The sequence below is a fragment of the Hypanus sabinus genome, chromosome 6 (genome assembly GCF_030144855.1).
Source record: "Hypanus sabinus isolate sHypSab1 chromosome 6, sHypSab1.hap1, whole genome shotgun sequence".
Lineage (NCBI taxonomy): Eukaryota > Metazoa > Chordata > Chondrichthyes > Myliobatiformes > Dasyatidae > Hypanus > Hypanus sabinus.
The window spans coordinates 123,444,106-123,588,284 of record NC_082711.1 but is presented as its reverse complement, the minus strand read 5'-3'; the positions used below and the strand labels follow the sequence as shown (position 1 = coordinate 123,588,284).

At 43.0% G+C, this 144,179-nt stretch overlaps 2 protein-coding genes and 1 pseudogene across 6 annotated transcripts; 1 reads left to right on the top strand and 2 right to left on the bottom strand.

The window, feature by feature from the left end:
* Positions 1 to 8,544, bottom strand: part of LOC132395190 (serine/threonine-protein kinase Chk1-like) — a 10,553-nt pseudogene extending 2,009 nt beyond the window's left edge.
* Positions 8,545 to 52,564: 44,020 nt separating this feature from the next.
* LOC132395808 (carcinoembryonic antigen-related cell adhesion molecule 4-like) lies at positions 52,565 to 105,765 on the bottom strand. 4 transcript variants are annotated; one of them, XM_059972877.1, is made up of 6 exons: positions 105,632 to 105,749; positions 83,778 to 83,925; positions 77,560 to 77,654; positions 65,852 to 66,169; positions 57,683 to 57,809; positions 52,565 to 54,015 (listed from the first exon to the last, which is right to left on the bottom strand). In XM_059972877.1, the coding sequence occupies exons 3-6, from the start codon at positions 77,567 to 77,569 to the stop codon at positions 54,012 to 54,014; spliced, it is 459 nt and encodes a 152-aa protein (XP_059828860.1). In that variant the 5' UTR covers positions 77,570 to 77,654; positions 83,778 to 83,925; positions 105,632 to 105,749; the 3' UTR covers positions 52,565 to 54,011. The 4 variants fall into 4 exon arrangements, with proteins under 4 accessions (XP_059828860.1, XP_059828857.1, XP_059828858.1 ...); XM_059972874.1 differs by having other exon boundaries at positions 52,565 to 54,011; XM_059972875.1 differs by lacking the exon at positions 83,778 to 83,925 and having other exon boundaries at positions 52,565 to 54,011; positions 105,632 to 105,765.
* Positions 105,766 to 111,922: 6,157 nt separating this feature from the next.
* On the top strand, positions 111,923 to 134,787 carry LOC132395807 (zinc finger protein 850-like). Of its 2 annotated transcripts, none has more exons than XM_059972872.1 (3): positions 111,923 to 112,127; positions 116,156 to 116,323; positions 127,320 to 134,787. In XM_059972872.1, exon 3 carries the CDS (start codon positions 127,700 to 127,702, stop codon positions 129,776 to 129,778), a length of 2,079 nt encoding a protein of 692 aa, XP_059828855.1. In that variant the 5' UTR covers positions 111,923 to 112,127; positions 116,156 to 116,323; positions 127,320 to 127,699; the 3' UTR covers positions 129,779 to 134,787. The 2 variants fall into 2 exon arrangements, with proteins under 2 accessions (XP_059828855.1, XP_059828856.1); XM_059972873.1 differs by lacking the exon at positions 111,923 to 112,127 and adding an exon at positions 112,148 to 112,302.
* The last annotated feature ends 9,392 nt before the right edge of the window (positions 134,788 to 144,179 follow it).

The following is a 144,179-nucleotide window of genomic DNA, read 5'->3' as shown; positions in this document are numbered from 1 at the left end:
GCCTATCACCTCTCTTATGATTCTGCCTTCTTCTACCACACAGTGCTTTCACCTTACATTCCTTCTTCACCTTTCCTGCCTATTCCCTCCCTTTTTCCCCTCCCCCATCCCTAGATCTTTCCTCTGATTGGTTTTTAACCTGACACTCACCAGCCTTCTCCTTCCCACACTCTCTGCACCTTCTTTATAGGGCCCATGCCCTCTCCATCTTCAGTCCTGACAAAGGGTCTCAGCCCGAAACGTTGACTGCTCATTTCCACAGATGCTGCCCAACGTGATGAGTTCCTCCAGCTTGTTTGTATGTGTTGCTTTGACCACAGCATCTGCAGTGTACTTTGTGTGTAGCTGTTGTTACAATACTTGTACTAAAGTACAGCAATTTGAGTCAAATTAAAACTGGCTATGAAAATTCAACTCTGAAAAGCAATCTGAATTCCAGAGACACCAGCTTAATTAATTAACCACTGATTTAAACACTTATCATTGACACACTATGCTTTAGCTTATAGCTTGTATGCAGACAACAGAATAATATTGTTGGTAAACTTGCAGATTTCATGCAGGTTGATTACAGAGCAAAAGACAAGAGAGCAGAAACAGATTAGAAAGGAAGAAATGAATGAAGAGTGAGGAAAAAGACAATTTGTCATGAAAAAATTCATAATTCAGATGGATCACTCCTCACATCTTAAAAATTGAACCAACCTCCAGCCAGCATGGCAACAAGCACAATTCCACAGGACCACACATTCACAGGTTCTGCATGGAAGTCCTTCCTCTTCAGTAGTTCTGAGGCAACATATGGTAAAGTGCTGCACATTTTACTAATAACCTCTCCCAGCCATTGTGTCTATAAACTGTCACCAAACCAAAATCAGAGAGCTTCAGGTTATCTGGAGAACTAAAACATTAGGCTGAGGACATGGCACAAAGAACTGATGTTATCAGGACAAATACAGTGCTGTGCAAAAGTCTTAGGCACCTGTAAAAAAAAAACTCTGTAATGGGAAGATGCTTTCAAAAATAATGAAAAGTTTCTAATTATCAAAAATTACTACAAAGATTATTAAACAATAAAAGGCTAAATCAAATCAATATTTGGTGTGACCACCCTTTTCCTTTAAAACTGCATCAATTCACTCAGGTACACTGTTGTGTAGTTTTAACAAGAAAATTGGCTGGCAGGTTGTTCCAAGGATCTTAGAGAACTTGCCAGAGTTCCTCTGCAGACTTTGGCTGTCTCACTTGCTTCTGTCTCTCCAGGTAATCCCAGAAAGACCGTCTCGATGATGTTGAGATCAGGGTTCTGTGGAGGTTATACCATCTGTTTCCAAACTCCTTGATCTTTTCACTGAAGATACAGTATTGTGCAAAAGTTTAGGAACTCATGTATATCTACAGAGTCCAGCTTTTGCACAGTACTGTAATGTTCTGTATTGCACTGTATCGCTGCCTTAAAAAGAAACAAACTTCACGACATCTGCGAGTGATGATCAACCTGATTCTGATACAAGTCTCTATTGTGGACTGAGAGTGGGAAGGGAGCAGGGAAAGGGCAATCATGGTTGAGAAAGGGGGAAAGGTGAGGAGAGGGAGCGGGCAACACCAGAGACATTCAGTAATGATCAATAAACCAATTATTTGTAATCAAATTACCTTGCCTGTGTCTGCACCATCACCACCCCGACACTCCTCCTCTGCACACTGTCCCACACCCCTCGTGGCACTCCACTGGCGCCATTCGCAACATCCTGTGCACCCGCCAGATTTGCAAACTTGCTCACTGCTCCACGTTGGCAAATATTGTACTGTGCGAAAGCCTTAGGCATCCGATATATATATATATATATATATATATATATATATATATAATGTATGTGTACACCTGAGACTTTTACCCAGTACTGTACCTCACACAATACTGATTCCTTCAACACCTGTTTCTGTTTCAGTTGATCAGTTTCATTCAATCTGCTCATTATGTCGTTGATCATTAGCACCTGTTTGTTAAATCAGGCACTGGGCTACATACCTACAAAGTAACCACATTTTTATTTGAAAAGTGGTCTATTACCAGTGGTGATGGGAGGTTCTCAGACCTTCTTGCCCCCTACCTGCGGGAAACTAGTCCTGGAGCTTACTGACTTACTGGCCTTGTGGGACACCAGTCCTGTCCTCTCTGGTCTGCCGACCCGACAACTGACTGCAGATGTCTTTAGTCCCACGTCCATGTTGACTAACAGGAAGTCTGAATTCCTTCCACCTTGCTTGCTTCGAGCATGGAAACCCTACATAGCTAATCATATATAAACAACAGAACCACCAAGCACCCTTCCATTCAACCAGGAAAAAATGACATGAAATTACAAAGCAGCATTTTCTTTTAAGCTTTGAACCCAGGCCACTCACCACCTTCATTCTTTGCATTTGAGATATCTGTACATAAAAGTAGAAAAGATACCCAAACTTTAAACCTTCGCTCACCCAGCACAGCCATGGGCATTTCCCAAATATCACAAATCATTCACTAATAACTAGGGTTGAACCTTGCCCAAAGCCTTCTTACTGCCGAACCAAAACCAATCAGTCACCAGGTTTGCCCAGGTCAAAACACCATTAATTGAATTTGAGATAAGCTCCATGGGAATGGGGGGAAAATTCAGCTGGAACCCCTTTCCCCTTGTCTTAGCATACACATCAAACAAATAGACCCATGGTTTGCAATACTCCCATTGATTCAGATGTTGCTATGAAGACCAACGTTCTAGTTCCAACGTTTAGGTGACATGAGGGGAAATGTTCAAGCTTGATGGGTAGCCTCCTCCCACATCCTATGGGCTAATGGATCTTAAAACTGTTTAACCATATAGAACAATTGCTCACCATCAGCTAGCATGTAGTTGACTGCAGTTATTGAAGAATGTTTATATCTCAGCCTGTTACATTGCTAGAAATCCTTTGCACACTGAGCAAAGAGAACAAAGATACAAAAAGGACCGCTGACTCAAGACCCATTCAGCTTTTCATTATTGCCAACTGGTATGAATATTCCAGGTCCAACGTATCACCTACCACCCCACCAGCCTCCAGGTCCAATGTATAATTCTCCGTAACTTCCACCACCTCCAACGAGATCCCACTACCAAGCACATCTTCCCCTCCCCCCTCTTTCTGCTTTCCACAGGGATCCCAGGTTGGGATTATGCAACTCCCTTGTCCATTTGTACCCCCCCCCCCCATCCTTTCCCACCGATCTTCCTCCTGGCACTTATCCTTGTAAGCGGAATGAGTGCTGCACCTGCCCTTACACTTCCTCCTTCACCACCATTCGGGGCCCCAGACAGTCCTTCCAGGTGAGGCGACACTTCACCTGTGAGTCGGCTGGTGTGATATACTGCGTCCAACATTCCCGGTGCAGACTTCTATATTTTGCTGAAACCTGACACAGACTGGGAGACCATTTCGCTGAACACCTACGCTCTGTCTGCCAGAGAAATCAGAATCTCCCAGTGGCCACACATTTTAATTCCACGTCCCATTCCCATTCTGAAATCTCTATCCATGGCCTCCTCTACTGTCAAGATGAAGCCACACTCAGGTTGGAGGAACAACGCCTTATAGTCCGTCTGGGTAGCCTCCAACCTGATGGCATGAACACTGATTTCTCTAACTTCTGCTAATGCCCCTCCTCCCCTTCTTACCCCATCCCAGATTTATTTGTTTCCCCCCCACCTCTTTTTTTCTGTCTCTGCCCATCACTCTTTGCTTGTTCTTCATCTCCCTCTGGTGCTCCCCTCCCCTTTCCTTTCTTTCTCCCTAGGCCTCCCGTCCCATGATCCTTTCCCTTCTCCAGCTCTGTATCCCTTTTGCCAATCACCTTTCCAGCTCTTAGCTTCATCCCACCCCCTCCGGTCTTCTCCTATCATTTTGGATATCCCCCTCCCCCTCCTACTTTCAAATCTCTTGCTATCTTTTCTTTCAGTTAGTCCTGACAAAGGGTCTCAGCCCGAAACGTCGACTGTGCTTCTCCTTATAGATGCTGCCTGGCCTGCTGTGTTCCATCAGCATTTTGTGTGTGTTGCTTGAATTTCCAGCATCTGCAGATTTCCTCGTGTCTGGTATGAATATTGTTGTCCTAGGTTTGAGTATAGTTCTAAATGTCTGAAATGCTGCGAATAAGGCATAACAATACCCAATTTTTGTTCTATTGCACAATAAAAATGAAAAGATTTACATTCTTATACCTTGGCGATCAAGTAACAGATTCTCTGGCTTGATGGCCCTGTGTGTAATCCCAATGCTATGAAGATATTCCTGGAAGTAGGCAAAGACAAATATAAATCAAGTATTCTGAATTTACATGTTTTTCTAAATCTCCAAGACCACAAAATATCAATTGTACAAATGGAACAGATATGTGGCAGAATTAGTAACACTAATAAGTGAGATCCAATTACTAGACAGTAGGTTCAGAGAATATTTTGTGACTTAACCTGGGTGCATACTAGACTTCCAATGTCGATATGAAAGTTGAGTATTAAGGCTTGCCTAGAGGAATGATAAAACTTCTAAAGATGCTCATAGGCTGTGATGTACTTTGGGAGGTCCCCATTCATGAACAGCGTTTTTCTGTAAAAGGGAATTATGTTGAGCTCCAAAGTTGATCTCATTTGAAAATTGGAACAAAGCACTGTTAATCTCCTTACTGCTGGTTATCGTGCTAATTCAATACTGGCAGACAAAGCTCTTCGAGAGCAAACATGGGCAGGTAAATACCACAATCTGTAATGCACATCTAAATAGGGAACACTGCTGCTGCACATCATAAACACTCACTTAACACAAAAGGATGAATGATTAGGAGCACTTACCACTCCTGCTACCAGCTGCTGGAAAAACCTATGAGCATCTGCTTCAGGCATCCCCACATTAGGCCCTGTGGGAAGGCAGATCAAATTAATCACAGACTTAGCTTGGTATCAGTTCACAAATCATTAATATTGTCTGAAATTATGTCATTTTACATAACTCTTAAATTTAATCCCAATTCCCAGGCCTCATTTCACTCAGGTGCCCAAGTGGATGGATTCCCCATTTAGACCATAGACCAAAAAACATAGAAGGACAACTGAAGCAGCTTACATAGTGAACGTTAAAGCCTGTCCTATTTTGTTCCCGTAACATCTAGAAATGTATTATGTACAATCTCAGATTTTCCATTTCTCACACAATTTAGTTTTTTGGTGTTCTATAGGGAGAATGTCCGGGAGTGGATGCCAGCATTTTCTAGCTCAGGACACAATGGTGCAATTACTAAAGAACCCACACAAGTGTATCTGTAAAAGCAACAGCAACGGTATTACCAAAATTATTAAAATTAGCCAATCTGTATACAAAATATCTTTAACCCTTACCCCACCCCAAACTTCTCCATTTTAAACTCTAAGTTTAAGCACAGATCCTACCTATTCTATCAAAGAGCTCTCCTTCACTTCAATACTCTAAAAACAAGTACGGGCCTCTTGACGATGCCCATAACAGCCGACAATGTTTTCATGGTTCAACATCTTATCTATGGAGATTTCTTTCGTGATGTTATCAGGGCAGTCACGAGCATGTGTGGTCTCCACTTGCTTCGCTGCCACTGCCTCCTTTGTTCGTTGATTAATTGCTAATTGTACCGTATGATCAAATACAAAACAGTTATGTGCATTGCTAAACTTCTGAATGCTTCTTTGAGTTAAATGCATCAGAAACAGAGCATGAACCAATTGGCCCTTTATCCCCGCCTCACCATGCAGTAAGATCATTACTGATCTGGTTTTGGCCTCTACACCACTTTCTAACTATCTCTCTGCACCGGTAGATTTCCACGTGGTTCATATGCCTGCAATATATTGTATATTCTATGGCTCTACCACAACTCTTAAGTAGAGAATTCCAAAGGATCACAACCTGCAGAAAAAACTCCTCTTCATCACTTGATCAATGGGAAACCAATTACTCAAAGGAAGGGGCAGTGTCAAAGTTCATTCCCAGCAGCTGCGTAACAGAGGACTCTCTGATCTATGGGCTGTTTCTGGGGACGCACACCAAGACCAACATCCGGTGCTGCTGGCAGATCATCAACTCGGTCAAAGATGCTCTTTGGTCGGCCCGAAACTTGATGGTCTACCAGCACACGAAGATGTCCTTGGGGGAATGCTGCCAACTGGCACATTCTCGGCTGCAGGAGTACGTGCTGAGGGACACACTCAAACTTGGTGCAGCCACCGCAAGGGCCCGGTGGGGAAGGACCACAGTCTAGGGTTCTTCTCCCATGGGAGCTGAGGAGTACGGGGGTTGGGGGTATACCCCCTGAATGTAAATATGAAAGAACAAAGTGCCACATGGGTGGCAAAACTTCTGAATTTTGTAAATGTAAAGACAGTAACGGCACCAACTGTAAAGAATTGAAAGTCTTTGAATGGTTATTGTATATAATTTTATTTTTGAATAAAGTATATTTTGTTTAATAAAAAAAAAATCCCATTTTCTCGATATCCTCACTTGGAGAAACATCCTCTCAGCATCTTGTCTGACAACACCTTCAGAATCTTGCTTCAGTAAGATCAACCCTCATTCTTCCCTACTTGCTCACCCCTCGTCCCCATGTGTGAATCCCTTGATCCAAGTATGTCCTTTGTTAAAGACGAGGTCTAAACTGTACACAGAATGCCAGGTGTTGTCTGACGAGCTCCCAATAAAGTTGCTACAAAACATGCTTACCTTTGTACTGCATAATCCTTATGATAAAGGCCAGCATCCCATTAGCCTTTCTATTATTTGTTTCACTTGCATACCAGTCTTGTGTGCTAGAGAGATGTAGCTTGCATTCTATAATCATCTGTCTATTTAGCAATCAAGTTTTTCATTCTTCCTTCCAGAGCAGGCAGGCAACTTCATTTTGTGTTCTACATTACATTTCAAAGGCCACCTTCTTGCTCATTCACTTAACCTGTGCTAATCACTTTGCAGGCTCTTGTGCGCTCTGCATCACCTGATAAGCCCCTTATGTTTATACTTTCAACAAACTTGAAAACATACATCCGGTCTCCTCAGATTACAACCAATGCATCCACCAACTCTGATGCCACTTATTTGTAAAGGTACAACAAATTTGTCCTATACTTTTTCACTGATAAAAATAAAAGTTTCCCTCTCCTTACACACCTTTGCTATCCATTATCATTTTCATTATTTAGAAACTGTACCTTCTCATTACCTATCTTACATTGAGCCTCAAAAACCAACATTACTTTTGGATTTTTGCTTGTATTTCTGTACAAACCCTGTCAATATTTTTAACAATTTTCTCATATGTCCCACATTCTTTACAATTTCTGTGGCATACCTTATAGTTTTAAACTTTCCCAGTCCTCTTGCCTACCAACAATTAATTAATCCTGATTATAGCGCATGTTGTTTCAAAGTTTTATAGACAAAAGACAATAGACAATAGGTGCAGAAGTAGACCATTCGGCCCCTTGAGTCTGCACCGCCATTCTGAGATCATGGCTGATCATTCACTATCAATACCCAGTCCCTGCCTTGTCCCCATATCCCTTGATTCCCCTATCCATCAGATATCTATCCAGCTCCTTCTTGAAAGCATCCAGAGAATTGGCCTCCACCGTCTTCCGAGGCAGTGCATTCCACACCTCCACAACTCTCTGGGAGAAGAAGCTCTTCCTCAACTCTGTTTTAAATAACTGACCTCTTATTCTCAATCCATGCCCTCTGGTACTGGACTCTCCCAACATCTGAACATATTACCTGCCTCAATCCTATCAAATCCTTTAATTATCTTAAACGTTTCAATCAGATCCCCTCTCAATCTCCTCAATTCCAGCGTGTACAAGCCCAATCTCTCCAATCTCTCTGCGTAAGACAGCCCTGCCATCCCAGGAATCAACCTAGTGAATCTACGCTGCACTTCCTCAATTGCCAGAATGTCCTTCCTTAAACCTGGAGACCAAAACTGTACACAATATTCCAGGTGTGGTCTCACCAGGGCCCTGTACAAATGCAAAAGAACATCCTTGCTCTTGTATTCAATTCCCCTTGTAATAAAGGCCAACATTCCATTTGCCCTCTTCACTGCCTGTTGCACTTGCTCATTCACCTTCATTGACTGGTGAACTAGGACTCCTAAGTCTCTTTGCATTTCTCCCTTACCTAACTCGACACCGTTCAGACAATACTCTGCCCTCATGTTCCAGCTTCCAAAGTGGATAACTTCACATTTATTCTATCCTATCCACATCCTAACTTCCTTGGGAATTCTCCACAGATGGTGCACCCTTCTCGTGGGGTGTTTCTTTCTCCAGACTTTTGCTGCAAGTTAAGAAATACCTCCTTAAATGAGTGCTATTGCTGATCTACCAAAGTAGTTTTTAAGAATTACTTTTAATTCACTTCAGCTAAGTGCATGTCTCACTTGCCATATGCTCCTTCACCCAAAGTCTGCACCAGATCCCAATATTCCACAAGTGGAACTGCCATTGTTCTGCACAATCATAAATGATGCTGAAAAAGAGAAAACATCATCACAAGCTGAAGTCATCTTCAGATACACTTGAAGGCTCGCAAGAAGGACAGCCAGAGAACTTTTCTCCCACTGCAGAAATGGCTAATACGAGAGGGCATAATTTTAAGGTGACTGGAGAAAAGTACAGGGGGGACATCAGGTGTAAGAATTTTCTTTAAGCACAGAGAGTGGTGCGTGGAACACACTGACGACCAGGGTGATGGTAGAGGCAGATACACTGGAGACATTAAAGGAATTTTTAGATAGGCGCATGGATTTTAGAAAAGTAGAGGGTGATCTTGGAGAGTGATTAGGCCCAACATTGTGAGCCGAAGGACCTGTACTGTGCTGTAGTGTTCTATAAGGCTGTTTTTAGTTATTGACTTTTCAGAATCCACACTTCCAATGCCAGATTTTACTGCACATCCATCATTGCCCCAAAGAAAGTGACAGTGAATGTATCCTGAACAACTGCAATTCTGGTTAAGGATCTCTGTGCTCCTGATGGGGATGGGGATGGGGATGGCATTCCCGGATTTAGACCACAATGACAGAGTGGCAATATCTTCTCAAAGTAAGTGCTAGGAATACTTGGCACTTCAGTCAGTATTCTTTAGAGAAACAGAGCAAATGTGTTAGGTTAATGGCGCTTCCTTAGAACTGATGAAAGATCACTGCCATGATTAAGAATTGCGTCACTTCTGAATCACTAACTGCTTCTTTAACTACTACCCCCTCACTTTCGTCCGACTCTACCCGATCCGTCTCGCCCAACTCAATCACCCACCGTCCCTCATCAAATGGCCCCACATTTACAACCCAGTGCCATCGCTTCCATCCGATGTTCCTATCCACTGCCTCCCGTTTCCAGTGGTCCCCCCTCCCCAATCACCTGCTCGGCCAGGCCTGCCAAACAACCCAGCGGAAACTTTGCTTCTCCTGCTGCTACGATCCTGGTCGAGTTTGATGCTGAGTAAACACAAAGTACACTGCAGATGCTGTGGTCAAATCAAGATGTACAAAAAAGCTGGATGAACTCAGCAGGTCGGGCAGCATCTGTTGAAAGGAGCAGTCAACGTTTCGGGTCGAGACCCTTCGTCAGGACTAAAGAAGGAGGGGGTGGGGCCCTATAAAGAAGGTGGGGGGAGGGTGAAAAACTAATCAGAGGAAAGATTAAGGGGTGGGGGAGGGTAAGCAGGGAGGGTATAGGCAGGAGAGGTGAAGAAGGAATCTAAGGGGAAAGCACTATGGGTAGTAGAAGAAGGCAGAGTCATGGGAGGTGATAGGCATCTAGAAGAGGAGACAGAGTGAAGGTGGGATGGGGGAAGGGAGAGGGAGGGAATTAATGGAAGCTGGAGAATTCGATGTTCAGACCAAGAGGCTGGAGGCTACCCAGACAGTATATAAGATGGTGTTCCTCCAACCAAGGTTTAGCCTCATCATGGCAGTAGAGGAGGCCATGTATGGACATATCTGAATGGGAATGTGAAGGAGAGTTGAAGTGGGTGGCAACCGGGAGATCCCGTCTGTTGTGGCGGACAGAGCGTAGGTGCTCGACGAAGCCGTCCCCCAATCTGCGTCGGGTCTAACCGATGTAGAGGAGGCCACACCAGGAGCACCAGATGCAATAGATTACCCCATGAGACTCACAAGTGAAATGTTGCCTCACCTGGAAGGACTGTTTGGGGCCCTGAATGGTGGTAAGAGAGGAGGTGTAGGGACAGGTGTAGCACTTAAGGTGTAGCTTGCAGGGATAAGTATCAGGTAGGAGATCTGTGGGGGGGGGGGGGAACGTGCGGACCAGGCAGTTGCAGAGGGAATGATCCCTGTGAAAAGCAGAAAGGAGTAGAGAGGGAAAGATGTCCTTAGTGGTGAGGTCCTGTTGAAGGTGGCAGAAGTTGCGGAGGATAATATGCTGGATCCGGAGGCTAGTGCTTTCCCCTTACATTCCTTCTTCACCTCTCCTGCCTGTCCCCTGCTTCCCCTCCCCCACCCCTTGATCTTTCCTCTGATTGGTTTTCCACCCTCCCCCCACCTTCTTTATAGGGCCCCTACCCCCTCCTTCTTTAGTCCTGACGAAGGTGTCTCGACCCGAAACGTTGACTGCTCATTTCAACGGATGCTGCCCAACCTGCTGAGTTCATCCAGCTTTTTTGTACGTCAAGCTTGACACCTTCCGTAAATGTCATCATGCTTGCATTGACATCAGATGCTCGAGTTGACGGGCCTAACAGCTTGACAGGAATTGCTGAATCAGCTGAGGAGGAGTATTCATGCAAACAAGGTCCGCCTCTCTCATTTGATTGGTGGAATATCAGCTATTTTATTTTATATATATATATATTGAGCCATATCTCAAAAGGGGTTTTGCTACAAGGGAGAAAAAGACAACATATGCCAAAGATTGAGAGAAATTACACCAAACCTCATTTAGAAGTTGAAGAGAAGCCGGATAAGTAGGTATCCTGTGGGCAGTCCATCTAACCTAATGGAGGGAAGACCAGCAGGATCCGAAAGGGTCCAGGAAATGCCAGACATCTTGTCTCAGCCTTTTGGCAAAGATCGCATGTAGAATCCTTGGGGACTCGCAAGGGGGAGGAGAAGATTTCATGCTGACGTAGGGGTGGACCTTAATGCTGATTGGTTGATAATCTAACACCCTATAACAGCGATGACTGCGGTGAAGAGGATGGCTGCAGAGACCGGTGCATTGCTTCAGTGTCTGGGAATCAAGAACACTGTCAGGCTGACAGCGCGAGACCAGCAGAAGGGCGCCGGTTTCACCAGAGAGACCTTCATCTGGAAGGTCTTGATGGACTGCTGTGGATTTACGGTCGAGGACATTTACTGCACACAGGACTTCGCTGGCTTCTTTGATGTGACCTTCCAGCACACCACAGGATGGCAGAGGCTGCTCCAGCAATTTCGAGAGAAGGGAAGCAAGGCGCCCTTGTCGCTGCTAAAGGCCCAACCCTTCTTTGCCATCGCCATCCAGGAGGAAATATAAATAAATAAACAGCCAATAAATAAAAAATAAAGATAATAAAATTTTTAAAATCAATCTGTTCTTACCAGTTTAATATCTCGAACGTCCCTTATCTGGGGACCGTAAATTAAATTATTTATTATTATTATTTTGGGGAGGTTAGCCAACAAGTTCAGTTATCCGTACGCATTAAGCATCTTAAGGCTGATTTATACTTCTGCGTCAAATGAACTACGTTAAGTAAACTACACGATACCCTACCCTACAATACCCTAGGCCTGACACGCAACTCTCCAAAACTGTAACTGCGCGTCACGACAACGCAGACCGCAACAACTGTGATTGGTCCGCTTGCTAGCATCACATTTCCTCCTGCCTATTGGCATACATCAGTACACTGATGCGAAATAAATGGTTGGAGACGATGAACCAAATCGTCAAATCTACCTGCTGACATCCAAAAAAAATTTAAATGCATTTCCTCGTCCAGGTCTCTCAGTGGCCGGAGAAGCACCCTCCTTCTGCCTCAATCCGTTCAATGGTCGTACCTACCTTCTCCTCCGATGTCTTCTCTCTTTTCTGCGTTGCAGTAATTTCAGTAAAATTAACATTTATTAGCTCCAACTCCAACATGATCCGCTCAGTGGCCATTACAATCCCCACCGCCAACTAGCGTTTTGGCGGTGAATTGCAGAGTGTCACAGACACACCTACGCACAGGTATAAATGCTCACAATGGCGCAGGCCACTTATGAAGGCTGCGGCGTAGGCCACTACGCAGAAGTATAAATCGACTTTTAGGTTTCTTTTCTCATTTTTTTCCACGTATTTTTCAGGCCTCTTAAAGCTATGTTTATTCTTGATGAAGACATAGGCCTGTGTGGGTAAACCATTGTTTATTTACAGAATAGCTTCAGCTCGATCAGGAAGATCTTGTGTGGTGTAAGCGTTTCTGTTTGCTGCGAAGCAGTGGTCTGTTTTGTCCCTTTGAGTACTTTCATTGTTTCATCTGAACCTCCTGCTGTCTTAATCTTCTCTGTTCTATCAGTAGATACTGGGGTGGGTTAGGCCTGTATATCAACGTTAATCTCTTGTGATCACTCTTTTTCTTTCTTGCTTGAAACAACACATCAGGAAAACATAATTTTCTGGTGGGTGTGTAGGTAGGTCATCTGCAGCCTATCGACATGCGCTGTATCGTTCCCTCCCTCGCCCTCCTGCATGGTGGTATGTGCTCCCTCTAACCACACGGCTTCCTGCAGGATGCTCCAAATGACTTCTGTATCAAAGGCGTACTGGTATATCAACTGGCTTTGCTAAATTTCCCCTTATTGGAGTAGGGTGGCTGGAAATCTTTTCTTTTGGGGAGGGGTGAATGGTGGATTTTTTTGGGGCAAGTGCAGTTTGATTCTCAGCCCTCAGATTGGAGTAGGCTAGTAGAGGTAATTGATAACAGAAGACATGCATTCAATGCGAGAAGAATCAAGTTCAAAGGAGAAAGGCAACCTCTGTGTGAAAGGCAACGCACAGGTGCCTGGGGTTTGATAGAGGCAGATAAAGTAGGGAGTTTTAAGAGACTGTTAGACAGGCACATGAATGTGAGGAAAATGAAGCGATATGGATATTGTGTCTGCATAATGGATTAGTTTAGTCGGCCATTTGATGATTAATGATTAATGTTTTAATGTGATTTTCAGTTCAGTGTGTTGTTTTACCATGCCGAGCTCCAGAACTTCTTTCAGCATTTTGTCCAGCTTTGCCAGACCTTTCCTCATTTCTGCTCCCTGGGATTGGGAACATTCCCACAACACTCCCTGGGACTGGGAACCTTTCCCCATCACCAGGCTGAAGAAGATTGGGGAATCCTCTGTCGGGGTTCCCTTCTCTGTGAGTTCTGTGATTTCCTGTACACATGGGACATGCTGAGTGACAAACGGAGTGAAAGGGAATGGAGAAGACAATAACTGCTCAGTGATGGAATGTCCTAGTGAATTTGACCACAGGAACAGTCACTGGGCAGCCTCTTCACCCACACTGTGAATTTCTGGGTTCAGTCATTAGTAGCAAAGCACTGACTGTGGAAATTACAAATCAGAATATTATTAGAGTCACAGAGCCAGGCATGACTGAAACAGGCCCTTTGGCCCTTCTAGTCAATGCTGACCTGTTTTTGTTTTTACCGCTTAATTCCAAGTGCCTGCATCATTGCCTCCGTACACCTCCCATTCACATCCTCACCCAAATTTCTCTTTAGTGTCTAAATCAAACCCACATCCACCACTTCCACTGGCAGCTCATTCCACACTCTCACCAAACTGAGTGAAGAACTCCCCCCCCCCACCGATTCCCCTCAAATGTTTCACCCTTTACCCTGAACTTATGTCCAATGTGGGGGTAAGAGGGAAGATGGGGTGAAGAGGGAAGGCAGTAAGGAGGGGCGAGGCTATTTGAAGACAAGGGAACAGAGGGCAGTATTTATACATACTATTTTTCAAAAACGTACTTGTTAGAACTTACTTGCTACAAACTTACGACCCATACCCTGTACATTCCCAACAAAATTACTGATTAAACCCACATCCACCACTTCCACTGGCAGCTCATTCCACAGTCACCAAACTCTGAGTGAAGAATTCCCCTTCAGATTCCCCTTAAATGTTTCACCCTTCACCCTGAACTTATGTCCAATGTGGGGGTAAAAGGGAAGGAAGTAAGGAGGGGGCAAGGCTGATTGAGGACAAGGAAACAGAGGGCAGCGTTTATACATACTGTTTTTCAAAAACGTACTTGTTAGAACTTACTTGCTACAAACTTACGATCCATACCCTGTACATTCCCAACAAAATTACTGATTACAGATGACAAGTAACACGAAGAGCAGTGTGAGCTGCCTTAATGCACAGTGGCTCTCACATCTCTGGTGATGAAATGAAGGGTTGGTCATGGTGAGAATGAACTCCTGCCTCAGCAAGGACCTGGACCCACTGCAATTTGCCCATCACCGCAATAGGTCTATGGCAGATGTGATCACAATGGCTCTTCACAGCCTTAGATCACCAAAAGATCACCAAAAATACAAACACCAAAAGAGTTCTGCTAAACAACTGACAATTCCACCTTCGCAAACTGCTAACTTGAGACTCCTGTCTATACCCGTGACACAAGAAATCACATCACTGTCACTCTCCTGACACCGTGTCTGACCTGCTAACTGCCGGGTATCCTCCCTCACCAAGCCTCTTCCTCAGTCACCATCAGTGAGATTATATAAAACAAAAACAATTAAAATGATCTATCAGAGAGCTCCTGTATCCCTCCACCCGACCATGCTTCGCTAGTTAAATCTCCCCCTTCTCAGCTCCTTCCTTTTTCCCTTTCCCATTGTAACTGCAGATATGCCAACAGATCCGAATCCACTGTACAAACCTGTGTCCTTCTTTGACGCAGAGGTTACAGACCACCCCCAACTCCCCACCCATTTCCTAATCTGCACTCGCAGCCCATGACGGTGACAACTGTTCCCAGACTCTGGGGTTTTGTAACAAACACAACGTTAACGGCAAGATGAGTCAGTGATTAACATAAAGAGAGAGTTGTTGCTTCCTGAAAGGACAAGCGAGCGTCCGATCCAAAGGACCAGATCCTCCTTGTCTCCTACTTCATTTGACCCAGGTCACGGAAATCCACTTTCTCACATCACCGCCCTCCCCTCCCCCCCCCCAACGGTACCCATACGTCCACCTCTCCCCACACACACAGGCAGATCCCCAACCCCCAAAGCCCTTCCCCGCATAGGGAGCCACAACTAATTGATCCCACAGCCTGGGCTGGAGAGCAAAGCTAAAACCGTGGCTAAGATACTGGACAGGCCGAAGCCCCCAGTCATTTGACAGAGCTCTGTCCCGACCCTTTCCCACCGCAAACGGCCCCCGATTTACACGAACTTGACATCAACCCCTTTCTTAGTGGAGAACCATGGCAACACCTGCTGTTGGCACTGCGCCTGCGTCCAGCAGGAAGCTCAGAGGTTACCACAGCGCCACGAACGGCCGGAGGTCTGCACATTGCCACCAATTGTCAGAGGTTACCACAGCGCCACGAACGGCCGGAGGTCTGCACATTGCCACCAGTTGTCGGAGGTTGCCACAGCGCCACGAATGGCCGGAGGTCTGCACATTACCACCAGGTGTCAGAGGTTGCCACAGCGCCTCCGGTGGCCGGAGTGACGACGGAGAATAAATCACAAACCCGAGGAAGTCTGCAGATGCTGAAGATCCAAAACAACACTCACAAAATGCTGAAGGAACTCAGCATGTCAGGTAGCATCTATCGAAGAGTCGATGTCTCCAGTTGAGATCGTTCTTCAGGACTGAGAAGGAAGGGGGAAATATAAAAATATAAAAGGGTGAGGAAAAGTCTCGCTCGAAGATGATAGTTGAAGCCAGGTAGTTGGAAAATCTCAAGAGCAGGAGGGAAAAACATCTAATAGGGGAGGAGATTAGACAATAGGAGAAAGGGATGGAGCAGTGGACCCAGAAAGAAGTGATAAGCAGGTGAGAGGAATGAAATGTCAGAGAAAGTAAATTGTGAATTGCTGCCTCAGCTGGAAAGACTGACTGGAGAAGGGAAAGAGTTCAGCCTTGCCGCCCTTTCACTGTGACACCCCCGAACTCCTCATCAAATCCATCCAAATGAATCTGGGCGAACGTGAATGATCAACAAATATGATACCGCTCAGTAATCAGCTGTCTGAATAAATAACTGACTTTAAAGTGGAAGTGGTACCTATGGTCCACATTGTCAGGGTATTGAGTTTACCAGGAGACAAAGACTGCAGGGATGAGAGGTTTTCTGTTGACCAATGCACTGTGTGTGGACCTGCTGGCAATTCTGGTGTTGTGACCCGAATCAAGACAAACACCACGCTGCCCACTCCACCAACAACACGGCACAGCCAGACACATAACAGGGGACTTTACATCTCACAACACTGGATTCAGTGATGAAACCCGTGATTAAAGTTGTTGTCTGACTGAAATCATAAGAAACGTCCATTAAGGTGCTTTTAAATACAAGTGCTCCCCCACAGGTGACTTAGCACAGGCGCACCACGCACCTGACGTCACACATGGGTTCCCCACACCGAGATCTGCCCTCACGTCAGCCACGCGCTTGTGAGCTCGAGCTTGGTCAGTTTAATGGCTGAGCTACTAATCATGTGACCAGCCCCTCCCGCACGGCTGTCAACGGAGGATGAAGGAATCGCTATTGCCATTGGTGCACAGGAACATCAATCACTTGTTACACCCAATAGCGGAGGTGGACCAGCCGAGAGGGCATTGCCCCCACTATGAGGGAAGTTGGGGCATTTGTGAAGTGTCTCCTGCAACCGGAGTCTGATGTATCACTGAGAGGTAGGAGGAGATGGCTCGGCATGTTGGTTTGATGCCGGTTCCCCAGGGTGGGAGTGGGGATTTTATTGAAAGGATGATGATGGTGTGAGAGGGGGCAGACAGGATGTTGTCCCAGTGGGGACAGGAGGGGCTCATTTGTGGAAATGCCTGAGCCCACGGTGGTGGCAAACAGAGGGATTCATCACATTGGGGGGGCAAACACAGGCAGACTGTTGACCTGCAAGCGGGGCCAATAGTCAGGGCAAGGTGACAATTATTTGGACTGTGTTGAGATGGTACCTGGAATACGGTGTAAAATCCCGCTCCCCATACTAACACGGGTTATACAGACCAAAGAACAAACTGCCGGAGGAAATCTGGCAGCATCTGTGGAGGGAAATGGACCATCAATATTTCGGGCTGAGACCCTCCCTCTGGACTGAGAATGGATGGGAAATAGTCAGAGAAAAGAGATGAGGGGTGGGGATGGAGCAAGAGCTGGGGAGTGAGAGGTGGATCCAGGTGAAGATCCTGGTGAAAATCCAGGTGATTTTCAATAAAATCCCCCCTCACCCCGGGGAACCGGCATCAAACCGGTGGGAAAGTGGAATTAGTGATGGGGTGGGAGGTGAGTATTTGGGGCAACACATGGCTGCAGGAGATGGAAATTAATTCCATAGAAGATCGACAAAGAGGTTGGAGAGTATTTGTTATAAAGAGTGCAATGAAGATTCACTAGATTGATCCCTGGAGTGGTGGCATCTTCATATGAAGAAAGATCAAATGCGATAACTCTTTCATTTAGAGAATTGAGGACTGAGAGGTGAACACATTGAAATGTACAACATCATTACCGGTTGAACCAGGGATCCCAGTCTCTAAATAAGTGGGTGGACTGTCCGGGATTGAGAGGAGGGGAAATATCTCCACTCCAAGGGTGGTGAATGTCTGTAAATCCCCACCACAAAGGGCGGTGAAGACTCAGTGATCATTCTCACATAAAACAGAGGCCGGCAGATGTGTGGAGACTGAAGGGGTGGAGGAAATGAGGATCGGGCAGAAACATGGCTGAGATGGGAAAGTGCTGCCAGCTTGTTGATGGTTAGAGGGACTGAATGGCCACAGACAGAAAAAAGCAGAGAGATTCAATAGACCTCAATACACAGAGGTAGTGAGTACCTGGAGTGAGCTGTTCAGAGTTTGCATCATTGGTTATCTACCTCAGGTTCAGTATCCTTACCATGTTTCGAAATTCCTACTCACTGTCGTCTGTCTGTGAGCCGCTGGAAATTAAAGAAACACTCAGGATGCTGGAGACCTGAGATCAGATTAGAAATTGTTTGAAGCCATTCCAACACAGGGTTTTGGAGCTGAAGCATTAACTTTGTTCCTCTCCACAGATATTCTTTAACTGTTGAGTGTTTCTTGTATTTGCAGTTTTTCAGAATATTTCTTTGGAATGGTTTAGGTCTCCTGGGAAATGGACATGGGTAAGACACACAATGTAATTCATTGTCTTACAGCACAGAAACAGGGCTTTCAGCCCATCTAGTTTGTGCCATTTTCTGCCTGGACCTATACACGTACACCCAGACTCTAGATGTCAATAGCTCCCTCATCCATGTACCCACACAAACTTCTCTTCAATGCTGCAATTAAACCTGCATCAGCATTCGCACCACCTTCTGAGTGAAGTAAAAGTCACAATGAACAGGGTTGTTGGAACAGATCGGTTCAGAACACTCCTGGGTACTGACTTCCAGAGAGAATATGCTCACTCTACCACCACCCTCTGCCTTCTGTGGTCAAGTCATTTCGGTATCCACAAAGTCAAGTTCCCCTGGATCTCTGCTTCCTGCCACCATGACCTGGCCTAATTTGGGGAAAGTTATCAAAATTCTTACTCAAATCCAGTTGGTGCCTCTGCGTGAATTTCAATATTTACTCCCGAGTACCTTAAGTGCAGTCAGCAGTGAAAAGATAAGCGCAGGATATATGAAAAAAGTGAAAAAGACTGAAAAAAATGAAGTTCCATTGGGACAAAGAAATTGAAATTACAAGGTGTGTGTGTGTGTGTGTGTGTGTGTGTGTGTGTGTGTGTGTGTGTGTGTGTGTGTGTGTGTGTGTGTGTGTGTGTGTGTGTGTGTGCGTGCTATCCTGTGAACGTGTGCATTTTTGTGAGGCAGAAATGAACAGAAAAATAGATGGAAGATAGAAAAATAGATAGATGGATAGAAGCACAGACGGACAGAAATATTTCCTCATCACAGGAAAACTTATTGCTGTAATGAGAGAAATAAAGACATCGGCATGGACAGAAACACCGGCATGGACATTGTAGACCTCACTACACACATCGATGCTCCATGGACAATGTTGGGCGAACTGCCCGCTTGCATGAGCAGAATACGTTGATTGCGAAGTATCATTGTCTGGTAGGGCAGGACAAGATGAACTCTATCGCTATTGCTCCACTGTCCCGTCTTGTCAGACTGCTTCCTCTCCAGACCCTTACCTTTAATACGCACCTGGCTTCAACTATCACTTTCTTATCACCTCCTGATCATTGCACAACACCCAGTCCAACACAGCCAATCTCCTAGTGGGCTCAACAATAGGCTATTACAAAAAGCGATCCTTTAGACATTCAACAAGTTCTTTCTCTTGAAGTCCAGTATTGACCTATTTTTCCCATTCACTTTCTTCTTAAAATCCCCAATGATATCATGACATTGCCTTTCTGACAATCCTTTTCCATCTCTTGCTAAATTTGCAATCCACATCCTGGCTGCTGTTTGTAGGCTTGTATACAACTGTCATTTGGGTCCTTTTAGAACATAGAACATAGAACAATACAGCACAACTTCCACATTATGAGTTATTTTCCCTATTTCTAAAGGGTTAACATAGAAACATAGAAAACCTACAGCACAATAGAACATAGAACATAGTACAGCATAGTACAGGCCTTTCAGCCCACAATATTGTGCCGACCTTTAAACCCTGTCTCCCATATAACCCTCCACCTTAAATTCTTCCATATACCTGTCTAGTAGTCTCTTAAATTTCACTAGTGTATCTGCCTCCACCACTGACTCAGGCAGTGCATTTCATGCATAAACCACTCTGAGTAAAATAAACCTTCCTCTAATATCCCCCTTGAACTTTCCACCCTTTACCTTAAAGCCATGTCCTCTTGTATTGGGCAGTGGTGCCCTGGGGAAGAGGTGCTGGCTGTCAACTCTATCTATTCCTGTATACCTCTATCATGTCTCCTCTCATCCTCCTCTCCAGAGAGTAAAGCCTGAGCCCCCTTAATCTCTGATCATAATCCATAATCTCTAAACCAGGCAGCATCCTGGTAAATTTCCTCTGTACCCTTTCCAATGCTTCTGCATCCTTCCCATACTTAGGTGACCAGAACTGGACACAGTACTCCAAATGTGGCCTAACCAGAGTTTTATAGAACTGCATCATTACCCCGCGACTCTTAAACTCTATCTGACTTATGAAAGCTAACACTCCATAAGCTTTCTTAACAATCCTATCCACCTGCGAGGCAACTTATAGGGATCTGTGGACATGTACCCCCAGATCACCCTGCTCCTCCACACTCGGCCTTGGAGTTTGTCCTTCCAAAGTATACCACCTCACACTTCTCTGGGTTGAACTCTATCTGCCACTTCTCAGCCCAGTTCTGCATCCTTTCAATGTCTCTCTGCAATCTTTGACAATCCTCTACACTATCCACAACACCACAAACATTTGTGTCATCTGCAAACTTGCCAATCCACCCTTCTACCCCCACATCCAGGTTGTTAAAAAAATCACGAAAAGTAGAGGTCTCAGAACTGATCATTGTGGGACACCACTAGTCACAACCCTCCAATCTGAATGTACTCCTTCCAACATGACTCTCTGCTTACTGCAGACAAGTCAATTCTGAATCCACCTGGCCAAACTTCCCTGGATCCCATGCCTTCTAACTTTCTGAATAAGCCTACTGTGTGGTACCTTGTCAAATGCCTTACTAAAATCCATGTGGATCACATCCACTGCACTACACTTATTTATATGCCTGGTCACCTCCTCAAAGAACTCTATCAGGCTTGTTAGACATGATCTGCCCTTCACAAAGCCATGCTGACTGTCCCTGATCAGACCATGATTCTCTAAATGCCCATAGATTCTGTCTCTAAGAATCTTTTCCAACAGCTTTCCCAGCACAGTCATAAGGCTCACTGGTCTATAATTACCTGGACTATCCCTACTACCTTTTTTGAACAAGGGGACAACATTCGGCTCCCTCCAGTCCTCCAGTACCATTCCTGTGGACAAAGAGGATATAAAGATCCTAGTCAGAGGCTCAGAAATCTCTTCCCTCACCTTGTGGAGCAGCCTGGGGAATATTCCGTCAGGCCCCAGGGAGTTAACCGTTGTAATGTATTTTAACAACTCCAACACCTCTTCTCCCTTAATATCAACATGCTCCAGAACATCAACCTCACTCATATTGTCCTCACTGCCATCAAGCTCCCTCTCATTGGTGAATACTGAAGAGATGAATTCATTGAGGACCTCGCTCACTTCCACAGCCTCCAGGCACATCTTCCCACATTTATCTCTAATCGGTCCTATCTTCACTCCTGTCAACCTTTTGTTCTTCACATAATTGAACAATGCCTTGGAGTTTTCCTTTACCCTACTCACCAAAGCCTTTTCATGCCCCCTTTTTGCTCTTCTCAGCCCCTTATTAAGCTCCTTTCTTGCTATCCTATATTCATCAATAGACTCCTCTGACCCTAAACCTCATGGATGCTGTCTTCTTCCATCTGACTAGATTCTCCACCTCACTTGTCACCTATAGTTCCTTCACCCTACCATTCTTTATCTTCCTCACCAGGACAAATTTACCCCTAACATCCTGTAAGAGATCCCTAAACATTGACCATAGTACATTTCTCTGCAAAAACATCATCCCAATTCACACCTGCAAATTCTAGCTTTTTGGCCTCATAATTTGTCCTTCCCCAATTAAATATATTCCTGTCCTCTCTGATTCCTTTTCCATGATAACGTTAAAAGTCAGGGAGTGGTGGCCACTGTCCCCCAGATGATCACCCACTGAGAGATCTGTGACCTGACCCATTTAGTATGACATTCCCCCATCGGCCTGTCAACATACAGTGACAGGAATCTGTCCTGAACGCACTTAACAAACTGCCCCTTCTAAACTATTGGAACTAATCAGGTGCCAATCAATACTAGGGAAGTTAAAGTCACCCATGGTAACAACCCTGTTATTTTTGCACCTACTAAAATCTGCCTCCCAATCTGCTCTTTGGTATCTCTGCTGCTACCAGGGGGCCTATAGAATACTCCCAATAGAGTAACTGCTCCCTTCCTGTTCCTGACTTCTACCCATACTGACTCAAAAGAGGATCCTGCTGCATTACCCACCTGTTCTGTAGCTGTAATAGTATCCCTGACCAGTAATGCCACCCCTCCTCCCCTTTCCCCCCCTCTATCCCTTTTAAAGCACTGAAATCCAGGAATATTGAGAATCCATTCCTGCCCTGGTGCCAACCACGTCTAAATAATGGCCACTACATCGTAATTCCATGTATGTATCCAAGCTCTCAGTTCATCACCTTTGCTCCTGATGCTTCTTGCATTGAAGTACACACACATTAGCCCTTCTACCTTACTACCCTTACACCCTTTATTCTGCTTCTCTTTCCTCAAAGCCTCTTTATATGATAGATCTGGCTTTACTCCATGCACTTTACTTGCAGCTCTCGCATGACCTTTATCCTCCAACACCTCACTATCTGCTCTAACACTCTGGTTCCCCTCTCCCTGCAAATTTAGTTTAAACCCCCCCCCCCCTGGAGCAGCACTAGCAAACCATCCCACAAGGATGTTAGTCCCCCTCCAGTTCAGGTGCAACCCGTCCCATCAGAACAGGTCCCACCTTCCCCGGAACAAGGCCCAATTGTCCAGAAACATGAAGCCCTCCCTCCTGCACCAACTCCTTAGCCACGTATTTAGCTGCATTATCTTTCTATTTATAGCCTCACTAGCACATGACATGGGCAGCAATCCTGAGATTGCAACCCTGCAGGTCCAGTCTGCTTTTCTAACTCTCCCACTGCCTCATGGGCCAACTTTCATGCACTTGCACAGTCGTGCCCCATTCAATCTGCCAAAGAAAAGGTTTGAATTACCTTGAATTACCCTTGCCATTTCTTAATTCAACCTATAGAAACTCTACTCCTTCCAATCCTATGTCATCTCTTTCCAGTGATTTAACATTATTTCTTGTACACGGGGCCACACGACTTTATTTACTTACTAAACTATCCTTCTTATACACCATATATTCTTGGACTTTCAGCTCATAATAGCAGCCATCATGCAGCCAAGTTTCAGAGAGGGCCACAACGTCATATTTGCCAATCTGTAGATGAACTTCAAGATCGTCCATTTTATTTCTTATTCTGCGTGCAGTCAAATACAGCACTCTTAGTCCTGTATTTGTTGCTTTCTTTTTTAATTGCATCATGACTCTATTGCCCTGTAACTCATGCTGATTGAGCTGGTGTTGCTGGTGTTGATTAAGCTGTGGTGAACTATGTGCCTGTCGGGACATGCCCCTGCTGACTGCTCCTGTGGCTCCTCCCACAGGCCCCTGTATAAAGGAGGTCTGAGGCCTGACGTTCGGCCTCAGTCTCCAGGACATTGTATGATAGACACTCACTCCTGGTTCCTTCTTCCAGTCAATAAAAGCCGATATCTCACCTTACGTCTCAGTGTGAGTTATTGATGGTGCATCATAAGCTTTATCTCTTGCCTGTTCTTCCTATAATCAATGTTGCATGCTATCTTTGATTTATTTCTGTTTTCCCCATCCTCAACCCAGTCACTCCGATTCCCATCCCCCTGCCAAATTCGTTTAAACCCTCACTAAATGTGCCCGTGAGTATATTGGACCCCCTTGGGTTGAGGTGTGACTGGTCCTTTTTGTACTGGTTGTACCTCCCCCGGAAGAGGCCCCAATGATCCAGGAATCTGAAGCCCTGCGCCCTACACAAATCTCTCAGCCACACATTAATATGCCAGATCATGCTATTCTTTCATCGTTAGTACATCGCGCAGGCAGCAGTTCAGAGATTACTACCCCAGAGGTTCACAGGAGTCTGTGTTGGCAACGTTTCTTTTTATGTTCTATATCAATGCATTGGATGACAGTATTGATGGCTGTCTGGCCAAATTTACAAATGAAGTTGAATATTGAAAGGACTAGATAGAGAGGTCGTGGAGGGCTATAGTATCTAGTTATCACAATGCCATAAATTACAACATAAGTATACAAACGATAGGCTTGCTCTGCGGCTTGAGATTCTTAATAGGAGAATGGTGCTTTATTCACAAAATCTTTATTGCCCACAGTAACTGTACACCGATTCCAGCAATGGAACCTTCCACTACTGTCAAATGCCAGGAGAGACATAACAATCAGAAAGTCTCTAGTAGCTGCCATGTAAATAGTGGCTGTGTAAATAAATGTGATCTTAGTGGGTGTGTGGCGCATGCTCAGAATGCGAAGGAGACAGACAAACTGAGCCAAGTCACAGACTGATGAAGGGGAGGAATGATCCAATTTGATACTGAGAGGGAAGCAGAGAGTTTGACATTGAGCTTGATGCCGGAATTGTGGCCAGTTAGAAGATGAAGTCTTGTTCCTCCAAGTTGTTTTGACTGTGACAGTATTTTTATCATGGAGACTAAAGTTACCTGAGTTGAATTGTTGTCCTTCACCCACTGACTTGCTTTTTAAACTTTTAACAGTGCAGAAGAGTCAAAGGATTTGTGTATGGGAATCACAAACACAACAGCATGTTAGTTCCGCTGTATCTGTCAGCTCACTGGAGCTTGAATGCCACCCATCCCTGAATGTGGAGGTAGAGATGCTGGAGAAGACAGCACCCCACTTGCTACAAGGAGAGCCTGAACACGTGTCCATGTCCGTGATCTGATGGGGTACATTGCCATGGCCTTGACAGCAGTGAGGCGTCATTCATTGGCTCTCATTTTGGAAGAGATTTAGTCGGCCATCACAGATAGACCAACGGCTTTGCACTGGGAAGCAGCCATTCACCTGCTCAGTACGTGTGAAGAGACTCATTCAGTTAACCCACTTTGTGATGCTCTGGTGAGTTCACAATAAGTAGAGGCCACATTTCGTCCAGAGTGAGCAAAGAGTTTTACTCAATCATCCCAGCTGCTGCAACACCAGCAACTTCACATCAGGGAGGATGTTCAAATCAGCTCTGTGTTAAATGTTTAACCGTCATGGTGACTGAAGGCAGCTGCAGGTTCATGAGGGACTGTTACTGTCAGATTCTGCTGTTCTTGCGGCTGCTCATCAAACCCTGGTCACTGAGCATTAGAGGAGGCTGTTCTGTTGATAAAAAAAATAAAAAACACAAAATGCTGGCAGAACTCAGCAGGCCAGACAGCATCTATGAGAGGAGGTAATAACGACGTTTCGGACCGAAACCCTTCATCAGGAGTAAAGTAACATGGGGTGGTCGAGGGGGCATAAGAAGTGGGGGGAAGGGATAAAGTAGAGAGCTGGGAAGTGATAGGCTGGAGGGAAATGGGCTGGGGGAAGGTGGAGAATTATAGGAAATAAAAGAGAAAGAAAGGTAGGGCTGGGGGGAGAGATTATAGTGAGGGGGGGAAAAAAGAGAGAGAAAGAGAACCAGATTAAAATAATAGATAGGGATGGGGGTAAGGGTATCAACAGAGGTCTGTGAGTTGGATGTTTTTGCTGGCAGAAAGGAGGCGGGAGATAAGGTATTGCTCCATCGACCTGCGTGTGGCCTCATCTTGACGGTAGAGGAGGCCCTGGACAGACATGTCGGAGTGGGAGTGGTCTGTGGAATTTAAGTATGTGGCCACAGGGAGATCCCACCACTGCTGGAGGACTGAGTGCCGGTGTTCGGCGAAACAGTCTCCTAGTCTGCAGCGGGTCTCCCCAATGTATAAATGGCCACATTGGGAGCACCGGATACAGTATATCACCCCAGTTGACTCGCAGGTGAAGGGGTGCCTCACCTGAAAGGACTGTCTGGGGCCTGGGATGGTGGTGAGGGAAGAAGTGTGGGGGCAGGTGTAGCACTTCCGTTTGCAGGGATGAGTGCCCGGAGGGAGGTCCATGGGGAGGGATGAGGGGGGGGGGGGGAATGAATGGACAAGGGAGTCGCGTAGGGAGCGATCCCTGTGGAAAGCCGAGAGTGGGGGGGATGTGAAGATGTGGTTGGTGGTGGGATCATGTAGGAGGTGGCGGAAGTTACGGAGGATTATACATTGGATCTGTAAGCTGGTAGGGTGATAGGTGAGGACCGGGGGACTCTATCCCTGGTGGGCTGGCAGGGGGGTGGGGTGAGGGCAGAGGTGCGTGAAATACGGGAGACGTGATGGAGGGCTGAGTTGATAATGAACAAAGGTAAGCCCCTTTCTTTAAAAAAGGAAGACATCTCCTTTGTCCTAGAATGAAAGGCCTCATCCTGAGAGCAGATGCAGCGGAGGCAGAGGAATTGGGAGAAAGGAGACATTTTTGCAGGAGACAGGGTGGGAGGAGGAATAGTCTAGGTAGCTGTGGGAGTCTGTAGGTTTGTAGTAGACGTCAGTGGATAGGCTGTCTCCAGAGATAGAAACAGAAAGATCTAGAAAGGGGAGGGAGGTGTCGGAAATAGACCAGGTGAATTTGAAGGCGGGGTGAAAGTTGGAGGCGCAGTTAATTAAGTCAACGGGCTCAGCATGCGTGCAGGAAGCAGCATCGATGCAGTCGTCAATATAACGCAAGAAAAGAGGAGGACAGATACCGGTGTAGGCTTGGAACATAGATTGCTCTACATGGCCGACAAAAAGGCAGGCATAGCTAGGACCCATGCGGGTGCCCATGGCTACACCTTTAGTTTAGAGGAAGTGGGAGGAGCCAAAGGAGAAATTGTTAAGGGTGAGGACTAATTCCACGAGGCGGAGAAGAGTGGTGGTAGAGGGTGACTGGCTGGGTCTGGAATCCAGGAAGAAACGGAGAGCTTGGAGACCTTCCTGGTGGGGGAAGGAGGTGTATAGGGACTGGATGTTGATGTTAGCCTTAAACTAGACTGGTGTTTAATATTGTGGATCTGTGAAAGATAAATCAGTTCTGTATCAAATCCGGTGTCTCAAGTACTTACTGTCTCTGCCAAACTCAGAATGTACACTAGAGAGGCCAGTCAGCCCATCTGGTCCCTGCTCATGTTTTTGTTCCATATCAATATATCAAAATCTATCCCTGCCACTCCCCTCTCACTCTCCCTGTGAAGACAAGTTGCAACTAGACACCACTCCCTCGGAGAAGGGATATCTCTTGGATATCAGAGAATCATATAAATCTGGAATACATGACAGGCCCTTCAGCCCAAAATGTTGTGCCAACCATGTAACCGACTCTAGAAACTGCCTAGAATTGCCCTACTGCAAGGCCTTCTATTTTTCTAGGCTCCATGTGCCTATCTGAGATTCTCTTAAAATACCCTATTGTGTTCGCTTCTGCCACCATCACCGGCAGTGCATTCCGCACATCCATCATTCTTTGTGTAACAAATTTACCTCTGACATCTCCCTTGCAACTACTTCCAAGTACCTTAAAACCATGCCCCCTCGTTTTAGCCATTTTCGTCCTATGAAAAAGCCTTTAGCTATCCACACGATCAATGATTCTCATCATCTTATACAACTGCATGAATTTCCTGCATGATTTTCTCCAGACTGAGTAAGACAATGAGCTCACTGTGGTTTTGACGTTCTTCAGGGCTCTGAATGAAGTTGGTTAAACTCCTTCCCTGCTCTTTCCAATGTTTTGGGTTATATTCACTTATGGCAAAGGACTGTGCCTCAGACAGCTGGGTTATTGCAATGCACTTCTAAAGTCTGATAAGAGACCAGCAAATGAATTTTCGATGGAGTGGAATCAGAAACCAAAGAGCTGCCAGCCTGAGTCAGGGCTTTGTTGTTCCAGGGTCTAGAGTTTACGAGGAGGAAGAGAAATCAAACCAGCAGGATGTGGCTACAAATGAAAGATCAGAAACATTTGGAAACTGGTTGAATGAAAAAAGGTGGTTAATTTCTGCAAAATACTGGTGGAAACCAACAGATCAGGCAACAAATGTGGAGAGGAATAAGTAGACAACATTTAAGCTGAGCCCTCTCGGCGTGTCTAGACTGTATATAGTACTTGTGCTGTCTTTACGACAGTTATTTAGTTTATAATATTTTTGCTTAGTAATTCATTCGATAGTATTTTCTAGTTAGAATTAGAAGTGTTTAAAGTATATTCATTGCATGTAAAATATATCGGCATGCGATGACGTCACATCCGGTTTCGCCGCGTCTTGTGGGAAAGTACCGGTTTGAAATTAGCGCGAGGGTGGGGGCTCACCACGAGGCACACCTGAGCAGAAGTTGTTTTGCAGGCATGAGAAATCACAGTGAGAGCAACGCTGTAAGTTAATAGATAATCGATATATTGAACTAAGATGTTAATGCCGATCCTGTTAGAAGTAACGACGGTCGATAATGTTTATGCTTTCGTTAGTTAAAGAGTTGCGGATAGTTTGCATGGAAGTGTATTTAAAGTAGTCAATGGAGCAGGTAAACTCTGCCTGTATACTGCACCTTAGTGTAATGTAGTTATAGTCACCTTTGCAAGTATTTACAATTGAAATGTGATATTAAGGAAGGAACAAATACTGTATCAATCTTGTATTGTTTTATCAACAGTTTTCACCATATGTTAATGTGAAGAGTGAACAGTAAATGGTTTTTCTTACTGCGATCTGGTTCTCATTGACTGTGGTTTATCTCGACGTTGAATTTGACGTTACCAGTTACACGCGAAGGAGAACGTTACAGTGAAAAAGCGGCATTATCAGGTGTTCCAAGTGCTGCAATGTCAGCTCGATCCGGGATCAAGTCGATGGCGCCCAGCAACAAGGGCAGTAGAGCGACATCAAGTAAGTCCACCCAGGCAAGAGCCAAGGCAGAAGCCGCCAAGGTGCGACTGCGTTACGCCAGACAAGAAGCAGTTTTGAAAATGAAACAGGCCACCAGAGAAGCCGAAATCCAGAAAGAAAAGGCCACCAGAGAAGCCGAAAGGGCCGCCAGACAAAGAGAAGAGGCCGCCAGAGAAGCCGAAACCAAGAAGGAATGGGCCGCCAGAGAATCCGAAACCCAGTTGGAATGGGCCACCCGAGAAGCCGAAACCCAGTTGGAAATGGCAAAAATATCGATAGAGTTGCAAGTGCTGCAGCTAGAAAGAGAAGAAGAAGCTGCCATGGCGGAAGCAGGGTACATAGAAGAACCTGAAGGGTCGCGTGATCTGACCGAAGTAAGATCTACTTTAGAAAGGACCAGACTGGAACGCACAAGCGACTATGTACAATATCAAATAGACAGGCAGGCTCGTCTCCCCTCTCCATACGTATTCGATAACTTCCCCAGCTACGAGGAACCTCAGAGAGTCACGATTGCATCACATCCATACGAGGAAGAAAATTTACCCTCGCGGCTCTGTGATGAAGTCAAGAATGAAAGAGCTGACAACCAATACTTCTTGACACCAAACTTACAAAGTTCAATGCGAAGAGATGCGGAGGTCGAATCCAGGATGGCAAATTCCATGAGAAACGTGCGCTCTCAGTCATATAGGCGCCAACGTACTTCTCCAGCCCGCATGCCGCTTACAGCCGATCCCACGATGCAGTATTTAGCACGAAGGGATCTCATCACTTCGGGACTGTACCAGTTTGACGATAAACCCGAAAATTACTGTGCATGGTACTCCACATTCACCAACGCGATCGACGGAGTCCAGCTCAGTGCAACCCAAAGGTTGGACCTTATGGCGAAATGGCTGGGGAAAGAATCACGCGACCAGGTGAGACGCATACGTTCAGTGTACATCAACGAACCCGAACTAGCCTTAAGCAAAGCGTGGGAGAGAATTCGGGCGGACTATGGGTCCCCCGAAGCTATTGAAGCGGCGCTATATCGATGTCTGGGAAACTTTCCTGAGGTGTCAGCCAAAGATCACATTAAGTTAAGAGAATTCGGAGATTTACTCATGGAGATCAAAGGGGCCAAAGAAGATGGCTACTCAGCTGGTCTAGTATACCTAGATACTCCATTCGGGATTAGACAAGTCGTGGACAAACTTCCTTTTGGGCTGCAGGACAGGTGGCTGTCCATTGCTTTAGATTACAAGGAAGAGCACGATGATCAACCACCTCCCTTTGAGCTGCTCGCTAGGTTTGTGTGCAGGGAGGCGAAGAAGCGAAACGACCCTAGCCTCGCGGGTCCAAGAAGCAGTACGACTTACACCAAGCCAAGTAGATCCTCTTCGAATGTTTTCAACATTGATAAACCCGTCTCAGTGCTCAAGACTGAAGCCCTTACAACTAGCAACGACCCTAGCAAGTATTGTCCATTGCATAACAAACCTCACCCCCTCAAAGGATGCAGAATGTTTAGGGAAAAACCCCTTGAAGAGAGGATGGCCCTTCTCAAGGAGAAAAGAATATGTTTTAGATGCTGTTCCTCAACCTCTCACCTCGCCAGAGAGTGTACGATCGCCATGAAGTGTCCGGAATGTGATAGCCCAGATCACGTCGGGGCCATGCATCCCGACCTGTCACCGCAAACCGACAGCGCTCCTTCACCCCCACAACAAGACGGCGGGGAGGGAGAGGCTCACTCTAGGTCAACAGTTGTCAGCACGAACTGTACAGAAGTTTGCAGTCAAGCTCAGTCAAGCCGTTCTTGTTCCAAGATCTGCCTCACTAAGGTCTGCCTCACTGAAGGAGCCAAAGACAAGGCCATCAAAGCCTATGTGATTCTGGACGATCAGAGCAATCGCTCACTAGTCAGTCCAGAGTTCTTTAAATTGTTCAACATTGAGAGTGAGCGGTTCCCATACTACCTCAAAACTTGCTCAGGCAACATGGAAACCCAAGGAAGGAAGGCAGAAGGCATCCAGATCGAGTCCCTGGATGGTAAAGTCGTCATCTGTCTCCCTCCGCTCTTAGAGTGCGATGGAATCATGAATAACCGCACTAGGATCCCGACACCAAGTGTGGTGCTGCACCAGCCACATCTCCACCACATCGCCAAACACATCCCAGAACTGGATCCAAAAGCGGAAATACTCCTGCTATTAGGAAGAGATGTTATCCAGGTACACAAGGTTAGGCAGCAGGTCAATGGACCACTCGACGCCCCCTTCACGCAACATCTGGATCTGGGCTGGGTGGTGATAGGAGAGGTGTGCCCCGGTGTCGTACACAAACCGATGGTTGACACACTCAAGACCAATGTGCTAGAGAGTGGCCGCCATTCAATCTTTCAACCCTGCCCGAGTGCCCCGTGCATTAAGGAAGCACAACAAGACATTACCAAGCATAAAGTAACCGACGAGACGCTAGGTCGGTCAGTTTTCGTTCAAACTGAGCACGGAAACAAACTTGCACAATCAGCTCAAGATACCATTTCTTTAAAAACCAAAGACACCAAGGTCTTCAGAGATGAAGTAAATAATGGGGTTGCCCCATTGCCTTTCAGAGAACCACGCCAGCGCTCACCAGATAACAAAGAGCAGGCAGTCAAATGGTTCACGTCCTTACGGAAAACCCGGAAAAGGAAACCTGAGATGCAGCAACGCACCCGATTGGCCCACGAGGTACTGTGCACCCTAATGGCAGAGGTCACAGCCATTATAAACGCACAATCATTCCTACCTGTGTCTTCTGACCCAGAAAACCCCTTTATACTTTCGCCATCAACGCTCCTTACGCAGAAGGCAGGAGCACCTCCTCCACCAGGAGACTTCTCAGACAAGGATTTGTACACAAAGCAATGGAGACAAGTCTAGGCTCTGGCAAATCAGTTCTGGCCTCGCTGGAGACAAAAATATCTACCTTTGTTGCAACAGAGACAAAAGTGGACAGAACCCCGCAGGAATCTTCAAGTTGGAGACTTAGTCCTGCTCAGGGACAAGCAAATCGCCGGCAACAGCTGGCCAATGGCCAGAATCACTGCTACATTCCCTAGCGGGGATGGACATGTCAGGAAGATCGAATTGAAGACTACCGACCAAGGCGATGTGAAAATTTACCAAGGGCCAGTTACAGAAGTTATTCTACTTCTACCCAATGACTGATTAAGAGACTAAGTTTTGTACTCTGCTCATTGTGACCTTACGAAGGTCAAGCGGGGAGTGTGCTGTCTTTACGACAGTTATTTAGTTTATAATATTTTTGCTTAGTAATTCATTCGATAGTATTTTCTAGTTAGAATTAGAAGTGTTTAAAGTATATTCATTGCATGTAAAATATATCGGCATGCGATGACGTCACATCCGGTTTCGCCGCGTCTTGTGGGAAAGTACCGGTTTGAAATTAGCGCGAGGGTGGGGGCTCACCACGAGGCTCACCTGAGCAGAAGTTGTTTTGCAGGCATGAGAAATCACAGTGAGAGCAACGCTGTAAGTTAATAGATAATCGATATATTGAACTAAGATGTTAATGCCGATCCTGTTAGAAGTAACGACGGTTGATAATGTTTATGCTTTCGTTAGTTAAAGAGTTGCGGATAGTTTGCATGGAAGTGTATTTAAAGTAGTCAATGGAGCAGGTAAACTCTGCCTGTATACTGCACCTTAGTGTAATGTAGTTATAGTCACCTTTGCAAGTATTTACAATTGATATGTGATATTAAGGAAGGAACAAATACTGTATCAATCTTGTATTGTTTTATCAACAGTTTTCACCATATGTTAATGTGAAGAGTGAACAGTAAATGGTTTTTCTTACTGCGATCTGGTTCTCATTGACTGTGGTTTATCTCGACGTTGAATTTGACGTTATCAGTTACACGCGAAGGAGAACGTTACAGTACTCCTCTGCTTAGTTGCTGCCTGAACTGCAGCATTTTATTTGTATGTGTCTCTGTATTTCCAGCAACAGCAGAATCTCTTGTGTTTAATATCTGCATTTGTAAGAAGTTTCTAATTTGGTATTAAACATGCGGAAAGTTTGCTGATATTAAGCGTACTGTTTTATGGGAGCTGCTGAGTTTTCTACAGAAAATAAACTTAAGTATGGACATGGCATCGCAGAAACTTTCAATGCCACCGTGATTACCCAGAAAGCTCTGCGTTACAAGTTCAGCCATCGCTGAAGCACCGATCAAATGCGCAGGCGTCACGGATGCGGGCGTTCCCAAATATCGCTCATGCGCAGTACAAAAGGGCCGCAGTCTCGGCTGCAGGTAAGATTGATTCTTGGGCACCTATTTTAACACAGACTGAGGGAGAATTGCTGTGAATTTCGGACACTGTTGCCCATAATCCCGGCATAGTCCTGTTGTCTTTCCTTTCTCTCAGCCCACGATCCGGGGAGCTTCCAGCTGATGATCGAATGTGAACCAATGGACCTCACAGACAGAGCTGAGCTCCAACTATCTAAATGCAAGGATTAGGACCTCGGAGAAAGGGAACAAAATCTTTTACGGCACCAGTTGAGAAAATCACCTTTGTTTTACCTCCAATCACAAACAAGAGAAAATCTGAAGATGTTAGAAATCCAAGCAACACACACAAATTGCTGGATGAACTCAGCATTAGTACTCTTTTCCATAGATGCTGTGTGGCCAGCTGAGTTCCTCCAGAATTTTGTGTGCGTTGTTTGTTCTACCTCCCCTTATTCTGATCTTTTTACCCATGAGAACAGGTTTATACCTATTCTCTCTGGGTACATAGTGATTTCAAACACTTTTGCCCTGAGCAACAAATAGCTTTCACATTATAAATGTGCCAGACTCCAGTGAGAGAGACTACTGCCCTTCCCTTCATATTCATTGGGATTGCCATCAATGAGTTCACCACCGTCAGTCACCTGGGATGGGGTTCAGGGGAAATATTTATGTCCAATACAGAAACTGGTGTTACCTGTGTGTATTGTGGCGATGCAGAAGTTGCTGGAGAATTTGCAAGTGGGAAGAAGTGGAGAGATATTTGGAAATCTGACTTTTAAAAGCATCATTTTGCAAGCAAGTCACATATGGACGTTGTGCAAAAGCTCTGGTGAGAAAATCCTTCATTACCCGCTACAGGCCTGCTACATAGATTGTGTGAGAGTGCAGATGAACTCGATCAAACCCAGAGGAGATCAAAGTTCTTATTGAAAGTGATTTGCTAGCTGTTGAAATGAATACCTCGAAATATAAAATTCAGTGCTGACCATGTTGTCACTGGGTAAAAATTGCATATCACAATATTTTTGTGCACATATTTCAAATTAGAGTGGACATTGGTAGGAAGGTGGGGAGACCTCCTATGTCTGTGACCTACAAGATGTGCAACCAGCTGCAGCTTGTAACCTGTACTTTATGGAGTTGGAGCTGGAAATAGACAAATTCCAGATCATCTGGGAGTTGGATGGGGTGAGAGATATGACATGAAGAGATGTGAATTACATCCAAGGTGCAGGACACAGGAAACTGGGTGAGAAGAAGGGGAATGAGGTTAAATAGCCATCGCAGAGTACTCTTGTGCCATCTCACACAACAACAGGTAGAAACTGTTGGGGGGAACTACCTAGCAGAGGAAATCACCTCTGAAAAGACAGAGGAAATTACCTGTCAAGGATTCATTAGTTAGAGGAGCAGAACTAGAAGGGGACTAATATCCTAGTGGTAAGGCTTGGACAATAGACAATAGGTGCAGGAGTGGGCCATTCAGTCCTTCGAGCCAGCATCGCCATTCACTGTGATCATGGCTGATTATCCACAGTCAGTACCCCGTTCCTGCCTTCACCCCATATCCCTTGACTCCACTATCTTTAAGAGCTCTAGCTAACTCTTTCTTGAAAGCATCCAGAGAATTGGCCTCCACTGCCTTCTGAGGCAGAGCATTCCACAGATCCACAACTCTCTGGGTGAAACAGTTTTTCCTCGACTCCATTCTAAATGGCCTACCCCTAATTCTTAAACTGTGGCCTCTGGTTCTGGTCTCTCCCAACATCGGGAACATGTTTCCTGCCTCTAGCGTGTCCAATCCCTTAATAATCTTATATATTTCAATCAGATCCCCTCTCATCCTTCTAAAGGGTGATTAAACTAAAAAAGTGGTTAAACTAAAGTTGCAAGGAGGATTGGAGCCAGAATGACAGAACAGATAGTGGAGAGGTTGAATAGAATTGACTTTATTATTTGTATCATTCATATACATCAGGAGTAGAAATCTTTACGCTATGTCTCCATCTAAATGTGTAATGTGCAATTTATGTAATTTACAATAATATGTCCAATAGGACATTCAATATAACATAGAAATACAATTGTATCAGCATGAATTAAGCAGTCTGATGGCCTGGTAGAAGAAGCTGTCCCAGAGCCTGTTGGTCCTGGCAGTACCATTTCTCGGATGGGAGCAGCTGCAACAATAATGTTTTTTACAACAATAATGTGAAACAATAATGTTAATGCCCTGGTTAGCGAGAAGTTTACAACTACAGATGGGCCGGGCTGTCCGACCACTCTCTGCAGAGTCCTGCGACTGAGGGAAGTACAGTTCCCAGACCAAGCAGTGATGCTCTCAAGTGTGCCCCTGTAGAAAGTTCTTGGGATTTGGGGAACCATACCAAACTTATTCAACAGTCTGAGGTGAAAGAGGTGCTGCTGTGCCTTTTTCACCACACAGATAGAATTTGGTGTGTACGCAGAGGAACTTAAAGCTCACCCTCTCAATAGCAGATCCATTGATGTCAATAGGGGTTAGCCTGTCTCCTTTCTTCCTGTTGTCCACAATCAGCTCCTTTGTTTTTGCGACATTGAGGGAGAGGTTGTTTTCTTGACACCAGACAGATGTTGTTCAGACTTCAGACGAAGTAAGCAGTCAAATGGTTGAGCATGATGTGCTGAGCTGTGTATATCACAATGCAAGAAGCATCGTAGAAAAGCCAGATGAGCCCAGGACACGTAATTATGATATTGTAGCCATTACTGGGAGTTGGTTGCACCCAACAGTGTGAGGGATTTAGAGGAACAAATTTGTAGAGAGATCTCAGACTATGCACAAAGGTTGAGATTGTAAGTGATTTTAAATTTCTAGATATTGACTAGCACTCCTATACTGTAAAAGGACGAGCACTCCTATACTGTAAAAGGGGTGGAGTTTGTCAAATGTGCCCTTAATCAGTATGTAGAATTTCCGACGTAGAAATGTGCAATAAGCTATTAGGAAATGATCCAGGGCTAGTGACAGTAATTAGTGTATGGGAACACTATGTATCTAGTGATCATAATGCCATGAGATTCCAAGTAAATATAGAAAAAGAGAGGTCTGGACCACGGTTTGAGATTCTAAATTGGAGAAAGGTCAATTTTGATGGTGTCTGAAAGTGTGAATTGGGACAGCCTGTTTTCTGGCAAAGGAGTACTTGGTAGTGGGAGGACTTCAGAAGTGAAATTTTGAGGGTGTAGAGTTTGTATGTGCCTGCCAAAATAAAAGTTGAAAGGTAACTGGTGCAGGTTATCTTGGTTTCAGGAGATATTGAGGCCCTGCATATGTTGTTCCTCTAAAAGCCTCAGACTGTTGGCTGCTTCCAAGACTCATTAATGATTACAGTATCATAATTCCATGTCCTGACCTCATCTGATTTTTTTTAGTCATGTTCTGTTGGTTTTTAAAAGCTTCCCAATAGTTTTTTCTCTATTATTTGCCCTCTCTTTGGCTTTTATGTTGGCTTTGGCTTCTCATTTCAGCCATGGTTGTGTCCTCCTGCTTGTGGATGCTTCATTGGGATGTATCTATCACTCACCTCCCAAATTGCTCCCAGAAACTCCAGTCATTGCTGCTCCATCGTCATTCCTACCATTTTCCCCTTCCAATCAAGTTTGGCCAGATTCTTTGTCAAAGAAGCATGGAGAAGTTCAGTGAAGAAACAGACCATCTTTGTCCCACCCGGACCATGCTGATAACATTTAAGCTGTCTAATGCAATGACCTGCTCTGGGACCACTACCATCCAGGTACCTATCCAAACTATCTAATGGTGAAATCGAGCTCACATGCACCTCTTGTGCTGGCATCTCATTCCACACTCTCACAATCAATTCAGTGAAGAGCTTTTCCACAAGTTTCCATTAAATTTCCGTTAGATGGGGAAGCCACTTACCCATGAGCTCTGGTTGTCATCCCACCCAACATCAGTGCTTGCATTTACCCTATATGTGCCCTCATAATTGTGTATACTTCCAACAAATCCTCAAAGCAATGTATAATTTCCTTGTTTATGCTCACAGCATTTTTTAGGTATATCAGATGATGAGGGGCATGGATCGTGTGGATAGCCAGAGGCTTTTCCCAAGGCTAAAATGGCTAACACGAGGAGCATAGTTTTAAGGTGCTTAGAAATAGGTGCCAAGGGGATGTCAGGGGTAAGTTTTTTTACACAGAGAGTGGTGGGTGTGTGGAATGCACTGTAAGCAGCAATTCTCGAGGCAGATACAATAGGGTCTTTTAACAGCCTCTTAGATAGGTACATGGAGCTTAGAAAAATAGAGGTCTATGTGCTAGGGGATTTCTAGACAGTTTCTAGATCATGGTTGGCACAACATTGTCGGCTGAATGGCCTGGAATATGCTGTAAATTTGTATGTTCTACATTGAACAGTGAAATAACTTTGGCTATCCTATAACTCTCTGATAACTCTCCCATCACTAAGGATGATTTAATTCTCTCTGCTAGGGGCCCTGACAGTTTCTGCACTTGCCTCCTGTAGTGTCCCAGGGAGCACCTTGTCATGCCCTGGAGATTTATCCACCCTAATCTGCTTCAGGATAGCAAACATCTCTTCTTTAATCTGTACTGGGTCCACGATTTTAATGCCGCTTTTCCACACTCCCATAGACTTTGTGTCCATCTCCTGAGTAAATAGAGATGAAAAAAATATTTCAGCTCTCTCCCATCTGCTTTGGTTCCATACATGGATTGCCATTCCGGTCTTCCAGAGGACCAACTTTGTGCCCTGCAATCCTTTTGCTCTTAATCTCTCTCTAGAATTCCCGAGGATTATCCTTCATCTTTTCTGCAATGGCAATCTCATGCCTTTTAGCCGTCCTGATTTATTTCTTATGTTCTCTTGCATTTCTTATACTCCATAAGAACCTGCCTGCCTGTCCCTGTTATGTAACTCCATTTTGTGCTTCACCAAGGTCTCAATATCTCTTGAAAACCAAGGTTCCCTACAGTTTCTATCTTTATCTTTTATTCTGATAAGCACATACCCGCTTTGTACTTCTAAAATTTCACTTTGAAGGCCTCCCATTTACCAAGCACACCTTTGCCGTAAAGCAGCCTGTCTTAGTCAACAGTTGCCATATCCTAGTGTCATAATTCCAGGTGTTGACCCATGCCCTGAACACATCCACCTTTCCTACGATGCTCCTTGTATTGAAATATATGGGCCTCAGCAAATTCACTGCACCATATTCAACGTTTTTCAATCCTGATTTTGTCTGCGGTCTAAACAACATCTATCTCCACAACCTGTCCACTATCTGTTCTGTTATTCAGGCTCCCATTATCCCTGCAACTTTAGTTTAAAGACCCCCCCACCACCTCCACCTCCCACCATACAGCTCTATCACCCCTTTGGTTTTCATCTCCCAGATCAATAAAAAGGAGATTATACCAGATACAGGCAAATAGGAACAAATGGGGTACTTATGAGATACAGGAAATTGAAGTGATCTCTTATGAAAGAAGTAAAAGAAGGCATGAGGTTGCCTCAGCAGACAAGGTGAAGGAGAATCCTCAGGGATTCTGCAGATATGTTAAGAGTAAAAAAAAATTGCAATGGAAAAAATTAGTCCTCTAGAAGATCAGAATGGTAATCCATATGAGGAGACAAAATAGATGGGGGAGATTTTTTTTTTGTATCCATATTCACTCAGCAGATGGATACAGTCTGTAGAAGTGAGGCAACGCAGCATCAACTCCATGGACCCTGTACAGATTACAGAGGTGGAGGTGTTTGCTGTCTTAAGGCAAATTAACATGGATAAATCCCCAGGGCCTGATAAGTTGTTACCTGGGATCCTGCGGAAGACAAGTGCAGAAATTTTCGGAACCGAAGCACAGATATTTAGATCATCCTTAGTGACAGGTGAGCGATTGAAGGACAGCCAATGTTGTTCTGCTGTTCAAGAAAGGCTGTAAAATTAAACAGGGAAATTTTACATTGGTGAGCTTGTCGTCAATAGTGTGAAAGTTATTGGAACGTATGTGCAGGAGCTGGATATATAAGTATTTGGATAAATCTGGACTGATTAAGGATAGACAGCATGGCTTTGTGCATGGTAGGTCATGTCTAACCAATCTTATAGAGTCTCTCGAGGATGTTATCAGGAAAATGGATGAAGTCAAGGCAGTGGATGTTGTCTGCATGTACTTTAGCAAGGCACTTGACAAAGTGTCAAATGAGAGGTTGGTCAAGAATGTTCAGTCACTGAGCATTCAGGATGACATAGTAAATTGGATGAGACACTGTCTTTGGGAAAAGCCAGAGTGTAGTAGCAGATAATTGCCTCTCTGACTGGAGGCCCATGACTAGTGGTGTGTCATAGGGATCAGTGCTGAATCTGTTGTTTGTCATCTATATCAGTAATCTGGATATTAACATGGTTAGCTGGATCAGCAAGTTTGTGGATGACACCAAGATTGTGGTGTAGTGGACAGTGAGGAAGACTATCATGGCTTGCAGTGCAATCTGGACCAGCTGGGAAAATGGGTTGAGAAATGTAAAATGGAATTTAATGCAGACAAGTGTGAGGTGTTGCATTTTGTAGGATCTTGATCTTTCACAGTGACTGGTAGGGCACTGAGGAGTGCTGTAGAAGAAAGGAATCTGGGAATACAGGTCTATATTTCACAGAAAGTTGTGCAACAGTTCGATAGTGACGGAAAGAAAGATTTTGGCATATTGGCCTTCATAAACCAAAGTACTGAGTACAGGAGATGGATGTTATGTTGACTTTGTACAAGTTATTGGTGAGGCTTAATTTAGAGTATTGTGTGCAGTTTTGGTCACCAAACTGCAGGGAAGATGTGAAAGAGTTTCAAAGAGTTCAGAGAAAATTTACAAGGATGTTGCCAGGTCTGGAGGACTTGGGTTATAAGGAAAGATTGAACAAGACTTTATTCCTTGGAACATAAAAGATTGAGGGGAGGTTAATGGAGGTATACCACAATTATGAGGGGTGTAGATAGGATAAAGGCAAGCTGGCTTTTACCACTGAGATTGGGTGGGACTACAACCAGAGGCCATGGATTACGGGTGAAAGGTGAGATATTAAAGGAACATGAGGGGAAACTTCTTCACATAGACCGTCATCCGGGTGTGGAATCAGCAGACAGCACAACTGGTGCATGTGAGCTCAATTTCAACATTTAAGAGGTTTGTATAGGTACCAGGATGGTAGGGGTATGGGAGTGAGCAATTTAAATAGATGGCCAAAGGGCCTGTTTCTGTGTTGGACTTCTCTATAACTGTGACAAGAACCTGAAATAATACAAAAAATCACTCTAAGTCCTTTCAACAGTTGTGTGGACCAACCATACATCTCAGCAGGAATTTTTTAACATGGCGTTAAAATTGTGGCACTTTAAGTTAATAATACATAAAGGAAATCCCAGCTGCATGTCAAGAAAGGCTATTTGCGTGAGACTGTTTAAGTTACTGTGGGACCAGGCACACATGCAGCTCAGCAGGAACAGGGAATAATACCAATGGAGAGAGTCAAACTGAGCCAAGGCACAATTTGGAGCCGGCAGAAATGCCCCATTCTAATAGAGACAGGAAGAGCATCAGAGAATTTGATGGTCATTCCAGATCCCAGCACTGTGCCCAGACAGAAGGTGATTTCTCTCTGCAATTTGGGTTAAACCTCACTGTGACAGTGTGATGCCAGATCACACCTTGGCAAATCAAGTGTTCTCATCTGAAATGTTGTCCTACACCCATTGATGGATTTTGTAAATTTTTTTACAGGTTAAAAATGAGAAGGAATTTGTCTCCAGGAATCTGGAACATGGCATGCCAGTTTTACTGTTTCTGACTAGATATTTAAGAAGTGGAGCAAGGGATTCAATCGACCATCCTTCCTGTTCAGACTGTGGGAATGGATTCACTCAGTCATCTCAATTGAAGGTACATCAGCAAGTTCACACTGGGCAAGGACATTCATCTGTTCTGTGTGAGTTGTACACCGGGCAGAGGCTGGTCATCTGCTGAATTTCTGGGAAAGGATTCACTCAGTCATCTGAACAAATGACTCACCAGCGAGTTCACACTAGGGAGTGGCCATTCACCTACTCGGACTGTGAGAAGGGATTCCCTTGGTCATCCAACCTACAGAGTCACCAGCGAGTTCACACTGGGGAGAGGCCGTTTACCTGCTCGAACTGTGGGAAGGAATTCACTTGCTCATCTAAACTGAAGGTACATCAGCGAGTTCATGCTGGAGAGAAGCCGTTCACCTACTCAGACTGTGGGAAGGGATTCACTCAGTCATCTGACCTAATGGCTCACCAGCGAGTTCACACCAGGGAGCGGCCGTTCACCTGCTTGGACTGTGGGAAGGGATTCATTTACTCATCTAAACTGAAGGTACATCAGCGAGTTCACACTGGAGAGAGGCCGTTCACTTGCTTGGACTGTGGGAAGGGATTCACTCAGTCATCTGACCGGCAGAGTCACCAGTGAGTTCACAACGGGGAGAAGCCGTTCATCTGCTTAGACTGTGGGAAAGGATTCACTTTGTCATCTCACCTACTGACACACCAGCGAGTTCACACTGGGGAGTTCACCTGCTCAGAATGTGGGAGGGGATTCACTCAATCATCCCATCTACAGAGACACCAGTCTGTTCACACTGGGGAGAGGCCGTTTACCTGCTCAGACTGTGGGAAAGGATTCACTCAGTCATCCACCCTAAAGAGTCACCAGCCAATTCACACTGGGGAGAAGCCATTCATCTGCTCAGAATGTGGGAAGGGATTCACTTACTCCTCTAAGCTGAAGGTACATCAGCAATTCCACACTGGAGAGAGGCCATTCATCTGCTCAGACTGTGGGAAGAGATTCACTCTGTCATCTGACCTACAGAATCACCAGCGAATTCACACTGGGGAGAAGCCGTTCACCTGCTCAGACTGTGGGAAGAGATTCACTCATTCATCCAACCTACAGAGACACCAGCAAGTTCACACTGGGGAGAAGCCGTTCATCTGCTCAGTCTGTGGGAAGAGATTCACTCAGTCGTCTGAACTACAGAGTCACCAGCGAGTTCACACTGGGGAGAAGCCGTTTGTCTGCTCCGTCTGTGAGAAGAGATTCACTCAGTCATCTACCCTACAGACACATCAGCGAGTTCATACTGGGGAGAAGCTGTTCACTTGCCCATACTGTGGGAAGGGATTCACTCAGTCATCCCACCTACAGAAACACCAGTCAGTTCACACTGGAGAGATGCCATTCACCTGCTGTGGATTCAATCAGTAATCTAACCTTGTGACACACTACCGGGTTCATACTGGGGAAGAAGTTTCAATAAGCTGCATGCTGGATATTTCTCCATCAGTGTTGCTGAATGCAATTTCGAGAGTGACTGTCGGTGCTGAACTCTGTAATTATTGCTGCTGCTCACCACACCCAGTTCTGCAGCCTAGTCCCTGGGCATGGGAGGAGTTTCTTCTGCTGCACATTCACCTTTAATGGGACCAGAGTTTAGTATTTTGGATCTGAGACAAGTAAGTCAGTTCTATTTTGAACTTTGTCTCCAGTACTTCGTGAATTTATAACATAGCTAGTGTACAGTTGAGAGTCAAGTCATGCCGGCTGGACTCTGCCAGTGATTCTGTTCCATGACGGTCCTTTTAAATCCTCCCCTGTTGTTCACCTCTCGCTCTCCCTGTGGTGATGGGTTCCAAACATTCAACACTCTGTGTGTGAAGAGGTTTCCCTTGAATTTTCTGCAGACTGTAGAAGTCGAGCTGACTGCAGTTCTGTCTGAGATATTCTTCACCCCTCAAGTCTCTGGGCTGAGGAAGAATGACATTGGTAGTTAAACTCCTTATTCACAGCTCATTTCCTTATTATGGGTCATTTTCCCTGTTTCTGAAGGGTTGTTAGAAAACACCACTCTCCTCTAAAGACTGAAAGCAGAATGGGAAACCATCAGTTGGATGTTCAACGGAGCAGAGTCAGAAACCAGAGGCAGGTCTGCACAGGGCAGAGTTTGGGGCTCTGGACGATGGTTGGGGTAAGAACGTATGTTGAGGAGAAGGGGATCAGCAATGGGGCGTGGCAACGAATGAGTAGCAACACTTGGAAGCTGATTGACAAAGGGAATAATTATGTTGTCTGACTGATGACACAAATGATGCCTGTTGTGAGGTGCTCCACTGGTCGAGGAACGTATGTGTATTAGGAATGGTTTTATCTACTATGGCAGTTGTTCCTTTTGTTTATCCAGTAATATTATATCTGGCTGGTTATTATGGATTATCCTATCTGAAAACTGCTGGAAGAGCACTTCCGGGTTTTCTCTTTTCAAATCTTTTTATTATCATTATTATTCAAAAATACACAGGTACATCAAAGCAACAACACTTACAATGCCTCAAAAAAATTATCTTAAAGATTGAAAATTTTTGTGAATAAATAAACCCCTACTAAGCAAGAAAAGTGAGAAAAAAAAAGACCTATTGAGGGCACAACCCCAAAGCCATGCGTCATACAGAAAGCTTCTAAAAATAAACATCAAACCGCCAACAAGAAGAAAAAAAAATCAAAACAAAACTTAGATCGTGGAGGTTAACTGAAATGATAGTAACAAGCAAATGAGCCCCATCTCTTCTCAAAAACAAATAAAGGTTCAAAGGTTCGACTTCTAATTTTCTCCAAACTGAGACACAGCATCACTTGAGAGAACCATTGTGACAAAGCAGGAGCAGATATATCCTTCCATTTCAACAAAATGGCCTTCCTAGCTATCAATGTAACAAACGCAGTAACATGTTGGTCAGACAGAGAAATACCATGAATATTTTGAGGAATTATTCCAAAAAGTCAATTTATTAGTTTGTAAGTTGATTCTAAGTGCTTTAGAAATTGTCGAAAAGACGGACTTCCAGAACAGTTTTAATATAGAACATGACTGGAGCATATGTGTCAGTGTGGCTATCTCAGTTTTACATCTATCACAATACTTGTCAACATTGGGAAATATTTTAAAAGTCTCTCTTTTGTCCAATGGTAACGATGTACAATTTTAAATTGAGTCAGTGAATGACTAGCACAGTCCGAGGAAGAGTTAACCAACTTCAGAATCCGCGTCCAGTCCTCCCATATAAAAGTCAAATTGAGTTCTTTCTCTCAATCCTGTTTAATCTTAAGTAAAGGAAGCTTATCCCATTGTAATAATAAATTATAAATTCTTCCAATAGAACCTTTCATCAAGGGGTTCATATTCATAATAGTATCTAACAAGTCAGCCTCCAATATATAAGGAAAATTACTTAAATATTTTTGTAAAAAATGTCTAACTTGAAGATATTGTAGAAAGTGTGAATATGAAAGAGAATATTTATCAACTAATTGTTCAAAAGACATCAATCTGCCTTCTTTAAATCAGTCCAAAAAAGATTTAATACCTTTATTTTTCCAAAGTAAAAAAATTGGATTTAAAGGTTTAAAAAAGTAATTACAATAAATTATACTACAAAGTTTAAATTGTTTAAGATTAAAAAAATTGGAACTGGAGCCAAATTTGTAAAGAGTGCTTAACCACGGGATATAAATTTAAATTAGCAGCTTTAGCTAATTGTATAGGTAGAGCAACTCCTAATAACGAAGTTAAATAAAACTGTTTCACAGCTCTCAGTTCCAGGTCTACCCAGATTGGCTGGTCATTCCTGTCACTCCAATATAACCAAAAGGACATAAATATCGCAAATTAACAGCCCGATAATACATTCTTAGATTAGGCAAAACGAGACCTCCGTCCTTTTACAACTTTTGTAAATGATTTTTACTGATCCTTGGTCTTTTATTATCCCAAATAAAAGATAGAATAATAGAGTCAATCTGATCAAAAAACTTAGTCAGAAGAACAGGAATATTCTGAAATAAATACAAAAATTTCGGTAAAATCATCATTTTAACTATATGAATACGACCAACAAGTGAAAATGTAAGTGGGCTCCATCTACTAAATGAGTACTTAATAGAGTCCACTAAAGGAGGAAAATGAGCTTTATAAAGATCCTTAAATTTTTTTAATTCTGACACCTAAGTATCTAAAAGAATCCATAACTTTGAAAGGAATATTATCAAAGACAATTTCATTTAAAGGAAGTACCGTAAATTCCAGACTACAGAGCGCACCTGATTAAAAGCCGCACGCTCTAACTTTAGAAAGAAAATCAATTTTGTACTTGTACAGGCCGCACCGGATTTTAAGCCGCAGGTGTCCCACGTTGTAATATGAGATATTTACACAGAAAGATAATACACGTGAGGATTTTTTAACTTTTAATTAAATCCGTATGGTAACATAAACAAATACATATTGCAAATGCTTTTTTTCGAACAGTGCCTGTAACACAGCTACTTTTAAATATACGTACGTATCGGTAACACAAATTACGTTGCATATACTTTTTTACTGAACAGTGCACGAACAACATTCCAATATCTCCTAACGACTGGTAAAAAAATATATATACTGCAGCCTACCAGGAAAAGTTATTGATTGCCTTCTTCATCTTCCTCCTGCGCACTAAAACCATCAAAGTCCTCTTCTTCAGTGTCCGAATTGAACAACCTCAGGATCTCGTCACTCACTGCAGTCTCTTCGTTGTCGCTCTCACTTGAGCGCACGCGGTCCTCTTCATCACGCAGCAGTCCAGCCTTTCGAAACCCGCTGGTGATGGTGGATGTGACAGGGCTCCACGAATTTAGGATCCACTGGCAGACTTGAGTTAAAGATGCTCTTCGCATGCGTCCTGTTTTGGTAAAGGATTTCTCGCCGCTCGTCATCCAAGCCTCCCACTCAACGCGCAGCGCCACCTTAAATGCCCGGTTCACGCTGATGTCCAGTGGCTGCAAATACTTCGTGGTGCCCCCAGGAATCACAGCTGGAATTGAGTTTGTACTCTTGATGGCAGCTTTCACTGAATCTGTTATATGGGCTCTCATGCTGTCCATAACAAGCAATGCTTTTTTTCTGTGAAAAAATCCCCTTGGTGGCTTGGCGTAGCACTCTCTCAGCCAATCCTTCATTAGACTCTCCATCATCCAACCTTTCTTATTGACTTTCATCATGATTTCTTTTGGGAATCTTTACTTTGGCATTGTCAGCCGCTCAAAAATCACCATCAGTGGAAGCTTTAGTCCGGATCCTGTGCTGCTCAGAACACAAGTAAAATGCGTTCTCTCATGGCCACTTGTTTTCAGTGTGATGGACGAGTCACCTTTTTTATTAACAGTCCGAGTGAGAGGCAGGTCAAACGTCAAAGGTACTTCATCCATATTTATGATATCATCTGGCCCGATGGAATTCTCCGCTATCTTTGTTTGAGTGAATGTGCGGAAGTTAGCAAGTTTTTCCTCATGGTCGGGAGGGATCTGCTGACACAGTCGTGCGTACCCTGACGGACAGGCCTTTTCGTCTCATAAATCTAAAACACCATGATGGCCCACCTCTAAAATCTTCGATTTTCATTTTGGTGGTGATTGCTTTAGCCTTCAGTCTGATCTGCACAGTGGAAACACCGCGGCCGCCTGCTCTATGTGTGTTAACCCAGTCTTCAAGAAAGTTTTCAAGTTCGGGCCATCTGCTATGATTACCTCTGAAAGCTTTTGTCGTCTTTTTGCATTGACTCAGTTCTTCACGCTGGCGTCTCCACCATCTCACCATCGATTCATTTATGCCAAGATTATGTGCAGCAGCTCGATTTCCTTCTTCAACCGCCAGATTGATTGCCTTTAACTTAAAAGCTGCATCATATGCTTTTCTTCGAGTGTTTTCCATGTTGATGAGGGTGAGTACAAATGACTGATTTACAATAATTTAATTGTGAAAGTGTGCTTGATTTATCGTACAATTTCATTGGACCTCTGTGAACTACTCATCAATTTTATTGGTCTACTGTTACGGGGCAAAATGTTTTTGGCGGCATGAAAAAAAACATGCATTAGCTGCACTGTAGTATAGGCCGCAGTGTTCAAAGCGTGGGAAAAAAGTAGCGGCTTATAGTCCGGAATTTACGGTAATTCAATTTTACTAATATTTATTTTATATCCTGAAAAATCTCCAAATTTGTCAAATAATTTTAGCAATGCAGGAATAGATTCTTCAGGCTTAGATATATATACCAATAAATCATCAGCGTAAAGAGAGATCTTGTGCATGGTCTCATTCATAAAAATCCCATGAATATTTCTAGCTTCACGAAGAGCAATAGCAAGGGGATCTAATATTAAGTTAAATAACAAAGGACTTAATGGACAACCTTGTCTTCTCCCCCGTGATAGCTGAAAAAGGGGAGACCTACAGTTAATGGTGACAACAGTAGCAACAGGAGCTTTATATATCATTTTAATCCAATTATTAAAATTAATACCAAAACCAAATTTTTCTGAAACGTTAAATAAATATTTCCATTCGACTCAATCAAATGCTTTTTCAGCATCCAAAGATATAACATACGAATATACAATGTTAAATAATCTCCAAACATTTGAAAAAGAATGACGACCCTTTATAAAACCTGTTTGATCTTTAAAAATAATTTTACCCAAAATACTCTCCAACTGATTGGCCATTATCTTTGAGAGAATCTTAGCATCAACATTCAGTAATGAAATAGGTCTGTATGAGGGACAGGATCAGTAGGATCTTTATCCTTTTTGAGGATTAAAGAAATAGAAGCTTCATAGAAAGTAGAGGGTAAGTCACTTTTTACAAAAGAATCTTTAAACATCTCTGACATATATGGAGAAAGCAGTTTTCCAAATTTTTTTTATAAAATTCTACAGGATAACCATCAAGTCTCAGGGCCTTACCAGACTGCATTGAAAAAATAGCTTTATGGATTTCGGATTCAGTAATTTGGGCATCAAGAGTTTTTTGATCCTCAGCAGAAATTTTAGGGAAAACAATCTTTTGTAAAAAAGCATTCATTTCATAAGAATCAACTGAAGATTCAGATTTATAAAGTTCAGACAGTATGTGGTCCACAAATTACAATGGGAGATAGAAAATGCATGCCAAAAGGGCAATGTTACAATAGTCATGGGGGATTGTCATGCAGGTGATTAGGAAAATTAGGATGGTGTTGGTCTCAAGAGGAGGAATTCCTAGAATGCTTACAAGATGCTTTTTTAGAGCAGCTAGTGTTTGAGCCCACTTGGGGATCAGCTATTCTGGATTGGGTGTTGTAATGAACCGGAATTAATTAGGTCACTGAATTTCAAAGAACCCTTAAGGGCAAGTGATCTTAATATGATCAAATTCACCCTGACATTAGAGAAGGAGAAGCTGAAGTAAGATGTGGAATAAAGAGAATTAGAGAGACATGAGAGAAAAATTAGTCAAAATTGATTTGAAAAGGACACGAGCAAGGATGAAAACAGAGCAGGAATGGCTAGAATTTCTGGAACCAATTTGGAAGGCACAGGATATATACATCACAAAGAGGAAGTAGTATTCTAAAGGTAAGATGACAAAACAGTGGCTGATTAGAGAAACCAAAGACAACGTAAAAACCAAATGGAGGGCATAGAGCAAAAATTACTAGGAAGTTGGAGGATTGGAAATCTTTTAAAAACCAACAGGATGCTACTAAAATAATTAAGGAAAAGCTGGAATACATAGGTGAACTTGCCAGTAATATTAAAGGGGATACCATATTTTTCTTCAGGTGCATATAGTGTAAAAGAGAGGTGGAAGTGGATATCGAACCACTGAAAAATGACACTGGAGAGGTAGTAATGGGATGGGGGTGCAAGGTGATGGCAGATGAACTGAATAAGTATTGTACATCACTCTCATCTGTGAAAGGATATGGAAGTCCCAGATGTCAGTGGTCAGAATGTGCAATGTTACATCACTTGGGAGAAGGTTCTTGGGAAACAGAGGTAGTCTGAAAGTAAATTGGTCACTTAGACCAGATGGTGTACACCCCAGAGATCTGAAAGAAGTGACTGAAAAGATGTGGAGGCATTAGCAATGGTCTTTCAAGAATCGTTTAGGATCAGGCGCGGCTCATGCTGATTAACCAGTCTGCAGGTTATGAGAGATTGCAGATGCACCTTAGCTTGTCTCCAGCAGCTAACCTGAGCACATTCGATCACTATCATAGTGCTGGGTGGTACCTCACCCAACACAATTGGCTGCCAAGTTTCCCACAGTAGCAGGACCAAGTTATAGAATTATAAATCAGAAAATGCTGGAACTCAGTACATCAGGCTATGTCTGTGAGAGGAGAAATGGTGGAAAGCCCAGTTTCAGAACTGGGACTGTCCAAGATGCTGCCGATCCGCTCAACTTTTCCAGTGTTTTCTCCTTACTTTAAATTTCCTGCATGTGGTAAACTATGTATACCTGTCTGGACACGCCCCTCTGCTGACTGCTCCTTTGAGGCGATTGGAGGCACTGCTCCTCCCTCAGTGTCTGAGATGCCGTGCTCCCTTTTGCTGCTAATAAAAGCCTATCATTCACCTTCTGTCTCTGAGAGTTATTGATGGTGCATCACTACAAAAGTAGTTTTCTCTCTCTATCTCACTGGACAAGTATTAACTGATTGAAAACTGTTTGGAATAACTCAAACTTTTTGGCAGGTTTGTTATATGCCACCCACCCCAACTAAGTTGTTAGTTCTCAGTTCGCTCTGACCCTGGTGGAATACATTCCATACAGTCAATGCTCACAACATCCTTTCCTGCCGCTATCATTCTGGTGCAGTTGTTCCTGAGGCCACTGTCTCTACATTGAGAGGTGGTGACTCCAGAGCGATAAATTGAGCGACACTCCTTGCAGCTCTGGTGGGCTGTTACCCTGGCAACGGAGGAGGTGGCTCACCAAAAATAAACGAAAAAGGAAAAAAACAAATTCAACATAATATGCTGTGAGTTTCATTATGACAAAGATTAACACATCAACCATTTTGTAACAGTGAAACTAAAGTAATAATGGTTGCTTTTACCCTGCATCATGTTGTTTTCAATTACACCTCCGGTAGTTCAAACTAACAAAAACAAAATGATACCTGCGGAACTCAGAGAGCCAGAAGGTGCAAGACAATACTTCACAATGAAGAGAATAGTCAGTAGAAAGATTGCTGATACATATCATTGAGGAGGTTGGACGGAGTTTGAACAAGACGGCACAGAATGAGTCCAGTTGGAGAATAGATCAAGGATAGTCACAGATCATTGTCCTGCTATGCACTGAATTCATAGTACAAGCTGCTATAGAAGTGATCCTAAACTGAAATAGCTAGAACAAGCATTAAGATCTTGGGCATCTGCTTTTTGCCCCTCACCAAACTTCATCAACGCACCATAGAGAGTATCTCATCCGGATACCTCACACCTTCATACGGCTACTGTTCTGCCCAAGACTACAAGGAACTGCAGAGAACTGTGGACATGGCTGAGCACATCATAGAAACAAGCCTCCCCTCCCTGGACTCTGTCTATACTTCCCACTACTTCAGTAAAGCAAGCAACGGAATGAAAAATCCCGATAACCTGGACATTCTGACTTCTCTCTCACCTGTTGGGTCGAGGATAACAAAAAAAAAGAAAACATGCAACCAGTCTGAAGGATGGCATCCATTGAGCTTTTACAGGCAACTTGAATGGACTCTTGACCTCACAGTGTAGATGTGACGTTGCACCATATAACTACCTGCACCCCACTTTCTCTGTAACCATAATGCTTTGTTGCACTGTGTTAATGTTTTACCTCAACTGATAAATACAGGCATTCCATTCGACTTCTTAACCACCCTATCAATCTGTGTAGCCACATTCAGGGAGCAGTGAACTTGGGCTCCAGGATGCTTCTGCTCATCAACTCTCTTAAGGGTCTTGCATTTAATAGTGTACAGTCTCTTTACACTTGACCAATCAAGATGCCAAGATGATCGTAGCTACTCAAATCTAACTGAATTTATTCAGGTCCTGTTGAATATATTGCCAAGTGCACAAATATGGGATGGTGCAGGTACTGAGAAACTGAATTGCAGCAGCATCACAGGCAAGTACATGCAGATAATACACATAACTTAAATTATGCAATTCTCTGTCATCAATATAGAATTATATATTTTGTGTCAATAATAGACCTGGAAATGTTGAATTTGGCCCCTCAGCCAAATTGTTGACCCCATTTGGGAACAACTGGACTCCAAGCACCAGTCCCTACAACACCGACTGGGACATCCTGTGGGCCTGGGAAGGGTTTGGTTATTCCTTCTCTTTAAACACACAGACAACAGGAACAGTCCACTCGACCACATCAGGCCATTCTGTCATTCAATAAGACCCCGGGCTAGTCCATCGAGCCCCAACACCACTGCTTTCCTCATTTTCCCTAGAACATTGGCCCCACTTGCAGGTCAAAATTCTGCTGGTGTTTCCCCACCAATGTGGTGAATCCCTCTGCTTGCCACCACTGTGGGATCAGACATTTCCACACAGATGAGCCCCTCCTGTCCACACCCCCCACACCATTCAATAAATTCCCCCCTCCCCCCCCTTTCTGTCGGGAACCCTCCCTGGGTAGCTGGCATCAAGCCAATGGGCCAAGCGGCCTCCTTCTACTTCCCAGCGATACATCAGATTCGGCTGTAGGAGATGGCTGTCTCCCACCCCTCCCCCTCCTTCAACATCCCTTGGATGTAAATGGAAATAAGTCAAAAAGCAGGATGTTTACTTTGAGATTTGTTCCAGTTTTACTGGGAATATGGGGTAGGAGCTGCTGACAGGATCACAGGCGTAACGCTCTCTTGGCTGGAGCCTCTGCTACTGGGTGTAACCAGTGATTGACATCTCTTTGCATCAATGAGAATACCCAGCCCATAAATACTCTCTTGACAGTGGGGGGGGGGGGGAAGAAGGGGGCACGTGATGGTTGCTCAGTCACTGAAAGGACCAAGCTCAAGCTGAGTAACATAATGTGACGTAAGGCTCCGCGCACATGTCAGCTGATCTTGGCGAAGGGAACCCATGTGTGACGACAGGTGCGTGGGGGCGCCAGTATGATATCACTTGTGGGAGAGCTCTCATATTTTAAAACTCCTACAACAAAATTAATCACGGTTCCATTACAGAACCCAATGTTTTCTGATGCAAAGTCCCCTGCTATAAGCCTGGCTGTGCCTTGTTGTTGACAGAGAAAACAGCTTGGTGTTCATCTCAATGAGACGTGCCAGCAGGGTCCACACACAGTTTATTCAATAGGTCTAATAGGTTCAATGGCTGTATATAATATCAGATGAATGTATAAAATAAACGTCCTGAAATTCTTTGTCTTCGCAGACATCCACACAAAGAAGTGTCCCAAAGAATGGATGTCAGTCAAAACTTTAGAACACCAAAGATCCCCGGATACTCCCCCCAAAGCACAAGTAAAGCAATGACACCCCCACAGGCAAAAAAATGCATCAGCACCCTCCACTGAGCACTCAAGTGTGCAGCAAAGCATCAATAAAGACACCAACTTGCTTTACCATTAAAACTACTCGTTCACCCAACATTTCTGCACACCACAAGCTCCTGCTCTCCCTAATAAGGGAGAGATGCATTTAACAGCGAGTGGCGAGACATATCAGTCAACAGTCTTTGTTTACTGAAAAACTACCACTGAAATTATGTACCATAAATGTCTCTTCCCTTTAAAGTCACTGAACCATTCAGACAGCTGATGGCTGAGTGAAATTAAGTTTGCTAGACATTACTGTTCGCACAGAGTGGCTTGGACGTAGTTGATACGAGGAAATCTGCAGATGCTGGAAATACAAGCAACACACACTCTTGGAACACAGAGGGCCAGACAGCATCTATAGGAAGAAGTACAGTCAACATTTTGGGCCGAGACCCTTTGTCAGGACTAACTGAAAGAAGAGATAGTAAGAGATTTGAGAGGTGGAGATCCAAATGATAGCAGAAGACAGGAGGGGGTGCGGTGAAGAGGACTTCCCTGGAGAGGGAGATGGAGAACTCTTTGCCTGTTCTCCATCTCCCTCTGGTGCTCCCCTCCCCCTTTCTTTCTCCCTAGGCCTCCCGTCCCATGATCCTTTCCATTCTCCAGCTCTGTCTCCCTTTTACTAATCAACTTTCCAGCTCTTAGCTGCATCCCTCACCCTCCTGTCTTCTCCTATCATTTCGGATCTCCACCTCTCAAATCCCTTACTATCTCTTCTTTCAGTTAGTCCTGACAAAGGGTCTCGGCCCGAAACGTTGACTGTACTTCTTCCTATAGATGCTGCATGGCCTGCTGTGTTCCACCAGCATTTTGTTTGTGGATGTAGTTGATATTGAGTTCAGTGTTGTCACCACGAAAGAACTGGATGGCTGAACCCTCCCCATTGTCGAAAAAATCCTTGCAAATGAGAAAACAATTGACCGTGAAATCTTTTCAGGTGGTCTATTATGTCCAGTGCTCTTGATGCGCCCTCCTCTACAATGGTGACACCAGCTCCTCCGTATTTGTGTCGGAAGGGACTTTTTTGGGGGTTGGGTTCGATGTTCTTGACCCGTTTTGTTCAGGCAGAGGTGGGTTGTGGAGGTTGATGATCAGGATGTCGCTCATTTTAGTAGAGGGAGAGAAGTCTGACATTTCTTTCTGAATGATATTCAATTGCATCCTTTGTTTTGTGGCTATCTGGAGAAGAGAAAAAAACCAGAGTTGTATATGATACATTTTATAATAAACAAACATTTGAATCATCTGCTACACGCAGGAACTCCTGGTGTCCAAACTTTTGATTCTCATTACCATTCGGAATCTCAACACATTGTCTTCTCTTGTGTCAACATGAGACCACCCTCAGGAACCAGGATCAACACCTTATATTCTGTCTGAGTACCTTCAACTTGATGGCATGAATATCGATTTCTCCTTCCTATGGATAAATTTAGCTCTCACCCCAACTTCCTCCCTTCCAGTTCCTCTCACCTGATTATCACCTCTCCCTGGGTCCACTCCTCTGCACTGTTCTCTATTGTCCACTTTCCCAAAGGGTATTTCCCCTTCGGCAAATATAATGCTGGGTAAAACAAAGAAGCCTGGAGAGAGCTGAGAAGCCTATACTGCACACACACACACACACACACACCTCCAACACCACCCCCCCCCAACACACACATACAGAGACTCTGTCTCTCACACACTCTCAGTCACACAGAAGGGTACACATAGATTCTGAGGCACTTTGATATACACACATACACATAATTGCACACTTATTCACACACACTGACTCAGATACTCACAGATGTCTACCCACACTGACATACCCTTACCTACAGACTCTCTCACACTCTCTGTCACAAGCACTGATACTCACAAAAACGAAGAATGCTGCCCAGTATTCAACCCAGCCATTAATTCCATTCTTTTCCCCACATGCCATTAACACTGGAAGGATGTGGCAGTGCGATTGTCAAATCATCACCGAACCAACTGGAAAAATACAGTCTTGCAGAAGGTCAATAGGTTGAGTTGCATTTGGAGGGCAAGTGGGGGACATTGACAAACTGTGGACAATTCCCTTCCCCCAGCATATGCTGCTCGGCATCTGAGTCCCTCCTGCAGACTATCTGTTGTCCTGGCGTCCAGCATCTACAGACTCCAGAGTGTCGGGACTCTTGACTGGGTTCACTTCAACGTCAACTGCTAGCTGTGCCTGTCTGTAGATGGATCTGTAATCTAACATCTTGAAACATCATCAGGCTGAATGGCTTTTTGTAAGAGCATCTGATGGCTCTAGGCCTGTATCACTATTAAGAATAATGAAGGGTGATTTCATTCAAACCTATCGAATGATGGAAGGTTTTTATCAATTAGATGTGGAAAGCATGTTTCTATGGTGTGAGAGTCCAGGGCCAGAGGACACAACCTTAGAATGGAGTGGGGGGATGAGAAGGAAGTTCTTTCGCCAGAGAATGGTTAATCTGTTAAATTTGTTGCCACAGGCGTCTGTGGTGGCCTATTCTTTACATATATTTAAGGCAGATGTTGATAGATTCTTAATTGGTCAGGGCATGAGGGATAGAAGGTGAAGGCAGGAGATTGGGGTATACAGGAAAACTGGATCAACCATGCTGAAATGGTGGAGCAGACTCGATGGGCCAAGTGGCCTAATTCTGCTCCTGTATCTTACCTTCTTGCACTTGGTAAGATAACTTTGCTATAAAACATTCGGCTGAGAGGTGAATGTAGGATCACCATGAAGTCACCGAAAACGAGTGGGCTACCTCAGAGGACATTTTAACGGTTTCCAACAAGAGAGTTCACGTTGTAATAATGTAACCTCAAGAACAGGAAGCTGAGATGTCTTGACATGGGTTGCCATGGATATCAGGAGTACACTTGTGGCAAAAATCCCTGGAGTTCCAACTAATCACACCATGTATTTACTGTTTATGATGTATTGGCAGTAACTGGTTAGAAGCCTCATTAGTAAATGCTGGAGGTGGCAGTAATCAAATTTTTATATTTAGAATCCTGTTACCACTGCACTGCCAGTCAGTCTTTGTCAAATGTCCCGCTGGTTGATGAGCTCCTTCACATGACCTGTTACAGTGGCTGAGGTGCCCATGTCTTGCCCACCGTAGCTATTTCCTAGCAAGCAGTAAATGAGCTCTCAGATGTGGTCTTCTGTGTGTGTGTGGGGAGGGGGTGGCCGTCGGTTTGTACAAGTCCTTGTCATTGGCAGAAGGTTGGAGTTTAGGAAGAAGTAGGTATGGATACACAGCCGGTATGTTGGCAAGGCCACACCAGAACTGACAGGAATCGATTGGTTCATTTGTTTAAGGAGAGACTTGAACTGGAGGCAGTCGAAAGGAAATTCATTGCTCTGATATCTGGAGCGACCGATCATGAGAGGCGTAGATAGGGAAACAGTACTATTTTCCTTGCATTGAAATATCTAAAACCAGAGGGCATGCACTTAAAGTGAGAGGGGTTATATTCAAACAAAATATGGGGATGTATTTTTACACAAAAAGTGGTGACTGTCTTGGGTGGTGATAGAGGGATATACAATGGTGTTGTTCAAGAAGCTCTTGGATAGGGACATGAATGAGCAGGAAATTGTAAATCTGTATGGTGTAGGCAGAATGTATTCATTTAGTTGGGTTTGGTTACCAATATAATTAGTTTGGCACAATGCTGTGGGCCAGTTCCAGTGCTGCAATGTTCTATGTTCTACTTTGTGTGTAAGTTGCTTGGGCTGATAGAGGAATGAGGGTAACCTTATTGAATCACGGCGGTCCTGAGGGCACAGGACAGGATGGATGTGGTTATGAATTAGATCTTGGGAGAGTCTTGATCGAGGGGTCAGTATTACAGGATTGGTGGGTAGGGCTAGACAGGAGCAGTGGTCATTTATTATTTTGAGAGGTGGGTGCTTCTGGCAGAGGGTGGGGGATATCTGGATTTCTTGGTCCTGATGTGAGGTGGAGGGCAGGTCATTGGTGGGGTGAGATGCAAGGAAGGTTAAAGGCAATTGGGGTAGAATGGGAGCTGAGGACAGATGGCATTGAATGACTCCTTCCTCTAATTCTTGGTATTCTCATTAATCCCCACATCCCAAATAACTCCACCTAATGACTAATTAAAAGTGAATAAACCAACCTGCCTTTTGTTGGGATGTTGGGGTAATTTCATGTGGTAAAATTTAGAGCAAATTCAACAGGCAGATAACACTTGAGGGCTGGTTCAAACCCACACCACTGGAACCACTGGCCAGCGGATCCAGCCACTGTGTCATGTGGTGATTTATAAACACTTGGGAAATTTACCACACAGACTGCAGTGGTCCACCGAGGAGATGACCTACCATTGGACACATGACATCTATATTAAAGTAATATATCTTAGAGTCATGAGTTCTCTTTGATATAGAAGCGAACTTCTATATTAAATCCATATTAAAGAGAACTCATGACTCTAAGATATATTACTTTCATATGAATGTCATGTGTCCAGTGCCATGAATTTGACACAATCTCTTGAAGGGACCTGAGAAAAATACACATGAAGCGGAAAGTGGAAAACTAATTTATTCATAACAAAGCAGTGTAAGTCACCATCAGCCCAGCTTGACCAAATTAATTAGATCACAGAATTAAGTAGATCCCTGTATAATGAACAGGAGAGGAGTTCAATGAACGTTGAATAACTGACAGACAAAGGGCGAGTGAGGTTAGAGCTGGAATGTTACACAGAATGACGTGTTCAATGTAGTAATCTCTGTTTACGCTGGGCATCAGGCATTGGAAAGTATTGCCAACATGCAGGGAAGGTTTGAATGAAATTTATTTACTTGCTTGTCATTGTCTTGATGAGCCAGGAAACTACTCCACTCACAAGTGCCACTCCAGCAATGACTCCAGTCACAATCCCGGCGATCGCTCCACGTGACAAACTGCTTGGAGGTGGTACAATTTCTTCTGGAAATGAAGACGAAGAGATAATGAGATACCATTGAAACTTACTGAAGAACAGAAAGGCCGAGACAGAGTGGATGTGGACAGGATGCTTCCGATAGTGGGCACAGCCTCAGATTAGAGCGGTGTCCATTGGAACAGGGATGAGGAGGAATTTCAACCAGAGGATGGTAAATCTATGGAATTTATTGCCATGGATGCATGCGGATGCCAAGTCAATAGACAATAGACAGTAGGTTCAGGAATTGGCCATTTGGCCCTTCTAGCCAGCACCGCCATTCATTGTGGTCATGGCTGATCATACACAATCAGTACCCCGTTCCTGCCCTCTCCCCATATCCCTTGACCCCGCTATCTATAAGAGCTCTATCTAACTCTCTCTTGAATGCATCCAGAGACTTGGCTTCCACTGCCTTCTGGGGCAGAGCATTCCACATATTCAGCACTCTCTGGGTGAAAAAGTTTTTCCGCATCTCTGTTCTAAATGGCCTACCCCTTATTCTTAAACTGTGGCCTCTAGTTCTGGACTCACCCATCAGCGGAAACATGCTTCCTGCCTCCAGTGTGTCCAATCCCTTAATAATCTTATATGTTTCAATCAGATCCCCTCTCATCCTTCTAAGTCATTGAGTATATTTAAAGCAGAAGGTGGCATATTCTAGATTAGTCAGAAAATTACAGGTTGTGGGGAGAAGACAGGTGGATGGGGTTGAAGGGAGAACAAACCAGCCATGGTGGAATTGCGGAGCAGACTCAATGGCCGAATAGCTTAATTCCGCTCCTGTGTCTTAGGGCCTTATGCAATTATGGGAATCCAGTGGAACAAAACTGTTCCTTTGTTTTATTAGAGTTTAAAATACATACTCAAAATCTTAGTGGACACAGAGGAATACAGATATACTGTGTGGACTCAGGGCCTTACTGCGACTGGTCTACACCAACTCAGATTCCAAATCAAGGTCATCCAGTTGCCCACATTCAGCTCAAATCTTGCTGAACCTTCACCTTTCTTATCCTCATACCTTTAATTATCGTTACTGCCCCTATCTCTGACTCTCTCCTGTCAGCTTGTTCCACATATCTATCACCTTCTCCATATATTGATCACCTTCTTCATATATCAATCACCTTCTTGGTGATTATGTTGCCCTTCAGGTTTCTATTAGATCTCTTCTCTCTCACCTTAAGCCAATGCCCCAACTCGGGTGAAAAAAAAGCTGTGAGCAATTTATCTATGTGCTCACATGATTTTACACGTATATTTGGTCCGTTTAATATTTAAATTAACCCACAAAGTTTATGGATTAGACAATAAATTCACTTAATTATCTTTTGCCTTTGTTTTAAGCAACTTATGTGTTCATTCCAGAGCACACAAGTGGTGCAGAGACAACGTTTTACAGTATGTTATTGGAAAATATTGCTCAATTGTTTTGGTGGGATGGAAACAATGGAAAAGGGTTAAACCATTTACAAATCAGAACATTTGTCAATGAAATTGTGAGTCTGAATTGCTCTCTAACTGGGAATGGATCACAGAAGATGCAGCAGTATGTCATACAAACAAGGCCTTTGGCCCTTGATATGTCTACCAGTCATGGTGCCACTTTAGAATGCACCTCTGCCTGCTTGGCATCTATATCATCCATTCCTCGTCTGCTCCTGTGTATATTTGAGTGCCCCCTAAATGTCAGTACTCTATCTCTCTATACCACCTCCATGAGAGTCCATGACATGCAGCTCTCAGTGCAAAAATAAAACTTGACCTGCACATTTTGTTTAAATTTCCTGCTTTGGTTCATAAAACCATGGTCACCAGGGTGACATTTCCACAGTCAAAAAATGACTCTATCCACTTTTGTCATAACTTTATAAAACCTCTGTCAGGTCTCCTCTCAGCTGCCAACACTCCATAGAAAACAGTCCAGCTTTGTCCAACCAGGCAGCATCCAGCTGAAATTTTCATCACTCTATCAAAAACCTCCACTTACTTCCAGTAATGGGGTGAGCAGACTGCACAGAGTACTGCTGATGCGACCTGTCCAAAATTCTAAACATCACATCATTACTTCCCATAATTTAAACTCAGTCTCCTGACTGATGAAGGCAAAGATGATGTGTGCCTTTCCACTTGTGTTGCCAATTAATTGTCCTCTCATTCACAAGTGAGGACACATATATAAAAAGTGGATCCTCCTTTTAACCCTTCTGGTCAGGTTTGACTTCCAGATTTCCTTCATGTCATTAATAGCTCTCCACACCAGCGCCTTCCGTATCCTTATGTCCTTCTCCAAACTCATTATCCTCTGACAGCCCTCCACACTATCAACAACTCCCCTACACTTTGTCTCATCAGCAAATCTACTAACCCATCCCTCCACTTCCTCATCCAGGTCATTTATAAAAATCACAAAGAGTAAGGGTACAGAACAGATCCCTGAGGCACACCACTGGTCACCTGCCTCCAGGCGGAATATGTCCTGTCTACAACCACCCTTCACCTTCTTTGGGCAAGCCAAATCCGGATCCACAAAGCAATGTCCCCTTGGATCTCGTGCCTCCTTACTTTCTCAATAAGCCTTGCATGGGGTACCTTATCAAATGCCAAGTTAAAATCCATATACACTACATCTACCGCTCTACCTTCAATGTGTTTTGTTGCATCTTCAGAAAATTCAATCAGGCTCGTATTCCTAATCATATTATGCCTCTCGAAATGTTCATAAACCCTGCTTCTCAGGATGAAGTAAGACTCATTGGTGTATAGTTTCCTCGGCTATCCCTACTCCCTTTTTTGAATAAGGGAACAACATCTGCAACCTTCCAATCCTCCAGAACCTCTCCCGTCCTACTTGATGATGCAAAGATCATTACCAGAGTTCTCAGCAGTCAACTCCCTCGCTTCCCACAGTAGGATGGGTTACATCCCATCCGGTTCCGGTGACTTATCCAACTTGATGCTTTCCTAAAGCTCCAGCACATCCTCTTCCTTAATATCTAAATGCTCAAACTTTTCAGTCCACTGCAAGTCATCCCTACAATTACAAAGATCCTTTTCCATAGTGAATACTGAAACAAAGTATTCATTATGTACCTCTGCTATTTCCTGCAGTTTCATAGACACTTTTCCACTGTCACACTTGATTGGTCCTATTCTCTCACATCTTATCCTCTTGCTCTTCACATACTTACAGAATGCCTTGGGGCTTTTCTTAATCCTGCCCACCAAGGCCTTCTCATGGCTCCTTCTGGCTCTCCTAATCTCATTCTTAAACTCCTTCTTGCTAGCCTTATAATCTTCTAGATCTCTATCACTACCTCATTTTTGAACCTTTCATAAGCTCTTCTTTTCTACTTGACAAGATTTATAACAGCCTTTGTACACCATGGTTCCTGTACCCTACCATCCTTTCCATGTCCCGTTGGAATGTATGTACGCAGAACCCCATGTAAATATCCCCTGATTATTTGCCATATTTCGTCCATATGTTTCCCTGAGAACATCTGTTTCCAATTTATGCTTCCATGTTCCTGGCTGATAGTCTCATATTTCTCCTCACTCCAACAAAACATTTCCCTAACTTGTCTGTTCCAATCTCTCTCCAATGCTATGGTAAAGGAGGTAGAATTGTGATCACTATGTCCAAACTGCTCTCCTACCGAGAGACCTGACACCTGACCAGGTTCTTTTACCAATCCAAGTACAGCCTTTCCTCTTGTAGCCCTATCTACATATTGTGTCAAGAAATCTTCCTGAACACACCTGCCAAACTCCACCCCATCTAATCTCCTCATGCTAGAGAGATGCTGATGCCACTCAATAATTGGGAAATTAAAATCTCTCACAACAACACTGTTATTATTACTCCTTTCCAGAATCTGTTTCCCTATTTACTCCTCGATGTCCCTGTTACAATTGGGTGGTGTACAAAAAACACCCAGTACAGTTATTGACCCCTTCCTTTTCCTAACTGCCACTCACAGAGACTCCGTAGACAACCCCTCTTTTTCTGCAGCCATGACACTATCTCTGATCAACAGTGCCACGCCTCCATCACTTTTGCCTCCCTCCCTGTCCTTTTTGAAACATCTAAAGCCTGGTACTTGAAGTAGCCATTCCTGCCACTGCATCATCCAAGTCTCTCTAATGACTACAGCATCATAGCTCCAAGTGCTGATCCACGCACTAAGTTCATTCTCTTTATTCATAATATTAATTTCGATAATTTGGTAATAGACAATAGACAATAGGTGCAGAAGTAGACCATTCGGCCCCTCGAGTCTGCACCGCCATTCTGAGATCATGGCTGATCATTCACTATCAATACCCAGTCCCTGCCTTGTCCCCATATCCCTTGATTCCCCTATCCATCAGATATCTATCTAGCTATTTATCTAGCTAAATTGGGTGAAATTCGATGATGAAATGACAGAGCAGTCTCGATGGGCAAAGTGGCTTAATTCTGCCCCTATATTATAAGAAAGGTCTTATAATAGCCCATGGTGTAATGCAGAGGCTTTGGTATTGGTCAGACTGCACTTGGAGCACTGTGAGCAGGTTTGTGTTCCACTTGTGAGAAATTGTGTCCCTCATTTGGAGAGGATCCAGAGGAGGTTAACAAGTAGGGTTCTCTCTGAGCTGAGCAGATGCGCATCCAGGCATTAGGTGAAATGTTCCTGTTTACGTAGCCTTTGTGAGCACGCAGCTTGAATTTTCTTTTATACTGTATAATGTTAAGTTAAAGTGCTGCACATTTCTTCAGCTTTTTTTGCAGCTCAGTGATATCGTTGAGCTGCATAGCTGAAAAAAAAATTGTTCTTCACAAGAAATATTCCAGGACTGAAGAGGGTGGGGAATGTATGAAGCCTCTGGGCATGTAGTCACAATAGTAAACTGAGAGGACATCTCATAAAAACACACACAAATTAAAAGTCCTAAAGTCCTAGATGGAGTAGATATGGCAAGTTTCTGTGTTGTATGACTATGAATCTATAGTATACTTCTCTGCTGATAGAAAGAGAAACTGACGTAAATGTCTGACTTTATTATGACAAGCATAACCCATAATATTGAACAGTGCCAAGTTCCTCACTGAATAACCAAGTTCTAGCTCCAAGGCAACAATGAAATGCATGTACAGCTTTTGAACATGAATATATATTGGTAACCAATGCTGGTATCATTGTGTTTCCTCACGTGTAAAAATAGCGAGCCTGGAAGGGTATTCAAAGCATGCAAATATTTACTTTAACACGTACAAACAAGATGGATGAACTCAGCAGGTCGGGCAGCATTTATTGAAATGAGCAGTCAATGTTTTGGGTCGAGACACTTCGTCAGCACTGAAGAAGGTGGGGGCAGGGTGGAAGGTGCCAGGTGAAAAACCAGAGGAAAGATCAAGGGATGGGAGAGGGGATAGTCCGGAGAGATGAAGAAGAAATGTAAGGGTAAAGCACTATGGGTAGTAGAAAAAGGCAGATTATGAGAGAGGTAATAGGCAGCTAGAAGAGGAGACAGAGTGAAGGTGAGATGGGGAAGGAAGAGGGAGGGAATTACTGGAAGTTGAAGAATTCGATGTTCATACCAAGGGGCTGGAGACTGCCCAGACGGTATATGACGTGTTACTCCTCCAACCTGAGTTTGGCCTCATCATGGCAGTAGAGGAGGCCATGTATGGACATATCTAGATGGGAATGAGAGGGAGAGTTGAAGTGGGTGGCAACTGGGAGATCCTGTCTGTTGTGGTGGAGGTGCTCGACGAAATGATCCCACCACTAAGCACAACTTTCCCTCTCTACTCCTCTCTGCTTTTCACAGGGATCGTTCCCTCCACGACTACCTGGTCCGCACGTCCCGTCCCCCCCACAGATCTCCCACCTGATACTTATCCCTGCAAGCGTAAGTGCTACACCTGTCCCTACACCTCCTCTCTTACCACCATTCAGGGCCCCAAACAGTCCTTCCAGGTGAGGCAACATTTCACTTGTGAGTCTGTTGGGGTAATCTATTGCATCTGGTGCTCCCGGTGCGGGCTCCTCTACATCAGTGAGACCCGATGCAGATTGGGGAACGGCTTTGTCGAGCACTTCCGCTCCGTCCACCACAACAGATGGGATCTCCCAGTTGCCACCCACTTCAACTCTGCTTCACATTCCCATTCGGATATGTCCATACATGGCCTCCTGTACTGCCATGATGAGGCCAAACTCAATTTGGAGAAGCAACTCGTCATATACCGTCTGGGTAGTTTTCAGCCCCTTGGTATGAACATCGAATTCTCCAACTTCCGGTAATTCTCCCTTCCACTATCCCACATTCACTCTGCCTCCTCTTCTAGCTGCCTATCACCTCTCTCATGATACTGTCTTCTTCTACTACCCATAGTGCTTTCCCCTTAAATTGCTTCTTCATCTCTCCGGACTATCCCCTCCCTGTTTCCCCTCCCCCACCCCTTGATCTTTCCTCTGATTGGTTTTTCACCTGGCACCTCCCACACCTGGCCCTATATCAGTTCTGACGAAGGGTCTTGGCCAGAAACGTTGACTGCTCGTTTCAATGGATGCTGCCCGACCTGCTGAGTTCATCTGTTTGTACATGTTGATTTGACCACAGCATCTGCAGTGTACTTTGTATTAAATATTTACTTTAACAACCCAAAAGCTGTCTTGTAGATCTGTCAAAGTATAGTATTGTCTGCATTCAATTCTGAACATACACTGAAGACTGAATTGTTTCTAGGCTCACACAGGACACTTAGACCAAATCTACCTTGTCTGTTGATAATGCAGGGCTGTGGTCAAATTACAAAAGGGTGTACATTTTCCCGTTCTGGAGAATCTGGGAGCACAGATCCGGGGCAGAACAGGAGCCCATGGTTTGCTGAAACATTATTGATCTCTCAGAACAGCATCTGAGGAAATGTCATCCACCTGAATGCCTATTGTGTTAAATTTCTCTCTCCTTAGTTTCTGCGCAGCTTGATGATGTTTCTGATAATTTGTCTTCTTAATTTCAGAGTTATGCCATCCCCATTATTTTGTCTTTTCGTCACTAGAGAAAAATATGGCAATTTCCTCTGTGTTTATTTGAGATGGCTGAGCAGAATCTGAATGCTCAGATTACACAGCAGTGGTTGCATCATGAGAGTATTTTTCAGGACAATTAGAGTGGTTGAATAAATTTTCTGGTAGTTGCTTTGCAATGAAAGCTAATGGGCATCCTTCACCTGAACTCCATCCTTGCCAACAGCAGCAGAAACAACTTTCCAGTTATACATGTGACATTTGATCAGGTTGATAATTTCACCCAATGCCAAAACACATTCTTCTCACCCCCGATGAACACATTTTTTCACAACCTCTATTTTCCTATTAATCGTTTTATATTTTTCATCGCGGGATTATCTTCTGATTCTGAACTTCTGCGTTATATGTCTATTTTGAAAGAGTCTTTCAGTGTTCCAGAGCAGTGACATTGTTGGCAGTTTGTTCCGGGGTGCCACAGGACACTTCAGTTGATGTGCAGGGTTTAAACTGCCCACAAGATCACACAAAGCAATATCAACTCAATACCACACACACAAAGTCTCAGTCTCTCTCTCTCCCACACACACACAAATGCTACAGAATTAATGTGATTCAAAATGCGGAATGGGATGATTCAGTTTGAATACTCAACAGAAATGAGTGAAACATTGAAATAAGTCTTGTATCAAAGAGAAGTTCTTTTTTGAAGTAAACTGGCGTAATCATGCCAGATGTGAAAGTTGGGCTGAGCAGGGGTCACATGGCTTCGGGTTCCACAGCCACAAGCCCCCACAATCTTACTTTGTCCATCTAGCTGACGCCTAACTGGCAAGATCCCATAGTAACTGTCGGGCAGAGTTATCCTATGCATTGGCTAACATTTCCCGATCAACGAAAGATAATCCATCAAGACATTAGTGACTTACAGTGTAACAAAGTAAGTTGGAAAGTAAAGATAAAACAAAGAAAAAATAGCAGCCCTTCAATAACTGAGCAAACAAGACCAACGTCTCACTTACCAGTGACTTCAAGAGTGACGGTCACTAAGGTTTGTGGGCCACGAACTGGAACCATGTTTACATGGTATTCCCCACTGTCTGACTTGTTCACTGACTTCAGCAACAGTGACCCGTTGGAGGTGATTAGTTCAGTTCGCGATGTATAAGCATTATCAATAGACACGAGTTGACCAATCCACTGACAGACTGTTTTCCCGTTAAAGGTCCAGCTTCCACTGGAGATCTTCCCCGACGGCCACACGGACAACAGTGCATCTCCCCCAACAGTTGCAGATATTTTCCTGTGCTCTACGTTGATGGTAAAATGCTGAGACTCACCTGAGGAAGAGAAAATCATACAAGGGTAAAGCGACAAAGGTGCAGAGACTAGAGAAATGTACGTAGCTCAATAATTACAGATATTTAAAATCTATATGCAGCTCAATATTCAGATTGTCTCTTGTAAACTAATTTTCTATCCTACATTCACCCACCACTCTGTTGATTCTCTGACCACTAACCCTCACCAGCAGTTATGAAGAAACAAAGAACAAGTGCTGGGAATGGCATCAGCACCATATAGAGAGAACAGTTACACTTGGAGACAAAACCACACTGCCTGGTCTCTGGGCTACATCATTTGATTCAGTCATCAGAAGTGACAGAGCTCATTGGACCGAGCCCCGTCCAGTGAATCTAATTTGCTTGCACACACAAAGCGAGTGCGCCCCACCTACACACCGCTGTCATGTAAGATTTTCTTGGTGATGTTGTTAGCGAGCCTGCTTACAATTAGTTCTACCCTATTATCATACCACCCAACTGCACCTCTAGTGTTTGAGCACCTTCCCATCTCAGCATCAGAATCAGGTTCAATATCAACAGCATGTGCCGTGAAATCTGCTACTCATTTGTGGATGCTTAGGATGTATTAATTTCATGTAAGATCCTGAATCAGTGTGATTTGGTGGGGGAGGGTTTCCAGAACAGGAGGAAAGGTTCTGAGTGAGTCATCATGCAATTAAAATGCAATCATGGACGTGTTTTTACTCAAAGCGGGTGGTGAACATTTGGCATTCTCAAGAACTCTGAATGTGATGCTGGTTGGGGTTGGGGGGGATGCCTCGGGGAAATTCAGTATTTCCAGCCGAGTCTGAAGAGTGTTTGGACTTCTTGGATGCTATACTTATCAGAGCATGGATATGAGACTAGGGTCAAATTAGACTTTATCATCTCATGGGAAGAGCGAATCGAAGGAGCCACACGTTCTGTTCCATGCTCTCATGTTTACACATCTTAGTAATGGCCGTTTCCCAAGTCTGGTTTTTGATCTGTAAGTGCAAGTCAGAATTTTCACTACCTACCTTACAATCTCTCTCAGCGTTCTTATACATGATCAATGACTATCCGTTGGCGCAAGATCTCAACGCATGTCTGGCCTAACCTTGATGAAATATATGCTGGATTTCCCCCAAGCCCTGTGCAGCTTACACTATATTTCAGACTTTGCTTTTCTAAAATCGTTGTTATAACACCACCATCATATATGTCTTCACAGCATGCTATAGGTTCATGTCAAATTAACCGTATTCCCCATATTTACTCACCTAAAGCCTCCTATCAGCATTAAGAAAAACCTCTTTACCATTATTTCTGCAAAGTACAATTTGCTTAGTGTATTCATGGAAACTGTGACTGTTGCAGCATAATATCCTTTTGAAAACCGTGTCATATTATCCACTATTGACCCTGTACCAAAAAAGACCAAGGTAACATGTCTGAACAACTGGTGTCCTGTCACACTCACCTCAATAATAAGCAAATGCTTTGACAGGCTGGTCAAGGAATACATCTGCAGTATGCTGTCACCAAAAGTAAACCCCCTACAAATCACCTACCGACACAACCGATTGACTGTCGACGCAATAGCCACTGCTCTACATATCGTCCTTACACATCTGGAGAAGAAGGATGCTAATGTGAGAATACTGTTCTTGAACTACAGTTCAGCATTCAACACCATCATTTCCCCCAGGCTTGACAGGAAGCTCAGAGACCTTGGCCTTGACCCTGCCTTGTGCAGCTGGATCCTGGACTTCCTGGCAGATCACTGGCAGGTAATAAGAGTGGGCTCCCTCACCTCCAACCCTCTGACTCTCAACACAGGAACCATCAGTGCTGTGTACTGAGTCTCCTCCTTTACTCCCTGTATACCCATAACTGCGTCACCACCCACAGCTCTAATCTACTAATTAAATTTGCCAATGACACTACATTGATTCGCCTAATCCCAAACAATAACAAGGTGGCCTAAAAGGAAGATGTAATCTCTCTGACACAGTGGTGTCAAGAAAACAACAGCTCACTCAATGTCGCAAAAACAAAGGAACTGATTGTGGGTAACACAAGGAATGGGGACAGGCTAACCCCTATTGATATCAATGGATGTGGAGTTGAGAGGGTGAACAGCTTCAAGTTCCTCTGCATCCACATCACTGAGAACCTCACGTGGTCTGCACAACAGTGCCTCTTTCACCTTAGACAGGTGAAAAAGTTTGGTATCTGCCCCTAAATCCCATGAACTTTCTACAGGGGCACAATTGAGAGCATCCTGGCTGGCTGCATCACTGCCTGGTATGAGAACTGTACTTCCTTAATCACAGGACTCTGCAGAGGGTGGTGTGGACAGCCCAGCACATTCGTAGTTGTGAACTTCCCATGATCCGAGACATTTACAAAGACAGGTGTGAAAAAGGGGCCGAAGGATCTTTGGGAACACGAGTCACCACAACCACAATCTATTCCAGCTGCTGCAATCCAAGAAACGGTACCACTGCATAAAAGCCAGGACCAACAGGCTCTGGGACAGCTTCTTCCTCCAGGCCATCAGACTGATTAACTCATGCTGATTTGAGTGTTACATTTGATTGTAACATTCTGTTAAATTGACTGTTCTCTTTATTATAAATTACTATGATTGCATGTTGCACATTTAGACAGAGATGTAACGTAAAGATTTTTACTCAGGTGTGTGAAGTATGTAAGAAGAAAAGCCAATTCAATTTTGTTCAATTCTGTAACCGATGACTTTTTAAAAGCTTCACCTTTGGCTGGTGTCCTTTACTCATATAACATTTGTGAGTTTTTGCCTTATACCACTGGAATTTGTTTTTGCAACATTTCGGTCTTTGACTGGAATGTTTGTTTTGTGTAACAACCTGGAAATGAGGTCATTGGTCACGAGTCCCAAACGATTTCCACAGACACACAGGCCAATTATCCACTCCCATCCATTCACAAGTGGTGCAGTCCAACCATGTGACTTTCGATACCATTTGTGTCATACATGATAATACATTCCTGGAGGCACATAACACATTTTACACAATCTAAATGGTTGGCACTTAAGACAGTCCCAGGCAATTCGCTTTGGGAAAGAGAGGTAATTGTGGACATGACGCTTGAGAAGTAATTACTATAAATTACTATAATTACTATACTATATATTACTATAAATTACTATAAATCGAGAACAGCAAGGAAATGGCGGATGATCTTATTTTTTGTAATTTATTTTTTTATTGAAGTTCATCATCAAACAAATATTTCCATAAGATGGATTTCAGACATTGTACATATATCATATAATCATATATATCACAAATCTCCACAAAGTATTTATCCAAGGTATACACTTATAGAAAAAAGTGGAAAGAAAAAACAAGCAAAAGGAAAGAACTATGTACAAGTAGGGAGTGATCTTTTTATTTTACAAGATTCATTGATTTGTGAGAATAAAATCAGGCCTATGAAGCATTATGTAATTAAACCATTTTTCCCAGTATGAATCAAATTGTTCCAGCTTATGATTAACAGATGCTGTTATCTTCTCCATTTTGTAAATGTCCATTGTAATTTCCATCCATGTATTTAAAGTTGGGCTCTCCTGTGATAACCATTTCCTAGTAAGAGTCTTTTTACCAGCCACCAACAGTATGTTCATTAAATATTTATCTCTCTTCAACCATTCTTGAGGTATATATCCAAAATATATGGTCTTACTCTCTAAGGGTATTTCACATTTAAAGATGTCTTGTAGGGCATGGTGTATCCCCCTCCAATAGTTTTTGATAACAGGGCAGTCCCAAAAAATATGATAATGATTTGCATTTTGATTTCCACAATTTCTCCAGCAAACAGGGAGGTTACTATCTTAATGGGATTTCTGAGAGGGTGTAATAAAATATCTTATTAAGTTTTTCCATCCTCCATTTCTTTGAACTGGTACACTTCCATTGATACCTCCATATTGTTGTCTATTCTTCCTCAGATATAATTATCCCTCCTTCCTTCTCCCATTTTGTTTTAATGTATGAAGTCGAATATGCTTTAAGATTTGACAACCCCTTATGCATGCTTGAAATCATTCTACTACCATTATCTGAATTATATGCTTTTCTAAAGAGCTCTATCAAGCATGTATTTGCCTTGGTTACATTTTTAAGAGTCTTATTAACATATTGTCGCATCTGTTAATACCGATAAAAATCTTGTTTTTCTAATAAGTGTTTCTCTTTAAGAATTTCAAAACTGAACAGGTTCCTTCTTTCATTATGTTGCAAAGAACTGTTATTCCTTTAGCTGTCCAGTCCTTAAATCTAGCATCCAATTTATTTGGTGTAAAATCAGAGCCATATGCACACCATTTAAGAATTGCAATATCTCCCTCTAGATTATATTCTTTTATAGTAGTTTTCCATATTTTAAGGGTCAATTTCACCCATGGGTTATCAATAGTATTAATGTACCTTTGCAGGTTGTTATCAGCCAAAATTGCTTGTATGGGGATGGGAAATACCCGCTCCTCAATATTTTTCCATTGACCGTCATGTGATGGGTTACACCAACATATCACAGCTCTCAACTGTGCTGCAAAATAATAATCTGTAAGAGAAGGTAGGCCCCATCCCCTCTTTTCCTTTGCTAACTGCAAAGTTTTTAGACGAACTCTAGGCCTTTTACCCTACCAAATATACCTTGATAGCATCTTGTTCCATTCATTGAATTGGTTTTGATTAATCTCTATTGGTAGGGTCTGATAGAGATATAATAGTCTGGGCAGTACTTTCATTTTAATAGACTCAATCCTTGAACTGAGAAAAGGAATCAGGTTCCATCTTGCCACATCTTCCTTAAGTTTTTTATATAAAGGCTGATAATTACATTCTGATAATTTTGCCAAATCTTTTGGTATAATGATGCCCAAATATTTGAAAGACTGTGTGCCGTGCCCAAGGGTATCGACTTTCAATTTCTCTTGGTGGGCTATAGTAATATGAAAGTAATTGGGTTTTATCTATGTTGATCTTGTATCCTGATAATTGACCATATTATTCAAAGGACTGCATCAATTTAGGCAAAGAGTATGTTGGTTGCCCTAGATATATCAAGATGTCATCAGCATAACAAGCCAATTTATGCTCTGTCCCTTTAATAGTAATTCCCCTGATATCTTCATTTTGTCTGATGTATTGAGCTAATGGTTCCAGATATAACGCGAAGAGTAGTGGTGACCATGCACAACCCTGTCTCGTGCCCCTTTCTAGGGTAAGACTGTTTGATAAATATCCATTGATTTTAATCCTAGCAGTAGGATTGTCATATAATGTCTGTGTAGTTTTAATAATTGTGTCTTGGAAACCAAATCTATGTAAAACTCTGTAAAGAAAATTCCAACTAACCGAATCAAATGCTTTTTCAGTGCCCGCGCTTATCACTATTGCTTCGATTTTATTTTTTTGTATATGATCCATAACGTGGAGTGTCTTTCGTATATTGTCTTGTGTCTGGCATTGTCGTATAATACCTGTCTGATCGTTACATATTAGTATGGGTAGAAACTCCTCTAATTGTGTGGCCATGATGGAGGTAAATAACCTATAATCTACATTAAGAACGGATATTGGTCTAAATGACCCGCATTCCATTTTATCCTTGCCTTCTTTTGGTATAGCTGAGATTATCGCTTCCTTCCAACTGGGTGGCATTTGTGCCTTTTTTAGAATCCAGTTCAGTGTGGGGAGTAAAACAGGAATTAACTCATTTTCAAATTCTTTGTACCACTCTGCCATATACCCATCTGATCCTTGTGACTTGCTTAATTTAAGCCTATTAATTGCAGCTTTTAATTCAACTTCAGTTATTTCAGCAGTCATCGTTCTATTTTGTTCTTCGCTTAAAGTGGGTAACTCTAGAGAATACAAGAAGGTGTCAATTTGGGTTATGTTTCTCCCGGAACTTTGGAATATAGAGTTTTGTAAAACACTTCAAAAGCTTCTTGAATTTCACTTAGCTTATTTTTTATCATTTTCATTCTTGGGTCCTTAATTCTATGAATTGTATTTCCTGCTATCTTTTATTTTCAGTTTCCACGCCAGTATTTTCATAGATTTCGATCCACTTTCATAATGTCTCTGTTTCAGAAACATTAAGTTTTTCCTGATTTCTTGCGTAGCCAAATTATTTATTTCATCCCTAATTATTTTAATTTCCCCTAATGTATCCTGTGCCAAATTCAATTTGTGTTTTTTCTCTAGTTCCTTCAGCCTATTTTGTAATTCCTCTAATGTTTTACTCCTTATTTTTTTCTTATATGAAGATATCACTATAATTTTCCCTCTTAAGACAGCCTTCAGAGTATCCCATAACATAGGAGGTAAAACCTCTCCATTATCATTAAATTCAAAGTAGAGACCAATTTCTTTTTTAATTTGTTCCTTAAAGTACAGATCATTGAGTAGACTTGAATTTAGTTTCCAAATAGTATTCTTTGGTTGTAGGTCAAAATCAACAGATAAATATATAGGTGCATGGTCACTTACATCTATTGTCCCAATGCCACAGGTGTTTATTTTGTCTTTGTCTTTTCCAAATGTTATGAAATAGTCTATTCTTGTATATACAGAATGGGGAGCAGAATAATGAGTGTAATCCCTTCTATCAGGGAAAAGGACCCTCCATATATCAATTAAACAAAAATCCTCAAAAAGTGTATTAACTTTCTTATGTAAAGATTTTGTTTCATAGGTTTTTCTATTGGAAGAGTCTAAGTTTGGTTGTAATTGTAAATTTAAGTCTCCCCCACATATCAGGAGACCTTCTGTTTCCATTACCATAATATCAGCAATTTTCTGAAAGAAAACAATATCACTTCCCAGGGGTGCATATATATTCAATAGGGTAACTGAATTTCAGTCTATATTCCCCCTTACCAAAATATATCTGCCCTCTTTATCTCCCATTTCGAATACTTTTTCAAAATTTAGCTTACTTGAGATAAGAAATTTGAAATCTAATCTTATTTTGCTTTAGTACTCGCTTTACTTCAAAGTATTCTTTGCGTTTCTGGAGGACCATGGGGGGGGTAATCTTGGTCGAAATATATTAATTCATCATCGAGAAACACTCTCTTCTTACCCCAGGCCCTTCATAGAATCTCTGCCTTGGTGCTGTACCGAAGGAATTTAATTATTATTGAACATGGTTTTGGGACTAACATTCTCTCGAGTTCCAGCTCCAGCGCGTCCCGCAGTAACTTTCCGATAAACTCCGTCATGGACGAGCCCACCGCTCCTTCGGGAACGTTGTAGATTCTGATATTTTTCCGCCGTGATCTTCCCTCCAGATCAAGCAGTTTACCTTCTTGGTGATGTATGATTTTTATTGTCTTGCTCAGTATCCGTTCCACGTTTTGAACGCGATCTTCCACCTTCTCAATTCGAGTCTCTGCCACTGCTATTTTTTGATTAATGCTGGCGAGCTCTGACTTAACGTCATGGAGCTGCTGCTTTATATCTTTCTGGACCTCCATTATTTCTTTCAGGATTTAGAAGACATTCGCTGCTTCGACTGAACGAGGTCCGATGTCCACCTCGCTAGCACACGGTCGGGTCGGAGAGCCACTCGCTGCACTCCTCTCAGACGCAGGCCCGCAGTGTCGCTTTTTTAATTTCCATTTCTTCTCTCCATTCTTGCCCCTCTTTTCAGTTCAAATATTTTTTGAAAAATATTATATTTGACGGGTTAATGGGGCTTAATACGTGTTTTTCCAGAGGAGCTTGTTACTTAAACTGCCATTCTCGATGATGACATCACCGGAAACCGGTGGATGGTCTTTAGAATTATTTTGCTTCCGTCTTCACTGTGGAAAACACCAGTAGTCTGCCAGAAATTGTAGAGTGTCGGGGCAGGATTGACTGTAGTTGCTATTACTAAAGAGAAGGTGTTGGATAGTTGAAAGGTCTTAAGGCCACCCAGACCAGATGGGCTGTGCCCCATTTCATGAAAGTAGCAGCTGAAGAGATTATGGAGGCATTGATAGTGATTATTTAGGAAGCACTAGAATTTGGAATGATGCTCGAGGACTAGAAAATTGTGAAAGTCACCCCACTGATTAGGAAGAGAGGGAGGACAAAAAAAAATGGAAATTATAGGCCACTTATCTGACTGCAGTGGTCGGGGACTTGTTGGGGTCCAATATTAAGAATGATGTTTTGGGGTACTTGCTCATGATAAAGTAGGCCAAAGTCAGCATGGTTTCCTTAAGGAAATATCTCTGTCTGACCAGCCTCCTGTGATTTTTGAGGAAATAACTGAGAAGACAGACAAATGAGATTCAGCGGATGTTTGACACTTGGATATACAGGACGCCATTGATAATGTGCTGCACAATCAAGAGGCTGCTTAACAAGGTGAAAGCTCATGGTATCACAGGAAATATGGAAACATTAAAAATTGCCTGATCGGCAAGAGGGAAGGTGTGGAAATAAAGGTGTATTTTCTGATTGGCTGCTGGTGGCTAGTGATGTTTCTCAGGGGTCAGCATTGGAATAGCTTATTTTTACATTCAAAATGCCGAGTTGCAGGATTCCCTGAAGGCTAGTTTATAAGTTCCGTCTGTGAGGAGGAAGGAAAGTGCAATGTTAGCATTCATTTCAAGAGAGCTAATACAAAAGCAAAAGCTGTTGTGCTGAGCCTTTTTAAGGCATACATAGTCCTACAGGCAGTAATTTGAGCAGTTTTGGGTCCCTTACTTTAAAAAAAAATTGTGCTGACATTGGAGAAGGTTCACAGGGCGTTCACAAAAATGATTGTATTTAATGGCTATCGTATGAGGAGTGTTGGATGGCTCAGGGTCTGTTCAAACTAAAATGAATGATGATTTCATTGAAATCAATTGTATGATGAAAGGCCGAGATAGGGAGACCACTGCGAGGATGGTTCATGTACTTGGGAATCTAGAACCAGAGTTCGTAACCTCACAATACAGGGATGTCCATTTAGAACAGAGGTGAGGAGGAATTTCTTTAACCAGAGTGTGGTGAATCTGTGGAATGCCTCGTCATGGGCAGCTATGGAAGACCATGTCACTGGGTGTGTTTAAGGCTGAGGTTCGTAGATTCTTGTCAGGGTTTGAACAGTTACGGGGAGGAGGAAGCAGAATGGGGTTGAGAGGGAAATGGATCAGTCATGATCAAGTGGCGGAGTAGCCTCAATGTGATGAAGGGAAAGGTAAACTTAGGTAGAGGGATAAGTAAATGGGGGAATGGATTAAGGGGTATGATTAGCATATGATCAATTGTCTTATAGGTACCTTAAGTTACTGAGCAGTCAGAAAGAAACTCTACCCAGCAACAGGTGACGCACTAGGTATTGTTCTCTAGAAGTGCTAAGCATAACTAAATATGAGTATGATATGATTGAAAGGGCATTTCAAGGCTTTACTAAATATGGGACAGAACATTTGAGAGATGGGGGAAGTACCAGGGAGAGGTGCCAATATGAGGAAGTTAAGTTGTAACCAGACTAGTCTTGGCAGAAATAATTATAACCAACCAATAATGATTTTACATCTAATTGTATCTTAGCCTGTGATCGAAACTATTCTAAAACTGTATTTAAACTTGTGTAATTATGATACTTCCTGTAATGATGAATGTAATAAATTGTGTGGAATTGTGTCCGGGGTTGGGCAGTCTGTAACTTCTCCCATAGCATGCTATGAATAAAAAGTGAAGTTTGACAAAGTATCACTTGTTTTATGGTTTTATTGAATTCGTGGTACCTTGCACTATTGCATCGGGTCGATCCGCCTTTGACAGATGAGCTGGATGGACTAATTCTGCTCTCATGTCTTGCCGCCTTATCTAAGAAAGGATTTGCCAGTATTCCAGAGGATCCACAGGAGGTTTCCAAGAATGATACCGGGAGTGAAAGTGTTCATGTATAAACAGCGTTTGATGCCTCTACGCCTGTACATGCCACAATAGAGTTTAGAAGAAGGGGGAGGGGGAATCGCATTGAAACCTATTGAATATTGAAAGGCCTAAATAGACTGGAAATGGAGAGGATATGTCCTATAATGAGGGAGTTTAGGTCTAGAGGGCATAATTTAGAATAGACGGCCGTCTCTTTTTTAACAGAGATGAGGAGCAATTTCCTTAGCTGGAGGGTAATGATTCTGTGAAATTATTTGCTGCTTGACTATGTTTTTTGCGGCACTCATGGATCAGGTCTGGACTGTTTCTTTCCTCTCGTGGCTGTATCATACTGACATCTTTATATGGTTGATAGTTTGTTCTGTGCGATGGGTGATTTGTGCTGTGCAACTGTTGGCACTGTGTTTTGCACCTTGACCCCAAAGTATCGGTGTCTCATATGTCTGTATTCATGCATGGTTAACTGACAATTAAATCTGACTTGATTCAGACGAACACTTTGACAGCCTGGCCTCAGGTTTGTGTGGCCAAGCCAGCATGGGACCAGTTGACTGAGACTCTGATAGAGGGACTTGGCCTGAATCATTGATTATTCCCACCCTCCATGCATATGCCTAACTTTCTGAATTCCTTCAGCACTTTGTTACACTACCTTCATTTAAATATATAACATGCACTGGGATTCCATTTAATCCTACTTGTTAAGTACACTTTATTGTCCTGATAGCTCTCCGGTTCCTTGTGCAAACCATCCTTTATTTATATCTTTCAGAATCCTGTCCCATTTCACCGAAGAACATGAAACATTTCTTGAGGAACTCAATCCACCTTTGGTCCTCAAGCCAAACATTCTGATGTGCAGCAACACATCAGAACAGACATAAGATCAACAAATGCAACTTATCTACAATTAGCTGTCTCCTGATCCGACACCACCTCTCACCATCCCTTTCATCTCAGCAGGGAAAACACACTACAGAAACTTCCCTCATCTCCTCTGGGCAACAACATGGAAAACTGATGAGAAAGTGACTGACGCCCTTCCAGAACACAAACTAGACTCTCGCATTCGTGAACTCCTGGACATATGCCAATCATCCGATGTTAACTTTATAACTGCAAGGTGGAGGAATCTACCACTTTAGTCTACTGGTGAAACAGACCCCGTCTATTCCCTGGACTGTTACATCGCCCACAAGAACCGTTGTCGTAGTGTTATCAGCTTTTCATCCATATCCGCCTGATTCAGGACCTTCTGATCCCTTACCTCATAAAGCTTTGCATGGGGAGAAGAGTAATTCGACATGTTCCTGTACTGTACCTATTTGGTTGTTCCAGTACTCAATGCCACTTTACAAGATTGATGAACCCATTAGATGGCATTTCTCTCTGTTTGGCATTATTTGCACCATCAGGACAAAAGTTTAATTATACAGATCCCAGTGATCATACCTGTGTCCATTCTGATTCTGACTGACGATTATTGATTGTCGTCTTCTTGCTTACACTTCTATCCTGGCGCAGGAAACCTCCACCTGCTGGTGGATCTATGAATTACATACAACAAGCAGACAGTTGGTCATTGGGAGTATGAATACTTTGCAAAGTACGATGGTATCTCTATCCCCTATATCAGAGCAGCAGTTCATCTAGGGATCAGGCGTCCCCTGTTACCATCAATTTCCACATCATGTCTGTGTGTCAGTCCAGTGATATCTAGCACATCCCATTGATAGAGTCACAGAGAAATGCCGGATGGAATCAGACCATATGGCCCAATGACCATGCTGACGATGATGCCCACCATGATGGTCCCAATTTCCTGTGATGGGCCCACATCCCTCAACACCCCTCCCCTCCACATACCCATGCAAACTGCTTCTGCCACTTCCTGTGGCACCTCACTCCACATAATCAGAAGCCACTGTGTGAAGTACGTTGCTGTTTATATTCCTTTTAATCCTTTCCCTTTCACCCTCAATCTAATTCCCTAGTTTTGGTCTCCATCTACGAAAAGGAAACCTGTGAAGAGTTCTGTCACTGAACCAGATTCATACCTTGTACTAGACAAAGTATGACATATCGTCTAGCTGGCCCATCCACATAGTATGTCAGGAATCCTTCCTGGACACCAAGCATATTTTGCCCCGTTTAACATTTTTGAATCAGATATGAACTAATATCAGGGAAGTTGAAGTCAACAATGACAATAACTCTGTGATATCTGCATCTTTCCAAAACCTACCAACTTATCCGCAATTCCTTGTTCTGGTCGGCTATGTTAGTGGTGGTGGTGGGGGGGGGGGGGGGTTGGGACTACAGAATACACCAAGTGATTACTCTTTCCCTTTTCTGATTTTCACCCACACTGGACACCCTCCCCCGATGTCCTTCATTTATGCAGCTGTGAATTACCAATTCTTCTTTCACCTCCTTCCATATGTCTTTGAGACAAATAAACCTTGTTACATCAGACATCCAATCCTGCCCATTTAACAGTCAATGGTGATAATATGTATCATCCACAGACTGAAGCATGTTCTAAATTATTCTTATTTTAAATACTCATTGTACTGAAGTAAACACATTTCAACCCATCCAATGACGCCCTTTCCACAACCATCATTCCACAGACTCTCTGAACATTGCATCTATCTTTATATCAACTGTTCCACTATTTGACCTAACACTTTCTTTCCCATCCCCTGACCAACCAAGTTTAAACTGACCTCGGAAGCTCTAGCAATCCTGCCTAGGAGGACATTGGTTCATTCCAAGTACAGGTATAACCCGTCTCTACGATACATTGTCAAAGAGGAACATAATTTCCATCTAAATCACCCTTCTTCTTAATCGCAGAATCATATGTACTTAAAATTTAATTAGTAGAAAAGTACTCAATGAGGCCTGGTGTATATAAATGTAAATTATTTGTTGGCATTTGCTAGTTTGGCCTGAAGGAGAGGCGCTGTTGGATGGTTCTGGGATTTTCCATGGGAGCTATTCAGCCGTACCTCTGCTTAACAGGCTTACTCGGCTTACTGGACTAAGTTGAATATTGAAAACCCAAACATAAACAATTGTCAATACTTGGCACTTTTCCTCAAATCGTGAATTTCTCATAAAAGAACCAGCGGAGGGTGAGTGCTCTGGGAATAGAACCAATAAGTGAAATAAACTGATAAAAACCAACTCATTGGTCTGTAGAAAAAGCAGATTCATTCCATCCTCATGTTATTTTAGGATCTATAATAGTGAAAATGAGAGTGAACTGTGTTTGAAGTTTCAAACACAACTTGCTACTTGTGTCATTCTCACAGCTATGGAAAAACATGCACTATAATATTTAATTTGGAGCTGCTTCATGTGGAAATTTGCACAATGGTGCTTGTGGTTTCCATCTACAATCTTACATACAAGGTTTCGTATTATGGACATTCACTGAGAATATAGCATGTTGCTCATGCTAATAAAGTGGCAATGTGATACAATAATTGAAATCAGCTCACAGCACATAATTTCACTAATGCATGAGTTACGAAAGAAGAGCCCCAGACATGAGACTAATCTCTTGATACCATTTGTAAGAGTTTTTTAGCTGCTTAAAAATCACACATCAGTCCTTTCAGGTGTGTGACATTTCACTTTCCTGGGGAGGAGTATGTCCTCACAGGGTGTGGTAATTATTTTGCAAGTCCTTCTTACTGTGAACAGATAGGAAAGTGGAGCTAAGGCTAAGACAGATAGATCAATACTTTTCAAAACCAAAGGAAATTGCAGAGTCACCGTAATATTACAAATGCACAAATATATAAATATTATAAGAGAAGAAAGAAAGAACAAAAAATAAGTTACCTCAAACAATCTAACTGAAGAGGGTATCACTTCCTGAGCTATAGACTGACTCATTAGTGAACTTAATGACAGAGGGGTAGAATGACTTCATAAAACGCTCTTCGGAGTGGTGCAGTTGCCTTAGTCTATCACTAAGAGTGCTCCCTGGTTCAGCCAAGGTGGCATGAGGGAGTGAGAAACATTGTCCAGAATTGCCAGGATTTTCCGTAGCATCCTTTATTCTAACTCAACTTCCAGTGTGTCCACTCTGACTCATATAACAGAGCCAGACTTTCTAATCAGTTCATTGAGCCTGTTGGCATCACCCGTTTGATGCCATTGCCTCAGCGCATCACCGCATAGAAAATTGTACTGGCAACAACAGACTGGTAGATCATGTGAAGGAGGGACCTCAGTCTCCAGAGGAAATAGAGGTGTCTCCAGCCCTCTTCGTACACAGCCTGTGTTGGTGCTCCACACAAGTCTGTCATCCAGGTGCACCCCCAGGTACTGGTAGATCCTCACCATATCCACGACCTCACCATCAATAGTAACAGGGAGCGGTGCTGGCTTAGTCTTCTGCAAGTCCATCACCATCTCCTTTGTGTTACAGACGTTGAGCTGCAGATCATTCAGCTTGCACAGTTTGACAAAGTCCTCCACCAGGGCCCTGTAATCATCCTACCATCTACCCTTTATCCACCCATTGCTGAGACATTAGAGAATTTCTTCAGATGACATGGCTCAGTGTTATATCTAAGGTCCGAGCTAGGTACAGGGTAAACAAGAAGGGATCCAATGTAGTCCCTGTGGGACGACAGTGCTGCTCATCTGACACACAGCTCTCAAACTGCACAAACTGTGGTCTGCCAGTCAGGTAGACCCACCATACTCCAATGGAGCATCGAATTGTCAAATGGCCACATCATTGTGCTTACGTATATTATGGGTATGAGGATTATGATGTAACAGTAACTATGGGGCTTGCCAGATCTGCTCTTGACCACAGTGCAGGTAACAATAAATTGCATTGTAATATACTGGTAATATACTATATTATCACTATATATATATACACTATTGTAATATACTATATTGGGGATAATGAAATGAAAAATAATTAAATAATATGCTGGCAACTGTCCTTTCAGGAAGGGAACCTCCTCCCCAAGTATCCATCAGGAATCCCCTGCATTGGAGATGATTTATATCGTCCTCCTAGAAATGACTTAATGATACATTTAATACAAGAGTATTTAGAAAGGGGAAACGAGGCTGATCTTGCACACAATGCCACATCACACAAACGTATAAATGAAACAAGTTCCCAGCTGCTGCCACCCTCCCGGGCCCCGTGATCCCAGAAACTCAGATCAGTACAGAAGGGTGAAACAACCTCCTGCCGCTGGAAACACTGGTGTGTGGAGATGGTCTGGGCTGCATGGTCCTTAAAAATCCATATCTCAAGGAAGGGGAACAATTTTATTCAGATTTTCAACAGCAGTACTTAGTACTATAGTACTAAGCAATTTTGTTAATTATAATCATGGAAGAACACTGCTAATTCCTTTAAGAACCAATATGTCACATATCCAATGTCAATTTGATAATTTAGTAATTTCTGAGCGTTATTGTTCAATTACTGTTCAGTGCCTTGATAGTGTGAGTGGACAGTGCTTGAGATGAAGGAGGACTTCTCTCAGTATATCACCTCATTATGTACCCTCCTGATTCTGATCCCAGTAAGTCAGCGTTATGGTTGCAGAGATAAATTAGCAAGCACTGAGTAAATTTCAGCTTTGTTTGGAAAACATTAACCAAGCTCACATCTACCTCCTGGGCTCAGTGATTGCTCAGAATCAAGCTGTTCCCTGCAACTTGGACTTTTGGAGTAAATTTGTCAGTTTACTCACTTTCCTTATGTCCATGTCTGGTAACACTGACTGTGCTTCGCTCGGCCCTTCTATCTGTGCTTCAGAGGAAACGCAGCAAGCTCAGGCCCGATACGATATTTTGCTTCAATCAGATTATACTTCTCTCAACACAGCTTGTTTATTACCCACAGCAAACTCCAGCTGATAGGGGCAAGGGTAACTATAACATCACTGGCTCCCAGACACCAATAGAATGCGCATTGCTTGCTAAGTATTTGATTGTTTTCCTCTTGTTATTTTTCAGATATTGATGATACATGTTCAAACTGTAGTTGTGCTGAACTTGGCAACAAGAACGTGATGAAGCAAGTCTGCTCCTGATTATTGCATTTAAGGAATGTTGTTCAGCAGGCCCATCAACTTGCTCTCCTGAGATGAGCTTCAAGGTAACAACTACAGTTCTATAACTGGCTAAATCTGTCCTCGAGCTGACCAGAGTAATGTTCACACTTTAATATGTGTATCTCAGCGCTAGTTCTTTCCTTGATGATCCATTTGATTTTGTTATCATTTTACAAATCTCTCACTCCACCTTCTGCCTGTGGACATGTAAGATTTCTGTCTGTTTCATTCTGTCTGCCTTTAATCTCTCCCTTTCCTGACTTAAACTTTGAAATTTTAACTTTATTCAGTTGGATCCTACAGATCCAACAGTTATAATTATGTCTAACCTAAGAAGCACCAAAAGAAATCCTAAAGCAGGCTTAAATAAGCTTAAAAATGCTGATGAGACTTCAAAGGTGCCACCCTGGGTAAATAGATTAGAGTCTCAAATCAGCACTATAGTTGCTGAATTAACTCAACTAAAAAAAAACTGACTCTTTGAGCCTTGATCTTAAAGAGGTTAGTCGAAATGCGGCTGATATTTCTTCTTGCTTGGAAAAGGCTCAACAACGGATTGTGGATTTGGAGGCTCGCTCTCGTCTGAACAATACTTGAACTGCTGGATTAAAAGAGAAATCAGAATCCGCCAAAACACTGGATTATTTTGCTAAAATGCTTCAATCTTTATTTCTGAAGGCTTGCCCACAACTGCCGGAGATTGATAAAGTTGGAGCTTTAAAATCCTCGGGCATATTGTTGTTCATTTTCTCCATTTTAGAGACAAAGACCACATTATTAAGCTTGTAAGAAAACAAAGGTTGTTTCAATTTCAAAGCTCTGAGATTTGCTTCTTCGAAGATTTTCCACATGAAATTGTTCAGTAACATTCTGGATTCGTTGCTGTAATGCGTACGTCTTATCAAAGACAGTTGCATCCACCTCTTCAATACCTAGCTAAATTAAGGCTTTTCGTCAAAAATTCTGGGGTTCATATTTTTTTGAGGGCCCAGCTGAAGCATTACATTTTATTAATTCTCTCCCTGATGAGTCCTAAGTCTTAAGTTTGAATGATTTACAACTGTTCGATTGTCTCGCAACATAAGGAGTGATGAAATCAGAAGATTTGATGGGTATAGAAAGTCCTTACCTTAAAATGTACCTTGATCTCTGAAATAGACTGGTTTGGATGGTTTTAACCTCAGAAGACATAGCGAGGGAACTGTCGAAAGACTTTGAGCCATCCAGAATTTTTTTTTCTGTTTACAGCAATGAACTAATTGCTTTCTTGCTTCGTATCCTTTTGCTAAGAATTTTTAAGTAATTATCTGGGTGTCTTTACGTTTTAAAGATAGATTTGATAATTTAAAGATGGCGATTGTTTTTCTTCTGTGCAAATATTTCAAGAATTTTTTTTGGACGTGTTTTTTTTCCTTATCTAATATTATGAAGATTATTTTCAAAACTGAAGGTCGTCTTTAATAACTCTTCTTTTCAATTCAATTGTAATGAGCTGTATGTTGACGGCAATGAGATGTATATCCGGAAGAGGGAGACAGAGATTACTCTTTTCATTTTTACCTTCTATTCAGGCAGGTGGAGTTTATAATTGCTTTTCATGCATTCTTTGGGGCTTGTGTCAATCGATATCGACTTATTTCCGGGCTTTGTAGGTTGAGTGGGCTTTTTCCTTTTTTCTTTTTTTCTTTTTTATCCCCATCATGGAATTCTGGAGCATACACAAATTATTATTATTGTTGTTTATCTCCACCATTCTCGACTACCTCATCCTGACATCTGGCTAACTACTTCTTTTTGATACAAAGTCTTAACATGATATTTGAACAGTTAAATGTTCTAAATTGGAATGCCAATGGTTGGAATCAATACGGAGAGAAAAAATCAGGTATGAACTCAGTCTAGCCAGGAATATAAAAGGGGATAGCAAAAGCTTTTTTAGCTATGTGAAGAGAAAGAAGATAGTTAAGAACAATGTTGGCCCCTTGAAGAATGAATTGGGAGAAATTGTTATGGGAAACAGGGAAATGGCAACAGAATTTAATGCATACTTTAGATCTGTCTTCACCAGGGAGGACACAAGCAATCTCCCAGATGTGTGGATGGGCCAGGGTCAAAAGATATCAGAGGAATTGAGACAGATTGACATTAGGAAAGAAACTGTGATGAGTAGACTGGTAGGACTGAAGGCTAATAAATCCCCGGGTCCAGATGGTCTGCATCCGAGGGTTCTAAAAGAGGTGGCTCAGGAAATTGCGGATGCATTGGTAATCATTTTCCAATGTTCCTTAGATTCAGGATCAGTTCCTGAAGATTGGAGAGTGGCTAATGTTGTCCCACTTTTCAAGAAGGGAGGAAAGGAGAAAACAGAGAACTATCTAACGTCAGTCGTGGGGAAGATGCTTGAGTCCATTATTAAGGACGAAATAGTGGCACATCTTGATGGCAGAAATAGGATTAGGCCGAGCCAGCATGGATTTACCAAGGGCAAATCATGCTTGACTAATCTGTTGGAGTTTTTTGAGGGTGTAACAAGGATGTTAGACGAGGGTAACCCAGTGGATGTAGTGTACCTAGATTTTCAGAAGGCATTCGATAAGGTGCCACATAGGAGATTGGTGAGTAAAATCAGAGCTCATGGCATTGGGGGCAGGCTTTCAACATGGATAGAAAACTGGTTGGCAGATAGAAAGCAAAGGGTAGCAGTGAATGGGTGTTTCTCAGACTGGCTGGAGGTGACTAGTGGGGTACCACAGGGCTCTGTATTGGGACCACAGCTCTTTACGATTTATGTCAATGATTTAGATGAGGGCATTGAAAACTATATCAGCAAGTTTGCTGACGATACTAAACTGGGTGGCAGTGTGACATGCGAAGAGGACGTTAGGAGAATACAGGGAGACTTGGATAGGCTGAGTGAATGGGCAGATACTTGCCAGATGTCATTCAATGTGAATAAATGTGAAGTTATCCACTTTGGAAGCTGGAACAAGAGGACAGAGTATTGTCTGAACGGTGTCGAGTTAGGTAAGGGAGAAATGCAAAGAGACCTAGGAGTCCTAGTTCACCAGTCAATGAAGGTGAATGAGCAAGTGCAACAGGCAGTGAAGAGGGCAAATGGAATGTTGGCCTTTGTTACAAGGGGAATTGAATACAAGAGCAAGGATGTTCTTTTGCATTTGTACAGGGCCCTGGTGAGACCACACCTGGAATATTGTGTACAGTTTTGGTCTCCAGGTTTAAGGAAGGACATTCTGGCAATTGAGGAAGTGCAGCGTAGATTCACTAGGTTGATTCCTGGGATGGCAGGGCTGTCTTACGCAGAGAGATTGGAGAGATTGGGCTTGTACACGCTGGAATTGAGGAGATTGAGAGGGGATCTGATTGAAACGTTTAAGATAATTAAAGGATTTGATAGGATTGAGGCAGGAAATATGTTCCAGATGTTGGGAGAGTCCAGTACCAGAGGGCATGGATTGAGAATAAGAGGTCAGTTATTTAAAACAGAGTTGAGGAAGAGCTTCTTCTCCCAGAGAGTTGTGGAGGTGTGGAATGCACTGCCTCGGAAGACGGTGGAGGCCAATTCTCTGGATGCTTTCAAGAAGGAGCTGGATAGATATCTGATGGATAGGGGAATCAAGGGATATGGGGACAAGGCAGGGACTGGGTATTGATAGTGAATGATCAGCCATGATCTCAGAATGGCGGTGCAGACTCGAGGGGCCGAATGGTCTACTTCTGCACCTATTGTCTATTGTCTATTAAGCATAAGAAAACATTTGAAACTATTTACAATCAATCAAATGAACAAGGCAGTGTACACTGGACTAATTCCTCTGTCAATAACTATTAGGAACTAATACACAATTTTGTAGTACTATACTAGTATTGGTTCTGTTTCAATTTGTTCTGTACTTCATTTAAGTACATAATTTGTTACTCAGCTAAATGGCAGTTCGCTTTTTTAATATACCTTTTATAACTATTTCCATAACTATTTCTGGACGTCCACATATGCGCCAGGTGCACCGAACTGCAGCTCCTGAGGGACCGAGTTAGGGAACTGGAGCTGCAGCTCGATGACCTTCGCCTGGTCAGGGAGAGTGAGGAGGTGATAGAGAGGAGTTACAGGCAGGTGGTCACTCCGGGGCCACGGGAGGCAGATAGGTGGGTCACGGTCAGGAAGGGGAAGAGGCAGGTACTAGAGAGTACCCTGGTGGCTGTACCCCTTGACAATAAGTACTCATGTTTGAGTACTGTTGGGGGGGACAGCCTACCTAGTGGAAGTGACAGTGGCCGGGCCTCTGGCACAGAGGACGGCCCTGTAGCTCAGAAGGGTAGGGATAGAAGGAAGAGGACCATAGTAATAGGGGACTCAATAGTCAGGGGTTCAGACAGGGGAGTCCCGGATGGTAATTTGCCTCCCTGGTGCCAGGGTTCGGGACGTTTCTGATCGCGTCCAAGATATCCTGAAGTGGGAGGGTGAGGAGCCAGAGGTCGTGGTACATATAGGTACCAATGACATAGGTAGGAAAGGGGAAGAGGTCCTGAAACAAGAGTATAGGGAGTTAGGAAGGCAGTTAAGAAGAAGGACCGCAAAGGTAGTAATCTCGGGATTACTGCCTGTGCCACGCGACAGTGAGAGTAGGAATAGAATTAGGTGGAGGATGAATGCGTGGCTGAGGGATTGGAGCAGGGGGCAGGGATTCAAGTTTCTGGATCATTGGGACCTCTTTTGGGGCAGGCATGACCTGTTCAAGAAGGACGGGTTACACTTGAATCCTGGGGGGACCAATATCCTAGCGGGGAGGTTTACTAGGGCTATAGGGCAGACTTTAAACTAGTAAGATGGGGGGGGGGGGCGGGAATCAATTTGAGGAAATTATGGGAGAGGAGGTTAGTTCACCAGTCGAGCAAGTAAATAGACAGTGTGTGAGGGAGGAAAGGCAGGTGATGGAGAAGGGATGCGCTCAGCCCGAAGATGTAGGGGAGAAGAAAGAAAAGGATAATAAATTTGAATGCATTGTTAGGGATGAAAAGAGAGGAGGGGGTGGAGAGTATCTTAAATGTATCTATTTTAATGCTCGGAGCATTTTAAGAAAGGTGGATGAGCTTAAAGCGTGGATTGATACCTGGAATTATGATGTTGTAGCTATTAGTGAAACATGGTTGCAGGAAGGGTGTGATTGGCAACTAAATATTCCTGGATTTAGTTGCTTCTCGTGTGGAGCAGAGTAGGAGGGGCCAGAGGAGGAGGTGTTGCATTGCTTGTCCGAGAAAATCTTATGGCGGTGCTTTGGAAGGATAGATTAGAGAGCTCCTCTAGGGAGGCTATTTAAGTGGAATTGAGGAATGGGAAGGGTGTAGTAACACTGATAGGAGTGTATTATAGGCCACCTAATGGGGAGCGTGAGTTGGAAGAGCAAATGTGTAAGGAGATAGCAGATATTTGTAGTAAACACAAGGTGGTGATTGTGGGAGATTTTAATTTTCCACACGTAGACTGGGAAGCTCATTCTGTAAAAGGGCTGGATGGTTTAGAGTTTGTGAAATGTGTGCAGGATAGTTTTTTGCAACAATACATAGAAGTACCGACTAGAGATGGGGCAGTGTTGGATCTCCTGTTAGGGAATGCGATAGGTCAGCTGACAGATGTATGTGTTGGGGAGCACTTCGGGTCCAGTGATCACAATAGCATTAGCTTCAATATAATTATGGAGAAGGACAGGACAGGACCTAGAGTTGAGATTTTTGATTGGAGAAAGGCTAACTTTGAGGAGATGCGAAGGGATTTAGAGAGAGTGGATTGGGTCAAGTTGTTTTATGGGAAGGATGTAATAGAGAAATGGAGGTCATTTAAGAGTGAAATTATGAGGGTACAGAATCTTTATGTTCCTGTTAGGTTGAAAGGAAAGGTTAAAGGTTTGAAAGCACATTGGTTTTCAAGGGATATTAGAAATTTGGTTCGGAAAAAGAGGGATGTCTACAATAGATATAGGCAGCATGGAGTAAAGGAATTGCTCGAGGAATATAAAGAATGTAAAAGGAATCTTAAGAAAGAGATTAGAAAAGCTAAAAGAAGATACGAGGTTGGTTTGGCAAATAAGGTGAAAGTAAATCCGAAAGGTTTCTACAGTTATATTAAAAGCAAGAGGATAGTGAGGGATAAAATTGGCCCCTTAGAGAATCAGAGTGGTCAGCTATGTGTGGAGCCGAGGGAGATGGGAGAGATTTTGAACGATTTCTTCTCTTCAGTATTCACTAAGGAGAAGGATATTGAATTGTGTAAGGTGTGGGAAACAAGTAAGGAAGTTATGGAACCTATGACAATTAAAGAGGTGGAAGTACTGGCGCTTTTAAGAAATTTAAAAGTGGATAAATCTCTGGGTCCTGACAGGATATTCCTTGAGGGAAGTTTGTGTAGAAATAGCAGGCGCTCTTACGGAGGTCTTTAAGATGTCATTAGAAACGGGGATTGTGCCGGAGGATTGGCGTATTGCTCATGTGGTTCCATTGTTTAAAAAGGGTTCCAGAAGTAAGCCTAGCAATTATATACCTGTCAGTTTGACATCAGTGGTGGGTAAATTAATGGAAAGTATTCTTAGAGATAGTATTAATAATTATCTGGATAGACAGGATCTGATTAGGAGTAGCCAGCATGGATTTGTGCATGGAAGGTCATGTTTGACAAACCTTAATGAATTTTTTGAAGAAGTTACGAGGAATGTTGACGAGGGTAAGGCAGTGGATGCAGTCTATATGGACTTCAGCAAAGCCTTTGACAAAGTTCCACATGGAAGGTTAGTTAAGAAAGTTCAGTCGTTAGGTATTAATGCTGGAGTAATAAAATGGATTCAACAGTGGCTGGATGGGAGATGCCAGAGAGTAGTGGTGGATAATTGTTTATCGGGATGGAGGCTGGTGACTAGCGGGGTGCCTCAGGGATCTGTTTTGGGCCCAATGTTGTTTTTAATATACATAAATGATCTGGATGATGGGGTGGTAAATCGGATTAGTAAGTATGCTGATGATACTAAGGTAGGAGGTGTTGTCAATAATGTGGTGGGTTTTCAAAGCTTGCAGGGAGATTTATGCTGGTTAGAAGAATGGGCGATACGTTGGCAGATGGAGTTTAATGCTGAGAAGTGTGAGGTTCTACATTTTGGCTGGAATAATCCAAATAGAACATACAGGGTAAATGGTAGGGCATTGAGGAATGCAGAGGAACAGAGAGATCGAGGAATAACAGTGCATAGTTCCCTGAAGGTGGAGTCTCATGTAGATAGGGTGGTGAAGAAGGCTTTTGGAATGCTGAGCTTTATAAATCAAAGCATTGAGTACAGAAGTTGGAATGTAATGTTAAAATTGTACCAGGCATTGGTAAGGCCAAATTTAGAATATTGTGTGCAGTTCTGGTCACCGAATTATAGGAAAAATATCAATAAATTAGAGAGAGTGCAGAGACGATTTACTAGGATGTTACCTGGGTTTCAGCACTTAAGTTACAGAGAAAGGTTGAACAAGTTAGGTCTCTATTCATTGGACCGTAGAAGGTTGAGGGGGGATTTGATCGAGGTATTTAAAATTTTGAGAGGGATAGATAGAGTTGACGTGAATAGGCTGTTTCCATTGAGAGTAGGGGAGATTCAAACGAGAGGACATGATTTGAGAGTTAGGGGGCAGAAGTTTAAGGGAAACACAAGGGGGTATTTCTTTACTCAGAGAGTGATAGCTGTGCGGAATGAGCTTCCTGTAGAAGTAGTAGAGGCCAGTTCAGTTGTGTCATTTAAGGTAAAATTGGATAGGTATATGGACAGGAAAGTAGTGGAGGGTTATGGGCTGAGTGCGGGTAGGTGGGACTAGGTGAGATTAAGAGTTCGGCACGGACTAGGAGGGCCGAGATAGCCTGTTTCCATGCTGTGATTGTTATATGGTTATAAAACTTCAGCTAATTGGGGCAGCCACTTAATTGGGCAAAATGTACCGATGCGTCCCAATTAACTGGGGTCCACTGTATTTCAATGATTTGGATGAAAATGTAACACTTACAACACGCTGGAGGAACCCAGCAGGCCAGGCAGCATCCGTGGAAACAAGCAGTCAACATTTCAGGCTGAGACCCTTCGCCAGGACTTGACTGCTTGTTTCCACGGATATCGCCCGACCCACTGAGCTCCTCCAGCGTGCAGTACGCACTGCTTTCATTTCATTTTAAAATCTTTTTTATCAATTATTATTGAAGATTAACAAAAAAAAGATACATTAAGTCAATATATCATTATGTACAGAGGGTCACGTGATAACAGACAATAGACACAGAAATAGACCATTCGGCCCTTCGAGCCTGCACCACCATTTTGAGATCATGGCTGATCATCTACTATCAATACCCGGTTCCTGCCTTGTCCCCATATCCCTTGATTCCCCTGTCCATAAGATACCTATCTAGCTCCTTCTTGAAAGCATCCAGAGAATTGGCCTCCACTGCCTTCCGAGGCAGTGCATTCCAGACCCCCACAACTCTCAGGGAGAAGAAGTTTTTCCTTAACTCTGTCCTAAATGACCTACCCCTTATTCTCAAACCATGCCCTCTGGTACTGGACTCTCCCAGCATCTGGAACACATTTCCTGCCTCTATCTTGTCCAATCCCTTAATAATCTTATATGTTGCAATCAGATCCCCTGTCAATCTCCTTAATTCCAGCGTGTACAAGCCCAGTCTCTCTAACCTCTCTGCGTAAGACAGTCCGGACATCCCGGGAATTAACCTTGTGAATCTACGCTGCACTTCCTCTACAGCCAGGATGTCCTTCCTTAACCCTGGAGACCAAAACTGTACACAATACTCCAGGTGTGGTCTCACCAGGGCTCTGTACAAATGCAAGAGGATTTCCTTGCTCTGTACTCAATTCCCTTTGTAATAAAGACCTTCTTCACAGCCTGCTGCACTTGCTCATTCACCTTCAGTTACTGATGAACAAGGACTCCTAGATCTCTTTGTATTTCTCCCTTACCTAACTTTACACCATTCAGATAATAATCTGCCTTCCTGTTCTTACTCCCAAAGTGGATAACCTCACACTTATTCACATTAAACGTCATCTGCCAAGTATCTGCCCACTGATCCAGCCTATCCAAGTCACCCTGAATTCTCCTAACATCCTCATCACATGTCACACTGCCACCCAGCTTAGTATCATCAGCAAACTTGCTGATGTTATTCTCAATGCCTTCATCTAAATCGTTGATGTTAATCGTAAACAGCTGTGGTCCCAATACCGAGCCCTGTGGCACCCCACTAGTCACCACCTGCCATTCCGAGAAACACCCATTCACCGCTACCCTTTTCTTTATATCTGCCAACCAGTTTTCTGTCCATATCAATGTCTTCCCCCCAATGCCATGAGCTTTGATTTTACCCATCAATCTCCTACGTGGGATGTCGTGCCATTGATCGGATGCTTCCCTCAATAACTCCTATATAAGTTCTTTATAAGCTGTTTATAAGGCTCTCATATAACTTTAACAAAAGCAATGGTTAAAAGGAAAAACCGTGGAAATCCTGCTGGTGCTAGTGTTGCTGGCCTTGCACTCCCAGGGATGTCTGGAATTAAGAGGCGCGGAAGCGATTCATGAATTGACCAGTGCAGTCCGGACTTTAACCAGTAGGATGGACAAATTCCAGAGTCATTTAAATCTTATCACTCAAGAATCTAAGGAAATGAAGCAGATCTTTAAATTTGCAAACCCAGGAGTTAGAAAATAATACGAAGGATGTTGTGAATAGATTACAAAGCCTGGAAGAAGAAAAAAATCCCTGGAGGATTGAGAAAGTAAAAATAATGGATAAACCGGACTCCCTTGAAAACTATAGCAGAAGAAACAATATCAAAATAGTGGGTTTAAAAGAGGGACTGGAAGGAAGAGACCCAGTAACTTTCTTTCAAGAATGAATTCCCCAAGGTTTGGGGAAAAAGTGTTTTGACCAAGAATTAATTATAGAAAGAGCACACAGGACTTTACTCCCCCGACCACTTCCACAGCAAAGGTCACGTTCTATTCTTATACGCTCTTTGAAGTATCAAGATAAACAAAAAGTATTACAAGCTGCAGCAATGGAGGCCAGGAAGAGAAATGGCCTATTAGAGATTGAAGGGGGAAAGATATCCTTTTTTCCAGATATTATTCTGACCTTGTTAAGGAAAAGGAAAGGCTTTGACTTAGCAAGGAGGTTATTAAAGAATAAAGGTGTTCAATATTCTTTATTACATCCAGCAAAGCTGAGAATTACTCTGCCTGATGGAGGGAGGAAATTTTTTACTAACCCCCAGGAGGCAATAAACTTTATTCAAAAAATACCTGAGACATCTTGATTCTGGAATAAGAGGCCTAAAAAGGTGTATCTTGGACAAAATATATGAAGAAGATTATTTGATGTTTTTATTAATATCAATTACTTTAACAACATTATAATCTTCAACTTTGAATCAATATAACTATGGATGAAGACTATTATGACTTAAAATGTTGAACTTAAAATCCATATGACTATGAATGGAAATTACTATGAATATTAATTTCCTATTAAATCTATCTCATTTTTTTTCTTTCTGGATCTTTTTTTAATTATACTACTTAGGAACTATATAGATCATTTAATTTTGTTATAACTAATATGAATCATTTTGATTATATAGATATCTTTTTTTGATATGTTTAATTTTTGTATGCTGTATATGTATTAAGCTATTATATTTAGGGTTATATTTAGTAAGTTTCTTTGAATTCTCTTTTCTATTTGGATATACTGCTATATTAATGATATTTACTTTCAATATCATGGATATTAGATATTTAATAATATTGGGTGTGGAATATAATTTATTTTTTACAGATGTTTAATTAAGGAGTTATTGGGGAATGGATAATCTTTTCTCTCTTCTTTAAAAAAAGATTAATTATGTCACATGTTAAAGAATGTCCATCTTTAGTGCGATATTTATCGGACCCCACAGTAAGAGGGGTTAAGGTGCCATGGACTTGGAGCACCAGTTGGGAGGGTTTTTCTCTTTTTTTTTCTTCCTTTTTAAAAAATTAATTTATTTGCTGATGACATTTTAGTATATTTGGCTGACCAGGCCAGCTCTTTGGTAAGACTTAGGGCCTTGCTGGACAATTATGGTATAGTCTCAGGATACAAAATAAATTGGAACAAAAGTGAAATTTTACCTTTAGGTAAAGGAGATTATGCCCAATATCAATATGGTACTCAGTTTAGATGGGTTAATTCCAACATGAAATATCTGGGGATCAAGTTTAATCGTAATTTGGATTACCTTTATAAATTTAATTATCTCCCCTTGCTGCAGAATGTCAAGGAGGACCTACGTAGGTGGATAAACCTTCCCATCACACTGATGGGCAGGGTAAACTGTATAGAAATGAAGATAATGCAAAGACTTCAATATCTTTTTCAGTCTTTACCCATCCCATTATCTAATTTTTTTTTAAGATTCTCAATGGACATGTTCGACTATTTTTATGGTCAGGTAAAATATCTAGAATCTCCATGGAAAAATTGATCTGGGATTATAAATTGAGAGGGTTAAAATGACCAGATTTTAAAAAATATTATTGAGCTGCACAAGCACATTTTATTGCTTTTTTTAATGACACAACTATTCATTCTTGGGTTATAATTGGCTTACATATGGTAGGAGAAGAGATGGCAGAAGAATTTATATATAAATGGGACTCCAAGTTAATTAAAAAGAAAACAAATAATCCTCTACTGAGACATGTAATTTAAGTCTGGGAAAAAATTTAACAATTTATGGGTCTAAAAAAAGGGAATATCCTCAAAGACACCTCTATCTCAGAATAGATTAATACCCATGACTCTGGGTAATAAATTTCTAGTCTCCTGGTATCAACACGGTATCAGGTGCGTTGAAGATTGTTATAATCAACAGAGGCAAATTATGTCTTTTGAGGGGCTTAAAAGTAAATATAATTTATCTAATAATACATTCTTCTGTTATCTCCAATTACGATGTTTTTTGAGGGACTGTTTGGGTCCATCACTGGCCCCACCAAGTTGTTCAGACATGGAGATTCCAATTCGAAAGGGGAATACAACTAAATTCATCCCTAATCTGTATTCTGTATTCCAAGACCAATGCCCAAAGTCTGGTATATACAGATCGAGGGAAAGATGGGAGTCAGATTTGGGCATTGTAATTGATCATCAATGCTGGTCACATCTATGTTAGGATAGTGTTAACACTCTTACCAACTCTAGACGTAGAATGATAGATTTTAATTTTTTACATCAGTTATATCTCACACCTGAAAAAAATACATAAAAATAAACCAGAAATTTCTGACAAGTGTTTCAGGTGCGGCATAGATGCTGGTACCTTTGTGCATTCCACCTAGCTATGTATGAAACTCAGATTTTTTTGGACAGATTTGGGGGAGGTATTGGGAAAGATTCTGGGGATGGATTTCCCTCTAGACCCAGAATTGTTTCTGCTGGGGAATTTAGCAGTTTTGAAAGCTAGCCTCCCCAGGAATAAATCTAAATTTATCAAAATTGCACTGTCAGTAGCCAGGAGATGCATAGCGGTAACATGGAAATCATATTGATCGTTGGAATAAAGAAATGCAAAGTTGTATATCCCTTGAGAAGATTATTTATACCCTTAGGAATAGATACGCCATTGAGATTTGACAACCATATTTGGATTATTTAAATGCCTGGATTGTAAAGAAAATCCGTAAAGATAATGGAGATATAGTAAGTAACTATGACGACATTAATAACATTTTTCAGGATTTTTATTCTGATCTTTATAAATCTCAATTTCCTGCAGATTCCTCCAAAATGAATGATTGTTTACATAAGATTAAATTTCCTCAAATTACTGTTGAAGATCAACAGATGCTTGATGCTCCAATTACTGAGCATGAAATTCAGAAAGCTATGTTGTCAATGCAATCAGGTAAAGTTCCTGGATGATGGCTATTCGGTAGGATTTTACAAAAAATTTGAAAAATTACTTTCTCCATATCTTTTGGAAATATTTCATGAATCTTTTGAGAAGGGTAATTTACTGTCTTCTTTTTATGAAGCTTCTTTTTCCTTAATCCTTAAGAAAGATAAAGATCCTACTGAATGTTCATCATGTAGACCTAGTTTGTTATTGAATGTGGACGTAAAACTTCTTTCTAAGATAATGGCTAACCGTTTGGAAACATTTTTAACTAAAAATATTTCTATAGATCAAACAGGCTTTATTAAAGGCCGTTACTCTCCAATATTCAGAAATTGATGAACATCATATATTCATCAATATCTAAGGTACCCCAATGTCTTATTTCTCTTGACACAGAAAAGGCATTTGATAGAGTTGAATGGACATATCTGTTTAAGGTATTAGAAAAATTTGGTTTTGGTAATAATTTTAATAGGTGGATTCAAATGGTCTATAAGAATCCTACTGCTACTGTTATTACTAATAATCTCAGGTCCTCTTTTTTTCACTTTCACGAGGTACTATATAGGTTTGTCCATTAAGCCCTTTATTATTTAATCTTGTACTGGAGCCTTTGGCCATAACACTCCGTGAAGCTAAAAATATTCATGGTATCTGTATAAATGGGACCATACATAAGATTGCTCTTTATACAGATGATCTTTTGGTTTATATTTCGAACTCTGAAGAATCTATTCCTAATCTTTTGGAAATACTAAATGATTTTGGAAAATTTTCAGGATATAAACTTAACTTAAAATAAAAGTGGATTGTTTCCATTAAATGCTCCTGTTTTTATATATAACGATATTCAGAATTGTTAATTCTTTTAAATATTTAGGTATTATAATTACTAAAAAAAATGATCTTTTTAAAGCTAATGTAGTTCCTTTAATTGACTCTATGAAACAATTATTTTCTAGATGGAATCACACTTTCTTTAATAGGTAGTATCCATGCTGTGAAAATGATGATTTTACCTAGATTTTATATATTTTTCAAAATATAACTATCTTTTTATCAAAAAAATTATTTGATCAAATTGACTATTATTTCGTCCTTTATTTGGAACAATAAAAGACCAAGAATTAATAAGTAGCATTTACAAAAATCTTAAAAAGATGGTGGACTTGCATTTCCTAATTTAAGATTGTATTATTGGGCTGTTAATATTTGACAATTATGTTTTTGGCTATATTGGCTCGATAAGAGCCAAAAACCAGCATGGATTGATTTGTAATTAAAAGCTATCAAACAATTTCATTTAACCTCATTATTAGGAGCTCCATTACCTTTACAACTCTCTAAAATTCCAAATATAAATCTGTTATTAAACAATCCTTATGAATTTGGTTTCAGTTTCGCAAATTTTTAAATTTTAAACAATTTAAATTGTCTAGCTCTTTATATCGAATTTTTTTATTTAAACCTTCAATAACCAATCCTATTTTTCTCTTTTGGAGAAATAAGGGGATCTGTTTTTTTGCAGATTTATTTTGTGATGGTCCATTGATGACTTTTAAAGAGTTAATTAGCAAATATTCTCTCTCTCATACACACTTTCTGCAATATTTTCAGGTTAGACATTTTTTACAAAAATACTTATCTAAGTTTCCATATATGCAAGAATCTGATTTGTTGGAAACTATTTTGAATATGAATCCTTTAGTAAGCCACTCCATGGATAGAATTTATAATTTATTTTTACATCAAAAAGATATCTTCTCACTAAAGATTAAACAACATTGGGAGAGAGAACTTAATATGTTAATGAAGATTGGTTGCGAGTTCTGAAAATGGTCAATTCTTCTTTGATATGTGCCAATCACTGTTTAATTAAATTTAAAATTGTTCACTTTATTACTTAACAAAGGAGAGGCTATCCAAAGTATTTCCTAACATTAGCAATTATTGCGATAGGTGTAAAACTGAAGTAGCCATTTTGTCACATATGTTCTGGTCATGTTCTTCATTAAAATCTTTTTGGAAATCTTTATTTTCTACAATTTCTAAAGCTCTGGAAATTAATTTACAACCTAATACATTAACTGTTCTATTTGGAATAGTTTCGCAACATATTCAGGGTATTTCATCTTCAGTCCAACATGTAATTGTATTTGTTACATTGTTGGCAAGAAGGGCTATTTAATTGAAATGGAAAGATACCTCTGCCCCTACATTAGTTCAATGGTTTTCTCAAGTAATGTTATGTCTTAGTTTAGAAAAAATTAGAAGTAGAACTTTTGATCCTCGATTTGATTTTGAGAGAAGATGGGGCTCTTTTGCCAAATATTATGATTTAATTTAAATTAATTTATATGGTTTCCTTCCAATTTTATTTTATATAAATGTGAATTGGCGGTTGTTGCTTCTTCTTATCTATATATAGATGACGGTAAGATGCATTGCTCTGGGAGTTGATTCCTAATGGGGGTTTTTTCCTTTTTTTTCTCTTTTTTTCCTTTTTCCTTCTCTAGTAGCTAGTGGGGTTTCTTTTTTTTAGTTAGTTGGGGTTCACTTTCTTCCTTCTTTTCTTTAAAAATATATTTTTCATTATCATATATTATTCTTTTTTGATATTTTTTCAGCTTTATTAATTGTATATATATCAACTTGTTGAAGTACTGTATCATTTTATAGCTGTAGATTATGTATCAATAAAGAGATTTTAAGAATGAAACAAGTCTCTCAACTAGTTGAAGATGTTTATTTTTATAAGCTCTGAAAATTGGAATAAGTAATTGCTGCTCAAGATAAATGAATGTAAAGAACATGAGTGGCATCATCCCACGAAATGCTCCCCTTAACAAGGCACATTGATTCTTTTTCTCTGTTTCCTCGTTTCCAGACAACCTCCTAGTAAAATAGTTTGGTCTACGATATCAGTGTACGTATCCTGACTTTAAAAAGGAACCACAAGTTTGAATCTGGATGCAACAGATTGATGCAGCTATCGAGAAGGCAAGTCAGCAGCTAGATTCCATTATGAACTTGAGATTTGGTTTGTCACCCAAAACACTCAAAAACTTCTACAAATGTACTGTGGAGAGCGTTCTGACAGGCCGCATCACTGTCTGCTATGGGGGGGAGGGGTGGGTCCATGACACAGGATGAAAATAGGTTGCAGAAACTTGTAAAATTAGTCATCTCTATCATATACTAGCCTCCGCAGTATCCAATACATCTTCAATGAGCGATGTATTAGGAAGGCGGCATCCATTAATGTCCCTTTCACATCGTTGTCATCAGGAAGAAAGTACAGAATTCTGAAGGCACACACTCAGCGATTCAGAAATAGCTTCTTCCCCTCTGCTATCCAATTTCTGAATGGCACTGAGCCCATGAACGCTACCTCACTACATTTTAATTCATGTTTTTTAAAAAATATTTCAACTGAACTATTTAACAGACATATATATACTGACTGGAATTCAGTATTTTTCCCTATATTTTTTGGAAGGTACTATAATGGACATCATATATATGTATTTGGGTAAACAGAGTCTAATTGGGGATACTCAACATGGCTTTGCCTGTGGCAGATCACATCCAACGAATTTTACAGATGTTTTTGAAGCTGTTACCAAGAAGTTTGATGAAGGGAAAGCTGAATGTTGTCTGCATAATCTATGACAAAATATACCATATAATATACCAAAATATACCACAATATGTTATTTGGCATTCAGGATGAAGCAGTCAACTGGATTCAATGTGGGCTTAGTGGGAGAAGCCAGTATATAGTGTCACTCTCTGGTCCTGTGTCCTGCAGGCATTGGTGCTGGGTCTGCTGTTGTTTATTGCCTATAGGAATGATTGAATAATAACGGGGCAAAGCGAATCAAAAAATTGTGGATGACATTAAAATTAGGGGTGGAGTGGACAGTGCAGAAAGCAATCAAAGCTTCTAAACTGAACAGCTGGGAAAATGGGCTGAAAAATACTAAGTGGAGTTTAACATAGACAATTGCAAGGTTCTGCACTTTAACGGGACAAGCCGCCAGGCTAAAACTTACACAGTGAGTGTTCGGGAACTGAGATCTGCGGTAGAACAAAGGGACCTAGGAATGCCGATGCACACTAACATGGTGCCAAAAGAAATGTTGAAGTTTTCCATGGTGGGAATTAACTGTTCATTCTAACTTTTGCAGTTACTTATGAAGGTATTGAAAGAAGAAAATTACAAATATGAATTTTTGTTCTGTCCTATCTTTGTTTTTGTTCAGTGCTTTTTCATGTTTTTTTTTCCAAGAAACTGTTTCACAAGGAGATCCAAATTCCACACTGGCCATATAGAATTCAGGTTAAGGTAATGGAAATTTCTGCACCTCTATTAGATGCCCTCATTTCAGAGGGAAATTGCTCATGAGTAGACAGTTAAATTAGGAATTTTAAATTAAGATTTTGGAATATTGGAATATTTGGGGAGCAATCCTAACAGCTGTTCTTTCTCACTGCCTTCTTTTTACAGAACATAAAATATGTTGCTCTAGACTTTAGACATAGTGATTTTTGCATTTGAATTTCCTTTAAAAAGAGTTATGATGCAATCAGAGTGTTTGTCATGAAAATTACCAATTTAAATATTAGGCTGGCTCAAAAAGCAGTTTGGCATTAATTCCCTCACCATCTTAACATAGACGCTTATCCAGACTCGACACTGGGTGGTCGAGTCAAAATGATTTGGGCAGTCAGCCCTGACACTGTAGGGTTGAAATGTAGTTGAAAAGCATATTAAAATTTTCTACCTTCCTTGCAGATAACCTTCATTTACTGGAGAAAAGCACAAATGCCATGATATAATAGCAGATTATCTCCAGGGACCATTTGTATCAAAACAAAGGTGGAGAAAGTGGAAGGAGATCAGATAAAACAACACACAAGAACAAAGACACAAAACAAAGGGGAAACATCCTTTTTTTCTGTAGATAGTTAATATCCCGTACAGGATGGCATTCAGAGAACCATGCATTACGGTTACAGTCATGAAGGTCAAAGTTCACTCAAAATTATCCTGAGGGGAACAGGAAGGCTGACGAATTAGCAAAGCAAGGTGCTTTAAATGGGCAGGAATGGCTGCTGCAGACTGGTGAGATCAGAAGGCAGAAGGAACAACAGCTTAAGCTTTTGGGTCTACCAAAGGAGAAAAAGGACTCATATCTGTAGTATGTTGGGGAGAATGGTATGACGGGGGTGGACAAAAAACCTTACATATTCCAGAAGGTGCAAATGTACAGTTCTGAAATAAAATTCTCGAGATGATATTATGAAGTATTCCAGAGTGAATAATAATTATCAGCTTTCAGGCCCAATTGTTGAACAGCTTTCAGGTAATGATGGTCATGGTAAGGTTACAGTACAGTGGGACCAGGCTCATGGGAACACTGAGCCGGACAGTGACTCGCACAAGAGGCATATCGATTGAGGTGGTGACACCAAGCATTTTTCAAATGTTGTTTCACTCATTATAAAATATTCACAGGAAGACATCGTACACCAGGATGGTAGGTGGGAAGGACATTAAACTTCTAGGAAACTGACCATCACAGAGCCTGAAGTAACTGAAATTATACCAGAGTCCAGGGTAACACAGAGGGGTTGGGATTAGTGTTAGAAGATGCCAGCGAATTTGTTACTTTGGTAAGTTTGGCAAAGTTGTTTCATTGACAGGGACTCTCCTACACCCACCGATGACCTCTTCTCCCATCTTCAACCCTCTCCCTCTTCATGGACACCCCGCTCTGGATCTCTTTATTGCTAATTGCCAACAGGACATAATCCGTCTTGACTTCACCAAACCCTGTTCCAATTCCAACCTCACTCCTTCCGAACGCTCTGCTCTCCGCTCCCTCCGCACCAATCCCAACCTCACTATAAAACCTGCTGATAAGGGGGGAGTTGTTGTTGTCTGGCGTACTGACTTCTACTTGGCCGAGGCACAGCGACAACTCTCTGATACCTCCTCTTATTTACCCCTTGATCATGACCCCACTAAGGAGCACCAGGCCATTGTCTCCTATACCATCACCAACCTTATTAGCTCTGGGGATCTCCCATCCAATGCCACCAACCTCATAGTTCCCACACCCCGCACTTCCCGTTTCTACCTCCTACCCAAGATCCACAAACCTGCCTGTCCAGGTAGACTTTTTGCCTCAGCTTGCTCCTGCCCCACTGAACTCATTTCTGCATACCTTGACACTGTCATATCCCCACTTGTTCAATCTCTTCCCACCTATGTTCATGACACTTCTCATGCTTTGAATTTTTTCAAAGATTTTAAGTTCCCTGGCCCCCACAGTCTTATTTTCACCATGGACGTCCAGTCCCTATATACCTCCATCCCCCATCGAGATGGTCTCAAAGCTCTTCGTTTTTTTTTGGATTCCAGTCCTAACCAATTCCCCTCTACCACCACTCTCCTCCGTCTAGCGGAATTAGTTCTTACTCTCAATAATTTCTCCTTTGGCTCCTCCCACTTCTTCCAAACCAAGGGTGTAGCCCGTATGGGTCCCAGTTATGCCTGCCTTTTTGTTGGCTTTGTGGAACAGTCCATGTTCCAAGGCTATACCGGTATCCATCCCCCTTTTTTCCTTCGCTACATCGACGACTGCATTGATGCTGCCTCCTGCACGCATGCTGAGCTCATCGACTTCATTAACTTTGCCTCCAACTTTCACCCTGCCCTCAAATTTACCTGGTCCATTTCCGACACCTCCCTCCCCTTTCTTGATCTTTCTGTCTCCATCTCTGGAGATGGCCTATCAACTGATATCTACTATAAGCCTACAGACTCTCACAGCTACCTGGACTATTCCTCTTTCCACCCTGTCTCTTGCAAAAAGGCTATCCCCTTCTCACAATTCCTCCGTCTCCACCGCATCTGCTCTCAGGATGAGGCTTTTCATTCCAGGACGAAGGAGATGTCTTCCTTTTTTAAACAAAGGGGCTTCCCTTCGTCCATCATCAACTCTGCTCTCAAACACATATCTCCCATTTCCCGCACATCTGCCCTCACCCCATCCACCCGCCACCCCACTCAGGATAGGGTTCCCTTTGTCCTTACCTACCACCCCACCAGCCTCCAGGTCCAACGTATAATTCTCTGTAACTTCTGCCACCTCCAACGGAATCCCACTACCAAACACATTTTTCCCTCCCCCCCTTCTGCTTTTCACAGGGTTGTGACTCCCTTGTCCACTTGTCCCCCCCATCCTTTCCCACCGATCTCCCTCCTGGCACTTATCCTTGTAAACGGAACATGTGCTACACCTCCCTCCACTTCCTTCCTCCCTCAGGGCCCCAGACAGTCCTTCCAGGTGTGGCGACACTTCACCTGTGAATCGGCTGATGTGGTATACTAAGTCCGGTGCTTCTGGTGTGGCCTTTTATATATTGGTGAGACCCGACGCAGACTGGGAGACCGTTTCGCTGAACACCTACGCTCGGTCCGCCAGAAAAAGCAGGATCTCCCAGTGGCCACACATTCTAATTCCATGTCCCATTCCCATTCTGATATGTCTATCCATGGCCTCCTCTGTTGTCAAAATGAATCCAAACTCAGGTTGGAGGAACAACACCTTATATACCAGCTGGGTAGCCTCCAACCTGATGGCATGAACATTGACTTCTCTAACTTCTGTTAATGCCCCTCCTCCCCTTCTTACCCCATCCCTGACATATTTAGTTGTTTGCCTGTTCTCCATCTCCCTCTGGTGCTACCCCCCCCCACCTCCTTTCTTTCTCCTGAGGCTTCCTGTCCCATGATCCTTTCCCTTCTCCAGCTCTGTATCACTTTCGCCAATCACCTTTCCAGCTCTTAGCTTCATCCCACCCCCTCCAGTCTTCTCCTATCATTTCGCATTTCCCCCTCCCCCCCACTACTTTCAAATATGATGTCAGAATATAGTATTAAGGTTAAGACTCTTGGCAGTGTAGAGGATCAGCGGGATCTTCAGGTCAGAGTCCATAGGATGCTCAAAACAGCTGCGCAGGTTGACTCTGTGGTTAAGAAGGTGTACAGTGTATTGGCCTTCATCATTTGTGGAATTGAATTTAAGAGCCAAGGGGTAATGTTACAGCTATATAGGATCCTGGTCAGACCCCACTTAGAATACAGTGCTCATTTCTGGTCACCTCACTACAGGAAGGATATGGAGGCCATAGAAAGGGTGCAGAGCAGATTTACAAGGATATTGCCTGGATTGGGGAGCATGCCTTATGGGTATAGGTTGAGTGAACTCAGCCTTTTCTCCTTGGAGCGACGGAGGATGACAGGTGACCTGATGTGTATAAGATTATGAGAGGCATTGATCATGTGGATAGTCAGAGGCTTTTTTCCAGGGCTGAGATAGTTGCCCCAAGAGGACAAAGGTTTAAGGTGCTAGGGAGTAGGTACAGAGGAGATGTCAGGGGTAAGTTTTTTACTCAGAGAGTGGTGGGTGCATGGAATAGGCTGCCAGCAATGGTGGTGGAGGAGGATATGATAGGGTCATTTAAGAGACTTTTAGATAGGTACATGGAGCTTAGAAAAATAGAGGGCTATGGGTAAACCTAATAATTTCTAAGGTAGGGATATGGTCAGCACAACTTTGTGGGCCGAGGGGCATGTATTGTGCTGTAGGGTTTCTATGTAGATGGTGATGGGAAAGGGAGGTTTTATGTTGCTGCAGAGTTCCACATTCCACAACAGGGAATAATGTAATCTGCCCTTTGAAAAGGATTCACATTGTTGTCAAGTGTTGTGAAAACACTTATGGGTTCAGTACTAATGAGAATTGTTTATTGTCTATTCTGCCTGTGAATAAGCATGTCTTTCTTACCATATGCATTGGTGGGACAGTCATATTATATATCAACAGCAGGCAAGTGTCTTCTAAGGGCTGCAAACAGTGTCCTCTGAAGTAAATTTGACCTCTTTCAGTATATAATGTGATCGTAGCACACCTGCTTGGTCTATGGATGGTCAACAGAATGAGTGGAAGATAATGTTCCTAAGATTGACATCCTTGGATCAAGATGAGGGAGACATTGGCCAGACAGAACTACAAGAGTAAACCCTACATCAGACTGCTTTTTGATGATTACAGCTTCACATTCAACACAAACATACACTCAGTTCTAATCAACAGGCTCCAAAACCCTGAACCCCTGGTCCTCTCTCTGAAACTGGATTGTTAACTTCCTCACTGGGAGACCACGGTCTGTGCAGATCAGAAATAGCTTCTCCTCCTTCCTGATAGTCAACACTGGCGCACCTCAAGGATACCTGCTTAGCCCACTGCTCTACTCTCTCTCCACCCATGACTGTCCGGCTCAGCACAGCTCAAAGGACAACTAGCAGTTTGCCAATGATACAACTACTGATGGCAGATTTTCCGATGGTGATAAGGAGGTGTACAGCTGTGAGATAGATCAGCTGGTTGAACAGTACCAAAACAAGAAGTCTGCACTCAAATCGGTGAGACCAAGGAATTAACAATGGTTTTCAGGAAGGGGCAGTAGAGGGAAGAGCAGTGGAAGGGTGAACGAGCAGCTTTGAGTTTCAGTTTGTCAACATCTTTGAAGATCTACCCCGGATACAATTACAAATAGCATGATAACAGCTATATTTTATAAGGAGTTTTACGCGATCCTGGATGTTACCAGACTCTAGAAAATGTTAACGGGCGTAACACAAAACGAGTTTCACAACATACACCAATGATATTGAGCGCTGATTTAGTTCTCAGTACCATTTTCTGAGAGGGTCTAAGACCAGAGGACCCAGCCTCAGAATGGAGTGGCGACCTTTCAGTGCGGAGTTGAGGATGAATTTCTTTACCCAGAGAGTGATGAATCCGTGGAATGCTTTGCCACAGGCAGCTGTGAAGGCCAAGGCTGAATGTATATTTAAGGCAGAGTCTGTTAGATTCTTGATTAGTCTGGGCATGAAGGGATATGGGGAGAAGGAAAATTAGATAAGCCATGATGTGATAGCGGAGCAGACTCAACGGGCCAAACAGCCTAATTCTGCTGCTATGTCTTATGGGGTAGTTTGTTTGCAGGATATTCAGGGATGGTTGAGTCGTGTAGGGCCCTGGTGAACTTTTTAAATTACAGTAAATTTGGGAGGCGGGTTCTAGCTCCTGTCATCCTCCCATTGCAGTGGGCGGCGGTAACCCTCAAAAGAGGAAGAATCAGGAAACAAGACAGTGTGTCTGATCTGTATCTCATTGCCTTGCCTGAACGGGCCAATAAGGCAGAAACTCATACCAGTGGATCTGCGTCCGTAAAGTACAATGTCTCCGTTTTAAAATGTTCTTTCCGTTCGGTGAATTGAACTGGGGACACTGCCCAATATCAGACCAGCAGCACTCTACGACGGGCGCAAATACTCACCGATAAGGCGGGAACCTCTCTCGACAGGCGAGAACTTTCCCCCAACCCTGGACCGATGCGGAAGGACGGAAGAAAATCCTGCCCACCCGGAGGTACGCGCATGCGCAGCATGAAATCTGCAACTAGTCGCTTCTCGGCGCAACAGAGCTGCATCAAATGTTGTTTCACTGGCCCTTCACTCAACCCTGGCGCATCTGGACAGGAAAAGTACAAACATCGGAATGCTCTTTATCGACGGCAGCTCGGCATTCAATACTATCATCTCTCAAACCTAATCAATACATTTCAAACTTGGTCTCAACTTGTGCAACTGGACACTCCGGTTATGCCTTGCAGATGCCAATCAGTTTTATATCGATTGTTATTGCTATTAATTAATCATTGTCCGATGTTAGTTATATAAAAGTAACTGATCATATAGGGGTCCTTTAGCGGATAGATTCTGAGATGGTTTCAGTAGTGAGAGAGACATATTTACAAATTAAGGCCAATCAGTTAAAATCGAGGTGTTCAGAGGTTTCTTCTCTCAAAAGAGTACTGAATCACTGGAATCCTCTGCTCCAACTTGTGGTGGGGACCAGCTCATTATGGTGCAGATCTACAAAAATTTGTTGCCAGTCAGCTCATATTGGCAACAACATCTCCTCCACAACCTCATTAGCACAGTAACCATCAGACTGTGTGTTTAACCCCCTGCTTTACACTTATCACTGTGTGGCTGAGCACAGCTCTGATCCATATTCAGGTTTGCCAACAGCACTGTTGTAGGCTGAAACAAGTGTGTAGGAAGGAAATTGAAAATCTGCTGAGTGTTGCCACAATAACAACATAGCACTCAATGTCAGCAAGGCCAGGGAGCTGATTATTGACTTAGGGAGCAGGACCCAGACGTCCATGAGCCAGTCCTCATCGGGGGATCAGAGGTGGAGAGGGTCAGCCATTTTTAAATTCTTATTATCTCAGAGGACCTGACCCCAGGCCAGCAAGTGCATGCAATTATAAAGAAAATACAACCATATCTTTGCACCCTGAGGAGTTTGTGAAGATTCTTCGGCAGGACATCTAAAACTTTGACAAATTTCTGTAGATGTCTGGTGCAGAGTATATTAACAGGCTGTATCATGGCCTAAAAGGGAGACACCAATGCCCTTTAAGGGAAAGTCCTACAAAGAATTGTGGATACAACCCAGTCCATCATGGGTAAAGCCCTCCCCACTATTCGGCAGAACTACATGGACAGTTGTCACAGGAAAGCAGCATCCAACATCATGAACCCCCACCACCCAGACCACACTCTCCTCTCACTGCTCCATCAGAAAAGGGGTACAGGAGCCTCATGACTCACACCACCAGGTTCAGGAACAGCTATTGCCCTTCACCCATGAGGATAATGAATCAAAGGAGATAACTTCACTCAATTTCACTCATCCCATCACTGAAATGTTATCACAACCTATTGACTCACCTTCAAGAACTCTTTATCTGATGATATATTTGCTCATTTTTGTTATTATTATTATCATCTTCATTATTATTATTTTATTTTCACTTTTTTATTTGCACAATTGTCTTTAGCACACCGTTTGTTTGTCCGCCTTGTTGGGGATGGTTCTTCATTGATTCTATTCTGTTTCTTCAATTTAATGTGTATACCCACAAGAAAACAAATCTCAGGGCTGTGTATGGTGACCTGTGTGCCATTTCATTTCATATTTCAAAGTGAATCTGTTCTCTGATCTCCCAGGCCGGGTCACTACCTCCACCCTTCTCTCCTCCATCTCTCTTCACCCTCCTCACCTGTATCCACCTCACACTTCGCTAAGTCTTCCCAGCTCTGCCCCCACCCCTTCCCTTTCACTGTACTGATCACCGTCCCCTGAGTCTCCTGCTGAAATGTCAGCTGTTTGTTTCCCTCCACAGATACCGCCTGATGTTTCTGGCTGATCCTCAATTTTGTGCTTCCTGCAGTCTCTACAGATGTGCTGACCTCTGCTTTATGTGCGGAGGCTGACTGAGTCCTCACTGCCCTTTGAGTCTCGTGATTCATTTCCCCTCCTCCCAGTCCTGAACAATCCACCCCTTTTCTGAGACTATGGCCCCTGTTTTGACCATTAATGATGTTGTGCATTTCAATCAGTTCACATTTCAGTCCGCGATTTTCTAAAAATAAGTGTTCTCATATTTCATCTTTCTTCTGGGATGACCCTACCACTCTGGGATTGCTGTGAAGAATCTTCATTCTGCTCTCTATAACAAATATTATCTAACCTCTTTTTTAAACCACTGTGTAATTAACTTCCCTCTTCGCCAGCCCTGTTTGACTCCGAACACTCACTTCCATCCCCCTGTCACTTCTTCCAGCCTCTCACCTCCCTCTCCTGGATCCAGCTCTAGTTTGATAGTTCATGTCAAACACCCACACCTCAGCATTTTTTCTCTGGTCATCTCCCCTCCACTTGCAGTCCAGAGCGAGGGCACCGACCCAAAATCTCAACTGGCCATTTCTGTCACTAGATGCTGCCTTTACGGCTGAAGTCCAGTCCTGATGAAGGATCTCGGCCCGCAATGTTGACTACTTAATATTTTCTGTAGATGATGCCTGGCCTGCTGATTTTCTCCAGTATTTTGTGTGTGTTGCCTGAGGTGGTCCAATAGTTAATTCTTTGCACAACTAAACTCTGTGAGGAAAGAGAACAGAATTTTACACAGTATTGTAGGTGCAATCTCAACAAAGCTCAAGGAAGTGTGTGAGGTTATTTTCAGTCTTATACCCAGTAACTCTTCCAGTAAATACCTTTGACCTCCCTCCCTCCCCACTGTGCATCAATCCCTCACCATTTAAACACACTCATTGTTCCTGTGTCCCCTCCAGAAGTGGGTGACCTCTCCTTGCCAGCTGACCTGTCCCCATTCACTCAGTTTCCCTTTGTCACCCTGAAGCCTCTTGATGATATAGTCACTACTCAAACCTCAGGGGGTTTTCTCACTTTCAGGTGAGTTTAATTGGCAAGTGCACAAGTACAGGGTGGTGCAGGCACAGTGAAACACTTACTTGTAGCAGCACCACAGACTTGTTATTGCCCCACACCATCGGACACTTGAAGCAGAGGAGATAGCTTCACTCACCCCATCACTGATTCATTCCCACAATCCATGGAGCTGCCTTCAAGGACCTTTCACCTGCTGTTTCTGACATTTTTTGCTGAATTGTTTATATATTATTATTTTCTATATTTTTGTATTTGCACAGTGTGTTCTCTTTTCTACGTTGTGTCAGTCCTGTTGTGTGTGGTCCTTCTTTGAACCTATTGTGTCTCTTGGACTGACTGTGTATGCCCACAAGACGATGAATCTCAGCATTGTATAAGGCAGCGTATACGTACTCTGATAATAAATTTACTTTTAAATGTAGATTATTCAGGTCTGTGTCACACAAAATAAAAGAAAATGAATTTTGCATCATTTTGCCATATGATTCTCTGTCAACAACTGAATCAGAAATGTACAGGTACGGAGGAGATGTCAGGGGTAAGTTTTTTATGCAGAGTATGGTGAGTGCATGGAATGGGCTGTCAGTGGCAGTGGTGGAGGTGGGTACGATAGGGTCTTTTAAGAGACTCCTGGATGGCTACATGGAGCTTAGAAATATAGAGGGCTATGGGTAACCATAGGTAATTTCTAAGGTAAGGACATGTTCAGCACAGGTTTGTGGGTCGAAGAGCCTGTATTGTGCTGTATGTTTTTTTATGTTTCTCTGTTGGATTTGGTATCTCAGCCAAATTGGTGACACAGTTCAGGAACAACTGGGCTCCAAGCCTCGGTCCCAACAACGCCCACTGGTACATCCTGCAAACCCAGGAGGAGTCAGGTTATTCCTTCCCTGTAAACACACAGACACCAGGAACAGGAGCAGGCTACTCGGCCCCTCCAGCCCATCCTGTCATTCAATAAGAATCTGGACCTGTCCATCATTGACCCCCCACACCTCTCTTATCCCCAATTTGCTATGACCATTGTAGCAGGTCAACAGTCTGCCAGTATTTGCCTCCCAATATGGTGAATCCCTCTACTCGTCACTACCGTGGGCTCAGACATTTCCACAGATGAGCCCCTCCTGTCCCCACTGGGACAAACATCCTGTTTGCGCCCTCTCACACCATCTTTGTCCTTTCAATTAAATCCCCGCTTTCTCTTTCGGGATCCCTCCGTCCCCAGGGAGTCAGAATCAAGCTGATGGGTCCAGCAGTCTGCTCCTACCTCTCAGTGATACATCTGAATCTGATCGCAGGAGACACTTCTCAAATGCCCCCAACTTCCCTCGGAGGAAAATGGAAATAAATCAGAAAGCGGGACATTTAGTTTGGAATTTGTTCGGGTTTGATGGGGAGTTTAAATCCTGGAGCGGCGACGAACAACGGGATAACGCCCTCTCAGTTGGTCCGACTCAGCTATTGGATGTAACCAGTGATTGACATCGCCTCACACCAATGGGAATAGCATAGATTTGAAATCCACTGGTGACCCCAGTGGGTGTCAGGTGATCATTTGCTCAACTGTTAAACCTTCTCACTGTGTGTGCAGCGCACGTGACAGCAACAGATGTGACAGATCCCGATTATGGAGACCCGTGTGTGTGACGTCAGGCGCGTGTGGGTGCCCATGTGACATCACGAGGGGGAAGTGTTTGCATTTTAATACACCTTAATAGATATTCCTTATAATTTCAGTGGTATAAACAAAATTAATCACGGTTTACATTCTGAAACAGAATTGCTAGCAGGTGTATCTACAGTCTATTCTTCAGCAAAATACCTCTCGACCCTGCCGACTGGTAACAAACAATCCTGGTAAATTAACAATGAAAATGTTGACATGATCCTTCCTTTAACAGCTGGAATCACTCAGACAGTTGATCGCTGAGGAGAATTATTTTTGTTCGTCTTTAAAGACGGCTGGACGAAGTTCATATGGAGGTCACACAAGGAAATCTGCAGATGCTGGAAATTCAAACAACAACACATACAAAATGCCGGTGGAGCACAGCAGGCCAGGCAGCATCTATAGGGAGAAGTGCTGTCGACGTTTCGGGCCGAGACCCTTCGTCAGGACTAACCGAAAGGAAAGATAGTACGAAATTTTAAAGTAGTGGGGGGAGGGGGAAATGCAAAATGATAGGAGAAAATCGGAGGGGATGGGATGAAGCTAAGAGCTGGAAAGGTGATTGGCGAAAGTGATACAGAACTGGAGATGGGAAAGGATCATGGGATGGGAGGCCTCGGGAGAAAGGGGGGGAGGAACACTAGAGGGAGATGGAGAACAGGCAAACAACTAAATATGTCAGGGATGGGGTAAGAAGGGGCATTAACAGAAGTTAGTGAAGTCAATGCTCATGCTATAAGGTTGGAAGCTACCCAGCCGGTATATAAGGTGTTGTTCCTCCAACCTGAGTTTGGATTCATTTTGACAGTACAGGAGGCCATGGATAGACATATCAGAATGGGAATGGGACGTGGAATTAAAATGTGTGGCCACTGGGAGATCCTGCTTTCTCTGGCGGACTGAGCGTAGGTGTTCAGCGAGACAGTCTCCCAGCCTGCGTTGGGTCTCACCAATATATAAAAGGCCACACCGGGAGCACCGGACACAGTGTACCACACCAGCCGACTCACAGGTGAAGTGTCGCCTCACCTGGAAGGACTGTCTGGGGCCCTGAATGGTGGTGAGGGAGGAAGTGTAAGGGCAAGTGTAGTACTTGTTCCGTTTACAAGGATAAGTGCCAGGAGGGAGATCAGTGGGAAGGGATGGGGGGGGGGGGGGGAACGAGTGGACAAGAGAGTCACGTAGGGAGCAATCCCTGTGAAAAGCAGAAGGGGGGGGAGGGAAAAATGTGCTTGGTAGTGGGATCCCGTTGGAGGTGGCGGAAGTTATGGAGAATTATACGTTGGTAGGTAAGGACAAGGTAAGAACCCTATCCAGAGTGGGGTGGCGGGTGGATGGGGTGAGGGCAGATGTATGTTCTACCTTGGTATGCCTGGCCTGCTGTGTTCCACCGGCATTTTGTGTATGTTGTTGGTGTGGAGGTCGGGGTGTCCCAATTGAAGGGCAGGATTGCCGAACCTATTGCGTTTTCGCTCCGACGCTATGAGGCGCTTCGAAGTCCTCCAGTCACTGTTGGCGATATGGCGACCTCCGAGCACGGGAGGCGCTGCGAAGTCCTCCAGTCACTGTTGGCGATATGGCGACCTCCGAGCACGGGAGGCGCTGCGAAGTCCTCCAGTCACCGTTGGCGATATGGCGACCTCCGAGCACGGGAGGCGCTGCGAAGTCCTCCAGTCACTGTTGGCGATATGGCGACCTCCGAGCACGGGAGGCGCTGCGAAGTCCTCCAGTCACTGTTGGCGGTATGGCGACCTACGAGCACGGGAAGCGCTGCGGCGAACTCTTGGTCAGCGCAGGCGCAGTGCCGACCCCAGGCGTGCTCCTGTTCAGACGGAAGGTAAGGAGGGGCTGATCTCGGCTTTTTGTAAATCGAGGGTCGAGCGCAGAGGGAAAGGGCCGGGACGGAGCACTGCTGAATGGCTGGAGGCTGCAGGCTGTCCAGGACCGCAGCTCCGATTGTAGTTTTACCCCCGACCCGGACTGTGGGTAGGGGTGCAATGGCAATTTTTCAGGTGCTGGAGCTGTACGAGGGGGTGATTGATAAGTTCGTGGTCTAAGGTTATACAGATCTCGGTACATGCATGTGCAGTTCAATTCTTTGAGTAATTATGCAGAAATTTTTAAGTTAATAACGTGGTATTTCTGTTTCAGATCATTGAAAATTGCTAGTTTTTCTAAAATTGACTCCTTCCACCTTAGGCACACCCAATTTGTGTATCTGCTCATTTCATGTACTGGGCAACTTCCTTGCCCCATTCATGTAATGAGCAGGTACATAAATTGGGTGTGAATGAATAAGGCTTCTTCTAATGTCAAGTAATAAACCAAGATGAAAGAAATATATGAATTTCAGAACTCCACAGAAATACAGTGATAAAGACAGTAACAAGATTACAGCCTATCAAACACCTGAACAGGGATACAAGCCTAACTTTCAGAACTGCATTTGGACCCGGTTAGAAAATTTGAACTAGAAGCAGGCGAAACCGAGCTTTTGTCACTTTTATTGTTACCAGTCTCTTGTATGTTATTCTTGTTACACTCCTCAGCTTATTTATGAAAGAAAGAAGATAAAATTGTTTGCTTAGAAGCCATAGTGAGTGTTCTCATTGTTAGTGAGAAAAATTTACTTTTTTATTAGCGAGTAATCATGGACCACCACAGATGTAACCTTACTAATACGACTGAGTCAGAGCAGACAGCAGGGCCCGCAGCACTTAGTGTTCCAAGTCAGGTATAGAAATAAAGCAATTAAGTTTTTTACACTTCGGCCACCTGAATTGGAACCAAGTAATCAAGTATGAAAGAAGAACACCTAGTGAACTATTGCTAAAGCCACGAATATTGCTGAATATTGGTATCAAAAGCAATAGGTTGGCAACTCTGCCTCGTACCGTTTCTCTCGCAGAAATGGTTGGACAGGAAGTGTATCTGTGAGTGTCAATTCTCACAGTATCCTCACACGTTGGGTTAGACCAATACAGATCCTCTGTTTAGTATTTTGGAAGTGACAAATGTTAATGGGAGGAGAGCAACCATTTGGGAGTTTCGGAAATGCGTTTCATCTCGTTCATTGCCTCACTAAATTACTCTTTTTTTCCTGTCAACACAAAGAGAGAAAGAGCCTCTTTCAAATCAACTGCAGTTGATGGAGCTAGGCCAAGGGGTTGATCAATTATTAATGATAGTTAAAATGACGTTGAGCCTGGAAATGTTTTTTTTTCCCATTTGGCTTGTAAAAAAAAAACTAAATTAACTTTATCCAGGTGCAGAAGAGGATTTTGGATGATTACCTTGAATATTTAATCAAAATCAGGCTGAAGATAAGCGAGCTGTGAATTTTTCTTTCATTATTTTTGACTTTTAACCTTAGGTTTCGATGTTCATTCCTTGGTTAATGTAGCTCCTTCCTGGAATCCAATAGTACCCGTTGGAAAGAGTGGAAAATTGCTCACACTTGTGTACAGTCGTCCCTGGGCTGGAGAGAGACTGAGTATCTGTGAAATGGCAGGAGGCTACAGCAGGGTATGCTGGGAAAACAACGGGTCGAGTGAGGACAAATCTCACAAATACCTAAATAAAAAATAGTCACAGCTCCAGGACTTCACCAAAAGCGATCAAATATCCTATCCTAATGTTTTCTCCACCAGTCACCAACCCCCACTTCTGTAAAATTCCCTCTATTTAATATGTGGCTGCTGTTGAATTTCCCGTTTGTTGATTTTGACTTTTTTACAGAGGTGGAGTGGTGCTCTGGCAGCACTGCACCCCTGTTTAGATCCAAATAAACTGGACCCGGGGATCAAGCTGCCCAGGTTTATGAGGTTTTGAGTGAGTATTTCTGGTCTGGGATCAAATATTTGTTTCTGGAGTTCCTTTGGAAGCAATGACTGCTAATCTGAGGAGAGAATGAGTTTGTATTTCATCCCTCACAAGGAGAGGCTGTGAGTAAATGGACTGTTCTGTGTTTGCACCAGTAGAAATAGACCTGATGGGGTTCAGTGTTTGAACTGTGTTTGGAAATTCCTCTTCACTGTCATCTGTCTGTCAGACTGTGTAAATCAAACAGAAACTCAAGTTGCTTTTGATCTGCACTAAAAATGGAAAATTCTGAATCCATTCTGACAAAAGATTGTGAACTTGAATTGTTAAATTTGTTGCTCTCCCCACAGCAGTTCCGTACCTGTTGAGCAATTCTGGTGATTCCAGTTTCTTTTTATTACATTCACTCTGGAATGGTTTAAATCTCCTGATTGTCTGTCATAGAACCATTGAACATTACAGCACAGAAACAGGCCTTTTGGCCCTTCCTGGCTGTACTGAACCATTTTTCTGCCTGGTCCCACTGACCTGCACCTGGGCCATATCCCTCCAAACCCCTCTCATCCATATACCTGTCCAAGTTTTTCTTAAATGTCAAAAGTGAGTCTGCATTCACCACTTCATCTGGCAGCTCATTTCACACTCCCACCATTCTCTATGTGAAGAACCCCCCCCCCCCTCCGCCATATTCCCTTTAAACTTTTCCCCCTTCACCCTTAACCCATGACTCCTGGTTTTTTTCTCCCTTAGCCTCAGTGGAAAAAGCCTGCTTGCATTCACTCTATCTATACCCATCATAATTTTATACACCTCTATCAAATCACCCCTCATTCTCCTACTCTCCAGGGAATATAGTCCTAACCTATTCAACCTTTCTCTGTAACTCAGTTTCTCAAGTCCCGGCAACATCCTTGTAAACCTTCTCTGCACTCTTTCAACCTTATTAATATCCTTCCTGTAATTAGGTGACCAAAACTGCACGCAATACTCCAAATTCGGTCTCACCAATTCATGCCTTATACAACCTCACCATAACATTCCAACTCTTGTACTCAATACTTTGATTTATAAAGGCCAATGTGCCAATAGCTCTCTTTTCGACCCTATCTACTTTTGACACCACTTTTAGGGAATTATGTATCTGTACTCCCAGATCCCTCTGTTCTACTGCACTCCTCAGTGTCCTACCATTTACCTTGTATGTTCTACCTTGGTTTGACCTTCCGAAGTGCAATACCCCACACTTGTCTGCATTAAACTCCATCTGCCATTTTTCAGCCCCTTCCTCCAACTGGTCCAAATTCCTCTGCATTTGGTGCAGAGGGATTTCTTCCTCACTGTCCACTACACCTCCCAACTTTGTATTTGGGAATGTGTTCAGTGCAGCAGTTGCTAACAAGGTTTCCATGAATAATCTCAGGAATGATTGGCTTTATGTATGAGGAGCATTTAATGGTTATGGGGCTGTGCTCAATGGAGTTCAGATGGGGGGGGGGGGTGGTGAAAGTGGGCTGTGGTTAAGTAAACCTACCAAACACTGAAAAGCCTGGATGCAGTGGATATTAGACGGAAAGTCTGTGATCTGACAGCACAGTCTCACAATAAAGACGCTTCCCTTTCAAACTGAGATGAGAAATATTAATTCAGTCAAAAGATGTCTGATCTGTGGGATTTGTTGCTGCAAAGGTGGTTGAGGCTGCTCATATTTAGAGCAGACATTAATATATTCATGATTCCTAAGTAGCTTCAAGGTTACAGTAGGAAGACAGGAATATGGTGTTGGAATAAAAATCAGCCATGGTTGAGTGGTGGAGCAGACTCGATGGATTGAATCACCTAATTCTGTTCCGACATTGTGTATCTTGTACCATGATTGAATGATGACTCCTTCCTATCCCATATCAGGTTTTGTGGTGTGTCAGGAACATACAGATTTGTTCACTGCGATCATTATACTTGTCTTTAATATTTAGATTTCAGTGAACAGAAATATTTTGTTCTCCTTTGTATTGTAAATGTGCTTCATTATCTTTCATGTTAAAGTTAGACCTATGGTGAGAGATTTATTGGAAGAAAAACCCCAACTGGAAGCAAACGACGACTGAAAACGAGGGAACAGCAACAAGTGAACCAGCCCGAGGACTGAGGGCACCAATCGAGGAGAGCCCTTCTGACTCGGGGTTTCCATTGATTCAGTCAGGAGAAAGTTTGGTGAGTCTCATTTACTCTAACACTCGTCCTTTAGACATTACATACCTGTACAAGGGAAGATAGAAATAGTTGTGGTAAGACTGAATGTGCCCACAGATACCAGTTATGCCCCTGTCAGACCCAGTTGCAATCACTCCAGGTCTGGTAATGTACAGTCAGTATCCCAGCTCTTCAAAGTCACTCACATTCCCTCAGTGTCTGCTCATTTCAAGAAATTCCATCTTCTGAAGTAGCTTTTGGTTGATTCTGAGTGTGGAGAGGGAAAGAGGGGTGTTTATATTTACTATCTTGCAAAAAGAAGTCATGGTAAAATTAAAAGTAAACTCACTACCCAAACCCTGTACATTCTCAGCCAGATTATTGACATAGATGACTAGTAGCAATGGGTGTTACCCTGGGGAACTCCACGAGGCACGGGCCTTGACTCCAATAAACAGCCTCCCATCATCACCATCTGCTTCCTACCATCTAACTGTTCCCACACTCTGGGCTCTCTGACAAACACTATGTTAGCAGCAAGCTTAAAAGGTAATTAATATAAAGAGAGATTTGTTGCTCCCTGAAAGCTGTCAGATGCAATGGACCAGATCCTCCCTTGTTTACAACTTAATCTGCCCTAAGACCCATCCTCCCAGGTCACACTTTGTTTGATAACCAACATCCACAACCTCCCTCCACCCTGCCAGTAGCCCCACAACTTTCCCACCATTTACCCCACACACGTACATGTAAACAGATCCATGTCACTGACATCCACTCTCACAGCTTGGGGAACCAGAACTAACTGATCCTACATTCCCGGTCTAGACTGTCCAGCTGTCTGGCTCAGTCCCGGCCCTTTCCAACTCAACCGATCTTTGATTTACACAAACCCGAGATCAGCCCCTTCCTCATCACCGCCCAACCAGGAGAACCGCTGGGAACAGCTGGGGTCGGCACTGTGCTGCGGTTTGCAGGAGGACCCACCAGTGGCCGGATGTCGGAGGGACAACATAGAGGATTTGGTCGTTCGGTTCTTTCACTGTGACACCCCCGAACTCTGCATTAACTCTGTCCAGCCGAATCTGGACAAATATTAATGACCAACAAATATACTTCCTCTCAGCGATCAGCTATCTGAATGATTCACTCATTTTTAGAGGAAGGGGTACCAACACCTTCCTTTTCCCCGTAAACCATCATCAATCAAGAATCTAGCAACCTCTGCCTTTGATATCCATAAATACTTGGCCTTCACAGCATTCCACAGATTCACCACTCTCTGGCTAAAGAAATTCCCCCTCATCTCCTTTCTAAAAGGACGCCCCACTATCTCCTTTAATCTGAGGCTGCATCCTCTGGTCCTGGGCTCTCCCAATACTGGAAACATCCTCTCCAGATCCACTCGCTCAAGGCCATTCATCATTCGATAGAATTCAATGAAATTATTCTTCATTCCTCTGAATACAGGTCCAGAGCTATCAAATACTCTTCATATGACACTTCAATTCTGCACTCATTTTCGTAAACCTCCTTTGACTTCTCTCCAGTGTCAGCATATCCTTTCTGAGATAAAGGGCCTAAAACTGCTGAGAATAATTCAAGAGCTTTATAAGGTCTCAACATGACATCCTCACTTTTATAATTCAGTCTTCTTGAACTGAATGCAAACATCATACGTGTCTTCCTCACCACAGACTCAACCCACAAAGTAACCTTTAGGGACTACTGCACAAGGACTCCCAAGTCCATTTGCACCTCAGATTTTTTTTCTACATTCTCTCCATTTAGAAAATAGTCAACCCTTTCATTTCTTCTAGAGAAGTGTATAACCATGCACCTCCCAACACAGTATTCTATCTGCCATTTCCTTGCCCATTTTCCTGATCTTTCTGTAGCCTCCCTACTTTCCCAAAACAGCCTGTTCTTCCACCTATCTTTACATCCCCTGCAAACTTTGCAACAAAGCCATCAATTCCATCATCTAAATCATTGGCATATAAAATGAAAAGAATTGTTCCCAACAGAGACCCCTGTGGAACTGGTAGCCAGCCAGAAGAAGCTGTTTGTATTCCCACTCGTTTCCATCTGCCAATCAGCCACTAACTTTTTCCTGTAATAACAGGCTCAGAGCTTGTTAAGGAGCCTCATGTGTGGCACCTTGTCAAAGGCCTGAAAATCTAAGTACACATCAACCAATTCTTCTTTGTCAACCCTGCTTATTATTTTTTCAAAGCATTCCAACAAATTTATCAGGCAAGATTTGCCCTTGAGGAAACAATGCTGACTCTGGCATATTTTATCTTTTGCCTCCAAGTACCCCAAACTCAGATCCTTAGCTATCGACTCCAACATCTTCCCAACCACTGTCAGACTAAGTGGCCTATAGTTTTCTTTCTTCTGCCTCTCTCCCTTCTTGGAGTGACATTTGCAATTTTCCAGTCTCCCAGAACCATTCATTCCTGAATGTTGTGATTCTTGATGGATCATTACTAATGCCTCCACAATCTCTCCGGTCACATCTTTCAGAACTGTGGGTGTAAACCATCTGGTCCATCTGCCTTCAGATCTTCAGTTTCCAAAGAATTCTCTCGATGTGGTCCCTTCTGTACAGGTCCCACCTTCCCTGGAAGAAAGCCATGGAACCAAAAATCTTATCCCCTCCCCTTCCCTCCCCACTCCACATGTCTGATGTCATGCATGGGTTTGCTACACCCAGGTCTGACGTCATGTGTACGGTTCCTTACGTCTGCGGGTTTGTTTCTTGTGGTTATGCACTTTAACCATATTCAGATTCAGATTCAGTTTATTGTCATTTATAAACCACAAATACAATGCAGTTAAAAAATGAGACTACGTTCTCCGGACTGATGTCACGAAAAAGCACAGAACAGACCACACAAGAAAAACCACATAACATTTGGTAATCCCCAATCCAGAGTTCAGAGAGGCTGCTGCGTATCGATATCGCGCTACCGTCTTGGTACGATCCCCAGAAAGGAACTACAAACCCATCAGACAAACCTAAAGTTACAAGACCACATAGTTACATATAGTTAACATATAGTTTCAACAGTGCAGACAATACCATAATTGATAAAAGACGAACTGACAAAGACCACATAGTTATAACACAGTTTCAACAGTGCAAAGCAATACCGTCATCTGATAAAGAGCAGTCCATGGCAAGGTTTAAAAGAAAGTCTCAAAGTCCCGACAGCCCATCATCTCATGTAGACGATAGAAGGAAGAAAAACTCTTCCTGCCATGAACCTCCAGCGCCGCAACAATTACAATTACAATAACAATTACAGCACAGAAACAGGCCTTCTAGTCCATGCGGAACGCTTACTCTCACCTAGTCCCACTGGCTAGCACTCAACCCATAACCCTCCATTCCTTTCCTGTCCATATACCTATCCAATTTTACTTTAAATGACAATACCGAACCTGCCTCTACCACTTCTACTGAAAGCTCGTTCCACACAGCTACCACTCTCTGAGTAAAGAAGTTCCCCCTCGTGTTACCCTTAAACTTTTGCCCCCTAACTCTCAACTCGTGTCCTGTTGTTTGAATCTCCCCTACTTTCAATGGAAAAAGCCTATCCACGTCAACTCTATCTATCCCCCTCATAATTATAAATACCTCTATCAAGTCCCCCCTCAACCCTTCTACGCTCCAAAGAATAAAGACCTAACTTTCAACCTTTCCCTGTAACTTAGGTGCTGAAACCCAGGTAACATTCTAGTAAATCTTCTCTTTACTCTCTCTATTTTGTTGACATCTTTCCTATAATTCGGTGACCAGAACTGTACACAATACTCCAAATTCAGCTTTACCAATGCCTCGTACAATTTTAACATTACACCCCAACTTCTATACTCAATGCTCTGATTTATAAAGGCCAGCATGCCAAAAGCTTTTTTCACCACCCTATCCACATGAGATTCCACCTTCAGGGAACTATGCACCATTATTCCTAGATCATTCTGTCCTTCAGCATTCTTCAATGCTCTATCATTTACCATGTGTGTCCTATTTTGATTAGTCCTACCAAAATGTAGCACCTCGCACTTATCAGCATTAAACTCCATCTGTCATCGTTCAGCCCACTCTTCTAACTGGCCTAAATCTCTCTGCAAGCTTTGAAAACCTACTTCATTATCCACAACACCACCTATCTTAGTATCATCTGCATACTTACTAATCCAATTTACTACCCCATCATCCAGATCATTAATGTATTTGACAAACAACATTGGACCCAATACAGATCCCTGAGGCACACCACTAGTCACCGGCCTCCAACCTGACAAACAGTTATCCATCACTATTCTCTGACATCTCCCATCCAGCCACTGTTGAATCCATTTTACTACTCAATATTAATACCTAACGATTGAACCTTCCTAACTAACCTTCTGTGCAGAACCTTGTCAAAGGCCTTACTGAAGTCCATATGGACAACATCCACTGCTTTACCCTTGTCAAGTTTCCTCGTAACCTCTTCAAAAACTTAAATAAGATTTGTCAAGCATGATCTTCCACGCACAAGTCGAAGTTGACTGTTCCTAATCAGACCCTGTCTATCCAGATAATTATATATACTATCTCTAAGAATATTTTCCATTAATTTACCCACCACTGACTTCAAACTGACAGGCCGATAATTGTCCCAAAACGTCGACAGCGCTTCTCCCTATAGATGCTGCCTGGCCTGCTGTGTTCTACCAGCATTTTGTAGGTGTTGTTTGAATTTCCAGCATCTGCAGATTTCCTCGTGTTAGACCTATAATTGCTAGGTTTACTCTTAGAACTCTTTTTAAATAATGGAACCACATGAGCAATACACCAATCTTTCAGCACCATCCCCGTTTCTAATGACATTTGAAATATTTCTGTCAGAGCCCTTGCTATTTCCACACTAATTTCCCTCAAGGTCCTTGGGAATATCTTGTCAGGATCTGGAGATTTATCCACTTTAATATTCCTTAAAAGCACCAGTACTTCCTCCTCTTTAATCGTCATAGTTTCCATAACTTCCCTACTTGTTTCCCTTACCTTACACAATTCAATATCCTCCTTAGTGAATACCGAAGAAAAGAAATTGTTCAAAATCTCCCCCATCTCTTTCAGCTCCACACATAGCTGTCCACTGATTTTCTAAGGGACCAATTTTATCCCTCTCTATCCTTTTGCTATTAATATAACTGTAGAAACCCTTCGGATTTATTTTTGCCTTACTTGCCAAAGCAACTCATATCTTCTTTTAGCTTTTCTAATTTCTTTCTTAAGATTCTTCTTACATTCTTTATATTCCTCGAGCACCTCATTTACTCCATGCTTCCTATATTTATTCTAGATATCTCTCTTTTTCCTAACCAAGTTTCCAATATCCCTTGAAAACCATGTCTCTCTCAAACTTTTAACCTTTCCTATGAACCTAACAGGAACATAAAGATTCTGTACCCTCAAAATTTCACCTTTAAATGACCTCCATTTCTCTATTACATCCTTCCCATAAAACAAATTGTCCTGATCCATTCCTTCTAAATCCTTTCGCATCTCCTCAAAGTTAGCCTTTCTCCAATCAAAAATCTCAACCCTGGGTCCAGTCCTATCCTTTTCCATAATTATATTGAAACTAATGCATTGTGATCACTTGACCCGAAGTGCTCCCTAACTCATACCTCCATCACCTGACCTATTTCATTCCCTAACAGAAGATCCAACACTGCCCCTTCTCTAGTTGGTACCTCCATGTATTGCTGCAAAAGAACTATCCTGCACACATTTTACAAACTCCAAACCATCCATCCCTTTTACAGTATGGGCTTCCCAGTCTATGTGTGGAAAATTAAAATCTCCCACAACCCTGTGCTTACTACAAATATCTGCTATCTCCTTGCAAATTTGTTCGTTCAATTCTCGCTTCCCATTAGGTGGTCTATAATACACCCCTATAAGTGTTACTACACCTTTCCCATTCCTTAATTTCACTCAAATAGTCTCCCTAGACGAGTCCTCTAATCTATCCTGCCAGAGTACCGCTGTAATATTTTCTCTGACAAGCAATGCAACACCTCCCCCTCTTGTCCCTCTGATTCTATCACACCTGAAGCAACGAAATCCAGGAGTATTTAGTTGTCAATCACACCCCTCCAGCAACCATGTTTCACTAATAGCTACAACATCATATTTCCAGGTATCAATCCATGCTCTAAGCTCATCCACCTTTCTTACAATGCTCCTAGTATCAAAATAAATGCATTTAAGAAATTCTCCACCTCTTCCTCTCTGTTTATTTCTAACAGTACAAAGAACTTTACTGTCTTCTTTTTCTTCCTTCTCCCATACATGTGTTCCTACACTCTGGTTCCCCTCCCTCCTCGTATAACCATATAACAATCACAGCACGGAAACAGGCCATCTTGGCCCTCCTAGTCCGTGCCGAACCCTTAATCTCACCTAGTCCCACCTACCCACACTCAGCCCATAACCCTCCACTCCTTTCCTGTCCATATACCTATCCAATTTTACCTTAAATGACACAACTGAACTGGCCTCTACTACTTCTACAGGAAGCTCATTCCACACAGCTATCACTCTTTGAGTAAAGAAATACCCCCTCGTGTTTCCCTTAAACTTCTGCCCCCTAACTCTCAAATCATGTCCTCTAGTTTGAATCTCCCCTACTCTCAATGGAAACAGCCTGTTCACGTCAACTCTATCTATCCCTCTCAAAATTTTAAATACCTCGATCAAATCCCCCCTCAACCTTCTACGCTCCAATGAATAGAGACCTAACTTGTTCAACCTTTCTCTGTAGCTTAGTTGCTGAAACCCAGGTAACATCCTAGTAAATCGTCTCTGCACTCTCTCTAATTTATTGATATCTTTCCTATAATTCGGTGACCAGAACTGCACACAATATTCCAAATTTGGCCTTACCAATGCCTTGTACAACTTTAGCATTACATCCCAACTTCTGTACCTAGTTTAAATTCACTGGAGCCTCTCTAGCAAACCTACCTGCAAGAATATTTGTCCCCCTCCAGTTCAGATGTAAACTGTCCCGCCGGAACAGGTCCCACCTTCACTGGAAAAGTGCCCAATTATCTGTAAATCTGAAGCCCTCCTTCCTGCACCATTTCGTCAGCCACGTGTTGATCTGCACTATCTTACTGTTTCTAAACGCACCTGCACGTGGCAGTGGTAGCAATCCTGAGATTGCTATCCTGGAGGTCCTGTCCTTTAACTTGGCACCTACTCCCCTAAACTCACCTTTCAGGACCTCCTCACTCTTCCTACCCACATCATTGGTCCCTACATGGACCACGACATCTGGCTGCTCACCCTCCCTACTGAGAACTCAATCCGAGATATCGCGGATCCTGGCACCAGGGAGGCAACAGACCATCCAGGATTCTCGATCTCTTCCACAGAACCTCCTATCGAAGCCCCTATCACTACTGCTCTCCTCTTTTCCCTCCTTCCCTCCTGAGCTGAGGGTCCTGTCTCGGTGCCAGAGACGCAACCACTGCATCTTGTCCCTGGTAGGTCGTCCCCACCAACAGTATCCAAAACGGTATGCTTATTGTTGATGGAAATGGCCACTGGGGTGCTCTGCTCTTCCTGTCTATTCCCCTTCCCTCTCCTGACAGTCACCCAACTACTTGTCTGCTAGGGGTGACTATCTCCCTGAAACTCCTGTCTATTTCTACCTCGGCCTCCTGAATGATCCAAAGTTCATCCAGCTCCAGCTCCAGTTCCCTAACACGGTTTGTCAGGAGCTGCAGTTGGATGCACCTTTTACAGGTGTAGTCATCAGGGACAATTGTGCTCACTCTGATCTCCCACATACTCAACTGCCCTAACTGCTGCCTCCATTACCTACTCCTAATCTAATTAGATTAATTAAAGGAGCTTACCCGGCCCTTACCTCACTTGGAGTGAAGCTCGTACTCAGCCTCTGCTCACTATTTAAATTTTCCTGCTGCCTCACTTTCATGCGCTTGTGCTGTTGTGCCCCGTTCAAACCTCGCCACTGCCTGTTCTCGCCAAAGCCTGATTGAGCCAAAGCCATCCCACTCTGCCTCAGTCCACTCCGAGGATGGCCGCTACGATGTTTCTTAGCTGTGCCAAACCATTTTCTGCCTCGTCCCACCGACCTGCACCTAGACCATATCCCTCCATACACTTCTCATCCATGTACCTGTCCAAGTTTTTCTTAAATGTTAAAAGTGAGCCCGCATTTACCACTTCATCTGGCAGCTCATTTCACACTCCCACCACTCTCTGTGTGAAGAAGCCCCCCCCCCCCCCCGCCAATGTTCCCGTTAAACTTTTCCCCCTTCACCCCTAACCGATGTCCTCTGGTTTTTTTCTCCCCTAGCCTCAAGTGGAAAAAGCCTGCTTCAATTTATTCTATTTATACCCATCATAATTTTATATACCTTTATCAAATCTCCCCTCATTCTTCTACACTCCAGGGAATGAAGTCCTAAGCTATTTAACCTTTCCCTGCAAGTCAGTTTCTCAAGTCCCAGCAACATCCTTTTAAGTCTTCTCTGCACTCTTTCAACCTTATTAATATCCTTCCTGTAAATCAGTGACCAAAACTGCACACAGTACTCCAAATTCAGCCTCACCAATTCATGCCTTATACAACCTCACCATAACATTCCAACTCTTATACTCAATACTTTGATTTATAAAGGCTTATGTACCAAAAGCTCTCTTTACTACCCTATCTACCTGTGATACCACTTTTAGGGAATTTTGTATCTGTATTCCCAGATCCCTCTGTTCTACTGCATTCCTCAGTGCCCTGCCATTTACCTAATATGTTCTAAATTGGTTTGTCCTTCCAAAGTGCAATACCTCACACTTGTCTGTATTAAACACCATCTGCCATTTTTCAGCCCATTTTTCCAGCTGGTCCAGATCCCTCTGCAAGCTTTGAAAACATTCCTCACTGTCCACTACACCTCCAATCTTTGTATCATCAGCAAATTTGCTGATCCATTTACCACATTATCATCCAGATCATTAATCTAGATGACAAATTACAATGGACCCAGCACTGATCCCTGTGGCACACCACTAGTCACAGGCCTCCACTCAGAGAAGCAACCCTCCACTATCACTCTCTGATTTCTCCCATTGAGCCAATATCTAATCCAATTTACTACCTCACCGTGTATACCTAGCGAATGAATCTTCCCAACTAACCTTCCATGCGGGACCTTGTCAAAGGCCTCACTGAAGTCCATGTAGACAACATCCACTGTCATCCCTTCATCCACTTTCCTTGTAACCTCCTCGAAAAACTCTAATAGATTTGATAAAAATTATCTACCATGCACCAAGCCATGTTGACGCTCCCTAATAAGTGCCTGTCTATCCAAATACTTGTTGATCCGATCTCTTAGTACTCCTTCCAATAATTTACCTACTACTGATATCAAACTTACCGGCCTGTAATTTCCCGGATTTCATGGAACAACATGAGCTATCCTCCGATCCTCCGGCACCTCACCCGTAGATACCGACATTTTAAGTATATCTGCCAGGGCCCCTGCAATTTCAACACTAGGCTCCTTCAAAGTCCGAGGGAATACCCTGTCAGGTCCTGGGGATTTACCTACTCTGATTTGCCTCAAGATAGCAAGCACCTCCTCCTCTTCAATCTGTATAGGTTCCATGACCTCACTACTTGTTTGCCTTATTTCCATTGTACATTTCAGTGAAATCTCCCTCCAGAAGTTCCAGAGGAGAAGCTCACTCTGTCTAATTTCCACACAATTAAAGTGGGGAATCATTTATTATTGTCATGTACCGCGGATCAGTGAAAACCTTGTCTTGCATACCATCCGCTCAGATTAACACATTACAACAGTAGGTTATCGTAAAACATTAACAGAGTTTAACAAAGCATTATGGTTATAGAGAAAATCCACTGCAGGTAGACATATGGTGAGCAAGGTCACATCGAGTTACATTATGAAGTCAACAGGCCATCTTATAATGCTGAGGAATATTCAGTTTGCTTATAACAGCAGAATGGAAAATGTCCCTAGGTCTGTTGGTATTCTGTTTTTATGTTTTCATTTATCTTCGACCCGATGGGTGGTTGAGAATGTCTGGTCTGGAAATCTGGGTACCTTTAATTATGTTGTCTGATTTACTGAGGCAGCAGGAAGCATAGAGCGAGTTCATGGAGGGGAGGCTTGTTTCTATGTGGTGCTCAGCTGTGTCCACAGTTCTCTGCTATTTCTTGAAGTCGAGAGAGTAGCTGAACAAAAGTGTTAAGTATCCAGATGGGATACTTTTTAATGGAGTAAACTTAAATTCACCGGACCAATAACCACACCACAAACAGTTCTTTACTTTATCCTTATGACCAGTTTATTTGTTTGAACTCAGCCGGTGAGAAGCTCTGAGCCAAACATCAGAGAGACAGATTTCTACTCCCTCTGGCAGCTCATGGCGAACCTCTGTCTAACATGCAGAAACATTACAATTTATAGAACTAGTGAAACAAAGAGCACTTTAGTTCAACTGGTATTCCCACCAAGTCTGTTGGAACAAAACTTAATTTCTTAGATAACAGAGTCCACTAAATCAGGGTTTTAATTACAAATGAATGCTCTGTCCAATCCGTCAGTTATTATCTTTTGTTAGACAAAGGAGGGAACTTAGTTCAATTATTGTCTCATGAGAACTTAACTCTACAAAACATTCCCAATGGAGAAAGTCAAACTGAACCAGGTCACAGATTGGAAATGGCAGAAATGCCCCATTCTTATAGAGACAGGAAAAGCATAAGAGAATTTGATGGTTGTTCCAGATACCAGTACTGTGCCCAGTTAGAAGATGATTTCTCTCTCCAACTTGCGTTGAACTTCACATTAACAGTGAGATGCCAGATCACGTCTTGACAACTCAAGTGATATCATCTGAAATGTTGTCTTTCACTCATTGATGGATTTTATAAATTGGTTTTTTTTTCAGGTTAAAAATGACAAGGAAATTATCTACAGGAATCTCGAGCACAAAACGCCAGTTTTGCTGTCTCCGTCCACGTATATAGGAAGTGGAGCAACGGATTCACTTCATCATCTTTCCTGCTCAGACTGTAGGGAGGGACTCACTCGATCATCTGACCGACTGGCATGCACGTCAGTTTACACGGGGAGAGGCCTTTCACCTTTTCAGACTGTGGGGATTCAAGGTCATCTCATGAAGGTACATCAGCAAGTTCACAATGAGCCAAAGCCATTTACCTGTTCTGTAGGTGAGAAAGGATTCAGTCAGTCATCCCACCTGTGGACACACCAGCACTGGGCAGAGGCTGAATTTTTGGGGAAGGATTCACTCGGTCATCTGACCTAATGGCTCACCAGCGAGTTCACACCGGGGAGCGGCCGTTCACCTGCTCAGACTGTGGGAAGGGATTCACTTGCTCATCTAAACTGAAGGTACATCAGCGAGTTCACACCCGGGAGCGGCCGTTCATCTGCTCAGACTGTGGGAAGGGATTCACTTGCTCATCTAAACTGAAGGTACATCAGCGAATTCACACTGGAGAGAGGCCATTCACCTGCTCTGACTGTGGGAAGGGATTCACACAGTTAGGTAACCTACAAGCACACCAGTCAGTTCACACTGGGGAGAGGCCGTTCACCTGTTCAGACTGTGGGAAGAGATTTGCTTTGTCATCTCAACTAAAGGTACATCAGCGAGTTCACACTGGGGAGAGGCCATTCACTTGCTTAGACTGTGGGAAGGGATTCACACAGTTAGCTAGCCTACGAGCACACCAGTCAGTTCACACTGGGGAGAGGCCATTCATCTGCTCAGACTGTGGGAAGGGATTCACTCAGTCATCTCAACTGAAGGTACATCAGCGAGTTCACACCGGAGAGTGCCCATTCACCTGCTCAGACTGTGGGAAGGGATTCACTGAATCACCTCAATTGAAGGTACATCAGCGAGTTCACACTGGGGAGAGGCCATTCACCTGCTCAGACTGTGGGAAGGGATTCATTTCGTCATCTCAACTGAAGGTACATCAGCGAGTTCACACTGGGGAGAGGCCATTCACCTGCTCAGACTGTGGGAAGGGATTCATTTCGTCATCTCAACTGAAGGTACATCAGCGAGTTCACACTGGGGAGAGGCCGTTCACCTGCTCAGACTGTGGGAAAGGATTTATTTCATCATCTCAACTGAAGGTACATCAGAGAGTTCACACTGGGGAGAGGCCGTTCACCTGCTCAGACTGTGGGAAAGGATTCACTTCGTCATATCACCTACTGAGACACCAGTCAGTTCACACTGGAGAGTGGCCATTCACCTGCTCAGTCTGTGGGAAGGGATTTACTTCGTCATATCACCTACAGAAACACCAGTCAACCCACACAGGGAAATGGCCATTCACCTGCTCAGTCTGTGGTAAGGGATTCACTCATTCATCTCAACTGAAGGTACATCAGCGAGTTCACACTGGGGAGAGGCCGTTCACTTGCTCAGACTGTGGGAAGGGATTCACAACGTTAGCGAGCTTACGAGCACACCAGTCAGTTCACACTCGTGAGAGGCCATTCACCTGCTCAATCTGTTGTAAGGGATTCACTCGGTCATCTCAACTGAAGGTACATGAGCGAGTTCACACCGGGGAGAGGCCATTCACCTGCTTAGTGTGTGGGAAAGGATTTACTTGCTCATCTCAGCTACTGAGACACCAGTCAGTTCACACAGGGGAGTGGCCATTCATCTGCACAGTCTGCGGGAAGGGATTCACTGAATCATCCTTCCTACAGAGACACCAATCAGTTCACACAGGGAAATGGCAGTTCACCTGCTCAGACTGTGGGAAGGGATTCAATCGGTCATCTCACCTACTGACACACCAGTCAGTTCACACAGGGAAATGGCCGTTCACCTGCTCAGTCTGTTGGAAGGGATTCACTCAGTCATCTCAACTGAAGGTACATGAGCGAGTTCACACCGGGGAGAGGCCGTTCACCTGCTCAGAGTGTGGGAAGCAATTCACTCAATCATCCACCCTAATGGCACACTGGTCAGTTCACACTGGAGAGAGGCCGTTCACCTGCTCAGATTGTGGGAAAGGATTCACTTCGTCATCTCTACTTAAGGTACATCAGCGAGTTCACACTGGAGAGAGGCCATTCGCCTGCTCGGTCTGTGGGAAGGGATTCATTTCGTCATCTCAATTGAAGGTACATCAGCGAGTTCACACTGGGGAGAGGCCATTTATCTGCTCAGAGTGTGGGAAGAGATTCACTCAGTCACCCCACCTACAAGCACACTGGTCAGTTCACACTGGGGAGAAGTCGTTCACCTGCTCAGACTGTGGGAGGGGATTCACTTCGTCATCTCAACTTAAGGTACATCAGCAAGTTCACACTGGGTCGAGGCCGATCACCTGCTCAGACTTTGGGAAGTGATTCTGTCAGCCAAATCAACCAAATGTGCATCATTGAGTTGAAACTGTGGAGAGGCCATTCACGTGCTGTGAATGTGATGGATTCATTCAGTTATCTACCTTTGTGATATTACCAAGTTCACACTGGGGAGAGGCTGTTCACCTGCTGTGAATGTGGGAAGCGATTCACTCAGTCATCTAATCTTGTGTAACTTGCTTTGGCAAGCAGCTTATTATAGGGGGTGATAGCCCCCCCAGCCTGGCCAAACTTAAGAAATCTCGTTTGGGTGGATGCTACGTGATCAGTACCCTGAAATAACAAACATACACGATATGTGATTAAATGATTGAGCTTTATCATTCTTATTTTGACTATAGGGTTAGTGAAGAAAAAAAAAGGGCCCACTCTCTCCATTCACGCCTTCTCATCCCTCATCTCTCCCCAGCAAAAGACCATGAAAATCTCTCTTCCAGACTCACAAGAATGAACAACATTTTTTTTATTGGATAGCCACACACTCCAAAATCCTGTTATTCCGAGTCGTAACCTAAACATTGCTGCTACAGAGAAGCCATTACCTCAACAGTGAAACATTACAGAGAGAGCATGACATTAGCAGTGAAACCTTACAGTATGTTACACCTGTGACACTCTACCAGGTCCACACTGGGGAGGAAGTTTCAATGAGCTGCATGCTGGATACTTGTTCATCACTGTTGCTTGAATGGAATTTCGAGAGTGACTGTCGGTGCTGAACTCTGTAATTATTGCTGCTGCTCACCACACCCAGTTCTGCACCCTGGTCACTGGGCATGAGAGGGGTTTCTTCTGCTTCACCTTTATTGGGACTGGAGTTTAATATTCTGGATCTGACACAAATAAATCAGTTTATTTTAAACTCTGTCTCCGATACTTAGTGAATTTATAAAAAAAAAAGTAGCGTACAGTAGAGTCAGCTCAGACTGGCTGGACCCTGCCAGTGATTCAGTTCCATGACAATCCTTTTAAATCCTCCCCTGTTCACCTCTCGTTCTCCCTGTGGATTCCAGTCACCATGCTGTGGGTAAAGAGGTTTCCCTTCAATTTTGTGCAGACTGAAGAAGTCGAGGAGAAGGGAATAAGCAGCGGGGCATGGCAATGAATGACAGAGTAGCAACATTTGGAAGCTGATTGACAGAGAAAATCTTCAGTTGACTGATGCCAAACAAACAATACCTGTGGTGAGGTGTTCCAATGGTCGAGGAATATGTGTTTTCTGGGAATTTGTTTCTGCTTGTTTATCCGGTAATATATCCGGATGAACCAGAGAACCATTGAGCATTGCAGCACAGAAACAGGCCTTTTGGCCCTTCTTGGCTGTGCCGAACCATTTTTCAGCCTAGTCCCACTGACCTGCAGCTGGCCCATATCCTTCCATACACCTCTCATCCATGTACCTGTCCAAGTTTTTCTTAAATGTTAAAAGTGAGCTCATCTGGCAACTCATTCCACACTCCCACCACTCTCTGTGTGAAGAAGCTCCCCCTAATGTTCCCTTTAAACTTTTCCCCTTCACCATTAACCCATGTCCTCTGGGTTTTTTTCTCCCCTAGCCTCAGTGGAAAAAGCCTGCTTGCATTCACTCTATCTATACCCATCATAATTTTATATATCTCTATCAAATCTCCCCAAATTCTTCTATGCTCCAGGGAATAAAGTCCTAACCTAATCAACCTTTCTATATAACTCAGTTTCTCAAGTCCTTGTAAACCTTCTGTGCATTCTCTGGATTGTACTATCTGAAATAATGTATTGATTGTATAATTTGTAGGATTTTGACTCTAAAACTGGATCAGGCTTGAATTTCTGGTGCCTTTATGAAGTGATGGAGGGCATTCATGAGTTTGTATTTTAAAGCAAGATTTTGGTAAATTATATTTGCTACTTAATTGAAGTAATCAGATTGAGTTAAACTGCTGCAGGATCCTGGAATGTGTTGGATTGTGTCTGATTTCTCTTGGCATTTTCTGCACTTACTGCCTTGTTTGTTTGTATTTCATGTATTTTCATTTTTTTTTCCTTTTGTCAACCACCTTGTCCTGTATTTCTGCAAGGAACCCCTCTGTTTCTGGGAAGAGGTCTCCAACTCTCAGTCAGGTGCTCGATGCTTCCTTGTCACCAAGTCGTCACTTTTATTGTCATTTCAACCATAACTGCTGGCACAGTACATAGCAAAAATGAGACAACGTTTTTCAGGACCACATGACACAGTACAAAAAACTGGACTGAACTATGTAATAAAAAAAACACAGAGAAAGCTACACTAGACTATAGACCTACACAGGACTGCATAAAGTGCACAAAAGTAGTGCAGGCATTACAATAAATAATAAACAGGAGAATAGGGCAAGGTGTCAGTCCAGGCTTTGGGTATTAAGGAGTCTGATAGCTCGGGGGAAGAAACTGTTACATAGTCTGGTCGTGAGAGCCCGAATGCTTCGGAGCCTTTTCCCAGACAACAGGAGGGAGAAGAGATTGTATGAGGGGTGCATGGGGTCCTTCATAATGCTGTTTCCTATGTGGCTTCACCATGTAGTGTAAATGGCCGTGATGGCGGGAAGAGAGACCCCAATGATCTTCTCAGCTGATCTCACTATCAGCTGCAGGGTCTTGCGATCCGAGATGATGCAATTTCCGAACCAGACAGTGATGCAGCTGCTCAGGATGCTCTCAGTACAACCCCTGTACAATGTGATGAGGATGGGGGGTGGGAGATGGACTTTCCTCAGCCTTCGCAAAAAGTAGAGACGCTGCTGGGCTTTCTTTGCTATGGAGCTGGTGTTGAAGGATTCTCCGTCAGGTGAACACCAAGAAATTTGCTGCTCTTTACGATCTCTACCGAGGAGCCGTTGATGTTCTGAGGGGAGTGGTTGCTCTGTGCCCTTCTGAAGTGAACAACCATCTCTTTTGTTCACATTAAGAGACAGGTTGTTGGCTCTGCACCAGTCTGTTAGCTGCCGCACCTCCTCTCTGTAAGCTGACTTGTCATTCTTGCTGATGAGACCCACCACGGTCGTGTCATCGGCAAACTTGATGATATGGTTCGAGCTGTGTGTTGCAGCTCAGTTGTGGGTCAGCAGAGTGAACAGCAGTGGACTGAGCACACAGCCCTGGGGGGCCCCGTGCTCAGTGTGATGGTGTTGGAGATGCTGCTCCTGATACAGAATGACTGAAGTTTCCCAGTCAGGAAGTCTAGGATCCAGTTGCAGAGGGAGGTGTTCAGGACCAGTCGGCTCAGCTTTCCAATCAGTTTCTGAGGGATGATTGGGTTGAATGCTGAATTAAAGTCTATAAACAGCATCCAAACGTATGTGTCCTTTTTGTCCAGGTGGGTTAGGGCCAGGTGGCAATGGTGTCATCTGTTGAGCGGTTGGGACGGTACACAAACTGCAGGGGGTCCAGTGAGGAGGGCAGCAGGGTCTTGATATGCCTCATGACGAGCCTCTCGAAACACTTCATGATGATGGATGTAAGTGCAACGGGACGGTAGTCATTTAGGCAAGACAATGAAGACTTGTTTGGCACGAGGACGATGGTGGCGGCCTTGAAGCACGTTGGAATGGTGGCGCTGCTCAGGGAGATGTTGAAGATGTCAGTAAGAACATCTGCTAGCTGGTCTGCACATCCTCTGTGCACTCTACCAGGGATGTTGTCTGGTCCAGCAGCCTTCCGTGGGTTGACCCTAAACAGGGTTCTTCTCACCATCTCATCTGCTCAGATCGTTGGGCTGTCTCCCATAGAGGGTTATACTCATTCCACTGGTTAATGTTTTCTTCCATAATGGTGATTTATTTTTCACCTCATTTAAGTTTTCTGGTATGTATATCTTATCACAATTGCATATACACACATGGAGTGCTAAATCCTGTTCATTTTTGATGAACAGGTTACAAACATCTGTCTTACGGACAACTCGTACTTACGAACCAAGGAAAGAGAATGCTGTCTGCCATATTAAGTCATTGACATTGACACTGTGTTGAGTGTTTAATTTTGTATTTGGCTTAAAATTTTCTTAGTAAGATTCACCCTGACCCCGCCCTGTCCCCCTGTTCTGGTCGGCTGGTGGTGCAGTGAGATCAGCGCCAGGCTGGAGAACGGAGTTTCCCGAGTTCAATCCAGTGATAGACTGTTCCCGTGCCAGGTTGATGTCGATCCAGTGACTCCCGTACCATCCGTGCTGGTTTGATGTCGAGCTCACAACTCAACCTTGTATAAAAAACACTGCCACCTCCAGTTTAAATTCCCATGTGGAATATTGTGGATGATCAAATACCCAAACCCAGCACAGCCCCCTCTTGTCCCATTTAGCCTGTCTCAATGCGGAGGTCCTTAGGACTCAGCGGACCTCAGAAGTCAGCGGAGCTCGGGACCTGCCACCCGCAGTGTTTCTGTTCCATTGACAGGAAGCGATCACGATTGAAAATAAAGTGGAAATAATAAAGTGTTTGGAAAGAGGTGAAATGCCATTGGTCATTGGAAAAGCGTTAGGCTACAGTCGGTCAACAATCGGAACAATTTTAAAGGATAATGGATAAAGTGAGAATGGAGCATGTGAAAGGCACTGCCCCGATGAAAGCTGCATTTATTACTAAGCAACACTGGTTTAATTATTGGAATACATAGATTTCTTAAGAGTTATATGCATAGAAAGATAAAATATATACTATATACTAAGACAAATGTTAGACTAACTGAAGCTAAATAATACCGGATGTACTTGTTCCGACTTGCATACAAATACAACTTAAAGACGGACTCAGGAACGGAACTCGTACGTAACCCGGGGACTGCCTCTACTTAGGAGTTTTATCTTACTGTTGTGTGATTTTATTTTTTATGTGTGTTATTTCTCTTCCTCCTTCTGTTCAAGGTAGTGTTAATCTAAGTGGGTTTGAGTGTAAATAGTCTTTTCTAAAGTTCTCCTTTATCTTTGTTAATTTTACTCATTGAGATGGTACCAAGATATTTTTATATATTAAAAAAATCAATGTTGGTATTGATGAGAGTGTTTATTGCCTTTGTTGTATTTGTTAACTATTGAGCTGTTTGGCAGGTTTTTTTAAGCCTTGAACTAAATTTTTTCAAAGGTTTTCCATATTTCGCACTATTTTCTTTGCATGTTGATATTCTAGATACGTGGGTATCAAGAGTCCCGATGAAGAGTCTTGGCCTGAAAAGTTGATTCCCATCCATAGATGCTGTCTGACGTGCTGAGCTCTTCCAGCACTTTGTGTGTAGTTCTCTAGATTTCTAGCATCTGCAGGTCCTCTTGTTCCCCGGATACTTAAGTTTCTTGAAAGAACAAGCTGGTAGTGTGTTTGTGTGACTCTTTTGGTAAAATATTAAATAAAATCATTAGAAAGAGGTGGCATAGGGATGAAAGGTGTAGAATCTGTGGGTAGAATTAAGGAACGGCAAATGTAAGAAGAAATCCCTGATGGGAATTGTATACAGACCTCCAAACAGTAGTAAGTATGTGGTCCACAAATTACAATGGGAAACAGAAAATGCATGCTAAAGGGGCAACATTACAATAGTCATGGGAGATTGTCATGCAGGTGATTAGGAAAATTAGGATGGTGTTGGTCTCGAGAGGAGGAATTCCTAGAATGCGTGCAAGATGCTTTTTTAGAGCAGCTTGTGGTTGAGCCCTCTTGGGGAATCACTATTCTGGATTGGGTGTTGTAATGAACCGGAATTAATTAGGTCACAAGTTCAAGGAACTGTTAGGGGCAAGTGATCTTAATATGATCAAATTCACCCTGACTTTAGAGAAGGAGAAGCTAAAGTCAGATGTGGAATAAAGAGAAATAGACATGAGAGAAAAATTGGTCAAAATTGATTTGAAAAGAACACAGGCAAGGAGGAAAACAGAGGAGCAATGGCTGAAATTTCTGGAAGCAATTCGAAAGGCACAGGTCATACACATCACAAAGAGGAAGTAGTATTCTAAAGGTAAGGTGACAAACTGTGGCTCATACTAGAAACCAAAGACAACATAAAAACCAAAGAGAGGGCATGGAGCAAAAATTACTAGGAAGTTAGAGGATTGGGAAGCTTTTAAAAACCAACAGAATGCAACTAAAATAATTATGAAGGAAAAGATGGAATACATAGATGAGCTAGCCAGTAATATTAAAGAAGATACCAAATTTTTCTTTAGGTACTTCCCCTTCATGTACTTTGCATGTTACACGCTTGGGCGATCATGGCTTTCCACATTGAACGATCCCATGCAGCATCAATTATATCTCACACTCTTAGATTTGTTAGTTCTTTCACAGAGTCCATATATTTTCTTTTTTGCCTTCCTCTTCTGCTTTTCGCAGGTATACAGCCTTGTAAGGCATTCTATTTCGCCGTTTCTGATGATGTGGCCCAGGAATTCAAGTTTCCTCTCATTTAATGATCTCACTAAAGATCTTGTTATATGGGCATGTTGGAGTACTGTCTCATTATCCTATCTCGATCTGATATTTTCATCATTCCTCGAAGAAACCACATTTCTGTTGCTTCTTTGGAGTTCTGATGTTGCAGTCCATGTTTCGGAAGCATACAGCAAGGTTGACCAGATGTAACATTTCAGTAGCCTAAGTCTGTTGGTAAAAATGGGTTTCATTTTTTGGAAGTTGGATTTGGCAATGGCAATTCTTCTCATTTGTGCTTCTAGCATCTTGTGATATGAAGCTACCAAGGTAATTAAAGCTGGTCTTTTGTTCAATCTCTTGGTTACTGATGTACATTTAGCAGTTGGGAGTATCTTGCTGTTTTGATCTTACCATACGTTTGGTTTTTTTTATATAGTTGTGTTACATACCCTGTAACTGGGTCACTTACCAGCAAAGATAGAGAGGTCCATTGAAGTCTGATGGTACTATTTTTAACAGTATTTATTGATAAAAATACACAAAAATAATATCAATGCAAACATACAGATAATATACGTCGTCAATACTAAATCTAAAAGCGTGGGTATAATGATAATCAATAAAAAAATAGCTCTATCGTTGTCTAGGGGATAATGTATTGTCCGATGGAAATATAAAAGTCACTCAAGTTCATTCAAGCTGCAGCTTTTTGGTTGGAGAGAAAGACGGAGGTTTACCTTGCCCATTCCTTTTATGATGTCAATCCTTCAAGAGTCGTTGGGGACTGGTTTCCCCTTTGTGGTTAGCTAAAGCCGTGCTTCCATGGTAAAGGCCCACCGATTCCGAGGCAAATGGAAAAGGACGCACGTGGTCTTTCCACCAGCTTTCGCTATTATGCTGTTACAGGAGTTCTAGCATTTCTTCTGGTGCGTCTGAAGGGGCTGTTCCCCAGACCCTCTTTTATCCTGACTCACAGGGTCTCAAATGTCAATCAGGTTGGGATGATGCAATCCCTCCACCAACCCCCCCTCGGTTCATTGCCTGGGGGCGTACAGTATTCAATCCACAATTCTGTCTCCAAGAAACAATAGCTGTTATCAATGGTTCCGCCTTTCGGAGGCCAGGACACATTCCAAACTCTTTGTGGATTCTGCATGTCTTTCTCTCATTTCCTGGGTCTCCTGAACTGACTTAATAGTGATCTTGCAATTCTCAAAAAGGAGGAGGCCCTTTCTTCAACACATTTTTTACCATCAGAAAAAAACGAAGTAATACTGAATCTTACAGGATTTTAGAATCTAACACACCACCAAAGTTTTTTTTCTACAGAGTAATACAGTTACACATTCAATTCAGTATCTAGATGGTTACCGATTGCATTGTCACTTCCTTTAATACCTTAACATCTTGTACCTTACTAAAGTCTTGTAGCATCAGACTCCAATTTAGTAACCAACTATTTGTAGGTCTTATTTTTCTTTAGCAAACAAAAACTAAAGAGTTGTGATCTTAGCTTATGGGTATACTACAAAAGATCATGCAAATACTAATCCTTATGTTGCTTTCAAACTTAACAAGCAGGCTTCCATGGGGTTGTCTTTATTATTCACATGCTTTGTCGAAATCCCGTAAAACCGGCTTTTGCTATTTAAAAATGGTGTCCCCATTAACCCTCGCCTCTTTTCCAGTTAATTCCCACGTGGGGAGCTTGGGCACCTTGGCAAAATAGGCTTTCGTCCGCTCCTTCCATAGGAGTTATTTTATCAACAATGTGTCCCAAACTTAGACCATCTTCTGAATTTCCACCCCATTCTTTAATTTTACGCAAGTTGCTAGTTTTCTCTTCAGGACTCTTCAGGCTATGTGTTTTCAGTTCGAACTCTTTGTTCAAACAGCATTTCAAATTCTGCCTTTTCACACCACACTCTGGAATAACAATAGCGTGTGGGGCCCCGTTGCCTTCCAGCTCAATCTGTAATTGATTCGCAGGCTTTGTGGTACCACGCCATTGTCTCTGTAGCCTGGTTGCTGCCTTTGATATCGATCCAACCTTTAAATTTTCTTCATTCAATTTGGGAACTACAGATTTCCCTTTTCCTTCAATAATTCTCCCCACTTTTGATCTCTGCATTAACTATTAACACACCTTCGAGCACAAACACCTGGGAACTCTCACTTCCCACTATTACCAAGGTTAACCCTTTCTTCCCTGAACTAAGTCTATCTGACCCACAAGGACTGCGTTCCTTTTCAACTGAATCAAATACCTCAGACTTTTTCTGAGCTCCATTACTAGGTCCAGTACCACGTGCATCCACATCTTGGACACACTCATACGGGACATTTGCCTCTTCCAGGCTTTCAATACCCGTACCCAGTCCAAATTCTAAATTCCCCTGATTCTCCCAGCTACTCTCTGGGCAACTCCCTTCCGGAGTAAACTCAACCCCGTGGGCTGAAACAACCTCATCTGCCAACCCAGCAGACTTCTTCAAGGTAAGGGCACCCTTTTCATCTAGGACTGCCCTCATTTCATTATAACCATATAACAATCACAGCACGGAAACAGGCCATCTTGGCCCTCCTAGTCCGTGCCGAACCCTTAATCTTACCTAGTCCCACCTACCCGCACTCAGCCCATCGGGAAAACCTTTAGAATTTTCAACTTCTTCAAACAGTTCTGCCAAACCAGACAGATCATCCATGTCCAACTCTGGACCTTTTAACAGCTCTATCTGTTTCTCATCTTTATTTCGTGCCTCTAGAACTTTTCTCCTCGATAAGGGCAGGTCTACCCGCTCTCCCTTATTCTCTTTCACTTTACTACTCTTCGTTTTACCACCCTCTAAATTCTCGTGGTACAGGGTCGGTAAGAACGTCTCGGCCAAATCGATACTGGCCTGATTTAAACTGGTCTCGTTCTCAGCTGCCTTTCTCAACATGCTGCAAGTGACCGCACATGCGGGATAGATCTTGGAATCTAGGGGCGGAGCCTCCACCGGCTGTCTTGTCATCGTCGTTGCTGACCAAACCTTACCACCGACTAAATCATTACCCAGAAGGACGTCTGCGTCAGTTCTCGGGAATTCTGATCGCACCCTTATTTCAACTGGTCCTGAAACGAGCTCACAATTCATAATGATCCTATGCAAGGACACCATTTCCATCCCTTTTCCTATTCCTTTCACAGCTACCATTCCTGTCTTGCGACCAAAATCTAGAATCTTACTGCTGATCAATGATAGTTCGGCCCCCGTGTCTCTCCAGATCCGTACTGGAACTGGTGTGTCTCCCTCCCTCACAGGCACGATTCTGTTTGACATACAAGTCTCAGACCCTTCTTGTACTCTGTCTACCTGGGGATCTCTTGTGGATTTACTGATTACTACGGCACATCTGCTAGGGACCGCTGCTTTCCCTTTTCCTGTCTCTTTCCTCAGAGCAAAGCACCTAGATGCAATATGCCCCCCCCCCTTCCACAATTAAAACAGGTCAAACCCGGAAATCTCTGGCTGTCTGGCCTTTCCCCCTCAATCTTACCACTAGCTCCCGGCGGGACCTCTGCCTCAGCTGGTGGGCTTTCTCGATCGTTCCCACGGTCTCTCTGGGAACTTTCATTTGAGGAAAACTTTGTCTTGTGGGTTAGGGCATATTCATCTGTGAACCTAGCAAATTCTGAGATGGACTTATTCGGCTTCTTATTCAAATACATCTGGATATCCTCCGAAACACAACCTTTAAATTCCTCAATCAGAATTTACTCCCTGAGATGCCAATAATCCTCCTCCACTATTTCTGCTATACACCAACGGTCCAAGAGCACACCCTTCTCATAGGCAAACTCGGTATACGTCTGATTCCACCCTTTCTTTAAATTCCTGAACTTTTGTCTATACGCTTCAGGTACTAACTCATAACTCCAGAGAATGGCCGCCTTTCCTTTGTCATAACTCTCCTCCTCTTCCTCCTCCATGGACAACGCCGTATATGCCCGTTGTACCTTCCCTTTTAACACACTTTGTAACAACTCCACCCACTGCTCTTTGGGCCACTTCTGATTCACTGCCACCTTTTCAAAAATCAAGAAATAATTATCAACATCCGTCTCGTCGAACTGAGGTACTAACCTCAACTCCCGACTAACATTAAACCGCTCCTCTCGGTCTGACCCTTGATCTCTTCGCCCTTGCCTTAACTTCTCTATCTCCAAGTCATGCTTCCTCTGTTTCTCTGCCTCCCCATACTCTCTCTCCTTCTCAGCTGCTTCCAGCTATTTTAACTGAATTTCATGCTCCCTTTGTTTCTCAGCCCTGTCCTGCTCCCTTTTCACCTCTAACGCCTTTAGCTGGAGCTCATGCTCCCTTTGTTTGTTGGCCCTTTCTTTCTCTCAGCTGCTTTAACTTAATTGCATGTTCCAACCTTAATTACTCCAACTCTAACTGAGCCGTCCTACTAGCTGGTACCTTTTCAGGGATATTTTCCAATACCTCAGCTGCAAACACATTCTTACCAATATAATACTGAGTTATTGCCCTTTGCACTTCCCGCTTTTTCATGGACAACCTCACCTCTGCGAGGTTTAGCCCTTTTGCCAGATTTATCAAGTCTGATTTGGTGGCCGCCTCTAGCGCCTCTAGAGTTGGGTTTTCTATGAATTCATCCACGTCCATCTTTGCTGGTTTCCCATCTGGCTACCCACGTAACCAGATCCAAGTTTGGACTGACAAGCCCAATTCACTGGCCTCCCAATTTGGTGTCAAAACCCGAAACGAGAACCCCAACTGTTACATACCCCGTAACTGGGTCACTTACCAACAAAGATAGAGAAGTCCGTTGAAGTCTGATGGTACTATTTTTAACAATATTTATTGATAAAAATACACAAAATAATATCAATGCAAACATACAGATAATATACGTCATCAATACTAAATCTAAAAGCGCGGGAATAATAATGATCAATAAGAAATAGCTCTATCATTGTCTAGGGGATAATATATTGTCCGATGGAAATATAAAAGTCACTCAAGTTCATTCAAGCTGCAGCTTTTTGGTTGGAGAGAAAGACAGAGGTTTAACTTGCCCATTCCTTTTATGATGTCAATCCTTTGAGAGTCATTGGGGACTGGTTTCCCCTTTGTGGTTAGCTAAAGCTGTGCTTCCATGGTAAAGGCCCACCGATTCCGAGGCAGATGGAAAAGGACACTCGTGGGCTTTCCACCAGCTTTCGCTATTACGCTGTTACAGGAGTTCTAGCATTGCTTCTGGTGTGTCTGAAGGGGCTGTTCCCCAGACCCTCTTTTATCCTGACTCACAGGGTCTCAAATGTCAATCAGGTTGGGATGATGCAATCCCTCCACCAACCCCTCCTCGGTTCATTGCCTGGGGGCTTCGATGCATCATGCAGTATTCAATCCACAATTCCGTCTCCAAGAGACAATAGCCGTTATCAATGGTTCTGCCTTTCGGAGGCCAGGACACATTCCAAACTCTTTGTGGATTCTGCATGTCTTTCTCTCATTTCCTGGGTCTCCTGAACTGACTTAATAGTGATCTTGCGATTCTCAAAAAGGAGGGGGCCACGGACGTAACAGTTGATGGTTAGACCAAAATCTGCACTTGTTTGTATTGCTTTGTCTAGGAGGATTTGTAGGTCTTCTGAGCACTTGCTGTTATGATGGTATCGTCTGCATATCTTGTTGATGTTAACACCTCCAATTTTTATCCCATCTAGGTCTTCTATTTCTCTGAGAATCATTTCACTACAGATATTAAATAATTTCGGTGAGGCAGCACATCCCTGTCTAATTCCTCTTTGAATGTTAGTCCAACTGCTTATCATCAATTTTTACCACAGCTGTTTGGTTCCAATATAAATTTTGAAGCAGTTGTTGGTGCCTTCTGTCACTGTTTAGTTTAGTGAGAATTTGAAATAATTTTTCATGTTGCACTTTGTCAAATGCTTTAATGAAATCAATAAAACATAAAAAGACATCATTTTAATATTCAGTTATCCTTTTTGAAAGCATTCATAGTATGAAAATGCTAGAAAGTACCTTCTAGCTCTCCTAATTCCATTTTTCTGTTCATCCTTCACTACTGTGTAACTCTCTACAGACCTGTCAGCCTTTGTTCTGAAACCTTAAATCAGCCTCTTGACTAGATAGAAACATAGAAAACCTACAGCACAATACAGACCCTTCGGCCCACGAAGTTGTACTGAACATGTCCCTACCTTAGAAATTACTAGCCCTCTATTTCCCCATAGCCCTCTATTTTTCTAAGCTCCATGTACCTATCCAAAAGTCTCTTAAAATATTCTATTGTATCAGCCTCCCACCACCATTGCCGGCAGCCCATTCCATGCATTCACCACTCACTGTGTGTAAAAAAAAAAAAACAAAAAAACAACAACTTACCCCTGACCTTACCTCTGTACCTACTACCCAGCACCTTAAACCTGTGTCCTCTTGTGGCAACTATTTCAGTCCTGGGAAAAAGCCTTTGACTATCCACATGATCAATGCCTCTCATCATCTGATACACCTCTATCAGGCCACCTCTCATTTCACATCCCTTGGCAACCATGGTTCCTTCACTCTACCATCCTGCCTCAATGGGACAAACCTATCCAGGACCCCATGCAAGTCCTGCCTACGGTGCTTACACATTTCCATCATTCATTTCCCTGAGCGCATTTGTTCCCGGTTTAAGGTCTGTGGTTCCAACCTGGGAGCGTTTTAAGTTCACTTCCTACAAGTAATTACTTCGGGTCTGACACAGAGCTGTGGGGAGAGACTGGGACAATGTGATTCTTTTGGGGCTGACATGGGCTGTTAAACCATAAGACCATAAGATATAGGAGCAGAATCAGGCTACGCAATCCATCAAGTCTGCTCCGCCATTGAATCATGACAGATCCACTTCATCCAGTCATGCCCACTCCCCTGCTTTCACTCCATACTCTTTGATGCCCCGGCTAATCAAGAACCTATCTACCTCTGCTTTAAATACACCCAATGACGGCCTCCACAGCTGCTCATGGCAACAAATTCCACAGATTTACCACCCTCTGACTAAAGTAATTTCTCCGCATCTCAGCTCTAAAAGGACGTTCTTCAATCTTGAAGTTGTGCCCTCTTGTCCTAGAATCCCCTACCATGGGAAATAACTTTGCCATATCTAATCTGTTCAGGCCTTTTAACATTTGGAATGTTTCTATGAGATCCCCCCATCATTCTTCTGACTCCAGGGAATGCATGCCAAGAGCTGCCAGATGTTCCTCCTACGGTAACCCTCTTTTCTTGGAATCCATCTTGTGAATCTTCTCTGAACCCTCTCCTATGTCAGTATATCCTTTCTAAAATAAGGACCACAAAACTGCACACAATACTCCAAGTGTGGTCTGATTGCCTTATAGAGCCTCAACATCACATCCCTGCTCTTATATTCTGTACCTCTAGAAATGCATGCCAACATTTCATTCGCCTCCTTCACAACTGGTTAAGAGAGACGGTTTTAAACTTTTATGAGGCCAATCTGTTGAGTCGGGGGAGTTGGTTCCCCGTTGTTAGTTCCAAGTCATTTTCCGTGGTACCAGTCACCAGCCCCCAGGCAAGGGAACCGAACGCACGTGGCTTCCTTCAAATGGCTTCCTGCTATTACGGGATCGCTAGCGTTTCTTCTGGGGCATCTGAGGGGCTGTCCCTACAGCCCCTCTTTTATCTTAACTCGCAGGGTAGTAGATGTCAATCAGGTTGGGGTGATGCAATCTCTCTCAACCAGCCCACTTTGCCCGAGGGCTTGCACGTAGCATAGTCCCCAATCCACAAACGTTGTCTCCATGTCTCTTTCTCTCATTTCCTGGGTCCTCTGACCCAACCCAATAATGCTCTTGTGATTCTCACAAAGGAGGGGGCTACCCTGCACCCTTCGGCCCCTCAGAGCTGTGGTACATTCATAACACTCTGCATTTTGAATTCTCTCCACATCTGAATAATAGTAGGCCTGTT

What these genes read in the sequence shown, in the direction of transcription:
- LOC132395808 (XM_059972875.1), bottom strand. An exon ending in CGTCACTCTTGAAGTCACTG is followed by an intron (nt 57,810 to 65,851) that starts GTAAGTGAGACG and finishes CTTCATTTCCAG; the next exon opens with AAGAAATTGTACCACCTCCA. An exon ending in ATCAAGACAATGACAAGCAA is followed by an intron (nt 54,012 to 57,682) that starts GTAAATAAATTT and finishes TTCTCCAGATAG; the next exon opens with CCACAAAACAAAGGATGCAA.
- LOC132395807 (XM_059972872.1), top strand. Translation starts at nt 127,700, where the DNA reads ATGGCTCACCAGCGAGTTCACACCGGGGAGCGGCCGTTCACCTGCTCA.